The sequence below is a fragment of the Scomber japonicus genome, chromosome 10 (assembly GCF_027409825.1).
Source record: "Scomber japonicus isolate fScoJap1 chromosome 10, fScoJap1.pri, whole genome shotgun sequence".
Taxonomy (NCBI): Eukaryota; Metazoa; Chordata; class Actinopteri; order Scombriformes; family Scombridae; genus Scomber; species Scomber japonicus.
This window is the reverse complement of record NC_070587.1, coordinates 23,866,739-24,010,917: the sequence shown is the minus strand read 5'-3', so window position 1 is coordinate 24,010,917 and position 144,179 is coordinate 23,866,739. Positions and strand designations below refer to the sequence as shown.

At 39.2% G+C, this 144,179-nt stretch overlaps 2 protein-coding genes across 2 annotated transcripts in view; one reads left to right on the top strand and one right to left on the bottom strand.

The window, feature by feature from the left end:
• The window catches only part of pomgnt2 (protein O-linked mannose N-acetylglucosaminyltransferase 2 (beta 1,4-)), an 18,029-nt gene extending 11,668 nt beyond the window's left edge, over window positions 1-6,361 (top strand). The window contains exon 2 of the mRNA XM_053327039.1: window positions 2,596-6,361. Coding sequence (XP_053183014.1) covers window positions 2,684-4,486 — 1,803 coding nt within the window. The 5' untranslated portion in view covers window positions 2,596-2,683 and the 3' untranslated portion in view covers window positions 4,487-6,361. The remainder of the gene's footprint in view (window positions 1-2,595) is intronic.
• Window positions 6,362-43,325: 36,964 nt separating this feature from the next.
• Window positions 43,326-77,465, bottom strand: gask1a (golgi associated kinase 1A). The gene is made up of 5 exons (XM_053327640.1): window positions 76,434-77,465; window positions 74,013-74,402; window positions 53,190-53,312; window positions 46,081-46,184; window positions 43,326-43,530 (listed from the first exon to the last, which is right to left on the bottom strand). Exons 1-5 carry the CDS (start codon window positions 77,463-77,465, stop codon window positions 43,326-43,328), a joined length of 1,854 nt encoding a protein of 617 aa, XP_053183615.1.
• Window positions 77,466-144,179: the final 66,714 nt, after the last annotated feature.

The window sequence follows — 144,179 nt, the reverse complement described above, 5'->3', positions numbered from 1 at the left end:
GCTGTTGATAACTCCATATAAATAATGTCAAGAAAGGTTAGAATCCATTTTCTGATGGTTTTCTATACACTGCAATCTTAGTGGCTGACTTGAAAGCACTATATGCCTGGAGTGAAGAAATGTCCTTTAAAGTCAAAACTTTTGATAAGTGTTGATAAGTGCACAATGCTTTCAATGTATTCGTCAGTGAAAGGTTTTAGTCGACTCCATGGTAACCAGACACTATCCCGCAGCCAACTTGGTGTATCATCCCAACCGGGACTAACAAGGTCAAAATAGCAGTAAGGAAGTTAAGTGAAAACTACAGTCTCCATGGTGATGTTAGTAACACTACACAATCATACTGAGTGACAAAATATACCAGTATCCATGACAATTCAAAATTCTACACGACATGCTTTTTTTCTGTTGAAAATACATCATTTCTGTTTAGTGACACTTACCAAAAGTGTTGAGGGACCTACAACAAATCAGCCTGAGGCTATAAATAAAAGAAGGATGTGCCTGGCAGGTTGAAACTGCTGCTGATGCCCTGAAAGGAAGGTTACTCATCTGTATAGTAAATATCACCCATCAAATGGATAACCCTGTTCTCCCACTCAGAGGAGGTGACCGGTCTCCCCTCCAATCAACAGGCCCTCCTTAAAAATTGGGGAATGGAGATGTCCTCTGTAGGAAACACTACAGAACCTTTCTACTGAGCACCAGACCTGGAGCACTGAGTTATAATTGGCCCAAACTGTAACTGACATTGCCTGTTTGAGATATTCGCAAATAGAAAATACCATGCCACCAAATATTTCAGAACTTTATAAAAAGAAAAGCAAACTGATAATGAAGTGTCAGATTAAGTCTTTGGGCCTGAGAATTTACACATACATAGTGGTTTCACAGTCTTAAAAACCTACTAAAATACAAGTGAAGGCTTTCCTGTGTTTATTTGAGAAGAGAAATATTAATCACTTTTCACTTTCAAAGCTCTGGATCAAGATTGTGTCATGCTTGTTGGTACGTCTCCCTTCACCACGCTAGACATCATCCTCTTCATCCTAAATCATTGTTTCTTATCATTTCTGTGACCAAACAGCGTGCACCCTTGATCCTGCCCATTTCTATATTTTAAGCACGCAAACTGCCACTGTGGCTGGTTTGTGAAGCAAATTGTTGCATTTTTATGAGCGAGAACAAACCTCTCTTCAATCTACAACCCATACTCAGTGAAGTCTACTTCAATTCTAATTCAGTTTCAATGAATAATGAAAGAAGTCACATTTAAGATATTAAATGCTGGATTTGTTTAATAGTAGCTGTTTTTATCTTGAAGTAGACAATAGATAGTTACATGTTTCTAAGACAACAGCTAAGACTTATGTTCTTTATACATTCACATTCTTCTCTCTTCTCTGGTGCAGCTGTACGTTGCTGCATTTTGAAATGTCCATATTGTGCCTGTGTGCGCTCACTGAGTTTGATCACAAAGAGTGACCCTGTTGCCAGTGACATATTGTACTTGCTGGGATGTCAAAAATAGCCCAGGGACTCTGCTCGGCTCCTGCAGAACAGAGAGAGAGAGCGTGCAAGAAAACGGAGCAGTGTAAAGACAAAGAGTACAATAAACTGGGGGGAACAAAAAATAGCAAAAGTGCAAATTGTGTAAAGCCAACAGTGGGAATAGAATAAAACAATGTACAAGATAAGGGAGAGAGCTGTGATAGAAGTATCGAGAGGTATGGACTATTACTTACCCAAGAGATAGTGAGACAGAAAGAAAAAAGAAAGATGAGTGTGTCTACATGTTGCTGGTCCAGGCATGTGTCAAGGTGTGGTTCATGTCTGCTATGTCTACCAGCTTCAAAGAGGAAAACAGTTACAAAATTCCATATTGTCAGATTGTGGACAGACACACAATATCATCATATCACCAGACTATCCCTTTTCCTCCTCCCAGCTGTGTGTAGGTGTGTGTAGGTACGTGCATACGCTTCATGCATTCGTAAAAGTGAGGAATAAAGTGCCGACTAAGTAATTCATCTGATAACCTGTTCATTAACGTGGTCCTCAGATGGGTATTTAGCATGCTAGTTGCCTCGTGTTTGCAGGCAACTGCTGGCCGTTAGCCGTTGGTTTGATTTAGAGTCTCTCAATGACTCACTTGTTCTCTCAGTATGCAGATGAGTAGAGTTGAGAGGAATACTCTTGTTCTTTTCTCTGTGCTTCCTCACAGTCTAATTTGTCTTGACATATCCAGGGAGGGTGACAGGGGATGTAAGGTTAGGAAAATGTCTCATTTGTTCGCCAAGGTAAACAACCACTATTCCCAAAGGTGAGAGCTGAAACCTGCTCTGATGAATCACTGCGTTGTATCGTTTACATAAAGAGCACTGCAGCATTATAGACCTGACTATTGATTTGCTAGTTACATATCAGTACTCTTTTGTGTGTCTCCTGCACCAGTATCTTAAGAAAAACTCATGTCTTTTCTTCTTTTCCCTTTCCTTTCTCCTCTCCTATCCTATCCTACCCTATTCTTTCCCTTCTCTCCTGTGGCCTACCCCTACTCCACCATCTTTTGCTACCTCTTCTCCCCATCCTAAGTCATTGCCTGGCAGCGGATGTCTCGTCGCCTCCCTCTGGGGTCGGAGGCCAGTTGGAGTCGGGAGGTGGGTCCTCAGCAGCAGCAGTGATGCGGGCTTCAGTGGCAGGCTGCAGGATGAGCGTGGGCGCACTCATTAACGGGCTGTTGGTCTCTGTGGTCGCAGCTTTGCTTTGGAAGTACTCCAAGCTGAGTGAGCATGCTGCCCTGCTGGAGGAAGAGCTACACATGACACGGCAGTCCCAAGAGGTCTCGCAGGCCCGCATCGACTATCATGTTGCCCTGCAGGCTCTCCATGAACACGGTACCCGTATGGTCTGCACTGGCAAGATGCACACCGACCGCATCTGCCGCTTCGACTACCTCTGCTACTGCTCAGAGGCAGAGGAGTTTGTGTTCTTCCACTCCAATACCTCTGTCATGTTGCCTAACCTGGGGTCCAGGCGCTTCCAACCTGCCCTGCTGGACTTGTCTTCCGTAGAGGATCACAACACCCAGTACTTCAACTTTTTAGAGCTCCCAGCTGCTGCTTTGAAGTTCATGCCCAAGCCTGTGTTCGTACCAGACGTGACACTAATAATGAACCGGTTCAATCCCGACAACCTAATGCATGTATTCCATGATGATCTACTTCCAGCCTACTATACCATGAAACAGTATTCGGACCTGGATGACGAGGCTCGTCTGGTGTTCATGGAGGGCTGGGGTGAAGGCCCACACTTTGATCTCTACCGGCTTCTGAGCAGCAAGCAGCCACTGCTCAAAGAACAGCTTAGGAACTTTGGAAAGCTAATGTGTTTTACCAAATCTTATGTTGGCTTGTCCAAAATGACCACCTGGTACCAGTACGGATTTGTCCAGCCACAAGGGCCCAAAGCTAACATCTTGGTCTCAGGGAACGAGATCCGGCAGTTTGCCGAGGCTCTGATGGAAAAGATGAACATCACAAGGTTAGAGGAGGCAGAGAAAGATGGAGGGAGCGTAGAAGATGAGAAGGAGAAAAAGGATGAATACATTGTTGTGTTCAGTCGTTCAACAACAAGGCTAATACTGAATGAAGCTGAGCTAATCATGGCACTGGCCCAAGAGTTCCAGATGAGAGTGGTCACAGTTTCTCTAGAGGAACAGTCTTTCCCCAGCATTGTCCAGGTGATCAGTGGTGCTTCCATGTTAGTTAGTATGCATGGAGCTCAGCTTATCGCCTCACTCTTCCTCCCCAGAGGATCTACTGTGGTGGAGCTGTTCCCCTTTGCTGTGAACTCAGAGCAGTACACTCCATATAAAACCCTTGCCTCCCTTCCAGGCATGGACCTTCACTATATTTCCTGGAGGAACACTCAGGAGGAGAACACTGTCACCCATCCAGACAGACCCTGGGAACAAGGAGGCATTGTTCATTTGGAGAAAGAGGAGCAGGAGCGAATACTGAACAGCAAAGACGTCCCGAGGCACCTGTGCTGCCGCAACCCAGAGTGGCTCTTCCGAATCTACCAGGACACTTTGGTAGACATCCCTTCCTTCCTGGAAGTCCTCAAGGAAGGAATGAAAACCAAGCCCGGCTTGAAGAAGTCCAAACCAGCCAGTACAGTCCATCCAGGCCGGGTAAGAGAAGCCCAGTGTCAGACCTCAGTACAAACCACCAATGAGGCTAAACTCACAGTCTCCTGGCAGATCCCATGGAATCTGAAATACCTGAAAGTTAGAGAGGTGAAGTACGAGGTGTGGATCCAGGAGCAAGGAGAGAATACCTACATGCCTTATATCCTTCCCCAGCAGAACTACACTTTTTCAGAAAACATTAAGCCCTTCACCACCTACCTGGTGTGGGTCAGGTGTATCTTCAACAAGAACCTCCTGGGCCCCTTTGCAGATGTTCTTACGTGCAGGACCTAATAGAAGCACTTTGCCAGTTTGTTTCTGTGCAGTTTCTCATGAAAGCTAAGTCTTGTTTGTTCCAGACAATCAATTTGGAACAGTGGACTGGACAAACTGTAATCAGTCTGTCCAGTGAGGGGTGGTAAATGTAAAATGGCTTGTTTCTATAATATGAGAATAAGCTATTGAACTCTTGCACAGTGATGTTTTCCTGCCCAGCACAGAGAACAGTGTGATGGGTACAACACAAGTATATATCTTGTACCTACAAAAAGAAAGAAAGTGCTATATGATACCATGTCTCTACTGATAATACCAGAATTCAAATCAGCAGATTTATTTATGTGCAGAATAATATATAACATGTTTTTTAGTATTAGTCAAAACACTGATTCTTTACCTTTTACAGTATGCAATGTAGCTTTTCTGTGGAGAGCAAGACAAAATTAGGATAAAATTTAGAATAGGTTTTTTATGTTTTTTGACTTGTCCAGTGTCTACTGTGTGTGTGTGATACCCATGTGGCATAGTTAATTACTGATTGTTTAATTACATACAACATTATTTGCAGAACCTAGCCAAAACCAAAGCAACCTTTATGACATTATTTCTGCCAATTGCCATTCATGCCAAATTACTTTCTTATGTTTTGGGTCTTTCATGCTACTGTCTGCTAACAATTATATGGTTTTGAACCCTGTCTCTAGAAACGTTGTAAAAGAGTTTTGTAAAAGAAGTAACAAGCAGAATATGTTTTTGACCATAAAAGCACAGTTAGGTGTCTATCCCTATCTTAAAATTGTTCCCTTATGTGTTATAAATATAAGACACTAATGTTGTGTTTCTGCAGCGCCCAGTCACAAATAATTTACATCCGTTTTGCTGCATAAATAAATTATTTTTGCCTAATTGGCATTAATTACAACAGTGATCATTATAATCTTCTGTGGAGAATGAATCTATTGCGTCTGACTATAATTAGTGTAAAAAGCAGTTTTCTTGCCTCTAAGCAGCTATGCTGCTGGACAGTTGGATTTAACTGCCTTGTGTAAAAGCATTTTCATTAAGATAACGAGATATGTTGCTGCATACAGTAGGGTTCCACTGCCTTGTGTAAAACTCTGTTAATTAAGATAAAATTCCCATTTACGTGTGTGTTTGCTTTCCTCAAAGGTTCTCTACAGTAGCTGGTAGGAACAAGTCTACTGTTGAATTTTAAACTAACACAACAGACGTCCAGAACTGGCTGTTGAAGTTGTTGTTTTTGTGTCATTTGATGATGAAATGTTGCTTGTTGGTAGCTAGCTAGACTGCAAAAATGTATTTATTTTTTGAGATACTTGAAGTGGAGATGATAGTAAGCGGTAGAAATGTAGAAAGAGATGGTTTATGGAATGGCACAAGTAAACAATACACTGCCAACAACATATTGTGTAAACCTATTGTGCCATTGTTGAAACGATGTCATGTACTTTTTCATGTACTTTATATCGATGACCAGCCCTCTAAACATTACAGTAACCTCTTTGTAATGTTTTGACTGTTGGCGACTATGAGGATAATTTTCCTTTACCTGAAATCAGTCATGAATTTTGCCATGTGTCACTTTTTTTCTTTTTTCAAAATGAAGTTCTGATGCAGTTCGGTTTGTCAATGCACGTTTAAGAGATTATGTTGGAGCCACTGTTGTGTGTGCTGAATGTGACGTTTTAGATATGTATGTGTTCGTATTGTCGGTTAGATTTCTGTGTGCCCCTGGCCCACCTTAGCAGGGACATCATACTGTATGTGTTGAGTGAAGTGAGAGTGTACAAGTCACTGTTTTCTACATTAGCAGATAGTTGGAGTTTCTTTTTCAGTAACTGTGAATTGAATAAAGAAGCTTATTTCTTACAGTATCTGTTCTATCTTGTGTGTGCTGTGTCAATGCAAGTGTTCTTCCTGCATTTAATCATGCAATTTTTACTGAACTCTAACAGTTTTTGACAGAAGAGCATCTTACAAAAATGAACATTACACAACCAACAAGAAAAAAGGAAGCTAAAATATTTAACACTTAAATAATTAAACAAATAAGCTGTTCTTATTACCTCTTATCTTGGCATTGAACCTTTCTATTTGGAGAAAGAATAATTCTCTGTACAATTGCGTTGGTGTCTTTTAATTAAACACTGTAGTTTGCTTTTCCTTGTAGAGAAGCTTAGATGTATGCAAGTCTAAGGTTTCTTATTAAGGTTGCACATCAAACTAAAACAGCCTGTAATCCCCAAAGCAGTCACAATGGTCAGTTTACAATTGCTACACTAACTGGATCTGCTGGGGGTCAATATTGTTGATGTGAGGTATTCCTTGCAGCCTAATGTAATAAGGCTGGAGTACCAGCTGGGCCGTGCTGGCAGTATCTGTGGGACTCTGATCTCCAGTCATACTGTGTTCCAAATTATTGGTGCTAATTAAATAGAAAATAATTTGGGACTGTTCCCCACTAATGAACAATATCATCTGACATGATAAAGGCCTTAAAGTGGGTCCTGCTTTATTGTCTGGTTCTTGAGGCCCTCGTCTTGCCAAAATCTAGTTTTAAAACCTTCATTTTTTTCAGTTTTGAGCTTATATGTTGCACTTTTTCTGGATTTAAGTGTTAAAATGATTGACCACAGTACAGATCTGGGCTCTGGTAGAATATAGAAAAACTACACATTGTACCGAGAGTGGGTGGGACAACAACAGAGTTTTGCTATGGGGCACCCATCCAACCATGAACCTATGAACATTAGACTTTTTTTTGCCATTGTTCCAGAAACCTTTAGATATGTGCATCAAGCCATCATACAAATAAATAAAACATGTACTTCAGCAGTTCATATTCCTGTTTAAAATGTTACTGATGAATCATTTACCACATAGGTCAAAAGAGCTTTGAAGACGATTCTCGTTCCTTGGAACAACTTTAGTACCTTAGAATAGTTGAGTGGCTTGAGGAAATATTTAAAGGGGAACTTCATTAGGGTAAAATGATATCAAATGATGTCTTGAGTCGGCGTCAGTTGGCACTGAAGTCTACGAGATTGAAAAGGGAAAAATATCTGAGTGAGGTTACCAAACCGTGAGGCTAGCAGCTCCGGGCTACATTAGCTATTAGCATTATGAACCCCAATCTGTACAGCTGAGTGAATTGAATTGAGTTGATTGTGGGTAAAGTATGCGCCAGGTTTTGGCAAGAATGTGAAAATGTTATAGGATAACAATGCTTATTCCTTGGAGTACACTTTTAAAATAAGTGGTGATTATCCTGAAATATTCCTGAGTGTGTAAGTTATAAAAAATTAACTGAATTCATTAAATCATTTTGGCAGGACTTCAATGAATTGAGCTCCAGTCTCAAAATAACACCTTTACTCATAACTGTAGATTAACGGCATACTGGGTACCATCTGTAAACACTCCCTGTAGGGAAATGATGTTTTTCATGCCTGCTGCCATTAGATCAGAGATCACAATAAGCCACATAAGAGCTGTTATATAGCTTGTACTGATTTCAATGTTTGGCTCAAGGATACTTCAGCAGTGCTATGTCTGTTGCTTGTTGAAATGTAGCTGTAGCTTTCACCCAGGTGCTCTAGTTAGAGTCTATCTAATCACTTGGTCACACTGAAGGAGATAAAGGAGCTGCTCCCCGTGGCACTGCATTATCAGGCCATGGAATTGGCCGCTCTTACAAAGACAGTTTCACGTGCTGTCTTCTTACACAACATTTGTACTAAAGAGAACAGAGAGGCAAAAGTCTCCTACAGTGTGACTACAACACTTTTAATTACCATCATCATTTAATAATGTTTAATAATTCATTGTGCCTAACCACTTATTCTTGTTCAGGGTCACTGTGGGCTGGAGCATATCCCAGCATGCATTTGGCAGAAGGAAGGACGAAGCCAGAAATGAGAACTTGAGCTGTGCAGGTATCAACAGACTCTAGTTAGGCTTGATTAAAGTGTAATTGGGACAGTGGGTGAAACACACTATCACAGGATGGACATGCAGCAGTGAACCAAGAATTAAACTACAGGTTAGTTTTGCCCTTTGGTTACAAATGAATTCTGTTTTATTACAACTTGAGTTTGTTGTTTGGGGTTTTGTGTATCAGTTACAATAAGATCTCTCTAAAGCAATGCTGGATTAATACCCATTGAAGGTCATTGACACCCTCCCCCAATAATTAATTTATATTCCAAACTTATTCTCCATTTTTTCCTTTTCAATCTTTCCAAAAGGCAACTTCTTTGCGGGATATTTTTTACCGGGCTTTTGATTACCACTCATTGATACAACCTACTCACAGTGCATTGTGGTCTGCTAACCAATCATCACTTGCCCAGCCATGGTGATTGGTTAAGAATTATTTTATTCCAATTGGATAACGCTGCTCTTGGGTGGAAGCCTTGTTACTCCATATTTTGTTTTGGACATACTAGGTTTTAGAGCTGGGCAATATGGTCAGAGTCAAATATCACAATATTTTTGACCAAATACCTCAATATCGATATTTTGACAATATTGTAGGAATGACTATCGGTGCTTTCAAAACATATTTACACAATGAGATTTTTGATAATCATCAGTAATGTGGATATAATGAGTAAGTGGATAAAGGCAGATAATAGAACAGTCTGTTCAGCTCAGAAAATTACATTTTTACTGTAATGCAGCCTTTAAAAGCAGTAAAAGACAACACTTACTCCATATCACGATATTACAATATTCAAAATCTAAGACAATATGTGTAAAATATCACAATATTAATATAAAATTGATATATTGCCCAGCCCTACTAGGTTTCCAATGCAATTTTTTTCTCTCTCATTGTTGAGGGCCAATTTCTGCTCAAGGGCCCCTGGGCGCTTGCCCAAATTGCGTGTATGGTAGATCCGGGCATGCTCCAAAGTTATTGTTGAGATCTGGACACACAGGCAAAAGCAGGACAGGTGGATGATCTGACAGGCTGACACCAACATGCACAACTATGGTAAGTACAGTAGGTCAAAGTAAATCAGGCATGTAGTGTGTATACTGTTACAGATGTCTAGAACAGACATCTTAGGTTGTCACTTTAATCCTCACCTTTGTGTTCTCACTCCTAATGATAATACCCAAACTTACTTAATAAATTCTTACCTTTTAACACATATAATTCTGTCCTTACAAAGTGCATAACACTAACTCACACACACAGCCCTCAGAGTACATACTCCTCACATTAGAACAGAGTCTAGTTCAAGATCACAGAATCAATGCATTTGACCTGATGTTTTGCTGTGTGAGATTTTGAGCCATAAATCAAAAATAAACAGCATTTTTGTGTTAAGAACTTTGCAAAAAGAAGCTGAGCCAAAGTAAATGTAAAATAGTGTAACTTAGTGTGTGTATTGTTACCAATAGAGATGTTGGACAAACTCAAGAAAAAAACAGTGCATGTAATAGGGATGGGAATCACCAGAGGCTCCACAATATGATATTATCACAATACTTGTGTCCCAATACGATATAATTGTATTGTGATATATTGCAATTCATTAACTTTTTCCAACTGCAAATTATGTCGACAAAGGAAATCTTTGTCAACATCTGTTGTATGCACCTAAAATGTTGCACCTAAACTGACTACATTTAGTCCAACTTAGTTAAATGCAAACATGTGTGGACTGCTGTAATACTACAGATACTTTAAAACAATGCAACTTTCAGCAACTGGGGAATTAAAAAAGTTAATTACTGTTAAATTTAAATCAAATCAAACTTAAACATGTAGTCAGAATATTAACCCTCAAACTACGAGAACTACAACTGTAGTTATTCTAAAACATAAGCAAAACATGTCTCTTTCAATTTATGTTGGTATACATTCATCAGATAATATAATACTTCTATGACAGGTGAGTCAGAGAGCAGCACATTGCTATTTTTATTTATTTATTTTTTTGCCAGGGTTTATTCACCTTCCATCTCTTTCTACTCTGTCAGTGTGATGTTTTATAGACTGACTGATGTTTTTTGGACTGCTTACCTGAGTGACTATTTGTGTGTTTTCTCAAGGTGTCTGATCCATCATTTGACCAAATTCTGTGATCCTGATTAGATAATATACCCAGCATCTCTGTGTATGAGTGAAACTGGTGTGATAATGGTATTTTTTGACTAAAACATCATATTAAGTTGCAGCAACTGTTTACCCAAAAAGACAGTGTCAAATTTTCATTTTAGTCACGAAGGCTTATGTATGTATTTATATATTATATTTTGTACACAGAGTATGGGGGTCAGCACAGTGAGCCATCAGGCTGGCAAGATGATGGGACCGATTTACCCATTCAGAGCCCAGACTCAGCCTTAGCTCCTCTCCTCAGTTCCCATAGTGCTCTCTGTTCCCAGGGCTATTTTCTGCCAGCTTAACTGCAGAGACAAGATGCCGTCTGACAGGTGCAGATGGGCAGCACTGGGCTAAGTGACGGTGGCCTTCCCCCGGAGCGGGAGAGGAGGGAGCCCACAGCAGCACTGAGAAATGGACTGCTGTGTAATGGACTGTGTGTGTGTGTGTGTGTGTGTGTGTGTGTGTGTGTGTGCAGGTGTGATAAGGCACATAAAACAGCCCCATACTGCGCACGGCGGGTAAGGAGCGAAATCAACCACATCTCATATCTCTTTGACTGACATTAAATGTGGTGAGCGAGTGTTAGGATGAGCAGGATGTTGGACTCAGTATTGTAGAAGCGTTTTCACACCTGACAAGCATAATGGTGTGTTCTCGTGAGCCTCGGGGAAAGAAAATGTTTCTCATTTCCTTCCCAGGACTCGAGTATTTGAATAACCCCCCAGAGTAGATTTATCATCATTATGGATGGAATTACACAAAATTCCCTCCCTCCTCCACCCTCCATCAGCGTTTTATTAGCTTTTGTGCTAATGACACAGAGGGGAGAAATGAAAGATGTGAACGTGAATATTTTTCTCTCTACTACATGATAACAAAGACAAAGAATTACAGGAGTAATTGTCATATATATATACATACTGGGTATTGTTTGCAGAGGCTTCAGACAGTGCACAATGCAATGAACAGCTACTCCTCATCAAAGGCTTCATTTAAAAAAAAAAATCTGTCAACTGAATGTACAACAATGTCTTTATGTGTAATTCACAGAGACACGTTTAATAAGAAGAGGTTGTGGTTCACAGACGTTGCTTCCAAACATCAGCCTTTGTTGTTTCCTACTATTTAAATCTCTATACATTTCCTGAGGACTCTAAAAAGGTTCTTCTTATCACTCAGCAGACCCATCAGCAGCCTACAGCTTGACATACTGGCATATAAATATAAAACAAAGGCAGAGTTAAGTAACATTTCACCCAATTCCAAATTGTATGTGTGTCCTCGGGGAAATGCATTTTCCTGAAAGATAATAATGAGTATTATGTGCAAATTTCAGCATTTAATAGAGCTAGTGCAGCGCCTTTTCAAAACATGCCTATTCAGAACAGGCCCATTACTTGGCCGCTGGTACGGCTGCTTCAACACAGAGAAAAACGCTGGTAATGTGATTTGAGAATGAGTATATACAACCAACAAAAAAGAAACTAACATTCTATTATACACAACTACACATGTTAAATATTGTGAGTGAATTTTCTCATGTCAAGTATTATGGAGGCAGTATTAGGGATTGGAATTGAGAACTGGCTCCAGTTTAGAACCGGTTCCAAATTGTCCAATCTATCAGAATGTCTCCGAGCTTATCAATTCCTCTTATCTATGCTCAGGGATGGAAAAGGTGGAACTCATCTGTGAGGGCAGTACAGCTTCCAGACTGTCTACAGAGCGACACGCTAAAGTTATCTTCAGGTATCTTGTAGTTCATCTTCAAAAATGGTGATGGTTGCAAAAATGTTTCGATTTAATGACTTAATAATGGCTTTTTGTGAGATATACGTGAAGTTTACTGTGAACGTTCTACTCCGTCACTCACAGACTAACATTAGCAGAGCAGTGAGGCGTTGTTATTCTTATACAGGCATGAGACTTTAAGATGTTTTCAAATGAATGAATTCAGTTAAATTTGGCTGCAGACCACTTATCTACTATTTATGTTTCATGTATTCATCAGCATATATGATGAGGTGATGTGAAAACTCTGCAGACCACTGATTGGCCAGTCATGTATCTCATTCACAGTCTTCCAGTTTCAGACAAACCCTTCCACTATTCCCTCTCCTTGCTCTGCCTCACTCTGCCTTGCATGCATAGTCCTCATTTGTCCTGTTCTTTATATGCACTGCTGCATGAGTTGGATGTAATGAATGAATAGGAAGAAAATGAAACAGAGAATAAATTACTACTGAGTACTGTTTAGAACGTAACCGCCCTAAAACAATCAGAAAATAACTTTGCATTTTTATCAGTTACGCTCTTTCTCTCCAGCAAAATTGCGAGGAAAATGTCAAGACGATACCGAGTAATAAGAACACTTGACAATTACTGTAGGCGACTTAATGGAGATTCCTCCCTCATTGGAGTCTGGGTGGGTGCTGTGGTCATCTGGTCTGACCTTTTTTCCATGACCTGATCATTTGTGAATTTTTCTCCTTATCTCAGCCCTTTTTTCTTTTTCTTTTTTGTTAAGATGACTTTCTGAAGGTCTGTCATATGCTGGTCAAGTGAAGATACCTCCTCCATCAGGTCTTCCACCTCACGACATCAATTAAGTAAAATATGACTGTAAATCCCTTAAAGTATATAAACACAGTACCAGTCAAAAGTTTGGACACACTTTCTCATTCAAGGGGATGGGAAGGTGTGTCCAAACCTTTGACTGGTACTGTATATATGTATATAAATATTTTTTTCAACCTAATTCATCAAATTATCACATTATAAATTGTACTCTAACACATTGATTTTACTTTTAGTAAAACAAACTTTTATCAGAATTAAGTGATGAATCCATTATAAAACATAAAAAAGTCTACCCTTATAATTAGTAGTTAAAAGATGAATTGATTTTTCTGTCCGTAAAAAGAAGCAGGAAATTCAAAAGCAAAAGTATTTTAATATTCTTATGAAAGCGGCTTTGAAGGATCTGATGAGTTCAGAAACCTTATGAAGCTGAATTTGCAGTCTCTTAAAACTGTTATCACTAGGTTCAATTCAAGCTGGTTTAACAACGTTGTAAAACTGTTATCATTAGTTTTTAACTTTAACCATTGATTATACTTTTAGTAAAACAAACGTTTATTAGAATTAAGTGATGAAAACAAAACCTAACTTTTAACATTATCAAATGAAGAGAGATTTCCTCCACTTGTATCTCTCATGGCAGACTTATACAGCTCTGATCATGACATGCAGTCAAATAGGCCAAAAAACCCTGCCCTGCTGATCGCTTGTTTATTGGAAGTTAATTCATATTGAGTATGTCACATGTCCAAATTGCGCCAAATTTAACATTGCACTTCCTTGGGTCTCCAGAAATGCATCTGCCAAGTGTGAAGTACATCAGATGAATTCTCTGTCAGTCACCTCTGCTGATTTGCATTTGAGGAAGCAAAGGAAAAAAATCCTCTGACTCTTTTTTGTGGAGGATAATGCAGCCTGGCTATGCAGCACCAGTTCAAAACTAAATCACTTTCTATCTAGCATTACGGAGCATCATGAGTGGATTCTAGACAGCCATCTACCCAGATTACATCAGAGACCTGACCCTGCGGGCTTCCTGTGGGCTGTTTGCAGATACAGATGGAGCATGAAAGAAACAAACAGAGAGAAATATCATTTAGAATGTTAAAGCAGCAAAACATCATGGAAACAGGTGACTGTTGTGTTTAACTCTAGTGTTTAGAATATGTTTGTTTTCATTTGGAAGACTGACACTCTTTCTTGTGTATAATGTAGTGTGATGAGTGTAACAATACAGGCTACAGATTTACAACTCCATTTACTCCATGTTCTACAGAGATAGCCTACTCATGATCCTTGAATTGTTTTAATGTCTTATGGTTAGTTAAGGTTAAATGTAAAGCAAATGTTACAAATGATCTTGTGTCACTTTGACCACCAGACTATTTAAAAAAATTCCAATAGAGCTGACGGTGCCCTGTGAAGACCGTATGGAGGAGGCTTTCAAAAAGAAATTTGCCAAGTACCAGGGTCTCGTTCTGGATGTATCACTAATCATTGCTAACTGTTTATTCCCACCAAACAGTCAATATGGTGACTGTTAACATGTTAGGCTAGCTAGGTTGTAAATTACACATTGACTGTGTTTGTGTGCTGTATGTGTGATAGCTCAAATTCCATTATTTGTGTTATTTATCCCCCAGACTTATTACATTCCATGTGCATTCATGAATTCAATCATAATGCCTTGAAATAAGCTATGCTAGATGGGTGGTATTGCAGGAAAAGTCTCAGGGTTATCAAAATCATAAGGGGGAATGAATATGTTCCAAAACATCATGTCTTTCTTTAGATTATCTAAGGCTATAGCCTTACTACAGCCCCTACATCTAAGTAAGGCTATAGCCTTACTTTGATTAGATCAATGTGTGGATGGCTCATAAATCACAACAACTGATTAGCCTACATCTAAGTGAGGCTACAGCCTTACTACAGCCCCTACATCTAAGTAAGGCTATAGCCTTATCTTGATAGATTATGTGTTTATATTTGGTGCAAAGTTGACATTTTAACAAAGCACAAGTGGAAACATTCAAAATGAGTGGTGTGTGATGTCACAAATACTTACAGAAAGGTATTTTAAAACAAAAAAAACCCTAGTATTTAATCTAATGGAACCAAAACTATTGTCTCTAACATTTGTACCTAGAACATCATGAAACTTGGCAGAATTGTTTTACCCCATTAAAGTTGCACTACAGGAAGTACTGAGAGTGAGCAGACAGATTCCTGACAGATTCCTAAGTAAGGCTATAGCCTTACCTTTATTAGATCAATCTGTGGATGAGTCATAACATCACAACAACTTATTAGCCTACATCTAAGTGAGGTTACAGCATTAATACAGCTCCTACATCTAAGTAAGGCGATAGCCTTACCTTAATGAGATCAATATGTGGATGACTCATAAAATCACAACAACTGATTAGTTTACATCTAAGTAAGGTTATAGCCTTACTACAGCCACTACATCTAAATAAGGCTATAGCCTTACTACAGCCCGTACATCTAAGTAAAGCTATCAATCAATCAATCAATCAATCTTTATTTGTATAGCGCCAAATCACAAGAAAGTTATCTCAAGGCACTTTACACATAGAGCAGGTTCTAAACCGAACTCTTCAGGTTTTAACTTTAAAGAGATCCAACATTCTCACATGAGCAAAGGTGGCGAGAAAAAACTCCCTTTTAACAGGAAGAAACCTCAGGCAGAACCAGACTCAGAAGTGGGTGGCCATCTGCCTCGACCGGTTGGGGTTGAGAGGAGAGAAAGGAAGGACAGAGGAGAGAAGCACAATGAAAATCAACAATGAAGCTAGAAGGTCTGGGACTGGAATCCGTCATCCGGACGTCTACAGGCCCAGATTACCTGTGAGACGAGAAAGCACAGACAACTCCGGGGAAGAAGTTTAGGTTATTGAATGCATTAATAGAACATGAATGTTAATGGATATAGAAGGATGGATAGAGAGAGAGAGAGGGAGAAGGAGAGAGGAGCTCAGTGCATCATGGGGGTCCCCTGGCAATCTAAGCCTATGGCAGCATAAGTTAAGAGCTCAAAGAGCCCTAACTATAAGCTTTATCAAAAAGGAAAGTTTTAAGCCTATTCTTAAATGTAGAGAGGGTGTCTGCCCCCCGGACCAAATCTGGAAGATGGTTCCACAGGAGAGGAGCCTGATAGCTGAAGGCTCTGCCTCCTGTGCTATAGCCTTACCTTGATGAGATCAATGTGTGGACTCATAAACTTCCAACAACTGATTAGTCTACATCTACGTAAGCCTTACTACAGCCCTTACATCTAAGTAAGGCTATAGCCTTACCTTGATGAGATCAATGTGTGGATGACCCATAAAATCACAACAACTGATTAGTCTACATCTAATAAGTTGTACAGCCCCTTACATATAAGTAAGGCTATAACCTTACCTTGATGAGATCAATGTGTGGATGCTTCAGCCCCTACATCTGTGTAAGGCTATAGCCTTACTTCAGCCCCTACGTCTAAGTAAAGCTATAGTTTTACTACAGCCCCTACATCTAAGTAAGTCTATAGCCTTACTTTGATGAGATCAATGTGTAGATTACTCATAAAATCACAACAACTGATTAGTCTACATCTAAGTCAGGCTGTAGCCTTACCTTAATGAGATCAATGTGTGGATGACTCATAACATCACAACAACTGATTAGTGTACATGTAAGTAAGGATATAGTCTTACCTTGATGAGATCAGTGTTGTGGTTGCTTCAGTTTATTGCTTTGTTTATTGCTTCAATAAATGTCAATTATATGTGGAATTCGGACTGGACAAACATCTGCTCTAGAATAATGTCTGTATTTAATACTGAGGAGTGATTATCACAGTTATATCCGCAGGATCAGGGGTGCATTAATGAACGGGCTTACCTGGACTACAGCCCCAGGGCCTCCACCATGGGTGGAGCTCTAAAAATTGAGAATAATTATGTAGGCTAATGAACAGTCGACCGTAATGCACATGACGCTGCACTACAGTGACATCTGGTGGTAAAAGTGATGGGGATGGTGCCCTCCTCCCATATCTTTCATTTTGATACAATGTAACAAAATCACACCATATACTGTATATCCAACACGCAGCTTAGTAAACGGCACACAAAGCGATAGGCAAGACGACACATAGCCTAATAGTTAGCAACAATGAAGCGTTCACACCCAATTGGCGTTGTAATTGTTGTGATATAATTGTGCTTGTGTGTGTCATTTGCAAAAATGAAATGCACATAGTTAATGTTAGGCCTATATACATTAAATAAATAAATGGCACAGAGATGAATCAGTTATTTGCTTGTAATATGTTTGATTTGTTGTATAGCCTATGGAACAGTTATTACTAGCTTAAGTGAAGTATTGTGCTGATGTAATTGTGTGTGTGGGTGAGTATATGTTGGCTCATTTGCAAAAGTGAAATTTAGTTAATGAATGAATGAAGTTAATGGTACATACATTGGTACATACAATGGTACAAATAAATGGGACAGAGCCAAAGATGACCTTGAATTGCGTATTTATACGCAAAATATAGTGTGTCAACCACTTAGGGATGGGGGCCTCATAAAGCTCTGTAGCCCAGGTGCCTCCAGTGATGTTACTGCACCCCTGCTTCTAATGGGTCATAAGTAATGATTGTGAGGGACTGCTTTTTGCTATATTTTAGTATAGCACTGGTCTTTTTTAACTGCTGCTGCTTGATTGTCTTTTTAATGTTCTTATGCGTTTCTTAGCTATGTGTAGTCATTTATTCTATTTCTTTTGCACTCTGGTCCTGAGAAATGCAGTTTTGTTCCAGTGTATGTATTAAATAGATATGGTTGGAATGACAAATAAATAAACTTGAACTTGAACTTTTGCATGGAAATCTTGCATAGTATGTCTTTAAAAAGTTAAATGAGAACATCAGTTTAAATCTTGCGTGTGTGTGTGTGTGTTTTGTATAGAGCTGGACCTGGGAGGCAGTCTAGCTGTATAAAGACTGGAAGCTGATAGCTACTAGCTCTCCAAAAATGAAAACATTGACGTGGATAAAGAGACTTTGGAGAGAGCCATGCTAGCTGTTTGTTTCCTCCTGGTTCCAGTCTCTATGCTATGCTAGGCTAATAAACTCCCAGCTCCAGCTCCATACTTAACACCCAGACATTAGGCTGCTATCTAACTCTCAGTAAAAATGTTAAATGTTTAAACTAGCTTTAAAAAAAGCACACACATGCTATTTGTGCTCCTTTTTGCTGCTGTTTTGAATAGTGTTGCCCTGAAGTGTTGTCTTGTCAAATCTTTTATCTGTGACCTTTATACTGAACCTGCTTTTTTGAGGCAAACATAAAAACACAAGGAGAGATGTGTACATTCCTTATTTCACACAGAGCTATCTGCCAAAGAATAAAACTTTCATGCTACATACAAGGTCAGACAACACCATTTCCTTTACAATTTAATGCATAACCTCTATTTAACCCTTCCTTCCACTCTGCTGCATTCCCCAACACTCCTCCTGATGTTTGCATCAGATCAGATGAGGGGTCAAATGTTCACATGCTAACCAGTTTTATTCAGGTTGAATTCTGCACAGGAGTTTCAAATAAAGACCTAAACTAAACTAGAATTCGCAGTATGTTGCAAGCTCCAAGATCAAGATCCGACTGTGTCAGTTGACCTTTCACTAACAGCCGAGCAGCTCCTGTATTTACCTCTTGATGACACTGCTGATAATCTCGCCTCCGCTTTTTTTCCCCCCACCTTCGGCTGTGCCTGTTCACATCATTGGTACAAATGAACACATCAGTACAAATCAGGCCTGAACCCTTTAAGCTGGTTCGAATGACCTACTGTATGTGAATTGAGTTTTCAGATGGATTTTTCCAGTAAGCTTTGTATTCAGACAATGCTGCTGTACCCCCCGTCATGATCCTTCAAAAGAGAGCTTGGACTCACTAATGGGTTTCTGGCTTTTCACAGAAACAACGTGCTGCTGTGAGGGAAGGTGTAAGGTTAATCTGTATGTGTTTGAAGTCAGGGTTGTGCCTCATTGACTCTCTCCTTCTCTCCCTCCTTCCCATCACTCTCTTCATCTCTCCTTCACTCTCTATCTATTTCGCTCACACATGCACACACACGCACATATCGGTGCTTTGAACTGTGACTAAAGCTTTCTGGTGTGTCTCTGTATTTTTTCTTTGCCCCCCCTCCCTTCTTTGATCTGTGTTAAAAGGTTAAGGTGATTGGGGGATTGGGCAGGGCAGAGAGTGTGTAAAGTTCAGGTTGGAGAGTTTCTATCGGTGCCACTAGCTGCAATATAAAAGTTTTTTGCTTCATTAGCATTGAGCGCATACACTTTCATCAGTACATTACTATTTTTAAATATATCACATAGGTGTTAACGAAGCCATTGGAAAAGACACCTTACATCACTGTTTTCTCGCATTACAGCTGAGTGCTCAAGAGCCCTTATACAGAGTCTATATCAAAGTATGTACCATTTAGATTAGACTGAATATGATGTAACTACTCTTTGTACTGATTGGAGATCAGTTACAAATGTACAAAATGATAATAATCACTATTACTTACTCCTGTGTCACTATAACTACTACCAAAATAACTACTGCTGGGTTAGGGTTAGGGTCTGTTTCACTAGAACAAGTAGAAAGGTACTACTAACATTACTTCAGCTACATCTAGCACAACAAGTACTACCTACATATCAACTACCACATTAACTCCTTTTACTGCACACACTTCAACTGACACCACAGCTCACATTTAAGCATGTTTCCCAAATAGCAAATTTTCAATGGCCCAGATCCGACCCACACCCGACGCTTTCGGCACTTTCATCTGGATCACATACAGCATGGAATGTTTCACAGATCTGGGCCACAAGCAAGCCATAGCAATGCCATATGTCAACCAAGAAAACCAGATAAACCACAACTGGCCCACATCCTGTATATGCATACCCAAGAGTACTGCATCTTTACCAAAAAAAAGGCCCACATTTGATTTGGGATATTTAGATCATATTTGCTATTTTACATCCATTTTGTCCAGGCCAGAAGAAGGCCAGAATTGCCATTTCATTGCCTGAAGTGGCCCGCTCTTGTATGCTTTAAGGGCCCCAATTGTTCAGCAATTTTAGATGAACTGAAATCTCATCTTTGTTCATCACTCACTCTTAAACAAAACCTTAAATTCCTTTCAGACTCTAGGCACTGGAACTGACATTGCGCTGAATTTCTGCAGTTTGTTGTTATATGACCCTCCAACTGATCCTTCAACACATTTCAGCACAGTACTTTAATTGACACTTCAACTGATTTCAGTGCTTACCCTTTGTATGTGTGATTACTACTACTGCTACCGCTACCTTGAGTTCCCTGACCCTTCAGTGCTTAAAGTTTGTGTTACTGTTTAAACTTCAACTGACACACATTAATTCATCAATTGGTCTTTAACTGACAAACTCCTTTCAATGGGTCAACCTACAATTCAGTATGTGTGATTTAGCTAACCCTTAAACTGCTTTCAGTGCTTAGACTTCAAATGAAACATCAGTACATCTCAGCAGCTTCTCTTAAAATCTCCATTCAACCCCTTTCAGTACATGCACTTGAAAAGACGCTTCATTTATCCTCAGTGCTTTCACCTCAAATATCACTTCAGCTTCTTTCAGCATTTCTTTCACACCAGCTTAAATGTCATCTCCATTTCATTAGCTTTAGCCAACCCATCAATTCCTTTTACTGCTTATACTGTGTGTCTACACTTTAACTGACACTTTGGCACATTTCAGCAGTGACTCCTCAACTGACTGTTCCACTTCCACTTAAAGGACCAGTATGTAAGATTTAGGGAGATCTATTAGCATAAATTAACTATAATATTCATAAGCATGTTTTAATGAGTGTATAATCACCTGAAAATAAAAATGGTTGTGTTTTGTTTCCTTAGAATGCACCCTTTATATCTACATAGTCCTCCCATGTTGCACCACCATGTACAGTATTTCAGAAAGGACCAACCAAACCAAACTCTTTTGTATTTTAAGCATGTTTTGCAGCCACAATAGATAGAGCTGCTGCAGTATTGATTTGTTCTTACCACACAAATTAGTGAAACCATTCAAACCGTTGCGATAAACACCATAAATAAAATATAATTTAGGTTATAAAGGTTATAAAATAATTGGTTCCTAAAAACCATATCGACAAAAATATAAGGCAACCCTGATTATAAGACGATCCCCCACACCCTCTTTCAAACACCTCTTTTTGGAATAATGCTTTTTGAGTATAACTTAGTCATAGTATAGTTTCAACCTCTCACACTCTCTACCAAGCAGAGGTCATCAATTATTTTCAGTTGGCAGTTTGACCTATTCTGTTTCTGCAGTTGTAATGTTGGAAGATGTTGGACGACGCTTTGGTCTTGTTTCCACTCGTCATTCATTTATTTCCTCTGTCGCAAAAAAGTACATACAGAAACTCCTGCAGACTAAACTGGAATAATGTAAAATGTTGTCGGTCTGACTTCACTTTTTCAGACATATTTCCAGTGAAAAAATGTCTTATTTCAGACCAAAACAGTAAACTTTTCTGATGCATTTCTGATGTAGCCTCTATAAGTCTAAAACTCTATTCCTGTGTTGTCCTTTGGAGGCTGACTTTGCAGCAGAAATATTGTGTGGCATTCGGCAAGCCTGAGAGGATGATGATGTGATTAGGTTACTGCAGTAATGCTGTAACCACGTCAACCACAGACTCTCCTACACGCTTGAAAGAGAGAGGTTGAGGGGATCGCCTGCCTCTTAACTAACACTTGGGCTTCCTTCAGCAGTTTCACTTCAGCTGAAACTTAAACTGCTTACAGGGTCTACACTATAATTGGCACTTCAGTTCTTTCCAGTGTTCCTATATCAACTGCTAGTTTAACCTTTTTAATGCTTTGAAGGATAAGGCTGGTGATCTTTTTTTTTTCTTCTAATTGTCGACAAATCTGATGTTCAGAGCATCTCCTCTCCAGCTCATGACAATGTTGATGAACAATTGTATTGCACAAAGTAGCCGCTAAATATAAACCCAGACAGCAGACAAGGTGTTAGACAGAAATTGCTCATATAATATATCCTTCATGCTGTCATTATAGCCTTCAGCCATTGTTGCTTCAGCACCATGGTCAGCTCACAAATACAAGTCTGCACATTTTATAGAAAAACCGTGTCCTCACACTCTATTCCAAAGAAAATTATCCATAATACTTAAAAGAGAAGCACCTTTACTATTCTTGACTGTGCAGGAAAATATCTATAAATTTGGCTTTGAAGGTGGTTCATGAATTGCACATAAATCGGTGGGTGAACCGTTGGGTGCATCTGGGTTAATGGTAGAGAGCTCTACACCGCCAGGGAGCAAGTAGCCAAGCTAACCTTGTTGCGGTCTAGTGAGTCCACAAAATAACACATTAAAAAACTTTGTTGAGCCATTGTTGTAGTGTTAATGTTACATTGCCTGAAAATCTAGGCAGTCTGAGTGTCAGAACCAGAGCAACCAATTACATTCCAGAGACTTCCTACGACAACAAGTTTCAACAATACCATTTTAATAAGAAGACAAATTCAACACACACAAGTACGCAGTAAATCAAACTTATATTTATTTATTTCCTTATATATTTTATATGTATTGCTATGAGGCACACGCCACTTCCCACGCAAAAATTGTGATCTATAAATATAACTTGACTGAATGTGTGCAGCTGTACATAAACTCTGACCATCTGTGGAAACGTTTTGGAGACAGAAGAAACTGGCAAGCAGATGCCTTACACATTTAATGTCACTTTACACCACACATCAATTATAGAGCCACTTTTCACAAACATTGAAACCAGCAGTGTTATTTGTGCTTGTGCCAGTGAACCATAACTATTCCATAAGCACCTTTCAGTTTTGAAAAGATCAAATCAAGTCTTCTCAACATTTCATCAGTGCTGTTGTCACCCAGAGTGCAGACGAGAGGTCCAAGTTTGGCTTGAAGTCAAGTGTGGAACAGCACTGCAGCTGCTGAGATGCTAGAACGGTGTCTGGATGTGACAGGTGGCAGGATTGTGGAGATTTGGCATTGAGTATGATGCCTTTTCACCTCAGCCACATTAACTAACTGGTAAAATTATCATCATCAATTGTAGAAAACCAAGATGACATCCAATAGTTTTAAAGAATTACAGAGCAGAATACTCATTTATATTTAATAATTTAATAATATATTCTAATACTGTGCATACATCACCAAGTACAATTTTAATTAGTTTTCATATGGCTTTTGTGTGTGAATTGACTGCAGTGAAAATTTGACTGTCACTGGCGACGACACACTCTGCCACCTCCAGTCACCTCACTGGCACTTCTACACCACCTGCTCTCATACATGGAATGTGTAAATTAGAGAAACACTGCTATGTTGGATTTTGGAGTAAATATACCTGAAAACAGTGTTAATTGTATTTTAGATAATGAGTGAGTGGTGTAAAAACTACTTTAAAAGTTTTTGGTTGTTTTTGGTTATATGCATAATTTCGACATGTACTAAAATGAGGAAATAAAACGGTATAAGTCCGTTCACAGCTGTTGTGGTCCTTCCTTTCCAGCTGTAGGAAAGGAATAGGGCACATGAGCTGACTCTTGACACTGATTGGTCAGGTGTCCCATGAGAGAGAGATTGAATGGACCAAAAGAACACATATACATCAATATTCATGAATATTTGGTGGGATATGAGGCTGATCTATGTGTGCACATTTCCATGTGGACTGTGATTATAAAAACGAAGGTATAACTATTTATTTATTTATGTATGGACACTTTTGGCTTTTGTGTGCACAAAGACTTTTGGCACTGTTTCATAAATGAGACCTGAGGCTCATTATTACTGTTGTGCCTTCTGTAGACTTCTGGTGTTGTGCTATCATAACTTCTTTATGCATAAATTCTTTGAGGATTTTATAGTGTAGTAAAAAGTGAAGAGGTTGTGATGTGTATCATAACAAGCTAGTGAAGCTCTGTAGCTGAACCACAATCCTTCTTATACACAGAGGTATCGTCTGCATAAGGGATCTCCTGACAGTTACAATTTTAACACTGTCATTAATCGTCGCTGCAGTTTCTAAAGCTTCTGTAATCACTCTCTTTGTGGGTGAAGGAACATGTCACTTGTGCAATGGTGTGACCTATTTTTAAATTTTTTTTATAAGTAACAGTCTTGGACACACATAGTACTTGATGAGTTCATTGTTGGTTAGGTTTGGCTCTGTGAATGAAATTAGTTGATAATAAAAATGAAATATAGAAAGTTACTTTAGCTTTATCCTTTAACTTAATCTGCAACCTTAATACTTTTCATATTTCAACTTGAATTGTTAGTGCCATATGAATTTTTTTTTTAAAGTAACATTTCAAAATATTTAAGCTGCTTGAAATGATTTTGCTGTAATATTTGTGAAAAAATAAATGACCCTTTTTATAGTTGTCAATTGTTGTTTTATCCAGCATTAGTAGAGAATCGTACTTGGATGTGAGACAGGTGTCTGACAGAACTTATAAGGTGTGCACTTCCCCAATCAGATGAGAGCCACCACATCTTCCCCCACATGCTCAACAGGAAGCAGTGGTGCCCCGGTGCTCAGAGAAAACATCCAACCCTGGAGCTGCTGCGCTCATGTCAGTGGAAATGTGATGAATGTTTTCAATTAGAATCTGATTGGCTCATCATGCTGTCTTGGAGATTTCAACCTTGGTGCGGACAGATGGAGACAGTTTGTCATTAGCATCATTTACCCACCAATCATTCCCACACAAATTCCACAGCACTGCATGGGAAAACACACAGATCCCTTTACTCTTCACCACTATCTCATACACCTGTGTGTGTGTGTATGTGAGTTATTACGATGATACAAGGCTCATCATTGTTACAGCGATGCACCTAGGGGAGGATCTGTGTGTTCGGTCTGGTTAATGAGACAGCTTCCAACGAGCTCCGGCATCACCTCTCCATGGGGATAGATGGTTGCGGTGAAACTTGCTTTGCTCTTCTCCTGCTCGTCCTGCTCTGGTTTTTTTTGTCTCTTTATCTCTTTATCTGCTGGCTTCTTATGGGTTCTCTTGATGTCATTTAGTCACCGCTTTTCTGTCATGTCATGCCATCTCTTTCCTTTTTTTTCTCCATCCCTTCTTTCTGAGCAATCTCCATCCATCTCCCCATTTTACCCTCTGAGTCAGGGGAGCCAGTACAGAGACATCAGCATAAATAACGTATGAGGTGGTGTACCATTACCACATACACAAACACACACACACACACACACACACACACACACACACACACATACACACACACACACACACACACCATCATCATCCCCACACTCTTCCATCTGAAGGAGGAGAACGCAGGGCAAGAGTTCCCATGGGAGGATGTTCATGTTTTCCTTGAAGGGGGGAGACACCAAGAAGCCAAGAAAAACAATTCAGAAAACTGGCTGGGTTGTGAGGGATGAGTTCTAACAATACTTTAGAATAAAAGGAAAGAAATGATCAACCATAATAAAGAAATTTGTCCTAGTAATTTACAAGACAATTAGGTCTGAGTACTAATGTTAAAAGAAACACAGGAAACTGCTCTAGCTGTCAGGCTGCCATGAATATTTCACCTTATTAAAAGCACCTCTGGGTGAGTATAACCTGTTCTGCTTTAATGCTGTTAATATTTTACTGCAACCTCGCTTGACTGAAATTCTCAAAATTTCACACAAGATTGAATATCTTTTCAAATGTTATGATGTTTGAAATATTTCAGTTTCCTCAGCAGAAACCCAGAAGGTAGTAAAAAGGGGGAGAAATAAGATTGCTGATTACATCCTTGGGTGGCAAGAGTTTTATTACCTCACCTCATTCAGTGCATAGAATCACTTGGTTGACTGCAAATAAATGTCAGAAATCATGTGAGAAAATGGATCCTCCTGTGGCTTTTATAAACAGCTTAGAGGAATCTGCTCTATCAGAGATACTCGATCATTTTCCCTTGCTTATTTTTATACAGTAGGTCTTGTGGTACTGACATTTGTATCCAGTCCTCATGGTGGTGCTATAGGAAATTCTAAATGGCTTATCTGGGGGACTGTGTTCGAGACATTTCCACCAGATAATGGTGTGCAACGTTTACAGTGTGATTTGAGGGTATCACAATTGTTAAAGTCACAGAGTATCAGAATAGAAAGGGTTCATCCTCTGGGGAGTATGATTGGGCTTGGTAAATTAACTGGAAGTCCATTTGATTTCAGCCATGCTGTCTGAGTGGCTCTAAGAATGACACATTGGTTAAAGCTAAAAGTATTTTATTTGTCACACATACAGTTGTACAGTGAGATTCAGTCCCTGCATTTAACCCATCCTAAGTACTAGGAGCAGTGGGCAGCCACTATGCAGCGCCCGGGAACCTTGGCAGGTACTGACAGGACAATTACATGTTTTTCTGGAGCACCAGGAGGAAGAACGTGTAAACTCCACACAGAAAGGCATCAACAGAAAGGTATCGAACCCAAGACCTTCTTGCTTTGAAATAGCTCAACAACTAATACACAGCTGCAATGCTTAGCTGCAATGATTAGGCTGCAATGATTAGGTAATTCATCAATCAGTCAATAGACAGCAAATTGATTAGCAACTATTCTAATAATGAATCATCAAATTAAGTTACATTTTTTTCAGTATTTTAAATAATTTCATGTTTTTCAGTGTCCTACATTATACTACATTCATTTGCTTAGGATTTTGGTGGTCAGAAAAAACAACACGTGATGACTTCTTCTTGGAGTATAAGCTTTTGATGTTTGATCATGGTACAACAGTTAACTGATTAATCAAGAAAACTATCTGCAGATGAATCAGTTATGAAAATCAATCATTAGTTGCAGCCTCACACTATTGGATGTCCATGAACTTTGATGTAGACGTTCATGGTCCAAAGAGGATGCACTGACTGACTTTGGAGATCCCCCAACTGTTCACCTGGTTCCACCAACAGGTCAAAATTTTTACTTATCCACTGAAATATCTTAGATAGAGGCATCTCAAAGGTCAGAACAAGGCCACATTTCAGACTGTGTTGTAAATCTCTCTTCACTGGACTATGTATCAATTATTATGTTAACATTATATAACAATATATTTTGTCATAGTTGAGTGGTTTTAGTGTAAACTTGCCCACATACTTACCACTGTATGTTGTACTACAGTGAGACCAGTCTTTTGTCACCTAAAGCTGGTCCAGTCACAAGAAGCTTGATGCCTTCACTGTCACTGCCAGTCAGTGATGTGTGATTGGCATCACCAGTGCTATCAACAAGAGGTTTTGCTCAAAATTTTACATAGAAATGCCTCAATTTCCCATAGTCCTACAATGTACCTATGTGCTTATACCACAACTGGCTGAAAAATGCTTTTTTTTTCCGCCAAGGTTCAAGGCATGTTAGAGGCAAACAGTGATACTTTTCCATCCACAAGTCAAAATATTGCTGTTAAAGTGTGATTCCAGGTAAATGGTATGATCATGATATGAATGTATGACCATCCTTTTAACTTATGGACAATTTAATGACTTTAGCCTGTTACAACATGGTTTCCAGAAGATGAATCTCTTTGTCTTTGGTGATCTCCTCTTCAGTCACCAGTATATTGACTTTTTTGTTCAGACTGAAATATTTGGACATTAGATGGATTGGATCAAATTTGGCAAAGATATTATGTTCCCCATAGGATGAATCATAATACCCGCAGTGAGATTTTCATCTATCTCCACCATCAAGTCAAAATTCGATGATGATGATGACGATGAAGAACATAGTAGATTAAATCTGCTAACCATCATGTTAACATAGTCATATGGAGCGTGTGCGTGACAACCACTACCAGGTTTAAAGTGGTTTTATATTAGTTTTGATAGTTTTCTACTTCCAAATGTCTTTTCAAACCAGCAAGGACATCTACAGAATAAACTCCAGTAAAATGTTCTCGTGTTCAAAAATGATTTCTGATATGTTCTGATTCTTTGCAGCTGGGAAAAAACATGGTGCATCTTTCAAGGTGACACCAGCTCCCATCTGAGCTGACAGCTGAGGACGTGAATGAGTGGCTGGCTGAAGCAGAACAAGACAACTGTCAGGGAACAGGGAGTGTTATCGAGACACATTCAGACAGTCTGTCCTCATAACTTCAGTAACTAAACTCGCTTGCTTTTGAATAAAAGAATAATAGAACAGTAAATTTGCCTTTTGTTTTTCCTTCATGTAAGCTCAGTTTTTAGGTTTTTGAAGGTTTTGTCATACTTCTTTATGTGAGTGTAACAAGGCAACAAGCATTAATACCTCAGATTAAATCCATGCTTTGGGTGTATAAAATGTGAACATTACAACCACCCAACAGAGGAAATGAGGGATATGGAATTGGAAGGCAGAAAGGAGCTCAGTTCAGCAGCTGCTGACGGCTCTCTTTTTCGGTAAATCACATTTCTCGCCCCAAAAACTGAACCACTGAGGGCATTTTGTGACATCAGAGTAACAGACTCAAAAGCTTCTTTTCCATTACTCTGAGTTCCAGCTGCAGCATTTCCACTTGTGCTGGTAGCAAGTGTTTTGATGCCGTTAGGGTTCAGAAGAAAGACGGTGCTCTTTTTAATAAAACAGTTAAAGAGAACTTTATCTTGATCCAAAAACTCCCAAAGAATAATGTTATTGTGTGTATCTGTTGTATGTGAGTATGCATCACAGAACTGCCTGCTGAAGAGGTTCTAGTGAACAGCATAGATGTAAGAGGAAATGTTGTGTTGATCCTCCTGCTGGGTGTGTTTCCCCTCATTTGTCTGTGGTGCCTTGCAGGTCCCTGGTGGGCTCAGTTCATCAATGCAATTGGGAGCACCTAGCCAGTCTCCCAGGGGTATTTCAGACCTGGCTGTCCCAATCTGCGGTCTCTCACTCCATTCTTCAACAGCACCATAGTGTTGTTTGGTTGGCTTCGACCTTGATCAAGGTGATTCTTCTAATTGGTCAGCTAAATGTTGCCACATTGTTTTTTCATTTAAGTTCGTATTTGTAAGGATGAAAGATAGTAGATAGATAGTATAGCCTATACATTCATTCAAGCACACATTATGAAGGGAGGCAGAATTACGGAGGTGGAAGCAGATGCTACGATGATTAAAGATGTCACTCTCTTCAAAACAGCATTCTACCTATGAACATGTGTTTGAAATTGCTGCAAAGGGCTTGTGTTGGTTTTATATATAAACTTGTTTTATATCCTCTCAAATGGCACCCAATAAGGAATTTAGCCATACTTTTAAACATGCTGAAGTTGGCCTTGGGATAAAATGAATAAATACAATGCTAGCTGACCATAATGTTTACAATATTTCAATGTACTGAGGGCAGAATTGGAATAAAAAACTGGCTGCTTTGGCAGTCTTTAGCAGCTTAAAGGAAACAGTGAAGTCACAGGGTTGACAGGCTGCCATGCTACAGACACAGGATCAGTGCAAGAGTCAGGAGCATCAACTGTGCCAGCCTAGCTGGCAAGTCTTCAAGAAACAATAGCCAGGACTCTGAGACCAAACCAGACAAGCCGGAGCGATTTCATGTCACTCAGCAGCCTGCTTTCCACAGGAGGAGACAGGGCTCATTTTCATTATTCATACTTCTCAGGACTGTAATTGCTTTCCCTTAAATGATCTTTTTGTTAGAACAAATGATGCAGTAACAAGCATGTAGTTGTTCAACAGCCTCAGGGGTCAATAACGAACCCCAGAATGAGGAGAAGGAAACACTACACTCCAAGACTTACTTGGACAAGCCACATGTACAGTATTTTTCAGTTACAAGAGAAAACAAATCAAGGATGAAACTACCCTTCCTTAGACTTTTATATGGAAGACCATCTGGGACTGTCTCCATGGGACTTGTAACTGGGCAAGCGATTAACTTTTCATAACCACCATCCAAGCCTACTGTTCATGATTTGATATTTAAAAGTTTTGTGGTGGAATGTTCCTTTAAAGAGTGATCAAGCGCACACACACACACACACACACACACACACACACACACACACACACACACACACACACACACACACACACACACACACACACACACACACACACACACACACACACACACACACACACACACACACTTTTATCACATTCATGCACACTGTAAATGAAGAATTCCATCAGCAGGTTAAGTATGGTCAGCAATGCAAATTAAATCTAATATCTATGCAGTGTTTAGCATTTAGAGGTAAAGTACAGTTATATCAAGACCAGTCTTAATAAACACTTTCTTCATATTCACTTTAACTGAAGTTGGTATAACCAATGATTCAGTCTGACCAATAAAGACAATGCACTGTGTTTGGGAATGGTTCAGTCATTATTCTGGGTGACCCAACCCAAGTGGCCAGGAAATCAATAAATGCAGCTTTAAAGAAAGAATGCACAGTAACTTGGTGGGTGGCTGTATGTACAGTGTGGCATTAATATATACAGCCAAATGAAACAGGAGAGACTGGATGGTGCTTCTTGGACCTGACAGACACATGAATTCATTGTGATGTAAGCTAGCGTGAGGAGCCACAGTACTGCTGGTATGCAGCTGTAGGTCGGCACTTGCTGTTTGCCCCGCCAGCTAAGCATGTGGTTAATATGTCGCAGGCAGGCGGCTAATGTGTCGGCTCTTGTCATATCGCTCACCTGTAAAGACCTGACAGGGGACCACACAGAGAGAGCACAGCGGTCACCTCCACATGAATCTCCACTGCAGTGTCATATCAAAGGAGCACACAATGAGCTCATATAACTGTTGGAGCACATAAATCCACGCTGCAGTGTTGATGTGAGGAGCTAAACCTGGAGTTTGGAAGTTGCACGAAAGAATATAGATGGTGTATTTACATCAGTGTGTATTGTATTTTTAAATACACAGCGTGATAACCACAAGCATTTCTACTCTATTACTCAAATATGCATCTTTTTTAACCATTCTTTTTATAGTGGCAAATGTGTCCACAATTTACACAGACAAAATCTTCTGGGTGGAGGCTCACCAGTGTTTGGACAGGAAACAGATGACTTCTCCAACTGGTTTCTATCATCCCAACATATTTGTCTGGCTCCAAGCTTGCAACTCCACCACAATTAGTTAATACTTTCCACTGTGAGGGATAATTAGTGAGCTGTGAGAAGAGTATGGGCTGAGAAAAATAACAGTTTGTACCCAAATGTGTTTTCTTGTCCTCTTTCTGTTGAATGTTAAATGTAGTGTCTATTCAGTGCATTAGTTGTTCCCAAGCAGTATTACTGATATGAAGATGTTACTGTTATAAGAAGATAGCAATTACATCCTCACCCAGTGCTCTATCAGCAGGTTTTTACAGACTACCAGTAAAAAAATGTGTTATTTTCCTTAGAGGGATTCAGTGTGGTTGCAAGAACAGAAATTACAGGCTTCACACAGTATTGTTAATGCTAGACTAAAACACTGGAAACATGACAAGATGTCATTCATTGAAAGTTGAACCTCGAAAACATGCAGGCCCGCTGACTGTAAAAAAAAAAAAAAAATGGACACAGCAACCATGACGTCACCCACTGGTTTGCAGACTGCTGTTTCGAAAGAGTTTGAGTTTGGCATTTGAACATCGCAATCTTGGGTTTGATGGTCGCAATCTTTGTTTTTTGGAGCCAGAAATTAGATTGCAAGAATGATAGAATGCACATTTTCGCTAGCAAAAAACAGGCCTAAAACCATTCAAACAAAATGTATTTACTGGAAAAACTGAACAACTGACTGAATGTTACAATTAAGTTTAATGAACTGAAAGCACAGAGTGAAATAGTGGAAGCTAAGCCAACTTATTTTTGTCACCAGTGGAATCTCCCCCTGCTGGCCATTAGAGAGAATACAGGTTTAAGGCACTTCTGCATTGGCTTCAAAACGGCAAAACCTTCAGCTTGTTGCAAATGTCCTCTAGAGCTGGAGCAACAATTTGATGAAGCTCATAGTTGTTCTCCACTCCACCCTCACTATTTTAAATGAACTTAAATTGATTGTCTCAAGAAATTAACTAGTTTCTCCTGTAGCAGTATACTGTATGTGTGTGTAAACACACCTGCAAGCTTCAGGAATGTGTGAAGCAGGAGAGAGCCTGAGGTCTATAAACTACAGTGTTTCCATCCAACAGTTTTTACACATTAAAAATGTGTGAAAACACTGTAAATATGAATTGAAAGTTTTCACACTTGGATGGAGGTGGAAGAGTTTGTGTATCGATAAAGTCAAAAAGCTAGTGAAAGCAGACTGAACATATAAATCATCACCTCCATGATGCATGTTAGCTGTCAGTTAGGCTTTTGCACCTCTGAAGAGACAAATAAATAGTAGCAGAAGTCATCTTGTTGTGTTCTCTGGCTGAAAACAACAGAAGTAGAGCCTTCAACTGTACATTCTAATAAGCCCATCTCTTGATAGTAGACACATAATAAATAGTGAATGGAAATGAGCATTTTCTGGTAATTCGGTAAACAATTGTGCTACATTTGGATGGGTTTTTCTTTAGGTGAATGAAAGCGGTAGGGGTGAATTTTCCATAATTGTTGAGGCGTCACTAATACCACTAACATGTTTAAAAAGTGTTTTATGATCATACACTGCTGAAACTTTGAGCAAAGTAGATGTTTTGAACATTGTGCCACTAGATCTGAGCAACATCAGTCAGGTTCAAGTGTGCCCTGTCAGCTTTTTATTTATCTAACAGGCTTTAGCTGTAGAGCAGATAGGACTGTATCAGCCAGATAAGCACGAGTCCTGTTAAAGCCTGTTAATCAAGAATTGTTAACAGGCGCCCTATCATTCTCATATGCTCAGAATCAGGATTTTGTGCTCAGAATGTAGAGCTTAGAACAGCTGAAAGGAGAACAGATAAGAGAGGAGAAAGGGATCAGAAATCAGGGTGTAAAAGAGAGAAAAAAAGAGAACAACAGAGGCTTGAGGCATTGACCTATCTCTGATCCACTTTCCCTGCTCCACAGTAAGATGAAGTTGGAGAGCAGCTGAGCTCTCTGCTACAGACTTTATTTATGTCTCGCTGTCGCCTGCTGTGAAAACACCATTATTAGCTGATGGGCACAAGCAGAAAGTGTGTAAATATTCTTTTAATGGCTGGCGGGCTGCAGCAGTCATCACTGGAACATAAAGTGTGATGCATCAATGGAGCAGTAATCAGGAAAAGGGGGCGGGGGGGGGAGGGGGGGGGTGGTGTTGATATCAAGATGAACATGCTGGTGTGCATACTGGCTGTGGAGTTAAATATTATGGATTAGTTTTGCTGTTTTCTACAGCCCTGGACAGAAATCGCCTTCCTTGATTATCGGGAAGTGTGGTGCTTTTTGCTTTCTATTTTGTGCTAAATCAGTTTGTTTTTTGCAATTACATCTTCAGATTCTGCTATATTTGCACCAAGGTCTGATATAAATGTGATGGAACCCAGACATTTCAGTTGCTCAGGGGTCCTAAAAATGAAAAAAGCTCCCACCTTTCCCTTCATCAGGCATCACAACACTTCCATACCACAAACTGCCTCAATCATCCAATCAAAAGGACTGGATAGATCAAGCTGACTAATTCATGTGCACCTTGGGTTAATGCAAATAGTGTGCATCACCTGCCAGACAATAGTATATAAGAATTAGAAAGATATAAAGGATTAGAACTATATCAAAGCCTAACCCTCTAAATGATATTAGATGATGTAATTTGATCAATAGTTTGAGATGTACAATGAATAGATAAACAGTACAATTAGGCCATAATGTCACTTGATCAAAAAATCTCATATCTAATCAGTGGGTCAAAAATACATAGTGAGGTGTTCAAAATTCATTTAGGGAACAATGTTGAAAATATAGTAAAGTACTGTAAGTCACTGTGGAAGGCAATCTTCATAAAGTGTTTTTCCTGCAGCAATATCTGAATAACTGGCTGGTTGCAAAAAGTAATTTTCCCATACCAGAGGTGGTAATTCAGAAGTTGCATTTACCCTGTTATATGTACACTACCAGTCAAAGTTTGAACACACTTTCTCATTCCAATGAATGGGAATGTGTGTCTAAACTAGAGCTGGGTATCAGTACTCGATACCTTGAAGGTATCGACTGAAATAAATGCATACCAAGTAGTCTCAGAACATCTCCCGTCAAACGATGCCTGCAATCCATCCTTTCTGCACCCAGAGCTAGAAAATATGACTATTTGTATGGACTTGCTCACAGCCAATCAGCGCAAGCGTTCTTGGATTTAATGCAACATGTGATTGGTCCACTGCCACAGCAGCTACAGCCCATCTGGGTTGGTGAGGTCGTGGTGAATTTGAATTAGCACGCTTAGCAGTTCAGCAGCCAAGATGCCACCTAAACGCTCTAAAGTGTGTCTACACTACACACCTGTTACATCAGATAAAAGCAAGTGTGCTAAATGTGGATAGATATCAAATTAAGTACTCAGTCAGTATCAGTATCACTTTAAGGGTACTTGGATCTGTACTGGCATTGTCATTTTTAAACCGATACCCAGTCTTAGTCCCAACTTTTTTGACTATTACCTTACATCATGCTTTAAACACTCTTATTGTAATGGATTTTGTGAAGCATGAGTGACCAATATATAACCTGATGGTTCTGTCAGGTGAGTTGAATGCTCCTACATCCTGGCTAGCTTTCACAGTAATCCTGTGTCACAAATCACATACTTCTGTTAGTACTCTTCTGTACTTACTTACTGTAGTGCGCACATTTTAATGTTGCCTCAAGTCAAACATACTGTAGCTGTTGCACACAGACTCTAGAAATTTGTCACAGACTCTGAGCCAGTTCATGACAAATGGGGGTTCATCCAGGATCTTAACCCAGGACCCCAAGCTAGAATCATAGAATCATACCCCTGCTTTTGAAACAAATGAAACCAAAGACAAAAATCAAAATGAAATCACTTTGTTGCCTTCCATCAGAGCAAGAGGACACATGAATCTGATCTCTCCATTTTGCCCAACACAAATCAATACATGCTCTTGTGTGACTCAGTGTGGTAAAGCAGATCCAGACTTTGATTCAAACAGGAGCTCAGTCGTCTGGATAAATGTGCCCGCTGTAATAGCATTGAAAATGATGCTAATGCAAAATTGAATAACATCCTAATAAGGGAGGAAAAATATCCTCATTACGTGCAGAGAGCATGACTGTGATTCACGTGTTCACGTCACAGCCTCAAGGTAGAGACAGCAGACCTGTGGCTCGCTTCTGCCGCTTATAATAGTCCATTCTTTTTTCTTGCTGTGCACCAGATAATGACCTTCACCATACTGCTCCATGATGATAGCTATTACAGATGAGTCATGGGTGACTGGCTGTTTATGTTCGCCATTTATTTCACTGTCTCCTCCTCTCCCTCCCTGACACACATGCACATAACAATATACACATGTTCTCACACATCTGCCTGTAAAGCATGGAAGGAAAACATTCACATAATGGTAATAACTGCAAACAGGAATGAGACTAATGTGTTTCTGCAGCACTGCACATTGCCATACATCAGACATGCTTTACCTCTGAGATGCATTAGCTTAAATGATGATGACAGTGACACATACTTGAGTTTAGAAAGGAGAAGGAGTGAGAATACAACACATGTTATAAAAATGGAGCTACATTAGAGCATGATGAATAAAAAGCGTATCTCTAATCCTATAGAAGACCTACAGAGAAAACTGTCATTACAATCATAGTCATAAGCAGAGCTGTAGCTACCATCTCCAGACCAAGTGGGGGTTTAAATTCTACCAATTTGTGTCCAGATTTTGATCTCGTCACTCCCCACAAGGCTGCACCGGTACATCAGGGGGCGAGGAGTGATGATAATAATTTCCCCATTAGGTGAAAATAGATTTAGGTGGATGCAAGGGTGGAGGTGGGGTTTTTGATATGTTTTATGACAAACAGCAGCAGAGGAGGAGACAGTATTACCAGCAAGTGATAGCATAGCTTTTGTTTTTAAAATCTGCTAATTCATTTCACACTCACCTTAAATGAATCAAGATGAAACACCATTTGCCGCCATTGTGTCCTAATCAAATGTGATGGCAGTCTTTCAATTTGCCACCCTGGCTCACCATTGACCGTGACCATGGCAACCACAGAAACCACATGTGTCAGGATCCTAGTGTTTTTCCTTGTTTTCCCTTCCCTTTTGTGGGCTTGTGTCTTGTTTTCCCTGTCTTGTGTGTGTGTGTGTGTGTTTGTCTGGAGCTGGGTGGAGCTGTTAACCACTTACCTGCACACCTGCAACCCATCAGCCATCTTCAATCAAGCCACCTGCCAACAATCAACCACTTCCCATTCTCCCCTGGATATAAGCCCGGTTCAGTTCACCACTCATTGCCAGATTGTCAGTTCTGTGGTAGTTGTAGTTTTGACTTGCTGCTTATTTGTTTCCTGCTAATCCTGACTGCGTTCTGTTTTCAGTTCCTGCCCTTGCCCGCGGCCAGTTCCAGTTCCAGTTCCAGCTCTAGTTCCAGCTCCAGCTCAGCCAATCCACAATCATTAAAGACCTTATTTTTTGCAACTATTTCTTGGGTCTTTTTGTCTGCACTGTAGCGTTATGGCAATTTTATATAATATTTTTTATATAATTGGTTGCTTACTTAGCTTCAGCACAGATATATTATTTTAAATGGGTAACAGAGAGAAATGCTGTGTGTAAAAAATCTTTTAAAAAATCAGCTGTAAAATGTGCAGAAAACACACGCGACCATTTGCCCATAATGGAGGGAAGATTATCTCTAATAACAAATTTCAGCCATTCGTGTTTTAACTTTCCATCCTCTTGAAGTCTGTGAAGACTTTTTAGCTGCTGAACAACAGGCAACACTTCCAGAGTTCTGCTTTGCTCGTCATCCGGCTGAATGAAAACTCAGACTGCAGAGGTTACAGCACGGTTGGGCTCATGTTGATTTTTTTTGGTGTGATGTATTAACATAGTGTTTCTCAACGGGATCACTCAGAGCATGTCAGGGGGCGCTGGAAACAATATTTTTAAAAGTGAGGTGGTTCTTGAGTTAAGTCCTACATTTAAATGCACATTTTCACAAATCTATTATTAGACTTTAGGGTTTTCTTATGTTTTTTTCATAGTGCTGTCATGTCTTTTTTGCTCTATTTTATGCATGTAACTGCAGACAAATCTGTGTATTGGGCTCAGAGCACTTCCAAAACATAAATGATCTACACTCAGCACTGTGCACTGAAACATTACTGTTGCTGTTGTAGACAATTACTTAGTCATATTTATAATATAAATCTATTGTAATCATGTTTTGAATTTTGTTCTTTACAAAAAAAATCACTATTATTATGTAACAAAAAAGAATAGAGTATTGATAAAGAATTGGACTTCTGAATAGATAGATATATGAATCATCTCTATAGTCTACAGCTGACTAGTGGCTACAGTCTGAAAGCCTGTTTTAATACTTCTTTGTGAGTATTAATGTCAAACAGTTTTATATAAATATTGCAATGATAATAGCCTTAAATGATGTGGAAAATGCCGTTTTTAACAACAAAACCCATCAAATGTTCTTGTGGGAGGACCTCCAACTACCCAAACTAAACCCCTGTGGGTCTACACCTCAAACTAGGTTATTTATTTAATCATAAAACAGCAACATTCATATCATATCTGACCAAAAAAACAAACAACTGCTGCTAGTATTCTATTGAACACCTCAGCTATGCATTCACAGCTCAGCCTCGGACTCCTTGGTAAGCTCTCTTGGTAATTAATAAGAACGCTTCTTGTTTGGCACCTGCATCAAATTACCACTTTCTGATTGGCCATTGTTTGTGATCAGTAACGAGACCTAATTAAATATAGAATATCAAATTTGTTTAACACTCATAAATATCACTTTATTATTCCCATGGCTTTTTGTAGCTCCCTGAGAAAATACATAATAATGATACTATAACTATCTATTAAATCATAATTGTTATTTTGCATTCAGTGAAGTGCTTTTTTTAATGATATAACACACAGGGATAATCAGCATCACTATTCCGGGAAGACAATAAGTCTACATTTTAATTGATGGGGGACAGTAAGGGACTTGGATAATGGATAGGGGGGCGCAAAAAATGTTGAGGACCACTGTTATAATGGGTTCAACACCGTGAATTACAAAATTTCAAATAACTTAAAAAGACAGAGGAGATAGAATTGAGTCATTTTACAGCACAGGAGGTTCCACCATCACACTAACCCACACCAAAGCTCATTGTTCTGGTTTTCCACAATATCAGCCCCCTAGAAAATACTGTAAATATGTAATTATGTTGTGACGTCAATTATATGCAATTTAGTGTGTGATGTCATCCTGTGTCATTGAGAAACTTTTCATGCAGGTTTTGGATATTTCCACTGAAAATAGTTGGTACTGTAACACTGCCAGCAGCACACACTAGTTATACAACAGTGTTATATATATGATATTAGTTAGCAGTGGCAGCCAGCCAATAGAAGGTGCACATGTGGCGCTCCACCAGACACAAAGCTAACTTCAGAGTCAGCAAGCCTAAGTAATTACTATTAAATATTTGACCATATGAACTAGCATGGCCGGATATACCATGTGGGCATTCTGGGCAAGCGAGTGCCCAGGGGCCCCTGAACAGAAAGGGTCCCCCTACTTATTTATTTTTATCTATTTTGTTTTATTTTTTGGGCGTCATAGAAACATGATACAAGGCTTGACTCATTCTTTTGATGTTGATAATTCTGGTTGTTGATGGAAACCTTGTATGTCCAAATGAAATATGGAGTTACAAGGTTTACACCCAATAGCAGCATTATCCAATCAGAATAAAATAAAATGTGTTCAGTTGTTTTGTCAGTTTGACAGCTAGGCGAAGAGGTTAAAACAATAATTAATAACAGGGGGAGGGGGCTTCAGGTACTAATCCAGCCTTGGCTTTAAGTATTCCTACATTATTACAAATTAAGTTGTACACTATGAAACAGCACAAATGTATCTATTGTGTATATTCTTCTCTAGCAGGCACGTTCCCAGCCAATACACACTAATTCAACACTAGCTCCTACTGATCCCAACTGTATCTAATACAAGTAAATAGGTGTGAAAAGGGTGCATAGACTAGAGTGGACCCTCCCCACATTTAGATAATAAACAGTGAATGGGTGCTATTCACCAAAACTGTATTCCTGGCATTGTGAAGGCTTTAAAACAGCTTCATGTAGTGGATCAATATTCACAGCATATATAACATAAGATTTATCTGACATAAATACATACATTTGGTAGGAGGAGTTCCAGTGGAGAGCCTTGGAATCATGGCCGTGAGATGAATAAAATCCTAGTTAGCGTCCTATATGTCAAACAGCAGTCGAAGGAGTTTACATCAACCATCTCTCTCTGATATTTTACAGGCATTCATTTTCCACTTTAATGGGCTTCTTCATGTCTAGCATGGTAATTTATGCTGGATAATTCATATGTTTCTCATGATCCTGTTATCTTTTAGCAGGGCAGTATGCAGGCTCTATAAGTGTGTATGGATGCATTTAGCACGTTATAATCCAGATGGGGCTTAATGAGCTGGACCAACGTGTTAAAATAGAAGCAGAGAAATGAATGCAATATAAAAACCAGTCGCAGCCACACACACTCTTTTGGTGGTTTGACACATGAAAAAAAAAGAAGTAAAATAGCATTTAATGTAAGAGAGATCAAATGGGGATAAAGACAAGATCACACATTTGAACTATTTCTCATTAGAGCCATTTATTCAGTGATGAAAGAGAGAGCCATAGAAAATGTCATTTATCCACGGACTACCGATATGACTGGAATTTTAATTTGGGGTGGGTAAGGCAAGAAACAGCTTCTAGTGATATAAATCTGTGATTTTCGCATAACCTAAACAGCAAAGAAATGTTTGGTGACAGTTTGGTTTTAGCAATGTGTCGCTCAGACAGAGGAAAGCGTCAGCCTCTTCTCTATTCCTTCTAATGACACTTGATTTTCATCCCGTTTTCATCCCTTCTCTTTCATCTTTTGCTTCTGTACACTGCTGCGCATTTCGACAATATGAAAGGACAGGCACTTTAAAGAAGAAGAAAGAAATCATGTGTGTGTGTATACATATATATATATATATATATATATATATATATATATATATATATATATATATATATATATATAAATATATAGGGTCCATTATTATGGAAAGGCTTCCAGGACCCAGTCCAGAAGCTATTTGCTGACAGCCATTTTTAATCCGTCGATTAAAAGCAGAACAGCTTATCTCATAAAAACAGACTTTCAAATCAATCACTCAATCAGCTTCGAGCTCTCTTAGTAAAAATGTTAAAATAGAAAAGAAGCTAGACAGCGCTTCTTTCCTTTAGAATGCTTGAGAGAAGAAAAAAAAAAGAGCTCCTCACACGGCTTTTGTGTGAGGAGCCGGGAAATAAATGTGTCTTACATTCCCAGTCTGTGAGGGGACATTTGGTGAGATGTTAATGAGTGCAGATGGAGGAACATGGATATATTTGGAGTGACAAACATCCTTATCAGCTGACAGAGCTACGGGGCATTTCATTTGAAGCAGATGATCAAATGATTAGCGTGAGTTAGACGTTTTGGATATGAGAGTCTGCTGTGTGTTTTGCTTTATGCCAACAGGGAAAAACACACTGCCACGCTGCTTTCCTTCAGGTTTATATTTGATGATGTTTTTTTAAAAAGCGGAACCAGTTGGTTCTCTGTGTGCAGCATGAATGACAGCTGCTTTAATGAGACAGTCTTAACCTCCAGATGCCACTTTGGTGGTAAGACAGTAATGTTCGTATATCTTTACTGTCATCTTTTGTGTAGTGATGTTTATTTTCTGCTACACAAAATGCAGATCTGCTTCTTAAATGACACGTTAGTACCTCTTTCTAATAAGGAAGTTGTAACTCCAGCAGGTCAGGGCTTTAATTCTTTGAAAAAAACTATAATAATAAATGCCGATAACTAATGTTTGTTGATGTCTTATGAGAATATGAGGAACCACTAACCCTTTCTTTCTCATTCTCTCATTCATTAATGACTTATTAAAACTTACAACTGCTGACTTTTATTACAGACCAGGGGTGTCAAACATACAGCCCACGGGCCAGAACCAGCCCACCAAAGGGTCTAATCTGGCCCACTGGATAAGTTTGCAAAGTATGAAAATTGCAGAAAAGTAATTCCATTTGTTCTGCTGGATCAGATGTTTGACCATCCTGACCAGAATACACTTCTCTGAAAAAACAATAAATACATATTGTGGTCATATTTAAACCATTCAGATATTGAGCACAGTACAAAATGTTGTCAATAAGCAGCTTTTGTATAAACCTGTCACAATATCTACTTTTATTGGACGATATATTGTCTCAGAAATAATCGCGATAAACAATATTATTATCATTTGAAGATCATTTTATACCACTGATATAATGATAATATAATAGTATAATAATGTAAGAGGGGTTGGGGGTGGGATTGGAGAGTGGGGGCTACACTTGTGTAAAAACACAGACTGTCATTATGGTTGGGGACAGAGTTATTTACCTTTAATTGTTCTACAGTCTCCACTCAGGACGTACACAGTGAGGAATGGAGGACACTACTTGTTTAGACAATGTGACATGAATAGTCTCTTAGCTGCTAATGTGAAGTGTGGCAATACTGAGGTAAAAATATGATCAAGGTCATGTCCATGTCTCATATAATAAGTCCATATTTAGACATGATGATGCTGATAATTATGTTATTGTATGATTGTGATACTTCTGCGCCAAATAATCTGAAAAAACCCAGATATAATATTGTTGAAATTGTGCTCATTTTTCACAATAAATAGATGGTTTATTATAGAAAAGTTATAATTTATATATTAGTAGGTTATTATGTAATGGTTTGACTGGCCTGGCCCATTTGAGATCATATTGGGCTTTATGTGACACCCCTGTTATAGAATCACCTGCCAGCTAAATTGTCCATAGCTTGGTCCTGATGAATTATGAATTATGAATTAAGCCACAACAAGTTACAACTAATAAACCTTATTAGAGAGTGTACCTGTGCTCTCTTTAAAAAAAAAATCTGTACCCTAAAGGATGAATTTACACATATATTTCAGTTTCAAAACATTTCATTGGAAGCATATTTGCATAAAGCAGTAAATATCACTGTTGTGAGCTAACAAAGACAAGCTTGACTGCACTGCCACACAACAAAGGCTAATCAATGAGAAATAATAAATCCACTGGTGTAAAGGGCATACCCAACTACAGATTGCAGGCCAGTCAGCTGTGGCTATTACTCTCCCTCCAGTGTAAACATCAGTCAGTTTAGATGCTAAATGGTGTGTTCCTCATCCTTCAGTGCCACCGTCTTTGCCCTCGTTTCAAAGCAACAATTACCATCAGACAGTTGTCGACATTGTGTCTCCGTGCCCTTGCTTGCTTATCTGTCAATCAAACGCATACACAGGCCCGCCCACGCAGAGGCATGAGGAATTATTCATCTCCAAAGATCCTTTTTTAAAAATTCCTCGTCTCAGTGATAAAAATAATATTAATGACACATTTGAAAGTCGTCATTTTCGACAACAGACTGGAATGCTGCTGGATGGATTTTAAGACATAATGTCAGCACTGCTGGGTGTGAAACTCCCCCCTGAGGTGTTCACTGAGGATCTTCACAGTTCTTTAACATCCGAGCTTATCTGCTGTCCTCCTGAAGCTGCTGAATCATTTCACTTCTTCAGGTTTATGTTCGCTCAGAGCCTCTTTTACTGCAGGATTATCTCTCTTTCATCACACTGAGCACATTTCATCTTAACATCAGCTCATCATTTCAAAGGGTGCATTTAGGTTTTTACTGAGTCACAGGTCCCGCTTGAGCCGCAGCTTCTTGTCCCCGATGTGCCGCAGGAGAATCTTTCCTCTCTGCTCCACGGCACGGATGAGAGGCCTGAGACCGCTGCCCCCGCCTTGGCTCTCCCAGAATTCCTTGTCTAGGTAAAAGGAGCGTAGGAGAAGACTCTCCAGACAGCCTGACTGGAGCACAGACACTGCTTTCTCTGGAAATCTGATGAGAGAAACAGTTAGCAGTTAGAGCTGTTGTGTTTAAGCTTCAATTACTGTTTCTTAGAAAAGAAAACAAGACCTCTCATGTGTAAAGCCCCTCTAGCAGACCCCTGAGGTTGTGATGTTCATTGCGTTCCACAAGACTGTGTTGCTTTTACTGCCTTACCAGTAGCAGGGAGAAAAGTACTATTAATAAAGTTTACAGCACATTTTAAAAACTGCTTTATGGGAGGTGAAAAATGTAGAGATAAAGAAAATATACATGCATATTAGAGAATAGTAGAGTTTAATAAGGGTGCGGGTCGGGTACAGAATTGAATTAGTGGTACTGTCAGGTTGGGTGTGGGCGGGACTCTGATCCATACTATATCTCATGGTAAACTTAGCAGTAGTTGTCAAGATATCTAAACACTCTCATCTCCATCTCCAACAGGGCGATGGAGGTTGACATGGGAGGAAATGCTTGTTTCAGTGATGTTTGTAGATTGTCCTTTGAAAAGGGTTTTATAGATTTTCTCCATTCCTGGATAATTCCTCAGTTTCTTGCATATTTTACCACAGCATAATACAGCAGGTTTGTGTTATGGCAGCCAGTTGAAATTACAGTCAGTTTTGGCTCTAAATATTACAATACCCATGAGCCTCAGCTAGCGCTGCTATTGATAAGACGCCAGTAGAGAGGTGTAAATCAGCGTTGTAGCAAATACAGAATGCTTTAACACAGCAACTGAGAACAAAATATTGCACAACATATTCACATTCAAGCAGAATTGACCCAGAATTGAAAAGTGAACTGATTTAAACTACTGAAAGTTTTTACAATAAGTAATATTTAGCTTCCATTAGCTTGCCAATTTAATTAATTTAAGGAATGGACCTACAAGCCTGATTTGTTCGGAGCAAATCGTGGTCCAATATGACATTTCTGTGTATATATACTGAGAGTGGATTTATAACAAGGTCATCTAAACTGTTTGTAGTGAAAAACCAAATCAAACACAATTAATTAGTCAAATATGTCTTAAAACATTTCTGGAAGGGATGTCAAACTTTGCCTTTTAGTGAAATTCATTTTGATATTCAGTATCAGTCAAAGGTTCGAATACACTTTCTCATTCAAGTGATTGGTAAGATGTAACCAAACCTCTGATTGGTACCGTAGGTATTATCTATCTTTTTTTTTAAATCTACATAATCTTTCATCTTTTTATCTTTTAAAGATTTTTGGGACATTTTAAACCTTTTTGACATGAAATCAGGAATGACACGCAACAAAAGTCCTCAGTTGAACATGAACTGGGGAGATAATGGTTCATGGTTGGCATTTAAACCTCGAGCCTAGGCTTGTCACAATATCTACTTTTGTTGGACGATATATTGTCTCAGAAATAATCGCGATAAACAATATTATTGTCATTTGAAGATCATTTTATACCACTTATATAATGATAATATAATAGTATAATAATGCAAGGGGGGCAATGGGTGGGATTGGAGTGTGGGCACTACACTTGTGTAAAAACACAGACTGTCATTATGGTTGGGGACAGAGTTATTTACCTTTAATTGTTCTACAGTCTCCACTCAGGACGTACACAGTGAGGAATGGAGGACACTACTTGTTTAGCCAATGTGACATGAATAGTCTCTTAGCTGCTAATGTGAAGTGTGACAATACTGAGGTAAAAATATGATCAAGGTCATGTCCATGTATCATACAATAAGTCCATATATAGACATGATGATGTTAATAATTATGTTATTGTACGATAATTATTGTGACAGACCCACAATAACTCCTCAAGTACCTGAGAAGGATCAGATTGCTTCACCAGGTATCTGTGCTGTTAAATCCTTTCCTACAACATGTCATCATGACCCTGACATGCTGCTCCTCCATGATTTCATCCATCACTGACCTGAACAGCTCCTTTTCACTTCTGCCCCTGAAAACTAGAAAACCAGCCAGAACTAGACCAAACTTTATAGATCAAGGCCAAGTCCAAAAAGTTTAGAAGTAACTGCATGAGTCACTCTCCACCTCTGGAAAATAACAAATAGTCTTTTTGTTTTGCTCCAAGTTATTCAGTGATAATACAACATTTTTAACATCCTATTTCTATTCAGCTTCAAGTTTGAGCTTAAGACATTTAAGAGCATTTTATGGAGAGGCTTAGTAATCCTAAGTGACAGACAAAGGGGAATTTCTATCAGTCCTGATTCATTCTGCATATTGAATAGCAGGCTAATTGAATGCACACTAATCTAATCAGACAGACATTGTAACAAAAACCCTAACAAGCTTCCAGTGGACGTTGCTCTGCTGCAGATTTGAAAGCTGTTCACCAGGGAAATATGTTGTTAGATGGTTTTTTATTTAAACATTTCCTTACATCAGTGTTTCTGCCTGCTGTGAGCTAAAATGAGTTTTTGGCACTGCATGATGTAATTTATTGAATCTGGATGCTGGAAAGAAGAAAAAAAACAAAAACAAAAACCCAACAACCTCCAATTTGCATCCTGCTGCTCTAAAACAGTGCTTTGTACTCACTCATCAATGCCCTCCACCAGCCTGAAGTTGAGGTTGTCGGCGGACTGCTGTGGTCTACCGGCGTTGTCTATGAACACCAGTCTGGAGGGATCTGCCTTCCTCACCTGAACACAAACACACACAGACAGACTGTCAGGAGGAAGCAGGAAGCTCAGGTGACATGAGCACTGTTCAAAATGTAGTTATTCCTGAATAAACTGTCATTCTCACCCTTTTGTTCTTCCTGTTGTCATTGTTTCCTTATATATCGTTTTTTAAAATTGAACTCTATCTTCTTTTTTTATCACTGCTGCTAGTTTGAAATAAATTGAGCTGAAGTGAACTGAGTAGGATTAAAATGTAGATATTATTGATAGGTGTTCATATACATGTATGTAAAATGATCAATTTTATCATCATGTTAGTGGTTTAGTATTTAATCAGAGACAAAAAGTTATTTGTATGCGCAAATGAATAAATCATGCCCTCAAATGAACAATTTGTGAGCACAAATGAGTAATTCATGCCCTTCAATGAATAATTTGTGCATGCAAATTGATAAAACATGCAGTTCAACATTTTAAAACAGAGTATCTTTAAGGGAAGTCAAAGATATCCTTTAAAATAGTGTTGTTTAACAGTAGGTGAAATCTGAGGAATATACTACTTCAGTAGCTGAGTCTTAAATAAAAAAAAACTGTTTTAAATCCCAATGGCTCGTTCTCCATGATCTGATGATTTTCACTGCTTTTTCTTCTTTTTTTACCCTGCATTGAGCTACAAAGTGACTGAGAGCAACCAAAACCATCTGGTTGTATTAAATAGCCTGATGAAGAGACAAATGTGATGAATATGAAAAACAAATTATAGTAATATAACAGAATGAGCTCAGTTGTAGCCACCTTAATACATAAACAGAGCTTCTAGCCTGCTTATTAAACTCTGGAGGCTCCTTACTAATGGACCAGAGTAGCCACAACTACCAGGGACTCCAGTTCCTGCTGCTGCAGTGACTTGACACCGAGCCTCAGAGGTGGAATGACAATCTAATCTTAATGAACCACTTGGATTTAGTGTAATATATCAACAATGTGTCAAATGACTACCTAAATCTGCAGTTTGGCTCAGCTCTATGGAGCATTTTAGCATCATTCAGCTTATTGTTTTAGCTCTGGCTCACTCTCTTAGCTCTCAACACATTTCCAGCAGCAAGCAGCTGTTTTCCGTGAAAAAACTCAGATTAACCAACTATACACTACCTGCTCAGCAACCAAACTGCAGACAGTTGGTGAGGAAAAATACAGCAGTATTTTAAAATCAGTTCTTTTACAGACAGGAAGTGAGTATAAAGACCTCAGAACTGGAGTGATTTGATCCACTTTCTTTGTTTTAGTGAGGACTCGACCTGAATAAACTGAATCTGTCTGATTATTTATAAGGAGACCTGCAAAGACACTGTTACAGTAGTCGTGTCTACTGATGACAAATCCATGGACAAGTTTTTCCAAATCCTGCTGAGACCCAAGTACTGTAATTCCAGTTTAAAAATGTGCCAGAAAGTCCCACCCATTTTTCCAGGCTAGTAATAAGTTGTGGTCAACCGTGTCGAGTGCTGAGATCCAATAATACCAAGATGGAAATTCTGCCACTGTCTGTATTTTATTGGATGTCACTGAAGACCTGAACAAGAGCTGTCTGAGTGTTGTGGTGTGGATGAAATTCAGCTGTTGAAAAAATGTTTTTTCAATGATTTTACTTAAAAACAGGAGATTTAAATTGGCACTATAATTGTTCATGACTGATTAGTCTAGATTGTTCTTTTTTTAGAGTGGCTTGATGACGGCAGTTTTCAGGGCCGTTGGGAAGACACCTGAGACTGAGAGAAGAGACGTGTTGAGAATTTGTAGATGACCTGAGACCATGCAATTAGAAGCACTTTTGAAAAAGCCTGTTGGCAGAATATCGAGGCAGCAGGAGGAGGGTTTCAGATGTTGTATGATGTCCTCCAAGTTTTGGTTGATTGCATAAAAATTGGTGAATCCTCACAGGTGGTTCTTGGTGAAGGGAGGGGTGGGGGAGGGTGGAGATTCGTCTTCTTGGCTTTGATGTCTGTCATGTTTGAAGCTCTCTTCAGGCGAGGGCCGAGGTGGCTCTACTTCAAGGTTTCTGCTGCATTGTGTCATGTCTTCTTGTTTTGAGTTATGTTGTCTCTGGTCCTTGGCGGAGGGAACAGATGGGTTACACAGCCAGTACAAAAGGTAAGAGATCAAGAAATGTACTTCCGACTTGTTAAGGCCAGGTTCATCCGCCTTAAAAAGATGTCTGCAGCCCCATAAAATGTTCAAATGATCAACAAAGTGCACTAAATAGATGGTACAAGCAGTTGAATTGTTCAATGCCAACAATCTGCTGAATCTCTCAGATCCTCTTCTGACTGGCAGTAGAGGACCATGATAAACACCTCCAATTTCAAAGATTGTGTTCAAGGGATCACTTATGTCTCGTTTCAGTACTTCAGACTGTTGTTTCACAACATCATTGGTCCCTGTGTGCACTATGATGATTTTCACAGTTGGATTTGCAGCCACAATATGCAGGATTCAGATATGTCAGAAACCATATCTTTGTCAGAGCAGAGTATTTTGGTGTTCTTACTACACATGCTTCCTAAACCTTTTACACCAAAGTCACTTATAATTACAATTCAAGGCCCTATTAGAGGTTATACAGGTCGTCACATGGAAATCCAGGGTCCTGGAACAGTGGAGTAAATCTATCTTCTAGTTATACACTTGGTTGTTGGGAAGGTTTGCTCTCCCTTTCGCAGCTGTCCACGACTGTGTCCTACTAAGAACAGGGGTTGAAGAGGCGTTATGCCTGGATGATAATACAGGCCAGCTGGTCACATCATCAATCTCAGGGTGCTGGGCTCTGCCATTTATTCATCCTGCCATTTCCCAGAGAAATGGTTTATGCTTAGGCTTTGCACCAGGAGAGCTCCAGGGATGGACAGTGCACAGGCTGTTTCTAGTCTTGTTGGTGCTAATTAGCCTTGCGTTACCATCATCCTGTTCACTGTTTTGAGTCCATGGTAAAGTGGTGTTGTTCCCACATAGTCCATTCACTTCCATGTTCACTTCTAACCAATGAATTTTGGTTTCCAGCCCTGCAATCTTATGTAGAAGTTTGTGGTAGTTGTCTGTGGAGAAGGGCGATATCTTGCCCAATTCACTTTATTTATAGAGCTGCTAAAAAAGTTTTTGAAACCTTTAGTATTTGCTCTATTTCTGCATAATCATGACCTAAAATGTTATCAGATTTCCATGCAAGCCCTAAAAGTAGATAAAGAGACATCCATTAAACAAATGAGACAAAAATCTTACACTTTTTTGTTTATATATTGAGGAAAAGTATCCAATGTTAAACATTTGTGTGCAGCAAAAGTGTGTGGGTTTTCAATCAATGGGATGGCAATTAAGTGTGAGTCTGGGAGGCCCTGCCATCAGAGTCTGAGCTTTACAATGCAGGTTTGTAGAACTGTGTTATGGCTCAAAGAAAGGAGATTTCTGACAACCTTAGAAGAAAAGTTGCTGAAAGAGTTACAAAACCATTTCCAGTTAATTATCAGGCAGATTGTGTACAAATGGAAGACATCCAACACCATTGTTACCTTCACCAGGAGTGATCAAACAACAAAGACCACACTAATAACAGGTGTGTAATGGTCCAGGAGGCAACAAAGGACTCCAGGGTAACATCTAGGAAACTAAAGAACATCACAGATCTATGGTGTGCATGTCAGAGTTGCAAGGAAAAAAGCAACTTCTCTCCAAAAAGAACATTTCTCTCTGCCTGTGGTTTGGTCAAGACCACATGGATAAACCAGAAGGCGATTGGAAATATGTTCTGTGGACAGATGTGAAAACACTGCATTCAAACATACAGTAAGAACCTTATTCCATCTGGGAAACGTGGTGGCAGTATTATGGTTTGGTCATGCTTTGTTGCCTCTGGACCAGGATGGCTTGCAATCATTGATGGGGCTTTGAGTTCTGAGTTGTACCAGCAAATTCTACTGGACAATGTTGAGGTATCTGTCTATGAAGTGAAGCTCAATAGGATGTGATTCATGAAATAAGACAATGAAAAAATTGTGTGGTAGACGTGCACATCTGGAAAAAAAAACTTTAAACCAGAAACTGGACCAAAGAACCAAATCTGTAAAAGACATAAGAAAGTCCGCACACTGTAGCTCCCAATGCAGATTTAGTTTTAATGAGATATCAAGAGTGATGTTTTGAGCACACAGAAGAAAGTTAATGTTTTGGAATGGCAATAGAGATACTGTGGAAGGACCCAAAGTGGGCAGTTCCTGCCAAGAAGCCCACCAACATCCCTGATTTAACACTGTTCTGTAAGGAGGAATGGACTAAAATCCCTCCAAGCTGATTGGATAGGCTGATAAACAGTTACTGGAAGTTATTGCTGTTAAAGGGGGGCCACACCAGTTATTGAAAGCAAGAGTTCACATACGTTTGCCTCACACAAATATGTAAGATTGGATCATCCAATTGACCAAACCTTCGAGCAGCACTGTATTATTATTAGTATATTTTTAATAATGCTTTTATTATTATTATATAAGATAATAATACTGTATGTCAATATTGTGTTTACAGATGGTTCTTCTACTCCCAGGTTGCCAGAAAAACAATATTGCATCAAACAACATTGTGTTATATTTGTCTTCCTTTCACATAATTTACAATATACACAATTCATTCATTTTGCGCACACATCAGTTTCATTTTCTTTATGACACCTGCAGAGAAAGGCAGTGAAACACTGAGTGCATGACAAATGCTTGAAAGGAGTATAAAATATCAACCTAATAACATATAACAAGCTATATACAACCAATAATTTCATTGAAGTTTCAGCATGTACATGAAGTGATGCTGGAAGACTGTAGGTCACCTGCAGAGAGGAAAAGGCTTCTGTTGCGATTTCACAAAGAAGCATCTATTTTTACGTATTGCAGTTGACAATAAACACTATGTGTAACATAATTATCTGCTCCTAAGAAACATCTGTCAGCCTGAGAGCTCATTCGCAAACCATGAAAAACACACACACACACACACGCATGTACACTGCTGGGAAGATAATATATGCTTCTGTTGTTGCATCTGTTGTATAATTTAAATATAGATCAATTCTCATGTGTTTCCACGAAGAATGGCAGCAACACAATGCTGTGTAACAAAAAAACAAACAAAGCATCTGACATGGATTTTTATTTTTCTTCATTTCCACAAGATAAATATTCAGCCGTGACAGAATCGGAGAGAGGGGTGCCGGAAGGAGTTTGTTGTGTTGGACAACAGAAAGCATAGCTTAGTGTTGTCTAAAAGGTTTTTTAAGTCATGGCTGAATATTTAGCTGATTTTTTACAACAAATCAACTCTCTCGAGAATTCAGAACAAGACTTATCCTTCAGTGATACTTGGAGTACATCTCAAGTCTCTTATTTGATATGTCCACACTTGAACCAGATGTTGTGCTGGTCTGCTATGTTGAGGACTATCCTTTCTTATTTCTGCTCCAAGGAGAAGCCTTCATGGAAATATTTTACCAGCCAATATGCCCCTTATTGAATGTCAGATATTGGTTGGATGCTGCAGCTGACTGGACTGATCTGATTTCTCAAAACATCACTGCTATTTCATACCAGAGCGGAAACAAATAACAGATTAAACCCAAGTGTATCACTCCCAAGTTTTATATTTTAATAGTTTTTTACGATGCACCATCTAATTACAAATCTGTGTTAGTTGTCGCTCCGATGAGCAAAAGAACCATAAACATCTTCCTTCATTTATTAGAAATATTCTTTTCCTCATGATCTTTTATTTCCCCAATTAACTTTTATTATGGATAAAATTACAAAAAAAAAAGCAAGTCAGCAAGAAACACATTTTAAACATATTTTATATCATTTATCACCATTTTCACTCCATTAATGTGAGGTTGAAAATTCCTGAGAGTTCAGTTTGATGTGACTTACATTATTTCCTTTCCCACCCAAAACATTTAGCCCAATAAATAATTTCCAGTGTTCAAAATACACTCTGACCATATTCTGTGTTATTAAATAATGAATTCACTATCAGGATATCAATAAATAATGTATAAATAATAAAAGCATTCTGCCGGTAGAAATGGTTCCTGTGCCTCTTTGAAGGACACAGTAGAAAGTATAAATGCAGAATGCAGCTTTTTATTCATGTGCAGGTGTTTGTCAAACAGGTAACAGGCTGCAGAAAGAAAACAGCTGCTGGCAGTGATAACTGTGAGCCTTCATTAGTATCAGCACAGCACACGTGTGCAGGGACAAACTCCATCGGAAGTCCATACAGCTGTTAAAGCCAATGGAAAGATCCAGCTGTGATTAACGTGATGATTTAGAGGAAAGAATGTTTCTCTAAACACAAATTTCCTTGTTTGCTCTCTACTGGCATTGTTTCCTTCTATGCATCTACACTGGAAAAGACTCAAGTGAAAGAAACATGGATGTAATTTAAGAGACTTGGATAGACACACTAAGCGAAAGGTGAAGAACAACATCTTATTTTCTCTATATGATTCTTTAATGTTGTCTGACACTTATACTGTAATAACAATCTGAGCCTGTCAGTGGTAAAAATAAGGACTTTTAGTGGACGTATATTGACAAGGCACTATTGCCCCAAAGTATTACATTGCAGCCCGTCTCATGGCTGACAGGTGAAGCACTCTCGCTCAATACTGGACCAATTTCAAAAATTGCTCTCTCCATTAGTCACTTAGGCAGAAAAACATGGAAAAATAAGGTCCACTTTGAAAACTATCTACATTTCCCTTTAGCAAGTAGAATGTTACTTCGTTTCATGTTGTTGGTGTATATCCTTCACACCTGACATCAACAGTATTAATCAATCTATGTGATGAAGCGGCGATATGACAGACCAGGCATGTTTTGCACTAGTTTTGATAATGGCACAAATGGAAATACTCAAAATGTATCAGAAAGGAGGAGTGAAGCCGAAATCAGTCATTAGACATTGGTGCTGGTTGTTATATGTACGTACCAAGATGTGAACCAGTAGCAGGTTCCTGGTATTGCTACATTTGGCCTGCAGCAGGTTCTCCACACAGGGTTCTTCTGGATCAGGTGTGAAACCACAGCAGTACCTGTCCAGCCGGTCGTTGACCTGCACCAACAGATAAATAACACACAAAGGTATGAGCTTTGACAGTGTGAAGCTGAGATGGTCTTTGCTCCTGTTTAAGCGACAGAAGTCAGTAATCTCTACTGGGGACAGCGAGGACGTGTTACTTCACTTGTTACTTCATTTGCATTTCACACAGCTTTGTCAAAGGTGTTGTTAGGCGGCTCTAAATCTTCTAAAACCTCACCTCACATCTTCTACATTAGTCTACACACTAAACCAGCTGATTCATGAATGTAGGCTAACCACTGACAGTGTTGGTAAGCCAGCTAAGAAGTTAGTGCCAGTCATCTGTTCTCTTTTGGTAGACGCTAACCACTTCCTCACACATGCAGTTCCTGTGCTAAGCTAACGCAAACTGGATCAGTCTATCCACTGAATGCAGACAGATCAAACTGGTGTCAACCATCAGACGGCGAGTAAGTCAACAGCCAAAACTGTCAAAATAATGGAGCGCTACTTGTTATGTAATATGTATATCTCTTACTGAAAAGGTCATCTTACTGTGACTCAATACTAAGTTATTTAATTTGGAACCACATGCATCCTGACTTGTTGATTTAATCAATCATGTGTATGCTGATGACCTGCCGATATTACTCTTTTCTTCTTACTAGTGACACACAGCACTCTCGCTGATGGGTCTGTTCATGTTTTGTGGTGGATGGTAAACTATCAACTGGCTCAATACCACATTTAGTAGGTCTTACCTGACCACTGTAGAAAAGCAGGTTGTCGTAATCATGAGCAGATGCTAGGATGGGTGTGGTGCATTATTTTTATTGCTCAGAAATCTTTTGTTCCTCATAAGAAAGAATGTACTTTTGGCATTTTTTAAAATGTACATTGTTTCACTTCAAAAGTTTTTTATTTGCAGTTAATGTTCTCCTTAAATGACCCTCAGATTAACATTGATCAAAGATTGTGAAGTTACAAATACATTATATACCAATTACAGTTAATGTTTTTCATCATAATGTATCTTTTAGATTGATATGACTTTGTTTAAATATCGGGTGTAGCCTTCAAATAATTCAAATGTTTTGGTTGATGAACCCTAAACCTTATTATGTTCCCCTCCCATATTAATCAAAACTACACCCGTTTTTGGTTGATGTGTAACAAAGATGAGAAAAATGCTTTGGCAGAAGCAGCTTTGATTAGTGCTCACTGACTTCCACTGTAAATCATGTAGAGAAAAATGCAGAAACACAGCCAAAGCCGGCTCATCATCCCAGTCAGTGATCTCCTTCTGGCTCCCAGTCTGACAGATAAACTCAGGCAGTTATCAGTGTGAAAACAGATGAAACCCAAACTGACATTTACTGTCTATGCTGACGGGAAGTTAGATGTATATCAAGTGAAAGCAAACATAGCTGTAATGACTATAGGGATAAAGTGAAATTTACAAGTATTCATAGTGTGACTCATCAGAGATGAAGGCCTGCACAACACACTATATGGACACGGCCAAAGATGTAAAAATAAATCTGCAGTTGGGAGCGTCTCTGGACAGGCCTGCGGTTTGGGAAAATTCCACCCTGCGTGACATCTGCTCAAGAGATTTTTAATAACACTGATATTTCAGTCTGATGTCTAAATACACAGTTTGGTACTAAATTCCTGCTGCGTGGACTTCACTCTGCAGTTTACACACACAGCTTTACTCTGCATAGTCATTATCAGCTTCAATTGGAACAAAACAGGAGGGGAAGGTACTCTGAACCGGAGGGTGTTATTGTCCTTGTAATGGGAAAAAAATATGTTTTAATTAAATTCACAGGTACAAATTCACAGGTACAAATTAATAAAATAATACAGAGGCAAAAATACATTATTGTTATATCTCAGCCTATTTATACTGATATCATGTTTTCTATCCAAACACTTTGTGACAGAGGCGACGTCTGGCCTCTTAAATCTCTAAATGGGGTTTGGAGATTTGCTCAAAGTAAATAACCCTGCTGCTGTATTCCAAATGATCTCACTGCATAAAGTTGGATTTTTTTGGGGAATGGCTCACCATGTCTTAGCCAAGCCTGCCATATATTATTTTTCACAATAGGCCGCGCTACTCAGACGTGCATGGGATAGGACCTTCTGAGCCTTTATAACAATAAATATTGAACAGCAAGATGGTGGAAAATACGTGTTAATGTTCCCCATGGCATCGATTAAAACCTATGATTCATGAGACTGTTGACAACAAAGTTATCATAGTGGATGATATTAGCTTTCTCATGGTTAACATAAAAACGATGAGTCAGGACAAATGCCTTTGACTCCGAGTGGATTGGATCTCAAGGAAGATGCTGTTTGAACTTTGCCCTCATACTAAGCAACTGTAACTGTGGCATTTTACACTCCTGCTCAAAACTGACCTGGGATAACTAAAAAATGAGGCTCTTTAATGAGGCCTATTGACCATAATTTCCAAAAAATATATGTAACCCATAGTACTGTAATATGTTGGAATGAAGTTGGCTAAAAAGGTCTAACACAGAATTGGGTGATAATCTATACTTTATGCTTTTTAAAGAGTCAATTCAATTTTGACCCATGAGGACAAAAGTTGCATGGTCGACAACAGGAAGGTTAGCGTTAAACGAGCATAGAGAAAACACTGTGTCCCACTACCTGGATGAGCTGCTGTTTTAATTAGTTATAGTAAATTAGTTATCGACCTGCAATAAGGTCCCCTGACAGACATACCGATCATGGCCTATATTCAAACACTGGCTGATCTCTAGTCTACCTGATGTACATGAGGGGGGCAGCGACATTAACAACATGGACGTCTTAAAACTGTTCTCCAACATGGAGCACAGTGGGGTTTATCCCCAAAGACATGCAGATAAAACTTGAGGCTGATATCGGCGAGGACTGCTGATGACAGAGTTGTCGTCATGCAGAGCCAAGTAGAATTTATGCTCTATTGAATTGCTTGAGATTGCACAGGTGTTTGTAATAAAGTGGCTGAAAAAAAGATAATATTCATGGATTTTGTCATCCATACTGTTATTCTTTGTCTTTTTATTGAGGATAATGTTGTAAGTTGTGTTCCTATAATGCTTTGGGGGATAAAAGCAGGAACTAATGTTTCCATGTAGTCAGTGTGTTCGTTCTGGACTTCTTCTGTGCTCTGTTTCTTTAGTCTGTATTTGTTTTTGTTTCTGGCAGCATGAGGAGTCAGCTGAATGAATCAGCATTTCCTGTTTTGGACAACTATCACTGGATTACTGTGACACTGAAGGAAAATCTAAATATGATGATTAGAAAGTAGGGTGAGTCCCAAATTATTAGCAGCTGTACTGAATCCTGTCCTGTTTGTGCTGAAAATGAGACTAAACCTGAGTTTTGATTAGTTAAAGCCTAACAAAGCATTAAGCATTATGGGCCTTCATATGTCCGTAGTCTGCATGAATTATGGCTGTTGTAGCTTTTTTTGGCCATGTACAGTAGTGCCACAAATTAATGAGCAACTATTCATAGTGGCAACACATAGCATTAAAACATTTATGGAGGGAAATTAAACCATCCATCGCTGACAATGGAGCCCTAACAGATAATTATTAATAATACATACATCATTACATACAACACAGTAATTATGTGTCTTTTTCCTAATGTCAGACTTCATGAACAAAGTAGGCTAATACATTTTAGCATTGTGTTTTCACTTTCACCTAATTTACTCTCACACTGAATGCAATGTACTACAGGCCACACCCAACTTCACCCATTCTCATCTGGTCACTGTATTAGAAGAAGAAGAAGAAGTGTCTTATTTGTGGAATCATAGATTGTATCTATGGTTGGGACATCTGATATATTAATAGCCCTGATAAGTGATAGATAGATCTTTATTGCCATTTCAAGTATACAATGAAACTCTGTTTGAGAGATCCAACTGCAGCATAAAAATATTAAATATAAAAAATATACACATAACACTAGTACACACACGCATGAGCCCAAACATATGGTATTGCAGAGATCAATTAACAAAGGTCATTTTCTGTGAAAGAGTTAGAGGCAGAGTGTATGTGCAGAGGTTCAGCTAAAGAGCAGGAATGTGGTGTGAGAATGCAGGAGATCAAGCACAGTTTGGGAGTTTAGAGTATGATAAGGGAGAATGAGGTGAGGAGCAAGCTGGGGTTGTGGAAAATAACAGGAGACACTGGTGTGTGTTTTGACTTCTGTACCTCTGCCTATCTTTGAATATAATATTCACTTGGGTGTGTGCAAGTCAGTCTCTTTTCTTCTGTGCAGAATAAACGATTCCTTTCCATGAGTCTGTCAATTGTCTTTTTTTGGTGTGAGCTAGACATAGTATAGATATAGTTACTGTATCTGTTGTGTGTTTACTTCCACAATCTACACATATCACTGTGTTGTTTTCCATGTATTTTTGATCATTTACCCATCTACTTGAAGTATGATCCTATACAGCACCCTGACACCCTAGCTTAGGCCTACACTGTCTACTCCTGCAGACAGTCCTGATTGACTATACAGGGTCAAGCTGCAGGTATGGAGTAGATTCAGAAATAATTGGAGGTAACAGATCAGCTATAACCTTGCAAAAACTAGACCAGTGGAGGATTGCTGAGATCAGGTACATGGTGACATCACAACACCTGAGTATGCAGGCAAAACTGAGTCAGCACACCTGAAACAATGCTAATAATCCATCATTACACACATGCAACTATGGCAAGGCAGTATAATAGGTCAAAATTGAAGTTTGCAACAGACAGTTTGAGTAATAATTTCACCATTTTCTCTTCTACATGAGTTTTGCTTTTTGCTCCATCACTGTGTTGCCAGACGTTGAGAGTATAATGCTCTAAGATCTGGTAGGAGTGATTGCCAACACACATTTATATATACATGTAAGCTAAATATTCCATATTAAATAGGCATGGTTTAGATTTTAGCTACTTCTACGCTAACTCAAGTTAAAGACTGTGTAAAGTAAATTCAGACATTTTTTTCTAAACACATTAAATAGGTCATAAATGTATTTCTAAAAAAGGTGTAAAAAGCATTTCAACCATTTAGATTTGAATTGTGGAGCTAGGCTTCACAAACTGTGTTTCAAGATTTCTGTGTTCAGGATTTAGTGGGCGGGTCTGAAAATCACGCAGCGGTGATTAGCCCCTGCTGCTGTAGAGGTATAAATACATTCAGCACACACTACTACTACGGTCTACAGTTAGCTGAGTTAGCCGCCGATCTAGCCGCTGAGCTAGCAGCCGAGTTAGCCGCTGAGTTAGCAGCAGAAAGCTCTCAGACATAGCGTCCATGTTTCGGGTAGAGGTGGTGACTTTTGGTAGGGGGCGGGGTTTCAGTGAACTCGGCAGACACTCCCACAGCGTTTGGGAGCAGAGAAAGAGGCAGATTTTTACACTATTTTGAAGCCTAATTTCATATATTGGGCGATTTTTTTAATCATTCAAATTTGGCAGGGTGGTTAACAACACACTTTTCTGTGGTATGTCAAACTCAGAACATATATTTATTCTTACTTTACATGGACTTTAATTAATTGCACTTTTCTGGTTTATGGACTAAATATGGTGTAATCCATGTTGTTTATTGGATACTCCCCTTACCCTTCTGTCTGTCTGGGATGTCACATGACCATATACCCCACCCATCCTGGTAGATACCCCACTGGCTGATACACGCCTGGACTTTTTAAAAAATATATAGAACCCAGTAATAAAAATTTCCTTCAAATATTTCATTAACAGCAACCTCATATCTGACTCTAACTAATGAGCATCTACAGCTTGGGTAGAGTCACACCCTGTAGAGAGCTTTCCCGTTCTACAGCTGATGAAAATGATTAACAACATGAGAGGATGTTGTCGGTGTGAGAGCCGTGTGATTTACTCCCCTGCGTTAAAGTGGGAGACTGTCACAGCGAGAGGCAAACAGATGCACCCTTGATGAGATCTGTCATTGTCCACCTCAGGGTTTAGGGGTGTGTGTGTGTGTGTGTGTGTGTGTGGCTTTCTCTATATATCAGTGTACTTCTGTACGGTGACTCACACAATCCTGGTGCCCTCAGGTCAGCAATGTGTGTGTGTGTTTGTGTGTGAAAGAGAGGCGTTTGTGTGTAAAAGCTGCACCTCCACTGTTTTCTTCTCACTCGTGTGATGCTTTTAGGAGACTTCTCACCCTGCTGCCATATTTCACTCCCACACTGGAACACACTGGTTTGGAGTTGGGTCCTGCAGCCTCGCGGAGCCAATATTGACTTACGTTGCCACTGAACACCAGCGAGCCCGAGGGGAAATGAGATGCGGTTGCACTGCTGAGGTCAGAGTCAACGTAAAAAATTAAAGCGGAAAACAAAACGTAAAGAGCTGCATGGATTGTGGAGAGTCTGATTAGATTATGTAGTATTGACTGTTGAAGGCTCCATATTCAGCACAATGTAAATACCCTGCAGTATTGATAGCTGGCGTTTGTCCACTCATTCAATGCAATACCAACTATCAGATCCCACTTATTGAATGTTTTACTACCAACACACACTGTCTCTCTCCTTTATCAGCATCCTGTGTGTTACTGTGCTCTTACTTTATTGTTCTGTTCAGCATTCAGTAGTCAGTCAAACAGTGTGTCTTCTGTGCTGAGTTTTTTTTAAATTAAATCTGACTTTCCATGGGTGCTGCTCCTTTCTCTACTTTTCAGCCACAACTATTAAGACTGATAAATCCAAACTTCAAAAAGGACCAACTGCAAGTTTTGACACAGTTAAAAAAGTAAGTATGATTGAAAATGTCAGTATACATACTAAAGAAGCTTTTAGTGCAAGTTCAAGCAGGAGGCTTGACTGTTACTGAGCTCCGCCTCTGAGCTATTACTCAGATATTTCTCTGGGTTCTGTGCACAGGCTTTTCTATCATCCAATGATCATTAAAGACAGATAGTCACCAGTCTGACAACTCATCACCTGTCACGAAGAATCTTAAATAGGACTGAAAGCAGCACTTTACCAAGGACATCAATGGGTCAATGACGTTATTTTGTGTCCATGTGGTTTAGTCAAATTTAAAGGTTAAAATGTGAAAATAAAGGTATGAATAATTCTTTTTTGTGGACCGAGCATACAATTTCTGTCTTACATTATAACTTTTTATATTAAATGGAATACAATTGTTCTAAATATTACATTTAGTCTGGGGAAACATGTCAACCAGGAAACATTTAGTATAAGTATTAGTATAAGTCCACTTAAATACACTGTAGGTGGATAAAATAATGAATATTTATCATTCTTTTGTGGTTACACCATTTGACATATTCAGGAGCATTCAGTCTTACTTTTGGTATAAAATGGTGCAAATGTCATTTCAAATAACATAAAACCAACAAAAATACTAAATGTACATTTTAATAAACATGATGCTGCTTTTAAAACTATTTTTAACATATTTTTGTATTGCTCATGCTGCCAACCCTTACTTATCAATGACCCTAACACACCTTTTCTCAACCCTGAACTGCTGCAAGACTGTTGTGTTTTTAAATGTTTGTTAGCACGACTGCTAATTGTGTGTTCTTATTTTAGATACTGATCATCTTATTACTTATTTATTACTATCTTTTTAAAGCACTGACAGGAGCTGGTGTGAAACAGTATTTTGTTTCATTGTGTGTATGCACATACATAATGAGTAAAGTGAATCTTGAATTTTGATCTTAGCTAAAGAATATTTAAACCACCTCACCTGTCTCGTCTCTGTCTGCTGTCTTTACAGCCTATTACTGCTTCACCTCTCCACCAACACCTTTGTCAAGGCCCTGTTTATGGCTCCCCTAAGGGGGAGGAGGAGGTGTCCAATTGGATGGTATTTATAGCGCTCCAACCCCATACATCACTTTAATTGATGGGGTTAAATGGAGCCAAAGACTATCAAATAAAACTTTTGAACTCATGTCAACGTGTGTCTTCCCTAAGTGAACTTTGAGACAGTTTGAGTTTTCAAATAAATTGCAGATGCTGATGAGACAATGCCAAGAAGATCTTTGAAAACAGATGAGTGATAAATCTTTGGAAAAATATGACAGTTTGATTGACGTCTGTTAGAATAAAATGGACATTACTTCCTTTTTTAGTAACTGCAAAAACAATAAGTACTATGTAGTGAGGACTTGGGACATTTTATTTTGTTTTATATATTCCATAGACACCACGCTGGCTGCAGCTCCTCTGGTGAACGCATCACTTCCTGTACACCTGGATAGATCTATGATACGCCAGGCTTTTAGCATACAAATTGAAGATTTTTGGATGATGTCAATGACTGCACCTTATTTAAATCCAACCTAACATTTCTGCTTCTCCACTGGTAAAACTCTACAAATAAGTGTGAGTGGGCTTCTAGCAGGACTTGTTTTAGCATGATCGCACTTTTACCAAATTTCAGACTCTGAGCTGAGTCTGTCAGAAACACGCTGAGCCTGCTGAGTCTTGCTCACTTTTTTCCTCACAGCTGTAGAAGCAGCAGTAGAATTGCAAGGTGAGCAGTGTGGAGAAGTGTACCTTTCATTTTTTTAAAAACCTGCACTCAAATTTGTCACCTTATCCTCGGCTTGCATGTCCTCCCCAGGGTGTGCTCTGTGTGTGTGTGTGTGTGTGTGTGTGTGTGTGTGTGTGTGTGCGTCCTTCACACTGCTCTTCCTGCACCTTTGGTGTTTGGTTCCCTGCTATCAGAGCCCAGGGAGGTGTTAAGGGAGCAGGTAGGAACAAGTGTTCAGAGGCGCGCTCATCGGCTCTCAGCAGATCAATAGGAGGCTATTAGAGCTTGGCCCTGTTACAGGGATTGACTCCTGGCAGCGAGGGAGGGAGGGGGGGGCTGAGGGGGTCTGCCTCATGGGTTATTCATATTCAACCCCACACACACATTGTAGATGGGTGTTAGATACACATTCCATCTCACTGTGCGGACAGAACAAAGCGGGACAAAATGACTAGTGGACGGTGTAAAGTCAGCGACAGGGTGCAGCCTCTGCTGGGTGAGAGGAGTGTGTCGCAGAGAGCTCAACGCAGAGGAGGCGAAATGTAAAAAAAATCACGGTGAAATGTTCCGCTGCACATCTGCTGCTCTAAAAATAAGAGTCCTGATGAGATACATTCACAGTATGTGTAGGAGCAGCACACGAATGCTAATATAAGACATAGAAATACAGCTGGCTACATTTTGGTTTTTACAGTTTTCAGTTGAAGAGTTAAGAAAGAGAGAAAGATGTTGGAGTGCTTTGGTAGCTGAGTGGTTAGAGTGCATGCCATGTAACAGCGGTGTTCCTGGTTCAATTCTGGCAAAAGAGCTGTGCTGCAAGGTCACACCCACCCCCCCATCCCCCACCCCTCCCTCTCTCCCTGTTTCCTGTCAGAATCCCTGCCACTTAAAAGCAAAAAAAGCCCAAAAAAGAAAAAGGGAAAGTTGCTAATCACAGCTTCTTGATTGGCTCTTTGTGTTCAATCCTTCATAATAAACCTGTTTTCAACTTATCCAATCACTTGACCATGAAGAGTGGAACTCACAACAATGAAATGATAAAAAAAAGTAGAAGTGCAATCATTATTTTCAATACTGATTCATTCTATTGCTGTTACCCAGAACTCACAGTCCAAAATCCAAAAGTTACACATATTCAGTATAGAGTATCATTTAAGGTGAAGAGAAGCAGCAAATCCTCTATATAGGGTTCATATTGTGGGAAACAAAAGGAAATAGCTTTTGGATGGGTTAGAGAGACAACACAACATAATTACATATTTACAAGATTTTTTAAGGGGGGTTGGAGTTGTGGAAAACAAGAACAGTGATTTTGGAGGTGGATTAAGGTGGTGGTGGTGGTGGTGGTGGTGGTGGTGAAGCCTTGTGCTGTAAAATTACTCATTCCTATCTCCTTTGTCTTTTTCCAAAGTTATTTGGAATTTTGAAATTTGCTGCTAATCTTATTGTTCTAACACATCCTGCTGAAATATGAACGGTGCAACAGCAGGTTCTTCCCTTCATTCAGGATCAGACTCTGCCTTATAAACAGCTGTATACTGGCTTACATCATACTGCAGGTAAAGATGCAACCTTAGTCAACTTGCATAATTGATTAGGTAGTATTCTGATTGGTTGGGGGTCATGGTGGGGGTCACTCCTCCAGCCAATCAGAGTAGGTGGGTCATTAATATTTGCTGATTTTACTTTAATAGCTTCTGTAACATGCTGCTGGAGGACAGAGGGGAAGCTGGACTGTGAGGAAAGATGGGTTTAATATGAGATCTTTATGAATCTGGAGCCAGGACATGTGTGGTTTTCATCGTCATATGCTTCATATTGATTTTAATCATATATTCTGTGATCATTTTCTCTACATACACTGCTGCTCAGCTCTGCATCACTCCTGTTATACCACCGCCTGCTGAGCCATTTCCACTCTTTTTTTTTTAAGCAAAATGTTATATTGCCTTATTTTCCACTCCAGCAGGCTAGGCACGCTCAGTCACACACACAAACACACGAACGTTTGTATGCCTGTACTTACGAGGACCCTCATTGACATAATGCATTCCCAAGCACCTTCACCATAGCAATCACAACCCTTACACTAAACCGAACATCTCAACCCTCAAAAAGCCCAACGACGGTCTGAAAATCAAATTGGAAGAACGCACACAAAGATAGCAATTTTATGTTCAGCATCTTTCTCACAGATGTAGCTCCAATGGAGGTTTCATATTGCAAAAACAAGGTGTGCACGTGTGTACAGGATAATAAAACACATCAATTTTAAACAGTTGCAAAAATATATATAAGGCTAATATTGCTGATGGGTAAACTTGACCATGCTGTAGTTCACGGTTGATGCTTTGCACCACGAGGATACTCTGGTGAATAATCTTTTGTAATTAAAGGTAAAACTGTGGACGGCCAAGATGCTTTACCCCAAATCACATCAATCACTCTAACTGCAGTAACAAGTATAGAGTAGAGATGTGCTGGTTTGTTGTTCTTACTATATACCGCCAACCATTTCCATTACCATCATTACTGTGATTATGGTCATTTTCAGAGGATATTATGAACACAGAGCAGCCCTCCTGCTTTTATTAGTGGTTTGATTGTGTTTCTATTGGTCAAACTGAGGCTAAGGATAAACACAGCACAGAGAACTAGGCTCCTGTCTGTCAAACTGTACTCTAGCCATGACTTCCTATATTAACAGTATATACAAGTATGAAACAACATGTTATTATCCTAAATGTGCTTTCTTCTTCTACAATAATTATATTATTTAGATGTGTTCATGATTTAGTGGTACAGTTTACTGGTGAATATTAAAATTTATTGTATTTACTATTTTATTTATTTATTTATTTTTTTCACCATTTATTCACCATTATGCAGCTGCTGTTTCTGTAAGTTTAGGTAAGGGGATCAATAAAGACACCTTACCTAACCTTATTTAATCTAAAGCAATTGCAAAAATGAATAAACCCCATAAACTGAATATTGAAGTCATTTTGTCAAGCCTTGATGAAAATGAACAACTTAAGTGCTTTAAGAAAAGACATCTTTGCGATTGCTGATGCTATTGGGGCACAGGATTAAAATGACCCCCAGGTGGTTCAAGTAGGCTCTGGAATGTTCTATTATTAATGCAAAGAAGTCTTCAGGGTTATAAAGCTTTTCCCTTTCAGTTGATGAAATACCTCTTACTATATATCTGTACTACACATTCATAGATTCATCTTCAGACACGGCACCACTGTCTTATCTGTGCTTTGTAATACACCAGACTGGTCATCTATTCCACACAGTTTCCACATTTATACAATGAAATCATTTGTCTCTGTGTGTGTGTGTGTGTGTGTGTGTGTGTGTGTGTGTGTGTGTTTATTTTAGCTCAAACATCATTTCTCAGGATAATCACAATCATATTTCCAGTTTTGTAAACAGGATTATTGTGAAAAGCTCTGAAGTTTGCTGCCAGACTGTTTCTCACAGCATTTAGTAGAAGTGGCTTCATTGTGTGCATGTAAACATCTTAACTACAAGTAAACAAACATATGGTATGGTACTGATGAAAACAGTTACTTATTCACTAGTTACAATGCACACGCAGACATCCACTTCAATACAGGCTGAGAAAGCCTCAGTGAATCATTGTTTAGTTTGTTTACTGCCTCCAAATGGCTTTTTTTATGTAGCCTTAATTGCGTCATGTGATTCAGGGAGGGGTGGGGTTTCGTGAAGCGTTGTCATGGCGCTGTGCTTCTGCGAAGAGGTGGTAAATCAAAGTGAAACTGGGAGTCAGCCACTCAACCTCGCCTCAATCTCTTTGGATAAACACCACTCTTGGAATATTTCATCTCACATGAAAATTAGTCCATAAACTTCTTCCACACATAGCCACAGGGTCTCATTTAATCTTTCCTCAGGGCTTCCCCGAAAATGACTTTAAACAGCTCCTGATTTTCATTTAAATGCAATGGAGGAAATCTCTGGAGTTCAGAGTCACGTTTGTGTCAAGCTGGAGCAGTTTAAAGCAGAGCCAAATTTGTGTTATTGTTGCAATACACAGTGCAAACCTTGATGAGAGCACCCTAATTGATCTGTTAGTGTGCACTCTCACTCAGCAGCTCATCATTAAGGCTTTAATGGCCTCATGGTAGCTACGATTAATGAGAAAAAAAAGAGGGTGCATTCATCTCTTAGAAGTCTGCTTTTGGAGAGAATTGGCTGCTTTTTTGACTAGTAGTTCTGATGAGCTTCATTGTCACACTGTTCATTTCACTATTCATTGGGAACAGACCTGCTGTGTTATAGCCAAAAGTTAATTTGGGTGGCGACACACTGTGTAACTTCATTTTCCAAGTCTGCTTTGATCCATTTTTCCCCTCTTTATACAAATTCAAATCTAAAAGCAAATTTAAAGGCAGATTCTGTTATTTTTTTAAGCTGGATTTGACTATGTGTTATGCTAATCTCTCCACTTCTGTTGTAGACTTTTACAAAATAAGACTCGGAAAAAGCTTTGAGAGATGGCACCTTATTCATTCCTATGATATTTGCTGACATAAACAGCTCCTATATGCTCCCCTTTCACATGAAAATGACTTCATTTAACTGATTATCCTGATTTTTTTACATCTTAGTGATAATCCAACAAGTCATTTCAGCATGTTAATGACACTTAAGAAAATGTGTTCCTTTTGTAATGATTGAAATGTATTTTGTCTTGTGTGTCTCGTGCTCTTGCAACACAAAGTGGCCACAGCATTGAAATTGCCTCACAGCTCAGCCCTGTTTACTGATTGTGGCAAACTGCTTAGAAATCCACTTTCAAAAATGTCCCTGAAAGATTTTGGTTTGGTTACTGCATGAAAACCACCAGCTTTCTGAAGTCCTGTTGTTTCCTCTCTTCCTCTGCCTCCATTCTCCCTCTTTCATCTTCCGTTTGATTGAGCTTCTTGTTTGTGTACTGCAGCTTTAATGAACACAGTCATTAAAGGGGGAAGTAACTTACGACTGTCCGTTGCACCTCATTTTCTGAAACTTCCTTGAAAGACAATTACATAAACAAAGCTTCTCTCATTAGCTGCAACTTTTCTGCTTAGCTGCTCACATGCTAAATGGACAGCGAGCCACAGCATCACACGTGTAAAGATAAATAGCAGAGATGAGTCGATGCAGTCGGCACATTTTGACGGATTGGTGTCATTAAAAAAAGATGATCAAAATCCCATCCTTTCTTTACTCTACTGTGTTTTTTCCCCCCCCACTTCAGCCTGTTAGTGTTGCAGCGCTGCTCTCCTACTATAAGACAGCTGAGCTAAACAGTAAGAGCACTCTGATAATATATGAGAGTGAAAATTAAACTGTGTGAAAGTGTAATATTTAGGCACAGCGGCGGTTGGGAAATTCACGTAGCTCAGTCAGTAATTATCGTCAGCAAAGCGGTGAAGGAAACATTCAGGTATAGCAGCTTCTCATTTGAAGTCGTCACTTTCACTGATTACAATGACAAATGTTACTGCATATCATATCAATTCATTCATTCAAGCTTGGCATGCTATAACCACAACTCTCCAAACAACTCAACCAAAGTGTTTCTTCATTTCCAACAGAGTGATACATCTTCTTTCTAGAAGATCATGTCGCATCAATTTCACTCATTTTCTCCAGTATATTAACCTTACTTCTTAACGTATCAATAATTGAAGCAGATTAACTTAATATTTCTAAACAGGATGTTCAATATTTGGATAAAGAAGCTTGTAAGAAACGAGGCTTGTCAGGTTAAGAAGTCTACACAGTGTTAAAGAAGTGGGATTGGGACAGGAATAAACAGGCAACTGGATTGGTTAACCAGTAGGTTGCCCAGGAAGTAGACTGCTGTATTTAGTTGATTTAGAAAAGTCATTTCTGTTTACTTTCAGTCTGACTCAGAGAAAAGTTTATGGAGGCATTATGGTGATGCTGGTCCTGATATACTACACCAGATTTCCAGAAACTCTACAACAAAGGTAACCAGTCTAAACTTAACATGAGCATCTCTTATCATTCTCTCTTTTATATTGTGTTATCCTTTCTTTGAAACTTGAGATACAGCAAGGAAGGACTAAATGCAGCATAGTCAAGCAATATAAGTTTATACACCCAATTTCAGTATAGTATCAATAACACTGAAACAACAGCACAGGAGATCACAATGCAAAGTAGAAAGAAGAAAAAAAGGTCCTAATTCTCATGTTCATGTAGCTCGAGCTCCTGAATCTTACAGAATTTGCCAGATGAACCTTGCAGTATGTGCTTCTTTTTTTTTCTGATCCACTGTGAATAAGATAGAGGAATTTCATCTGTCCATTTCAGTAGGGTTAGATGATGGATGAAAGAAGTAAATGCTGTAGCTTGTTCAAAGAGTAGACATTAGAGGGTTCTCCAAAAAGAGCTATAATAGGTCAGGGGTTTATGTCACTTCAAGTATCTCTGAAAGTGTCTTTAAACACAGGAATTCAAATAAACTGAAAGATTGGAGCAGTTCCAAAATGTATGGAGATATAAAGACGGGATCATTCTTTACGGTTACGGTTACACCCTGGATCGACATCTGGGGTTCTCTTTGACAACTTGTCTTAAGCCCAATGTGCCAGATGTGGTATTTTACACTGGAGTAGCCCATGTCTTACACAAATAGATGAGGTGTGGTCTTGTTTTGATATTGCATCTCTAGTCTTGTCTGTCACAAGCTCACAAAGGTTCTCCTCCCATGTAATAATGGTGAGAGAGGAGTTTTGTTGGGCAAATAGTGAAGTACATAGGTTAGATATTCTGCCTCTAAATGATCAAACAGGTGCTAGTAAGGAGTCAATTTCAGAGTTTGGGGGAAGATCTGGAAATGAATGTTACATGGAGTGAGAACTTTAGTATGGAGATGTTGAAAAGAGGTAAAAATTCAGTCTATAAAAAGGTCCTGTAGTGTTTTTATGCCTCATCCTGCCATTGTTGAAATACATGATCCCACAGAAAGGGGGCAGACATATGATTTGAATGGATTTAATTGAGACCCTATGTCATCCACAGTGCAGCCAACACCTGCTTTTATATTCTAAGTGTTGTTTTGTCTGTGTATGGGGCGATGTCTGAGGCCATAGATGCATAGGGAGGACAGGATCTTGCCTCAAGATTGCACCATGAGGGGGAATCAGCACCTGGATCCTTCTACAGCCAATAATAGCTGCCCTGAAATACAGCTGAAAATTCAGTCGAGTCATACCAGCTAGCTCTTTTAGACATAGTTAAATAAGCTCTACTCAAATGTGGGTATTTATTATCCCAGATGAAGCTGGATATAATTATGTCTAGATGTTTCAACACGCTGGAATTTAAACACATTAAATATGGGCAGCATGCTCATCTCAATGGCTTTTATTCTGCCAGTAAGAGACAGCTAGTGTTTAAGACTGTTCTAACTAACTGAGCTACTAACAGGGTAAGGTCTACATACAGTGTGTTGTCCGTGACATGACCCCCTGAACAAGTGAGCTGATACAGAATAAGCTTGAAGGGAAATGAAAAGGATCAACCAGAGCTGAAGAATTAATAGGGAAAACTTCATTGGAATCAAAATATACAGTATTATTAGATCTGTGTAGAGTTATATTTGTTGTTCCAACCCTTCACTGAATATACCGATCAATGTAGTATCTTGTCTAATTCCAATGGCCAAAGGCTCTATGGCCAGCACAAAAAGCAGCTGCAATAGAAGGCAGCCTTCCATGGGAAACTGTCAAAAGAAAAACTCAGAATACATCCCATTTGTACAGACTAAAGCTAATGACATGGTATGTAATCTACTGGAGCCAATAAATTGCTTCCCAAAACAAAATTTATCAAGCGTGTAAAATAACAAATACTCCCACTCCATCTTGTTGAATGCTTTCATCATCCATGGACATGAGGATCTCTGGAGTGGGAGAATAAGAATGCTGGTGGATTATATAAACCAGCTGTTTAATGTTAACGAAGGAATATGTATTTTGTATCATCTATCTATCTATCTATCTATCTATCTATCTATCTATCTATCTATCCATCTATCCATCCATCCATCCATCCATCTATCTATCTATCTATCTATCTATCCATCTATCCATCTATCTACTGTATCTATCTATCCATCCATCTATCCATCTATCCATGTATCTATTTATCTATCTATCTATCTATCTATCTATCTATCTATCTATCTATCTATCTATCTATCTATCTATCTATCTATCTATCTATCTATCTATCTATCTATCTATCTATCTATCTATCTATCTATCTATCTATCTATCTATCTATCTATGTAAAGGCTTAGTGCTCTGCATCTTCACCAGCTTGTCATTTAGCACAGAAACAGCAGCTCTGGCAGAATCATTAGCAGCTGACACCTCATAAACGAGCTCTACTCAAAATGTAAATCCAAAGATGCACACACACACGCACACACACATGCATGCGCACACACACACACACACTCAGAGAGACAAAACCGCAGATACCTCTGATGCAAGCACAAAAACACACACATACACACTTCTAATGTGTGTGTAAGAGTGTAATGTATTACTCATTAAGTTTAAACCATTATGTAGAAAGTAAGCCTGGCAGTTTTTACCCTGCTGTAACCTCTGTACCTTTTCATCCGTCAGAAATTAATTAACTGATATCTAATTACACTCGGAAACACTTCTTTCAGCCAGGAGTGGTGTAGTTAGCTCATTTGGCAGTCGTGGCTTGTGGAATTTTTCTTTTGTTTCTGCTATTTAAATGTATACTGCATTGCTATATTTCAGCACTTATAAAAATGGTCTTAATGTATGTAAATATTTGATGTAGTTCCCCATTTGGATGTCTATATATATATCTATTTTCACCTGCTTGCTTAGGACATAAGTCATATGTTTATATATACTAATCTTAGGTTTAGTTTTGTTGTCCTCTTTTCAATTGTATCTCATAACTGTCCACATGTTGTTGTTGTTCTAAGTACATTGAGAGCCACTAGAAACCAGAGTCAAGTGTCTTGTATGCATGGACACACTTGCCAATAATGCAGATTGTAATTATGAAACAGGTCATCTCATTGACATCAGCATCTCTTTGTGTACAGAACGAAACATACAGTTTAAGCATGGACAGACACAGACACTTCACACATACACTGTTATATATTGTGGGTCATTCCTGTTCAGATTGTCCCAAACATCTAACAGAGACAGCAGTGATTTTAGTGTTTTCTCTGGGGAACTGTCTTCAGTTTGGTGCCCCTGTTGTTAACTTTCTGAAGTCTTGTTAAAACAATTAATGGACAACAGATAAAGTAGAAAAGGAAACAAAGGAAGCCTTTAGTGCTCGAGGACACGGAACAGCACCTCAAATCCGAAAAGGCTTTGAGGTACCACTTCATCACAAGGACACACCTCAATGGTGATGGTGACACCATCAGAATCAGATTTTACAAGTGTGCTTCTCTCTTGCCCCTATTGACAAATCCACCCACCACAGCATCTGTCTGTATGCACTTTATATCCTCTCCCTTTGCTCTGGTTACCTCCTACACTTTAAACACAAGCAAGTTATGGTGACCTGGAAACTGTCCACTGCTGTATTCATCTACTTCAAGTATTGGATATGCATGAATTGCACGTCTTGAATAATAGCAACATAACTTTACAACTTTAATGCCGACCCATTAGCTAAACTAAAGCATGCATCTTTAAAATATCTTAGGTGAGGTGAGTAAAGAAAATTGAAGTGACAGGAAAAGGAAAGCGGATGCACCCACTGTTTTTCTCAACCGCTGCCTGCTGGGATACACTACTGATGGGACAGGAATGCAAAGACATGAGTGGATGCACCACTGCTACATCAACAGCATGACATAAAATATATTTGTTACTAGGGCAACTTCCCTGAGACAGTAAAAAACTGCAGACAATGCAATAACTGCCATAATCACATCAATAGTCTCATTAGCATATCAGAGACATTAATATTGACTCATATTGCAGACTTGGACTAAACTCTGTGTCAGTGAATCAGGAGACGATTCATAGTCAGAAAACTTCAAATTAGACAGAAGTCATTTTTTTCCTATTTGATTGGATTAGCAGAGCTGCTGCTTAATATACATATTAATAACATTACATGGCAATTATCTCTGGTTTCTACAGGCAAAAAAAGGTATGTGTGCACTGGTTTATATACTGTATAATCAGTGTTTTGTATATGATGGTGTATATTACCACCACCACCACCACCACAGTCCTTTAGTAAACAGGGCCCATTAAACATATTAATAGCTTTTTCAATTACAATACCTAGATGTTGTGCTGGCTGCAGAGTGTAATAACCTGTCCACAGACAGTGCTTTAGCTGTATCAGTATATATTACTACTACAGCCTCTTAATGTACCCTCTTGTGGCTCTCTTGTGTAGTGTAATCCGCAGTGAAATGTTCGAAGGGAACTTTGTACAGAGTGGGAGGATTGCTACAGTGGAAAGAGATTTATCATACTTATACGTGAGATCCAATGAAGAGGTCAGGAACAATTACACATACAAATTAATCTTTGATCAAATCTTTAATTGAATTTCTTGGCCAGAGAAAACATGGGCTGTTTGTTTGTGGTGTGCGCGCCATCAAACGTGAGTCATGTTTGTTCAGTCTGTGTGCCTTCTCTTCCAATTCACTGAGCAAATCGAAGAGCAGGTTTATAAAACTGTGTGCTTTGTGTGCTTTGATGGTCAATGAGAAACTAATGCTGGAGTCTTTTCAGCGCAGGTAGAAAGAAAAGCAGAAATCAATGGGTGAGGAATGACTGGCAGGGCTTTAAAAAGTGGAAGAAGTGATGAAGAATGAAGGGCTTGGGATTAATAACATTGATTTAGTGGGTTAAGCCCCCCTGTCCCATCCCAGCATTTAAAATGGAAAAACTTGCAAATCAATTCATTCTATTAATGTTTGATTAGCAGATTCGGTTGCAGGGCAAAGTTAATCTACGCATGTTTTTTTCATTCAGTTTTATTCAATTTTGGTGAAATTTGAGATGACTGTCTATCTTGGCAATGCTGGTCTGTTAGGAAAGAATCCAAAACATCATTAGGCTTATGTTATTTATCAGCTTTGTTGCAACATTAACTTTTATTGAACCCTCCATCATCAAACTGTATAAACTGTACAAGAGTCATGGTTTGGCTATCTTCAACTAGCGCTAACATGTTCCTGGCTAGGCTGGTTAGCGTGTCAGTGGTTAGCTCACCAAATATGGTAGTTCACCAACAAGCCCTGCAAACAGTGACTACACCACCAGGTACCTAGCACCATCTATTAAGATTAAGCAAGGACTCATGGTTGAACTTCAACTACATGGTGTGACCAGGCCTTTAACCTACCTTCCCCACTATTGAATTTATGATTATTTGTCAGGAACCATGTACAATTGACATTAATCTCAAAGAAACAAGATGAATTGCACCAGAGTATAACCACTGGCTAGTTTCCATCTGCAGTCTCTGTGATAGTCAGACACAAGAACTACAAACATTAGAAAGGGTAGACAGACATAAGTACAACAGGTATGGCAGAGTGGACAGATAGACACAAGCACATTACACATCAGGAAGGGTAGGAAAACATAGATTAGTAGACACAAAACAGACAATTGACCATCAATATAACAGCAGCTAAAGCATTCAATAGAGTTCCACATGTTAAAAAGTCATACAACCCATCAGAACTCTATACCTGCCAAAGTGCTATAGTGCCAGATTAAACTGATGTACTGTACTGCTACAGTGCTCACTCAGACCTCCAGAGGAACAGTATGGAAACACGGTAAACAATGGAAAGCATTGATAAGTCTGTGATGCTTTTTACTGTAAATTGAAAACAGCTTGATGTCTCATACTCATTCCTGTTTCATCCTCCCTTCACCTCAGTTACCCTTCCCTCCCTCAGGATGGAAAACTCTCATTTCTCCTTTTGCTATAATTAAAAGAATATGCTGATTTTGTGTGTGTGTGTGTGTGTGTGTGTATGTGTGTGTGTGTGGCAATGTCTCTCCCCCACAGTAAAGCTAAACCATAATAAAAACACTTCTCTTACCTGTAATAAGAAATCAAAGAGAGCCAGTCTCCCCCACTCTGAGTGGTGGACTCCCACACAGGGTGCTGACCTCAGGTCTGCTTCACTCCCACAGTGCAGCTGCAGCAGCTTCTGGTACTGAACCCAGCTTAGAGGTACTGAGTTCTGGTCATTGTCGCTATCAGCTAAGTGCTGAATATCTGGGTCCCACCACACTACAGGTCTGGGGGTGCCGCTGGTGTACCGATAGGGTAGAATCTCACTTTGGAAAGTCCTTAGCACAGCAGGGAGACTTCTGTTGAGTCCCAGCACCCTGTCCAGGTGGAAGGCAAACACCTCAAACCAGTCATCGGTGCGTTTGATTAGGGAGCATTGGCCCTGGTGGCAGCGGTCACTATGCATAGGCCCATGCTGAGGTGAATCCTTCATTGCTGATATCTGCTGTGATGGATAAATACAATTATATAACACTTTCCATTTCACTTTCATTTATAAAACATCATTACTGAATGATACATTCAATATCTTGTGAGATGGCTTCAGTTATGATAATGTGAACTATCAAATAATACTTTCCTCAATTTTCTATACAGTGGGGGGGCTTTTTAAAGTTATGACAACTAGGGGACAGATAGCGCTATAGTGCATCTACTATATGGTGACCACCTTTACCCCTTACATACTGTTCAGGGTCACATTTGACCAATTTTAACATTTGAGAGCTGTAACAACACCATATACATATTTCTTTAAAAAACAAACAATTCAACCATTCAAACATGTTGTTGTATTCTTCATATTCTATAAAATGTTGGACCATAAAATAGTGATTGTGAATGACATATTTTCCGTTAATAAATAAATAAAGACTTTCTGTCTCATGGCTACAGTAAGGATTAATTCAACATGGTGTACAGACACATTATGAGTCAGAATATGAACAGTATGTAAAGGTTAAATGACATTTGCTGACCATTTTTAAAAGCATACGACACACAAACTATTTTTGAGTGTATTTTTCATTCTGTTCCAGGGGGGCCTCTGGTTTACAAAATAGTAATACTTCAGTCTATATTTTTCCCTCCAAAAAAAAGACCAAAACCAACAATGCGCCTGTCATTTTTCAATTCTTTGACATCCCTACTTTGTTTATGGCACTCTAACCTCCATCTGCTCCTTCTGAGGACATACATCTTTAAAGAAGGGCCTTAAATAAATACTAACTTTTTTTTCTTTTTTTTAAAGGCTCAGTCATTTCCTAAAACAGCTGGGTACTGTAGTTTTTAGCAAACATTATTCAAACAGGAGCAGATGGTGAATTTGTCGGGGACTATTTTCAGCTGTGGAATGATACACATTTGGTGTTCTAGTGAGTATTTCTGGCAGCGGGATGGTGTGTGTGTGAAATTGAGTTTGAATAACCTACAGTGTGTGTTCATGATAATGAAAGAACATGTCATCCAGTGCGGCTCATTTATGTTTCAATGATGATGATGCTATTTTCTTCATATGTTAATTCTACCTTTGCTACTTCTATTAACTCAGTATATTGAACATGACCCCTGGTTTCAGTCGTGGAAAAGGGATTGTTCCTTTGTTGCTCCCCCTGGGGTTTCCCCCCTGTTTTTCCTGGTAAGGAGCCAAGGGTGTACAAGATGTCATATGTTATTCAGATTATTGTAAATTCCTCTAAAGGCCCATTTATGCTCAAAGTTAAATACGGATCTGGATACTGACGGAGCCTTCTGTCCGTGCTCTGCGTTCATTTCGTCCGTATTTCTGCACGTTTCCATAAAGCTTACAGATACGGACCAAACGGAACTACCGACGGAAACCTTGGGGGGGCAGTGTTGCTGTCACTAGCCAATACGTAGCTCTAGTGAGACATGAAGAAGAGATAACAATGGAGGAACTTTTTGAGGAAAGGTTGTGAGAGTTGGTTAGAAACTTTAAACATATAGTTTTTATCTTTTATGAAAGAGGAACATTATCAATATCTCCTCCACAGTCACCATGTTTGCTTTTGAGTTTGTTTTTGTTATAAACGTTTGACTTGGTGCTGCCCCCTGGTGGATGTATTGGTTAACATCCATGCCAACGTAAAGGACGCATGGAAGTATGTGAGCAGTGACGGTAACATCGTTTGAAAAGGACGTATACATTTTTGTACGTACGTTGAGCATAAATGGGCCTTTAGACTAACTCGTGATTTTAGGCTATTAAATAAAAAGTTGACTTGAGCTGCTATGATTAACAGCAGAAGAATCACTGATGATATGTGATATTTGTTATTAAGGTCTCATGAGGTTCAACACAGTGCTCATGGTAACTGTATGTAGCTGGGAGATACATTATGAAAATATATATTCATCTAACCTTTGTGAAATTTAAATGATCTTCTAAAATTAGGATTGAAAAAAAAAGCTGTACCTGATTGTGCACAGGTGGGTCCAGTGCTACTTGGAGCACCTGTCCATGTGCAGGCACCCTGGCCTTACTGACCACCTCACCCCCAGCGAGAAGCTCCATCTTCTGGATGTCATCGTCGCTGAGCCAGGGGACAGGCCGAAGACGAGGACTAATCCTGATCCTCCTGTGGTCGCTATCTGGAAAGTCCTGCTCCGTAAAGCTCCGACACCAGCTGCTGTCATCTTTCTTTACATCTGCCTCTGGTTTGGACAAAGCCATTCTACGGTCCGACGAGCCGGGATTCCTCTTCGCTTCAGAGGAATCCTTTGAGAGATTATGGTGTTTTTTGAAATCCCTGGAGGGCTTTTTCACCGCCTGCTGCTCCTTACTGATTTTGTCAGAATTCCCAGGGTGCTTTGTTGCCTGTCTGTGTTTTTCCAAAGCCTGGTGAAGTTCAGTTAGCTTTGCGCTTGTATGGCTGCCATGTATTTGTATGTCTGCGTTTCTATTCTTCCATCTGCCTGCCTGTCTGTCTGCAGCTCTTGTATCAATTACTGGTCTATCTGCTGGAGAAGGACTATGTTCCGCTGTGGTTTTTCTCCTTTCGAGATGAATTTCTGCAGCGTGCTTTACCACAGCGCTGTGGTTGCTGGGCATAATTCTATGCTTTGACCCTGTGTTGACTGTAAAGTCTGAAAGGTGATGACTGGTTGGATGCTGGATGGCGCCTGTCATCTCTTTTCTTTTGGAAGCAATGCCTTTGCTTTTGTGTTTATTCTTTCGAAAGTCTTCATGACCTCTCTCTTTGATGCTGTTTGTGCCATCACCAACAGCATTCCCAAAAGGTTTATGTGAATGTTTATATGTCTCCTTTCTATTGCTGGTTTTCCAGGCTCCGCTGTGGATGTTAGGGAGGATCAGAGAAAGTGGCTCCTGGTAGGCAACAGCCGGAGGGGGCTCCATGAACCTGGGCACGGATCTGAACCCCCTTGCTGAGCTCAGCGCCCTGGACGAACGCCGGTCGATGTCGGAGGGCGACGACGGGATGGGGAGAGTAATCGTCATCACGGAGATCGTGAGGAAGAGGAGGAAGAGCAGGGAGAGGAGGAGCAGCCATCTTTGACCATAGCAGAGTTTTAACAACACTCGCCAGACCTGGAGAAAAAAAAAAAAAAAGGGACAATAAAAGGAAAAGATAGAAACACAAGCTAGAGGGAGACCAACAGAACCATGATTAAAAAGGAGTGGAACCATGAATTGCAAAGATAGCATTTACGCTAAACTGAACGGAGCACTCAGATTCCTGTGGGGTTAACCAGAGGCTGCAAAAAGATGTCTTGGCTCCAGGCGTGCAGAGAGCAAATGTGCACATGATTCACACTCTGCACGAAAAGAAAGGAGGTAGAGAAAGCAAATTGTGTTTTGCCATGTTCCTCTACTCTGTCCTGTGATATCACAATGGTGATGTGTGACCTCTCAAGTGTTTATTACCCAAAAAATGGAAATGTGAGAGGAGTGTAGTTAAAATAATTTGGTGACAAAGAGAAGAGGAGAGATTTAAAAAAAAAAAAAAAAAACACATCCTGTTTATGCAGCACACATCTGAATATGTAAGCAGTAGAATATAAAGCTTGTGTCAGCCGGCGCTGTGTTTCCAGTAGCTTACAGCAGAATTGGACTTATCCAGCTGAGACCAATATGATTGTGGCATGCACATAATTCAATGCTGCCTTCAGCACGCAATGCACAGCAAGGGAAAAGCCATATTTCACACAATATGTTGCCACTGCCCGGTGTATTCTCACTGAAGGCTGCATAAAATGATTTTGCTATAGGAATTCAAAGTGCTGGACGTGTATTTGCTGGCATGTTAAAGCTCCACTCTTTCTATTTGATGCCTTTAAGCAGAGAAAAAAAATGTAGCTCTATGAAAGTGACATCCAAATAATAAAACCAAAATAAAGCCTACAAAAGATTTAATGTGGAGTATTCCAAGGTTTGTGTTGGAAGAAAGCTCCATAACAACACTCATTCTATGTGACAGCACTCATGTGAAAAGAAGTACAATTGTGTCAGTTGTGACGGCTGGCAGCTCCTCCGCTGACAGGGTAGCCTACACTTCTCGTTGAGCGGAAAGATAAACAGTGATAGAGGATGTGTAAACCAACTATCCCCCCCCAAAAAAAATGGGAAAAAAAAGAATCGTTCTTTCACTCCCCAACTTGGAATCATTCCCAGACAACATGAGCGACTGCAATGTGCAAGCTCTATTTGAATGCCCCACTTTTTTTTTTAAGCCTCACCTATAAGTGGAGTCATACAGTAGGTGAACGGCGGCCGTTTCCACTTCTCACCGTGATGACCCAGATAACCGCCGCCTCGCCACTCTGCCCCTGACTGCTCTCTCTCTCTTTCTCTCTCTCTCTCTCTATTTAGGTGAAAGCAGGGTTAAGGAATGTTTCAGCCCCTTGAGACGTCTTCCCCATCTTAGAGCCATTAACAACATTCCCAGATCCCTCCACCTGTGAATGGATCCCATTATTCTTCCCTGCTCTGGAATGCCCTGCACCAGAGTCCCAGCTTTATACACACAGTCTGACACATTATACACACACCTGCACAGTAGGGTCCCAATGTGAGACTTAATGCAAATGCAAATACATGTTTAAGAAATATCTTTACCTTAATATGCTGCAGTGAATAGCTCTGCAGCACTGATGCAGGGTAACACAGTATGTGCGCGTGGACTTCTACTGTGTCACCTACAGTACTTTGCAGAGGCGACCCAATGAATACTAATCAGTGTACAATCGATCAAAGGTGCTACACGGAGCAATTTAATGTCAATGAATCATTCCAGCACTTAGTTTGAGACTTTGGTGAATTAGACTAAATAAATGAGATGGTTGCTGAGAGGATTTGGCAAGCATCTATTGACCTCTTTGCGGCTTTTTAAAAAATTTTACACCGGTGGGTTTTGGTTTCACAGGAAATTTGTTAAGACTGCTTTACAGCACAATGAGCGATTGCCGTGTTTATGCAGCGCAAATGGAGCGAGCGGCCATGTCATTATTCAAGAGGGAAAGTTACGGTAGACTTGTTCTTTGAGAGCTCCTGCCTCACAGATGTTTGCAGGGTTTTTACTCATATTTGTAATGATATATAATGACGAATGTAACACCAGCATACAATGAACTGTAGGTGGTTATATAACATTTAGCACCTTGAAAAAAAATTACTTAAGGCTTATATACTGTTTGGGTCAAATTTGACAGCTGTGAAAACACCCCAGATGTTGTTCTTTTATTCTGAAATTTGACGACTTTTCCTTAAGTGCACTAAAATGCACTAAAATGCATTGTATAGGTGCTACAAATGTTTGTCCATTGAGGCTGTTTTGGGTCAAATTTATATATCTATTAACGTGTCTTTTAGTGAAATGAATAGTTAATAGTTTTAATAAGATAGTAGTTATGAGGATTTCTCTTTATGATGTAGCAGTGAAGACTGATGGCTCTGCTTGTTTTTGTTTATTCACTCTATTCATCTGCTTTATCACTAACTCTCCTGTCATTGTAGATCCTGCCACCCTCTGCCCAGCAATCACCTCATTCCCCTCACCTTAGCTTTCCCACCCTCTTCCACAGCTGGCCCTCATCATCCTCATCAGCCTCCCACTCAGTCTCCCTTTTATATATAGCCCTTTCTCATTTACTCTCCGTCAGGTTGTAAAATCACATGCTCTGCTCTCATCCTGCCTGAAAATTTCCAGTATTTTGCTGGAGGATTTTTTTGGACCTCTCTCTTTTGGTGTATTTAGCTTCTTTAGTTTGAAGCCTTGTTTATTTTTGTGTGATTTCAATACATTTTGTTTGGACGCATGATTTTGTGGTTATACAATAAATCCCACAGTTCCATTAAGTTCAGTTTCAATAAAATACATTTCCATCATTATTGCTATGTTATATTTTCATGTCTTAGGTAAAATAGGACATGATATTGTGTGATAGTAGATGTTTTTTCTCCAAAAATGAGTGATGTAAAAGCTAACAAATACACTCTCTCTGCTCTCTGAAACATGAATCAAGGTTTAATCACCTAGTTATTAATCAGTCAGATTGACTATTGATGCTTTCTAAACACATCTGTGGTTCAAAACTTGGTATAGACACTTTTTATTATTTTTATTATTTATTCTAAGAAAAATCAAAACTGACTCTTAACATAATGTGAGGGCATACTGTAGAATATAAACAGTACGTAAGGGTTAAAAATCTAAAGAGTAGATATATACTATATTATAAGTTATAATCCCTTTCTAATGAGAATTACAACATGCCCCATATATTAAACCACTATTATTTGTTACTCATCTGCCTTTCCCAGGTTTATGAGAGAAGTGCACACTTCATGTGATGCAGAGCCATTAAGTTCAGTATTATTGTGACAGATGACACACTTGTCATGTGTTTTGAAAATATCTTATCAAAGGCTAAATTAAATACATTATTGTAGATTTTCAATATGCAGCGCATCCATCAGTGGAGAAAGTGCACAGGAGTACAAGATGTCTTACTGTGAAAAGGTTTACTGACTTGATCAAGGAGAATGTAAAAATAATCAGTACACACTCTGTCCTGATGCTCCCTCCAATTCTGGAGTTTCAATCCTCTGGGGATAGTCTTCTAGTAAGCCACACAAATAATGAACTACGCCCAAATATGGTCAGATCCAACACATCTACAGTATATAGCATGTAGTCTGTTGGTCTACAAATGAGGACAATGTCCTTAGGGGCCACAATATCCAACCTATGACTACAGTTACCTGTACTCTGAGAGAGAGACAGACAAACACATCTGTTACCTTGGATACCATAGCAACAATATCAGGGTGATTCCTGTCTTCCCCAAAAGGAGCAGACCTACTGTCTACTACTGTCTCAAGGGGAGACAGTGTCTCACAGTCAAGATTTGGTGTGGACTTACAATGACCTCATGGCCTAGTTGGACCCAGTGTATGCCAATGTATGATGCAAGTTATGGAACATTCCCTAACATACATCTGAGCATATCAAACTATAAGTTTAAACATTCAGCTCTGAATCATGTCATTTATTTCAAAGCTAACTATTTGTAGTTGCACAGTTGAGAGCTGCTATTGTTCCACTTTACATTGAAGTTGGTCAATTCAAAATGATCCAGGAGGTTTATTAAAGATTTGCACTCTCTGCTGCTAGAAACTACTTTGATGAGATTGGTGAGCCTCAACTAAATGACCCCCAAAAGGTAAAGCTGGGGGGCTGCAAACCGAAGTAGAGGTTTCTGGCACAACTTCACCCACTACCAAGGTGCATGGAGAACAGAAATGTCTAATAAAAAGTCAAAGCTCCAGCAAAACTTGCAATATAGAACAACTTTATTAATAGACCAACGTGTATTGGCTTGCAGCCTTCATCAGGGTCATCATAAAACACATTACAAGCAGTATTTTAGGCTGCAAGCCACAACACGTTAGTCTATTAATAAAGTGCGCTGCTGGAGCTTTGACTTTTTTGGTGCTGTGGAACCAAAAGAAAAGGTGATGCTAAAGATGCTAAAAATGTCCCGTGGAGCTGAGAAGAACTGCAGAATCATGTGATAATATTCTAAGGGTCTGACACTTTACACCAACAATATTGTCTAGTGCAGCTTGAAGGATTAAAGGCGCAGTGTGTAGAGTTTAGTGGCATGTATCTGATCAGACTTGACAGAGATGAAATATAATATTCATATCTGTGTCTTAATTAGTGTATAATCACTGGTTGTTTTTTCATGACCTTTTATTGAGCCCTTTATATCTTTATATCTACAGAGAGCGGGTCCCCTTCCATGGAGCCCACCATATTGCACCACCATGTTTCTACAGTAGCCCAGAATGGACAAACCAAACACTGACTCTAGAGAGGATCCTTCATATTTTATTAATCAGTAGGTTGCAATCACTACATCCTACACACTGCACCTTTTAAACTATAATTTTGTATTATAATATCAGTGAATGCACCAGTTTGATAGCTGAGATTTGGTAACATGGTAACATTATTAAAAAGGAGTCAGAGGGGAATAGAAACAGACCAGCTTACAGGAATATATTTATTTGGAAGAGAAAATGAAGATGAACAGTTGAGTGACCACCCACGCTTTCTGTTGTAAACCTCCACCCTCACATTCAATTTCACCATCACATAAAGTGTTTTAATAGTTAATAACAGTGGTTTTATTTGGCTAAATTGATGCTTTGTGTCTAAGCAGTCTTCATTGTTGTCGATGTCGCTGTAATTCCAGATCTTATTTTGGTGAGTGTATTTTTATTACTGATTACAAAATTACAAAATAAAAGAAATGATTGACATACAAAACGTGCTAATAAAACCTGACATGAGGACACCACTGCTATCATCAACACAAAACCAAATAAAGCAGACCTAACGGCGTGTTATCTCCCCCCCTCAACCCCCTCCCCCTTTCTGTTAGCACTTGCTTTGGTTGGCTGAGCATCCCTAATTAGCATCTAGGCATGTACAGTTTAGTGTAGCTTAGTGTGAACGTGTCAACAGGAGAGTGTGTTGTTAATACTCTGGTGCCTCCAACACTTCTAACACAGCAAACACAGCCACCACAGCCAAGCCACAGAGAGAGAGAGAGGCAACAGAAGGGTGGTAGGGGGTGGGGGGTCACACACGCAGCTGGATACACCTGTACTGTACGTTTCATGTGATGTGGTTAAGCTGTACTCCAAGTTTCTTGTGTTTTGACTATGCTGTCGTGCACCTTGACCTGCAGGATAAATACTATGAAAGAAAACAGTGTGAAACCACTTCAAATAAACAGCAGTTTCACTCAAAGCGGGCGAGAGGAGATTTGTGGGTGAATACACACATTCACAAACACTCACATATTCACATTCACATAGGGCTTTCTGCTGTGATAAGGATCACATTTCCTTTATAGACACGAGTCTGTGTTATTGTAGCATTTTTTCTCTTTCTTTAAAAAGAAGAACGACACCATTACTGGCAAGCTAAAGACATTTTCCACCTCTTATCTCTCTGAGTTCTTCTTTTTTTTCTTCTCTCTGACAGGTTATTTGTGTCTGCGTTCCACCCTCTTTGTCTGGCTGAGCTCTTCTCAGCGTGCCGCTCTGACAACAGCCGAAGGCCAACCAGGCTCCCTGTACACATCCCTGTGCCATACAATATACTGTATACACACACACACACACACACACACACATACACATACATATACACACATGTCTTCCTTTAATAACCTCCCGCCTGCTCCGACAGTCCAGGTGTCTGACAGCACCCTACCACTTCTCATTCTCCTTCTTTCTCCGTCCTTTCTTTTTAATATGCCCCCTCTTTTTCTTCTCTCCCCCAGCTGAAGGCTTCAGGGGAGGTATGCAGCATTAGGTCGAGACACGCAACAGGTGCTGCAGCTAGAGCCAGCTAGCCTCAGGAGAGGATGGAGAGGAGGAGGAGGAGGAGGAGGGAGGGAGGGGTGTGTGTGGAGACGCTGTCTGGAGGCAGAAAACTGTCTCATTACACCATCTTGTCCATGAGACCTTTTATCAGGCTGTTTAAAGAGACAGGACAAACAATGGTGGATGATATCGGCCCGGATAGAGCATCATGCTGATAGAAGTAGACGTTCTCGGTACAAAAAATGCACTCAATCCTGATGGAAAAATCACTAATCCAATGCTTTCACAGGGAACTTCTGGGCCAGATGGAGGCGTTCACGTCAGCGACTGGAAACAGGCCATCAGGTTGGGAGAGCAGTAACTAAACATCTGTGTTACAAAGCGAGAACAAAGATTCTTAATGCTTTACTAATAAGACAATAGATTGCTGTCAAAGCCTATGAACGGTGAGGCAGGTATATGTATTCAGCCAGCGTGGCGAGAAGACGAAAATAATAAATATGTGTAGGTGAGCAAGGCGAGAGAAGTATATGAATAATAATTACCTGACACACTGTGTCATTTATGCTTGCAGGGATAGGGTTACTGTTTGTGATTATACTTATTACAGGACACAACATGAATATTATCTGCAGCAGGAGTATATTTTGCTACTCCGTGTATATGTCCTCTAAGAAAATGAAGGGTTTCTAGCTTTATTTTTCATAAGCTAACATAGGATAAGATCAAATAAGGTAAGGTAGTACTTTATTGATTCTCTGCGAAATTGATATGTATGCTGTAATGATGTTGCAAGAGATCATAGTATAAGCAAGAGACAGAGAGAAAAAGAAATGTATATATCAGCATCAAACAAGGTAGTGAACTACAATATCAATATCAAGATGATGGTATCCTACACCCCCAACCTTGGTTGATAGGCAAACTGCAGGGGGTCTAGAGATGGTTTTACTTACAGTATATCTTGTCTTAGCTTGTGTTTGAGCTCAACATTTTGCTCCTGCCCTACATCCCCTCTATTTCCTCCCCAACTTCTAGGGGCTTTCAGGTCTCTCAGTGGTCAAGAGTAATACCCAAGACTGTATTATACCCCAAAGACCCCTGGTCACTAAAGCCCATGTTCTGATTGGATAAAGCTGCTGTCTGATGTAATGGTAAATGGACTGTGCTTATATAGCACTTTTCTAGTCTTTTTGACCACTCAAAGTGCTTTTATACTACTGTACATGTTAAAGCACATACATACACACAATGAAACACTGATGGCAGGGGCTACCACACAGCATGCTAACCTGCTCATCAGACAGAAACCATTGTAGGGCTGGCCTGGGCGATTATGGCAAAAATGATGAACAATGATGTATTTTGACAGTTTCTTTAGTTTAGTATTTTACACTCCCTCACGCTGCCCTCACATTATATGTAGTGATATTTTAACACATGAGTATCTTTAGGGAGTGAAAATAAAGATGTTTTAAGGTGTGACGCTGTGGTTAATGTCTAGTTTACTTGATTAGAACTATGTAAAGATCATGGTTTGGGTTCAAATCATCACTGGAAACAAGTTTTCAAATTTCTTAAAGATTTGCAACCTTTACTGTCATGGCAACAGTGAACACCACCATTAATTGACAATTGAAGCAAGATTAAGTCGATTAGAGTTTCTAAATGTCGGTTTCGATTATTTTTTGATTAATTGCCCAACCCTAGACCGTTGGCAGATCCATCAGGAGCAATTTGGGGTTATCTTGCCCAAGGAAACATCAACATGTGGACTGGAGCAGCCAGGAATCAAACCATTAATCCTCCGATTGGTGAACAGTCGCTCTCCCTCCTGAGCCACAGCCACACCTTGTAACTCCATATATTGTTTCAGATATACTAGGTTTCTAACAGGGATCATAATTATCAACATCAAGAGAATGGGTCAAAGCCTTGTGCCTTATTTCTGTAGAGCTCAAAAGAAAAAAGAAAAAAAAAAGGCGTCCATCATTGAGGGAGTACGATTTTATGCTGTGAGCTGGTTAGAAAAGGAAAAAAGGTTTAACACCATAGGCGTGATAAGAAGTTGATAATAGTGCATTGGGGAGCTGTAAGCTGGATGTTACACGCTGTAGTTAGAATGAGCCGACAGTCAAGATTGGTTTAATAGAGCCATCAAAGCTGGAATTATGTTTGAAATGTATGAGGTCAGGAGGTCTCTGTCTGTAGCCGCTTCCATTATTAGTGAGCAAACACACACACACATGAACACAAACATAACGTCGGGCGTACTAACACATACTCCCACACACACACACACACACACACACACACACAATCCCTACATGAGCAAAGAATATCTCTCCAACTGCATCAAAGAGGATTCGAGAGAATAATCAGTTAACACAGTTTGGCTTAATTCAATCTGAGAGACACTCAATCCCCTGAGAGAGAGACATCATGAGTGTGTTAATGGGCATCATCCATTCACTAATAAGCATGTGTGTGTGTGTGTGTGTGTGTGTGTGTGTGTGTGTGTGTGTGTGTGTGTGTGTGAGCTTGTTTGTGTGTAACAGACAGATTGAAAAAATGTCACTGACAAATAGAAAGATGCTCTGAGCCGCAGTGTCCACAGTAAAAGTTTTAATTATTTCTGTTTCTATTCATTTTTAATGGAATCACCACACAATTAGTTGATTTATTCACAGAGGTACATTTGCACCCGATTTGAACTTTGGTTAAATTAAACACACAAATTTGCACTGTTCAAATGTCCAATATCATTTTATATGACCCTGCTGAGCTGAATGAGAAGCAGTACCAACACAGCTTTATCTATTCTCTCCTACAGTCTTTTATTGGCAGATTTTTCAGTCAATTGTAAATAGAAATCCTCCAGAAGACCAATAAATAAGATGATTTAAAAGTTAAATTAAATTAAATTATTATTTTGTTTTATTATTAAGGCGGGGTACTTTATTTCTGACTTTATTGTAGAGAATACAAACACTGTTATTTTGAAAGGCAGAGCTTTTCAGTGCCAGAGAAATATACCTGTTCTCTCTTATAAACCACTAGACCTTTTCTTTTTTGTATTCTCACAATCTAAATTAGTCAGCTAGTCTTGCAAGTACTTACTAAATCAAGAATGTCTAAACTATTCCATAAAAGGTTCATGTGGCTGTGGGTTTTTATTCCAACCAAGCAGGAACACACCAGGCTTGACTCATTTAATCAGCTGATCTCAGTCTTCAGACAGCTGATTGGTAGAATTGTGTGCCTCTTGATCAGTTGGAACAAAAACCCTGCAGACACACAGCCTTTTATGGAATAGTTTGGACATGCCTGTGCTACATCATCAAACTCCCAGCATCTCTGATTTTGCCTGGAAGTGTGACTGAATTGAACTTTTCACTCTTTTTTTGTGTTTAGCACTGGTATATTAGAAAAAGCCCATTTTCCTCTCCATTGTGGCAGACAACAGCACAGCGTGACCAACCACAAGACTTCTCATTCATCAACCCAGGCGGCTCTGATACACCAGCAAAGAATGCACTGCCACATCATACAGCTAACCAAACCAAATATGTGCAAGAGAACATTCCTGGTAGATTGCTTTGTAATATAAAGGCCTTAACTGTTCTGTTTACCTGATGATTTCTGATGACTCTTCCTCATTGTACTGATAACCACTGCCTCCAAGCAGATATATAACTTAACCTAGGATTGTGTGGCACAGTTGTTAAGAAGAACTCTAATTCTCACTATTATCAACCATTCTTTATGTCAGAACAGCTGATCACACTATACAGATGTGTCTTTCCTCTCTCCGTTATGTTAGATGACAGGAACTACTTATTTGCTTGTAACACATCACTGCAATTGAATCTGTGTTGTTTTAGAGAAGAAACAGAACAATATGTCATTGAGAACAACTCAATTGTGAGTCTGGTTGTATTAAAACACAATGTAGGGCATGGTGCAGAGCAGAGGGGAACAGTGTGGGAGTTTTAAACACCTCATGAAATAAAGAAAAAAACAGTTTTAACACTTTCACTGTGTTAATTCTTCATTTATCTCTTGTTATATGCCGAAAATTGGTATTTTTACATCGAAATCTCATCTCTTTTCTCTTCCTGATGATGGTTTTCCTATATTTGATGACTCATCCTGCTTCACAAAAGTTCATCCAATCAGTAGCTACCCACACTGGTCACTGGTATAAAACCACATTTCACTGTTTGTAGGTTGTAGTTGCTAATAGAGTAATATGGAGAGAGACAGGAAGAGATGTGCGTTTGGACATCAGTGGGCAAAAACTGAGGGGGTGTGCGTGGAGCCAACAGTGCTCCGGAGCTCCCTATCGTGCTAATGTCTAAGTCCCACCCACTTTTTAGCAGTCCAATCTAATGTGAGGGATTTGATTTAAATCCCTCTTGTAATTTTTTGCTGGTTTTTCTTAAGATCAACAATAATGAGAGATTCTTTCAGAAAACAAATATGATTTTTGAAAAGAGAAAAAGAGGGAAGAGAGGAGAGGAGAAGAGAGCTAAAGCCCATCCAAACATCTAAACAGATTAAATGGGATAGGTGTGTGTGTGTGTGTATGTGTGTGTGTCCTCCCTGAGCTGTCAACATTGGCCTGTCAGTTGAGAGTGGATCTTAATGAAACCAGTCAGAGCTTCTCTCTTTCTCTCTTTCTCTCTCTTTCTCTCTCTGTCTCTCTCTCTCTCTCTCTCTCTCACGCACACACGTAGGAGAGAGGTTGAAGATAAAAGAAATGCAAAAGCAATGCAACAAAAGCAAACTGATGTACCAAGACGTAGAGTGCATTCAGCAGGCACTCGATTCACTTTCTGTCTGGAGGATGATGACAACACATGAAAGATGAAAAATAAATGAGTCGAGCCATCCAGAGAGATCACAGCCCGATACCATTCAATATTCCTTCATGGACAATAATAAGAGCACTGCAGCCAAAAGCAGAAGGAGGTGAAGATGAACTAGTCTGCTCTAAGAAAAAAAACATCTGCTCTTGTTTATTTCTAAAATATGTTTTCTGTTCAGGTTTTGCAATATAGAGGAAAAAAAGAAGATTTTGTACAAAAGTTTAAACCAAAGAATGTGAAAGCTTGTGTACAGTATAAAATGAACCACATTGTTACACTACATGTTACATTCACCCATTCATACACTGATTATATATATAGAGGCTACACACAACCTGCGCATCAGGAGGGAGACTAACCATTCAAACACACTCACACACACACACACACATGTAGACTGGTGGAGCCGGGAATTGAACCTCCAGTCTTACAGCCACAACCACCCACATTATCTATATGTGTTGGAGGGTCACAGGAGGGTAGAAGTCAATCCTAGCTGATATTGATTGACAGGCATTGGGGACGTACTGGACAGCCAATCACAGGGGCTGACACTAATCACACATTAATCCAGTTGTTGGGTCTCCAAAGTGTCAAAAAAATACCACCATGTCCCAGAGCACAGGCTGCTATCTTCACATTACCCACACTCAATTTATTCTTTTGGCTTGATAAATTATGCAAATGATATAATCAATCATCAAATACATTCTTTTTAATCAACTAGCTAAACAATTGGATGTTTAAACGACTAATTGAACACTTTGAGGGATAAATTTATTTGTTCGGAGAGTGAGATGAGAAGATCGATTACCGTTGAAGCCAGAGTCAGGATGGGGTTAGCTGGAGGAAACAGCTAAAGCGGCTTCGAGTTGATAAAAATGTTGATCTAGGCTCAGTGTGGTTCAGTAATCTTCAATTACTGTGCTGACAGGGGTTAGATTTGTGAATCGTAGTGAGCGCCTTTTACCTTTTGTAGACTTTATCCCCTGGGTTTTACCTCTCAAGCTAAAACATATACAGGCTTCACTGCGTATCCAATGAACTTGTGCTCTTTCCATTTAGTTCAGTTCACGGTGGTTTGAAAGTTGTCAATCAAACTGCGGCGTGTACTAAACTGCCTGAAATGGTGATTTATTATTACAATGGACACATGGTAACCATTCAGCTATTCATGGGAGGGCATTTAAATGTTTAAAATGTTCCCTGACTTCACTGTGTTCACCCCATTTCTAAAGTGAACAACCTACACCCTTTAAGGTTACAACATGTCCCAACTCATATCCAGCTACATGCTTAATCCTGCACTGCAGAACCTTTATATATAAATGAATATATTATATATGAATGCCTGTTATATTCAGGCCCTCACAAGATGACATCACAGGCTGACTAAGCCTATCAACGCTAGATAGATCTCTCTGTATTTCACAGTATACAGAGTTTTTAATCTCGAGACTCGTTAACTTCCTGTTTGCCCTTTGCTAACTTGAATGGGGATCAAATAATTTAATCGTACAACTCTTCTAGACTTTCTAAATGTTATTGGACCAACTGGCTTAAATTCTGACAGTGAAACAAGTCATTTTGTGGGAGTTGTGTGACGCTCAAAACTATTTAGCCACTGTTTTAAAGCTGCAACAGTAGCGACGGTGTATGCTACGGCAGTGTATGATGCAAACAGGTGTTGACAGTGTTTCTGTAATTACATTTCCTGCCAGAAGGGGGAGATAAATGTCCTGCAATCCGGCTTGAACACACAGACAAGGGGTGTAAAGATACAATGATCTACATCGAGCCAATAGCATTGATGCAAAATGAAAACATCAGTCAGACTTCGATCATAATCTTTAAGATGCGTGTTTATTTTGAAATTCCCATGTCAACCTGGGAAAATGCAAGCGACGCCATGGCAATGGCCAGATAAAAGTATATGAAGATCCTGACCAGCTATTTTTCACAAAACCTAAACCACAACTCTAAAAGAGCAGCTAGCAACATGTCTGTAGCTGGATCAGAGACACGTCTATCACCACAATGCTTCAGAAAGATTATAAACTTGGTCACAAATGTGCTGCTGCTGCACAGCTTTCGGGCGAAGCGAGGTGGGTCATACCATGTTTACCTCCACAGCACAATTTTCATCTAAATGTCTGGTTGTGATTTGATATGAATGGATGTGATTGTGTTAAATTAGCACTGATATTGTCTCATATGGATCGTTGGCTCCTGATTCCAATCCAATCCAAATCGTATCATGGCAGACTTTGAGATATTTGCAAACATTGAATCGTTGTCCATTGAATTGATATAACATGGTATTGTGAAGAAACCTGTGATTTACAACCCTAACACAGGCTGAGATTCATATCAATTTCCTCTGCATCATTGAGCTACTGAGTACTTCAACTGTTTCAGCATTGATCCAAAGCGAAGTGCAGACGTTTTACTGGCACTGTGGCTATAATGACATTATGTCTGTATTTTCAATGGAAATCTACATGGGATTTACTGATGGTGAATTGAGTGTTCATCTCCATTTGCTGGCATTATTCTATAATTGCTTTGTATTTATATTCTTTTAGTTTCAGCATACTGATGGAGTCAAGAAATGATACATTGATGCTGCATTTAAAAACAGGTCATTTATCCATGAATGCAAAGATCAGAGATCACCAAAGTGCCTCATGCTCTCTCATTTGCATTTTGTCACACTTTTCTGTCCACCTTTGCACCGCACATGCAACACAGGAAGCATGGCTATAATGCACTCCATGCTCAGCTAAAAATACCAACATGTGCTTGTTTATGCACTGCCTTGAAAACACCGCCAATGTTGTCTTTGCAGCTGGGTCCCACAACAGTCCTTTGTAAATTGCAGCTATAAAATAGAAGTGGACATAGCATTAATATATTAAAGACAGCATGAAGAAAGAAACGGTGCAAGCAATAACATTGCTGCAGGTACTGTATTAGCCCAAGGGCGAACATGCCTAAGGCGGACAAATACATCAATGATTTGTGGAATAGCTGAAGTAAAATGAACTGATATGATGTCAGCCTACACACAGACACACAAATGCACAAAAACTGAATATGACAAAGCCTGAATGTTCACACAACTGGAAATGATGCATGTAGGCAGTTACACGTGTGGACAGGCAAAAGCATAGGCAAGCATATACTATGAACTCTGTGCCGGTCTCTAGTGCACACTGATTTATGCATTTCAATTCCATGATGAATAAGTGTATTCCTAATAATTGCCACAGTGACTCTCTCTGTGTGAAGAAAACTGACACTATTCTTCCTGTTCAGTGAAATGTGAGCAGTCCTCTGTCCTGCTCGACTGTCAGCAACTTTCTCCTCTGATAGCAAACGTCAGATCAAATTACAAAGTCCAGCTAAGACATGGATTTAATCAGTTGGGGATGTGCTTTGCCTTTGTGGGGAAGGTTAAATGTTTCTCATGCTCTTTGGAGACAAGGGTTACATCTTTCGCATAGGATATTTTTTTTAAAGAAAGTGATTTTACTGCCACATTTGGTGCATCCAATTTTTCATCACTTACATTCCTCAAATCTACTGCACTTTCCTCACAGAGGTGTGGAATGTCCAGACTTTCGCTCCCTCCATTTCCACATCACTACACCTTTCCACCGGCTTCTCATTATGCTTGGACGGCTTGGTCAAAGTGGGTGAGCGTGATAATATCACAATATCACATGATATCATATCACCTACTGTGGACTCACCCTATATTTCAGACAGAATTATGAGTGAGAAATCCAGAAATATCCTCTTATGTCGAGTTTGCGTGTTGCCAGCTGTCATCCATTGTCTTGTAACTGTATGTATGTGTGTGTTGAGTGTGTAGGTGTGGGTGTGTGTGTGTGTTAGGAGCCCTGTCTGCCATCATATGTCAGTTGAGTAGTTGGAGTGTGACAGTAGGCAATCTGGCAATCTTCTGCTGACAGGCCATCAGCTCACCAACTGGTGTGTGTCTGTATATCAGGGAGGCTTGTGTGTGCATTGTGGGCTGTGTGCGCGTGTGTGTGCGTACATCCTGCACTGATTTCCATCTGCAATTTGCATATGTGTCTAAACAAATATACACATGAGATAAATGGAGGACGATAGGTCATTCTATTATTGTTCATCATGAGTGTTCAGCCTGAGGAGTCAGACATGCACCATCATGCAGCTCTCAGTCTGTAACAGCCTCAGCTTATATTTACTGCACCACACAAGGTGTATCAATATATTGATTTAACAGTTACATTAATGCCGAGATTTCATGTTTCATTCATATAACAGCTCCAGCCCTCCTTCCTAATGGCTACTATTGGACATTGATAAAAGCAATATATAACTTAATGTGTCTTCTAGAGTAAAAGCTGAAATCATGACCATTTATGTAAAATGGAAGTTGGATGCATTTATGTAGTGCTTCTATCCAAAGCACTTTACAGTTTGCCTTTCATTTGCTGAAGGCGGTGAGTTACAGTGTTAAGTTCTGGCCTGACCACTGGGAGTAATTTGTTTCAGTGTCATGCCCATAGGCAATTGACATCTGGACAGTTGGAGCGGGGGGGATTAAACCACAACCCGTGCTTCTTCCTGAGCCACAGTCACACCAAGTACAGTCCAAATCAAGAGTGTAAAAGAGGACTGACACCAAGTCAAGACTGAAACGGACACAAACTGAGTGCGTGAAGATTACACAACAGGATTGGTGAGCAGGCTGTAAATTAGAATCTTGGGAATTAATGTAAAACCACTTAAAAACTTCTTGATGTTCCTCACTCCAAATCCAGGTCAGCTACACCAGAAAAAAATACAGCTGCTCACAAACTGAAATGACTGAAATTTGATTCTATCATGAGAGCATATGTGAAATGTTTTTCATTGAAAACATCAATACAAACTTCACAAACCACTCAATACAACATATGGTCAGTATACTCCATGCATCATTATTTTCACCAGTATACTGCTAAATATAAATGTGATGCTTCTCTTTTGTAGCTCACATGGTTGCTTACACACACAAGCCAGAAACAGAAGCTTTACATGTCACAAAAAAGCATCATCTTTTTTTTGTATTACAATGAAGTAACTAGACTGGTTTCACACCTCTGAATCCCAACACACATCCCACATCAGTTTTTGCAGTAGACTGGTGTTGTGCTTATGACATCAGTGGAAGAGGACTCGCTCCTTATGTAGAAATAAACGGCTCATTCTAAGGTAATAAAGACACAATGATTCTTATTTTCAGGTGATTATACACACATTAAAACATACTTGTGAATATTATATTCCATTTCTGCCAAATCTGTTCCGCTAGATGCCACTAAATTCTACACACTGCACCTTTAATGACTTTAGTCACAGTCATGTTCTCACTGGTATATATGGCTCTTGAAAACAACTCTTTCACATCTTCTTCTACTTTTAATGCGGGGCAAAAAAACCCAAACATGTTATTTCCTGCCTTGAGAGTGGAGCCTGCACCGGAAGCGTCCCCACAGAGGAGACCTGCAGGCAGACCCCTCTCCAAGACCCTCTTCAGAGCAGGTTGAAGCCCTGGCTTTTGGCAGGCAGCATTGCTACCCTCATAACCTCAAGTTTTGAGACTTACAACTCACATGGCGTATATTGAATTATTATGATTGTTAGCAGTATTAATATTTAAATGTTGAATATGTATAGCATTAATGTTCAGAGTCTAGGCCCTGACTTTGTTATAACACCAGTCTGGTCCAGTACAGGGATTGTGCAGTACCAGTCCAGTACCAACTTTTGATGGGTGCAGGTATTTCTTCAATATATAAATGACAGAAAAGAACAAAAAGCATAATATGTTAATTGCTCATCAGAATGTTCTGTGATGACTATAAATTCTAGTTATTGGACAGATGTGTTACCCACTATACTATGGTTATGGCAAATTAGCCCAATATGCAGTGTACAGTATGTATAACGAAGTGCCAACGAAATGGCATTTCAGTCTAATTATCTGGATATAAAGCAATTACGCTTAATATTTTGGAAGGGTGGGCTGAAATCTTGTACTCTGCTACTACTTGGTTAAGACTCACAATTATGAGAAAACTGTCAAAACTGTAATTCCGAGATCTTTATCTCCTAATTATGAGATCTGGATCTGAAACTGTTTACAAAGCATTTCAAAGAAGATTTAACTTGCCGTTATGTTTGCTGTCATCAATCGGCAGCAATTAAACTTGGACCCGAGCTATTTCAACAGCAACGCACTCCAGTTAATGCTGCACAGCTAGTCATATGCATTGATGCTTATGTAGCCTCTGATCTTATTCGATGCATGAAAAGAGTCAAATCCGGACAAGGAAACTACAGCAAACACCACAGACTTTTTGACTTTTACTAAGTTCTTACCATGGCAAACTTGATTTTACTGATCCCAACAACTTACACATGCTCTTTTGACCCAAACCACACACTTTATTACACTTTATTACACGGAAACATAGCTTTTTAGCCAAAACTCTGCTCCAAAACTTTGCTTACACTGTGTAGATTTCATAATTATAAGTTAAACAGGGTGTAATTATATGATAGTTTTCTTGCAATTATCAGATACCTCAATTACTAGATATTTTTACTCAATTCTGAGATAAGGTCTCTATGTTTTCCTTGTGTGAATGTAGTGCCTTTCTGTAAAACAAAACTAGACCAAGTCACAACACAGAATGTGTCTTGAGATCAGACTTGAGCCAGGTTCAACAATATCTGGTTCACATCATAACACTCAGTGCAGCTTTACTGATTACAGACACTATAAAGGGGACACATAGTGAAAATGACACATTAAATAATGTAATAATTTAGTATTATGCTTGTGTTGGATGCTGTTCAGTTCTCTTGCATTGATATTTGTCCACATTTCTTAGTTACATCAAAATATTTATTCCTGTTTCCACTGCTCTTAACTGCTTCCATTTTTCTCATAATAAAATATGAACCACAGATTGTTACAAAAAAAAATCTCATTCTGCTCAAAGTGCCATACCTACCTCACCTTGAAAGCTATGTTAAAAGCTTTGTTGTGAATGAACAGACTTCGGCAAAGGAATAAAGGATGTTTCCTCATATCTGTGTGTAGAATGGAGCATAGACATCAGATCACAGCTCTGAAAGTAATTACTCTGTGGCACAAGAATCCTCACTCCATATGGCTGCAACGGGAGTGCACACGTGGTGAAATCTGTTCCCCATTGCACATTCCATTCTCCAAAGAGGAAGGTGCTGCATGAGAACATTTGCACAGAGAAGTGGGAGCCAAAAGATAACCAAGGCTGACATTTTAAAATCATTTGTTGACACACAAGAAACAGGCTAAAATTGGGCTGCGGCTGAATCACACGCCCTTACTGTTTGTCAAAATTTCACTGAGGAGAACTAGAAAGACTGCCTCGTGCTTGTATGTCTCCACCAATCAGTCAAATTGCAGTTTACATCCATTTCTATCCAGACTCATACAATGTATGTAGGTATGTCATCACTTCATCATTTTATCCTATTAGACATGCTGTTAAATCTATGGTTGCAACACTGTCATGTGCTTTCATAAAGAAATGTACTATTTTCCTCCTCCACACTGATTTCACCAAGTTTTAGGCAAACCAAATCAATTCTAACAGTTATCTCCTGTGATTAAGTAGTAGGCTTGTAAAAGCTATACAGAGGCAGGAAATGTGGACCTTTCTCTGTAAATCTACATGATGTCTTCCTTTTTGCACTAGAAGCCTAAGGTATATAAAGCAGTTGTCTCTCCCCAACATAAATACAATCACCAAAGTGTTCCTTCTTGGGGATGTTTTGTACTAAAGGTGCTGAGACCGGTTAAGTACAATTTTTATCAGAACAGATCCTATTCGTGTCAGTTTGGCTTGTAACTGTCGAAGGTATTGTTTTCTCATTTAGGTAAATATGTGTAAATTGGCAATATTTTACTCAGCTTGTCACCCATGACAAATTACATGCAATCTTCTTAACATGTTACTTTTGTCTATATTTTGCAGATTGAGTTGTCAGTCATTACACTGAGGTTTGAAGAAGACCTATTAAAGTACATCCCGCATTATGCACATAGACTGGCATCTGTGGCCTTCAGCTGCAACAGTCATTGTAGAGATTCAGTGGCATCTAGACGAGGTTAACTACTAGATAAAATCAGGGTTAAGTGCCATGCTCCAGATAACAAAGCACATAAAAGACAGCAGACTCTGGATCAATTAGAAGAAAAAGAAAATGCAAAAAAACCCCAATGAGATAAGAAATTGGGTGGATAGGTTTCAGTGAAGAGGACAATAGTTTCAAACATGTGCAAGCTGTGAAAGGAGGTGGGACCCAGCATGTCTGTGTGGACGCGCTGACAAAACCAAAAGATATCCAAGACATGGCCAAGTCCTTTTTTCACATAATGGTGTCCTCAAAAGTCTTTCAAACTGACAGGCTGTTTCGCAGGATCTGTGACTTTGCACTAAATTAGATTGACCCAAATTTTACAGTTGAAGAACTGTATGGAAGAAAAAAAAATCTCAGATTGTACCTCTGCACAAAGAGAAATGTTCAAGACACGAACAACCTTGCTGACACTATTCAAGTGACAACCTCTGAGGTCATAGGAAGTATTTCACAGCATGTCAATCAAGGTTAGGCATCACAACCAAAAGTCAGTATTGACCTATCTTTAGTGCCAGACCCAGATGTGATACAGCTCTTAATTCCACATTCAGAACTACTGATGTATCAAGAACCATCAAATGTGGAGGTGGTCAGTGACTACGGAAGGAAGGAAGAGCAATATATGTGGGAAATAAAACAATCAAACAATCCTAGAAATGACAACAGAGATTATTATGACTGGGCAAGAAGACGACCAAGGTACAGGTCAAACAGATGCTTTGCCTGAAATGCAGAAATAACTCCTACATTGACGGTGATATAACTGGGCAAGTCATTCAGTGATTCTGTTGAATTGGACAATAATTAATAATATATTATTATTAATAATTGGACAACGGTCACTATTGTGGTGCGTAGGCGTAACTGCCTTGCTGACCTCCGAGTAGCCTAGCAGCCTGTATTGACCTAGATATGACGAACAAAGATGTGCACATCAAAAGGAAACTTCCAAATGTAGAGCCGGACGAAGGTGAAGGCTCAGGTCGACTGTGCCAATGCCTGCCAAAATCTAGCGGCCAATTCTATAGCAAATTCACATAGGGTACCAATGTAAAGACGGGATACCTTAGGCATGAATACCAAGTTGATGAATGGCAAGCAATTGCTAGAATCGTTGTGACAGCTTGGACCAATGTCAGGTATTTTCCATTGCTTCTTCCACTTTCGCACTGGGAAGAAACCCTGTATGGAACAAATTACAGCAGTGTGACAGAGAGCTTCTTGCAGTGTGTCTCAAAAGAAGAGAGGTTAAGTCTTGAGCTTGCATTGAAGTCATTTGAATCTGAGAAAGATGGACAACTGGATGTGTTAGAAGCACATGACTGGTCCCAGTTTGCCAATGAAGACAACATTGCTGGCTTAGTCTCATGGTTAGATCACAAGAGCCTGGTCCAGCTACAAATGTTTGTCATTGAATGCTGATGCCTATCTTTAAAACCTTGGCAGATACATCCACATTTATATCCAAAGAAACTTGTGGAGATAATGGAAGAATGAGTCCTAACTCCAAAGTGTGTTAAAGAACTCTCAAGAGGTTTGAGGTGGTATATTGATAAATCTGACTACACCATGTTGAAGGCTTTCCTCTGGTTCTGCACAGTGGCAGATATTCTGTTTGGACCCTACATCACAGTTCAGTTCATAGCAACTTCCACATTCCAGAGTTGACCTCAGGCACATACATGTGGGTGTTATGTGATGTTACCTGTCAACTATCAAAACTACCCAGACCTCCATAATGACTTTTATCTTGTTCTGAGAAGCTCAGTCTAGGTAATCTACATCCTTCAAGCAACCTAAGGTAGACTCAAGAGCAAATGCACAATTGCTGCTTTAATTTTGATGGTTAACCGGTATCAGGACCCATACAACAGACTGCTTCTTGGTAATGAAAGTTGAACTATGTATCAGTATTATAGTTTAAATGACCAAACCTACTTAAGGTACATCAGACTCTCAGATATCTAATGGCGTAACAGTTTAAGTCTAATAGTTTAATAGTCTAATACTTTTATCTAATAGTGTCAGTTCTGATCCACTCTATGTGCATATCAGTATGAAAATAAGTTAGTTTATCTGCATCACTGTTTAAAGCACTATCAACAGACTCTTGCTGAAATATTGGTAAGTTATTATTTAGTTACATTAACTTTGGTTCTGCAGAATAACATGCTATGAAAATAGCAGCTCATAATGAAAAGTTGGGAACATCTTATTCATGCATTTGTCTTATTCATTGCAGACCAACACTATAGTTACTGGCATCCTTTAAACAGAGTTTTGGTAAAATTGCTACATGCAACCCAAATTCTAGCAAACATAAATATAGAAAACTTTAACAAATTATTTTTTATGTTTCATTGTAGATGTATTCAATGTTTTACACCAATAAAGCCACATGGGAAATACTGTGCAGCTAAGGGGAAATCTATCTAGATTTAACAGCTGTGTTATATGTTTATTCATGAATGTGAATATACTAAAAATGGACATCAAGACATTGAATAAATACATAATGTTGTATTGAAATGATTCACCACAAGAGCATTTGAAAGTTATGAGAAGATGTTGTCATTTTTGATACATTACACAGTGGACAGCAGACAGATAAATTGAGGCCCAAAGCCCTTTTCTTTTTTGTAGAAAGAATTCATTTAAATACAAATATGCTACTGGATAGACATACATTTTAACTTAATGCATAGTAATATATTGGCACTGTATCTCTGATTAATGAGATGCATTCTCTCTATATGAGAAAAACGCCAACAACAGTAAGTAAGCAAGTACCATTAATAAACTTAAGTACAATAAGTTAAGTAGGCAAGTAGTAGTAACTTAATTATTTGTGGAAGTTAAATTAAATTCAGTGACTCACACAACTGGACAAATGTAATGAATTCAGTTGTCATGTATGGGGACTGTTCAGCCAAGTCAGTTAAAGATGAGGAAGGAAAAGTCTCCTGAATCAACAAATAAAACTCTTGAGCTTGTGGTATGTTTGTGGGGAAAGTAAGGCCTGACTCTAACATGATTTGACATATTTGACTGAGGTCAAATATGTCTTTGTCGCAAGGGATGGTTGAAAAGAGCTTGAATGCCCGTGGCCTTACCCAGTGCATACAATGTGTTTCAAACAAAAGCCCTTTTTAGAGGCTACCACATCATGTGATAAGGTGAAATGTTAGAATCACCTGGAAACATACATGATGCATATGAATCAAGAAAGTTTGTTTGATTCAAAATGTAGTAAAAATGACTGAAGCTGTCATTTACCCAACCCATTCTCATTAGTTTCGCTCAATGATCGTATCCAATACTCCGTTCCTTCTTGGCGCAGGAGAAACAACGCGTAATTCTTTGATTTGAAGCACTGATTCCAGAAATATAGCTCTGATCTGTTGTCAAAGTCATGGCAGCAGAGGAAAGTTTGGATGTCTTGGATAACCACACTTTCAGTTCCCAGATCCGCCCTGTTGATCTGAGGACAACCACCAGTCTGATCCACAGCCTCCACAAAGTAGCCTCCAATGACATGTGGGTCACTGCTTGTGCATGTTGCTTTCAACCATATGATTTAGTGGGAAAAGCAATCTTTGCAACTATTTATGCAAATTCCATAGGGCTTTAGGTTATTGTTTGAATCAATGTGCCAAATATAGTTTGATCCTTGTGCAAAATAAAGTCTATGGTATAGTGTCCGGGCTCGAGGAGTTTGGATTCAGATGCAAGGATTAAAACGAATTCTCATTTTTTGCATTTATCCCATTCTACAAGCATCCATTATGCATCAGTCTGTAGCTATGTAGTCTCCCAGGCCTTTCCAGCTCCTGCTTGATGAAGTCGACAACTTGCTCAATATCTACATACTGTTTGCATTTCAAGCTGAGCATTGCAAGCACACTGTGCTTAACCACAAGAGATTGCAGATATCATCATTATTCATCCCATGATTAAAATAAATTGAAATTAAATCAAATGTATCCATACTTAATGTGCAATAATAGCCTCATGGAGCTTGCTACACCTTATTAAGACGAGGCCACAATTTAGTTATCACATCCCATGCCTCACTAACAATTGGCCATGAGTTACTGAACTTGTTGCCATGCGTTACATAGCATGGCCACGAGTTATTGATCCCACCAGTGTCACCAGAAAAAGACTATCAAACATAACCACAAGCTCTTTACTTTTCAGTGCTTACATTCAGTAGGATGTCAGTGCAGGTCAATCACTGCTGCTTTATTGGGCTGACTGAAACCTTCGTCTATCTTTGCACGACTATTAAGTGTCCTTGCCTGACTAATTTGCAGTCTACATTCATTGCAGCTGCTCTTTTTGTCTGACAAATAACACCAAATAACCTTTAGGACCAATTGAAATCGCATTTAATCATCCCTCTGCTAATAATAACTCTAACATGTTTTTTTTTAAGTATAATGTCTGGCTGGAAGGGCGTGTCGGTGTCTGTGTTTGATTGACAGTAGCTGGCAGGTGTTACGCTGTAGAAATGAGAGACAAACTAAACAAAGTGCTGTAGCTACAAGTCATGGGCAGACAGCGTGTCCCTAGCAGGTTATCTTAAGAGCAACAACCAAACCAGAATATATGAAGGTATGAAAAATCTTACTTGCTGTATTGAAATAAGGACTCCAGATACGTAGGTGGATAACTGATGGTTTTCTATTGGATTAATGCAAAACGGGAGCAACTGTGAAACCAAGGTATTTAAAATAGAAATGACTTGATGAAGATTAACAGCTAATAAAGGAATGCATTATTTGATATGGAAGATAGATGAGTTTGTCATGTGTTTCCAGGGGTTTAAAATGTAATAAGCATGTCTTTTAGAACATTAATCCATATTTATTTAGAGATTGACATTGTTTAACCACCTCTGCTTGTTTGCTCTTTTTTGCTTCTCTCCCTCCAAGGCTTATTCTCGCTTTCTAGTCTACATCACTTCCCATTCTTTTCTTCTCCATCCTTCACAATGTCATATTTTCCTTGGCTCTTGCTACTTTATTCTGTCCTCCTTTGACTTTGTAGGGATTTCACTGCCACATAGTCAACTGCAGATACAACCTTTACAAATGTCATTTTTACAACATACAGAGCAACCTAGATGTTTCATTTTACAAACAAGGTGCACACACACACACACACACACACACACACACACACACACACACACACACACACACACACACACACACACACACACACACACACACACACACACACACACAGGCGTACACACATACACAGATCATGGTCACTTTTGGGAACATTATATAGACCTTTCCATAACCATAACCACTGACCCAAGAATCACACACACATACACACACACACACACACACACACACAAACAGACACAAACACACAGGAAAACACACACAGCAAGTGCTCTATCTCTCTTTGCCTGAGAGGAAGAGGAAAAGATAGAAAAAGAGAGAAAGAGCCATCCTTTCTCAGCAGTGTGGTTTTTACAAGCCTCTCTCTCCTTGTCTAAATGCTCTGAGGGGACAACGAAACACAGCTGGCGCAAACCCATCAGGCATCATGAGGTAAATGGCTTTTAGCACTGAGCTGTTTTAACACGTCCACTATAAAGACCTCAGCTGACTATAAACACTGCTGGGTTACCATACTTATTCCATCCTTTATGTGTCATTTTGTTTATTTCCTGTTTACACCCCCTCTCTCCCTTCTTCTTGCCTCTTTTTCTTTCACCACCCACTACTTCGTTTACTCAAACAACAAGTAATACTGCACATTATGAAAGTTCAATCACACACAAGCCACCTCCACACTGAGTGGAGCAGCAGTTGGACAATGTCCCTCGCTGAGTTGTACTCACAGCAGATTGAGTGGGAGGCAAAGCGCCTCTGAAGTAAATTTCAGTGCACTGAAATCCATCCTATTGTTCTCTGTCCAGTTGGTTTTCATTGCTATACCAATACCACAAAGCTTCAGAAAGCAGAATGTCATTCACACAAACATCAGTGGTGGCGAGACACAGCAGTCTCAGCCTGGGTTTGCATTCACCCATTGGCTGCTGCTTTTGTAAATGTGCTTGATAGGCATCTTCTGTTTAATCTGTTACTGGATTATTTGCTTCTGTATATTGTAAACTTGTCAAATAAAGCTTGAGGCCAGCAGGATGTGGGCTTCCACAGGGCCCATATTCACTTAATGAAACACCCTAGTGAGTCATCCCAGTGAGTCTCATTTTAAATTGGCTAAATGAACAAGAGGCATTTAGCTTCTAATAACATTGTTACTCCTGTTTAGATCTACATAGTAAAGCCCTGGTTGATCTGTCTTATAGAGTGTAAACTGCTTTTTTCTGACAGCGGAGAGCAGACTTCTCTGAAAAAATGTGTCAAGTAAGATATGTACTTAGTATATCTGAAGGCTTTGACACCATTTATATCTCATATAAAACACAATCAATATGTGGGTATATTATTTGGGTAATGACATCTGAGAGCCCTCAAATAAAGGTCATCTTAGGTCAAAATGAAGTGAGACTCAAGTAAAACCTCTACAACATGCAAGGCATGGGTCAAGTTCCAAACAGAAAATGACATTTTTTGTAGCCACATTAAAGGAAAACTAAGGTTTATAATAACCTAGGGTTTATTTTCATAGCTCAGGCCATTGGTTGTATTGGTTGTATTGGCTCACCAAAGCAATTGCTGGGAATGTGGAGACATTGCTAAAAAAAAGGCCAATGAGGCAAGAAACACAAGCAGTCAGATGATCAAATGGGTTGTAAACTAGCCAGTTATTTAAACCAGATTAGGCAAAACTGAAAGCAGTAATATTGTTAATAAGGCCTCATGCACTGGAAAACTCTGACTGTGCACATCTACCGCAAATGCAGTGAGTCAAAGATGTAGCAGGAAGTCACTGTGTAGTCAGTAGGGGCATTACGGTACAGGTATTTAACACAAACTGTTTGGTACAGGATGTTTGGTTCGGTTAGTACCTTTTCTCAGTTCGGCATGCCCCATGACCCAAACAATTATTGTCACAATAATCCATTTCTCCAATGTGGAACAATAATTTTTGTTCCACCAGGAGCTTTTTGGCAGTGTACCGCTTAGCTGTAGCATGCTAATTGATGTATGGCTTAGCCAAGTTAGCCTGGTTACACTGGTTACCCATGCTCAGGTAGTGTCACTGTTGTAATTTGTCAGAATGACAAACGAGACCGAGCCGGACGATCTTTTCATGAGCGAGTGCAACACTATGAATGCTCCTCCATATGCGCTGTTATCCATGTATTTCAACAATATCACATCTCCTCCATCCACCTCTCCCTCTCTGTGATGGTCCTCTTTGGAACAACATTTTATTTCCAGTGTGGTCAGGCAACACGTTATTGACCCAGCTCTGAGTGACCATAAATCAACATAAAACAGCTGTCAGCAAGTGACTGACAAAACCGAGGAACATACCGAACTGTGAATTGTGTGTATCGTTAACAGTAATCAGTGATGGATGTTTGTAACAGACACTTTTACTGTTCACATTTGTTTTTTCTTCTCAGATAAATAAGACTAACCTGTTTGATTTGTATGACTCGTGTTTCTAGCCCTGATGGACCTATTTTTAGTGTTAACCCCAAGATTCAAGATCTCAGCAACTGATTGAGTGAGAACACTACAACTACAGTCAATGGCCAGGCTTCCAAGAAACACTTGATGACAAAACTTGGCTAATGTTAGATATGATGTAAGAAAGCAATCAGAGCTAGCGGAGAACCTTGATTGCACTACTGGATACTTTGCAACCACCATTGATTACATGACTCTGCAGCAGTACAGCGTCTTTTGAGGTGACGCTGTTATAGTGGATGGACTCTACTTATTCCTCATATGCTGAAGAAGCTAAGAACTTGTAGCTTTTTGCCAGGCAGCCTGAGATAATAGCAAGTGGGTGGAGGTAGATGACCTTACAACACTATACCGGTTACCATTATACCTTATTGAAGTAGAGTCAATAATAACACCTCCAATATGTGGTCTAGCCACATAAAATCATCCTGATAGAAATGCATTCTGCACATATTTTGACCTCCTTATTCAGATAAGACATCCAAATCACATGGTCACTGATCACTACTGATTACTAGCAGGTGCAGAAGTCTCAGGTAACAGATGCAGCAAGGTATTTGCTACTGTACAGACATGATTCACAGCAGACAAGTTGGCATTTCATTGCAAGAAAAGCACAGGTGTAATTATAACATTAATTATAATGACAGCAATCCATTTAGGGCAGACAGCTTCAGGGCCCTAGCACTGTGTATGCTTGCTCACTGTCATGACTTATTGGGGAAATTACTGGAACTGAGCCATTGTGAGAGTCATTAGTTACACCTGTGCTTTTCTTGCTATGACAAGTTATAATTTCTATTGAAAATAACTGTTAGTTGCGGGCCTTCATCTGAGTTTGAGCTTAAATGCACCAATTTAAGTGTCTGTGCTGTCTTTTCTGGTGAAGCTGTATAGTGGCAATAAGTAAGTGACTTTCCCACATGCAGACAAAGTCTTTTCATCAACTGTTTCGATCCACCTCACACTTATCTCATCAAATTGCAAAACAGCAAGTGACTACAATACGGCTGCCAATTAAGACACCGAAGATACTTGCCAGCCAAGTCATTAACGACTAAATATGAGGGGCATGGCTTTGAGGTGCATCTGCTATGGTTTCCCCCTCCAGTCATTTGGCAGGAAGTTGCACATTTATGGGTGACAGAAGCTGAAATTTCATGGGTCATTCATAATGCAACGGGGCAACAACTGCACAACTCTGCCGCCTCTAGCACAATAGTTAATTATAGCCAGAAACCTGGGTTCATAATACAGCTGACATTTCCTTTAATTTAAAAGTGCTTGGTTTATTTAACTGGAACTAATACATGTATGTTTACTTTTGCACATATAATATCCATAATTAATGACAGAATAGATACTCTTAACGTGTGAGTGTGTGTGTGTGTGTGTGTGTGTGTGTGTGTGTGTGTGTGTGTGTGTGTGTGTGTGTGTGTGTGTGTCTGTGTGTGGGTGCGGGCGTGTGTAGTAGTGTTGAATTGTACTCAACTAAGTAATAGTGGCAGGCCAAGTGAGGAGACTGTAATAGTTGAATAGTGGAATTCACAACTGATTTCAGAGTGATTATAGATCTCTGCTGAGCCCTAGTTCTGCCTGACTCAGACACACAGTTGTGTGTATCTGTGTATGTGTGTGTGCATGTGTGTGTGAGAGAGAGAGCGAGAGAGAGAGAGAGAGTGTGAGTCACGGGGAAAGAAAATACAAGAACGGTTGTCCCAGCCTGCAGCTCTAAACATGGGTGCATTAGGTGCTGTTAGCTAATTAGTGATTGTTGCTCAGACATGCGGTCTCATTAAACAACTTTATTACTGTTGGTTAGAATTCCTCCCAAAAGCAAATTAAGACATCTGGTCCTTTTTTTAAAGATCCAAAGTGTCAGAAACAGTTGAGCTTAGTTAATAAGAATGTTCAGTAATCAATCCAAACATTTGAACATTTTGAAATGAGTGGGAGAAATATGTATTATTTAATGCTATTTCTCCCATTACTGGATTAAACGCAGTGTAATTATTGCGTATGCGTCATTAAGATATAAACATTATTCATACAACAAATTAGCCAAAGCCTGCATCATTTTATTCTGAAAATCCTGTCAGCAGCAGTCTGAGCAGCACAGAGACACACAGACAGGTGAACTGCAGCCTCTCAGGTGAGCTCTGATTGAGCCATATATTAAGGAGGAAATTTAAATAGAGGAATTTGAGATGATTTAAAGATATGTTAGAGCATCTTTGGGGCTCTGTCATGAAACTCTTGAGTTATGTCGCCCCAAATCCACAAACTGATAGAAGGACAGAATCTCAGGTGAGGTTTGAAAACCTTATAGCAGATAGCTACAGAGCAGCACATTACCAACGTTTATTTTATTGCAACACTGATTGTGAAAGTCTATGATTTTAAATATTAATTTAACTCAGATTTATAGTCAATGAATAAAATAACATGTAAAAATACAGATCCGGTTTCAAGCAATTCAGCAAAATGCATATTCAGTAACATTTTTGCAGAGTCAGGCTCTGTATATGCATATGTGTGTGCACACATGTGCCTATGAAAGAGGAGGGAGTGATAGAGAGTGAGTATAAATGTCCCAACCAAAGTTAAAACCAAACCTACACCCTTGGTTCTAAATCACAGTCCTCTCATTTTCAACATTTAAGGGAGTGTGTGTGGACATGCTCAATCACTAGCATCAATTCCAGCATGTCTACCCTCTATTTTTCTTGTGCTCTCTCTCTTTCTCACACACACACACACACACACACACACACACACACACACACACACACACACACACACACACACACACACACACACACAAACACACACACACAGTCACACAGGCATTGACGTGGAGCAAGGGAACAGCTGAGAACACAATGAGCTGCAGCAGGGCAGCAGTTCCTGGTGTTTAACATACAAAGACTGACTATTCTGTGGGTCTGGAGGGTTTTGTGTGTGCCCAGCGCTGAATTCCAATGTGGGCCCCGGCCCGTCACTGAAGAACAGCGGTAGTTAGAGCTGAGATCTGGAGAGGGCTGGACTATTATTCTTATTCCACATGTTAGAAACTGAAAGGGACTGCACAACACTTTAACTCACCAAACATCTACAGTTGCGTTCATCTGTCACCTTCACTGAATGTGCAGCAACAACTTAAATCAGCTTAGTCACATTATTTACATTTACACTGACCCATTCAGGAAGGACAAAAGTACATAGGGAGGAGAAGAGAAGAGAAGAATAGGCAGAGAGTTTCCCTCTTGGTTTCCATGTGGCAGTTCAAACCAGGAGCCTGTCTGCTCTGCATATGGAACCAATTTGAAACGTGAAACTATAGGGACCGCTTGAAAGACGGATGATTACTCGTTGAAGATAGGAAAGCACTCTTTTCACTTGCCAACAAAGCTCCATTGAAAGTTTAGCTCTTTACAAACAACCTGAGTATGCAAATATCAGGCAACAAAGTGGTTTATGAACTTATAGTGTCCCATTGTAGTAGTTTGCGTAGATTTACAGGGTTTAACTGTTTGTAGTGGTTCCATGCAATTCCACTTTACATAAAAGATGTCTACACTCTGGGAATAGATTGATAGAGACAGTGAGAAGATTCAACTCGGAAAAGTTTGGCATCTTTTTCTTGAAAATGAAGCTGTTGATCGACTGATTGGTCATCTAATCCTTTCAACCTTTAAACAAAGTGTACTGTCCATATGTAGTATGTCCTTTGTCTAAATCACCACACCACTATATAAACAGCTCCATCCATTCCAGTTTCAGTAGCCAAGATACAGTGTTGAATGATCCTGTCAGCAGTTTGAATGTGCTGTATGTTTAACTGTGATGGGGTCCACAAGAAGGCTTAGAAGCTTCCCACAAAATCAATAAAACTTTTTTTAGTGGAGTTAAACATAATAGTATTAGAATTGGTTAATAGTTGTATTGTCTGTGTCCAACCAAGCTCTGGAGGAGTTTTGGAGCAAAAATGGGCAAACCTGGCAATGTTGTCCATTGATTGTCCATTAAATCTTGATATTTGGCCAAAAATAATGAAAAAAAAACTTTGTATTTCTGTAACAAAGCTTAGTTGGATATTAGGAATAGATGCATTTATGAATACTCTGTTTCAATAGCACATAACCTCCAATTTTTACGCAGCCACACAACAAGCATCCACAGGTCCAGGATCTGCCTGCTCAGCACTAACTTTTCGGGGGTTTCAAACTTTTCTGTCCAGTTTCAAAGTGTACAGCAGAGGAGGAAAGTGCAGGAGGAAAACAGTCTTACCATGGTTCATATCCCCGGTCGAGTGCATTCCACTCCAGCCTCTGTAAATAAGTCATTTATCGCGCGCGCATGGATCCCGCACAGCACCGGACAGCCGGTGGTCCTGAAGTTGCAGGAGAGCGCGCGTCAGCCAACAAGTTCAGTTTGAAAAAAAAAGAAAAGAAAAAGAAAAAAAAATCACAGTGAACTTAATACAATTAGCAGCTTTCAAAGTGTAAGCTACACAGGTAACATCACTAGAAGGTGATTTGGTTCACTCCTCCCCGGGGAACGCAAACGTCTGCAGGCTGGATGCAGTCACAGCCTGTGTTTAAAGAGGAACGCCGTCTGCTTGGAGTGAAATTTGAGACGAGTCTTCCCCCTCTATATAATAACCTTTCTCCAGACTGCCAGAAAACTCAAGGCAGACCTTAACACAGGGGATAGCCCGCTCTATACTGCCTCCAATGTAAATGTCTGAGTAGGGAAATGACATGCAAATACTAACTAAACATCTTTTCCCAGAAGCAGAGGGGATTCTTGCCAAAGTCATATAAAAATGTTATCTTTATGATGATCAGTAAACATGATGCTATGCAGGGGCAATTGCCAGAAGTTTGTTTAGTCACTAAATTCTTAAAAAGTTATTCCAGTCCTGAAAGAAGTATTTCTTTTTTGATTCCTTAGAGAGATAAATGGAGCATGATTGCCAATAACAGACATAGTTTCTGACTTCCATTAGTGTTGAATAGCTTGCATTATTATTATGATTTCACCCATGACATGTGAACAAAGTGAGCATGCATATATAATGGTTTTGTAAAATATGGTAACTTACAAATATGTATGTACTAGCATATCTCTACACATGGTGTGCATATTTGATATCATTTTAAATTATAGGTGAAAAATCCTGCTTTGTTTCTTTAGCTCAGTACGTCCTGCTGCTATTCATGCAATTATAAGAACACCCTAATAATGATAATGACACATTTCTTGTACTGCCAATTAAAGAATGTCTCTGAGTGTGGGTGTGTGAACAGGGTTTTAATGAAATAGAGCATTTCTGTCAGTGATACTTCCCTGGTTTAAATAAAGGATAACTAATTTTAATAATCTTGCTTTTGTCTGTTTGTCCTCATTACTATCTATAGCTGCAGCCTCACAGTTATCCCTCAAGGATCCTTTAAGTTTCATGTCCAGTTATATTTAATTTTGTCAACTGACAGGAGAAAATAAAGCTTCTATTCTATCTATCAGCAGCCAGATCATTATGGTATCTGAAAGAACTGACCTCTGCCACAATTCTGGCCTACATACTGTAATAATTCTTGTAGAAGGTTTAGGGTGCCCTCTAGTGTTCAACAAGGCTATCTGTCTTTTTGTTTTTTATTCCTCTGTTCCCGCCAAAGTGTGTTTCACAAGCTTGGTAGGTATGACTGGAGGTTAGGTTGGTAAAAGATGAAGCTGGAACTCATGATGATGCAGTGAGCAGATATGTAGTGTGATACCAACAAGTAGCTGAGAGAAAAGGTTCTAATTTGACCTGTTAGGACTTATTATTATTATTGAGGCTGCTGTTGATGTGAACCATCAGTGGTGGAAGAAGTCAAAGTACAGAGGTATTATCAATCACATGTACTTAAAGTATGAAAAGTATGGAGGCTGTAGCTCAGGAGGTAGAGTGGTTGTCGACTCCTGGTTCCTCAAGTGCACATGTTGATGTGTCCTGCTCCAGATGGCTGAAAAGTGCTATATGAGTACAGTCCATTTACCATTATTGAAAATAACCACTTACAGTGTTTTATCATACTGTATAACAATATTCATATTACTGGTCTGGTGTAAACAGCATTTAAATAGTGTAGCTGCTCAATTTGGAGCTCAGTTAAACTGTTCCATATTCTCTAGTGATGTGTAATAGTACATAAATATAAATCTATTATATTTCATATGTTATATATACTGATCATACAGGCTGTAAGTTATTATTAGGTTATTAATCTGTAAAGGACATAAAGTAAGTCAATAATGTAGTTAAGTTAATGCAATATTTCTTAGTAAAAAGTAGAAGTATAATGAAACATAAAATATAAGTAATCACATAGTCCAGGTCCCTCAAATCTGTACTTAAGTACAATATTTAATTGTATTTATCTAGTTACTTTCCATTACTGACTACTGCCCCACAATGCAATGCACAAGCTAAATAGAAGTGCTCTCACAGCTGCTGGTTTAACTATGAAAGCACATTTCTAACAGGAAAAGGATGTTTCTTTAAGAGCCATTTCTGAGATTGACTGTTATGAGGCAGATCAGACTTTTGACAGGATGCTGTGTATGTGTGTGTGCTTGTGTGTGTAAAAACCCAAGCACGTTTGTGCAGCAGACTTACTTTGTCAAAAGTATATGATGTCAAAGTTTTTGAAAAATATTTTGCTCTCTCTTTGTGAATTTTGATTGTCAATGACATTCCAAAGTCACAGTTGGACTGATGTAAAAGTACATTATTTATTGATTTACTGCATAAACAGTGCACTATGAAAAATTGTATCTGCTATTATAACAGTAGAAATACTCTAGGGCTTGTGTCAGTTGTGTTGATTAACAGTTGCCTGTAGGTGGTGATGTTGATGTGTGATAGAAATCTGCAACATGAAAACCTACTAGTACACTACATGTTTTTTTTACTTCTGTCGTTGGCCAAAGAATCCAACAGATCTCTCTTTGAATGTGAGAGTAGAAACTCGCCAGTTGCAGAGTGCAGCCAGCTGCATTTCCATGCATCTACATACTCCTGTTTTGTTTTTTTGTCCTACATATACATTAAACAGAACTGTTATATGTCATATGGCAGGCCATGTAACAGGTTTCTGGGTGTGCAGTGTTCAGCGCTTGAGGAATAATTTAGGAGTTGGAGAAGGAGAGTGAATAAACTGTGAATGTTCCATCATGATGTGATGAAGACAGCAAGATGACAGTTTGATATGGCGTAGGAGCAGCTGTCTTTTTCTTCAAAATCCTTTGATGTTGTCAGTGGCTTCTTTTTTATAACTGAAAAAAGTGAAAGAGAAAAAAAAGGAGAGGGAAGATGGAGAGAGTGTATGGGTAAGAAACAGTGTGACAGCACAAAGCTCGCCAAACCGTGCTCATCTGGTCACTGACCTTTCTGCCTCTCCGCTGCCTCGCCGCCTACTCACTCAGTGCCGATGTTCAGGACTACTGTCCCTGTGGACAATCAGCTGCTTCTTCTGACTCTGCTGACCTTTGACCTCAGTCACCCTCACCCTCACCTCCCCAGCCACGCGACCCCTACGGCTCACACTCTATGACATTTCAGCTGAATAAAAGAGCCACTAAACAGGCCGCTCTGTGCGTGTAGAAAACACAAGCAGGGATTTCTGTGCACGGTTAATGACATGATAGTGTGTGTGTGTGTGTGTGTGTGTGCACGCATGCATAGTGCGTAAGCTTGCTCACTTGTACTGCATTATTCCATTCTGTAAGACTGCACAGGCTTTATGGAGGACAGAAGGAGAACATTTCCAAACCACAGAGAGGCAGATAGAGAAGATATTTCCTTGCCACACAGTGAGAGCTTTGTTCACAGGCAACATTCCTCTGACTTAACACTACTGTACATTATCAGCAGTTTGGAACCATACCAGCAAGCTGCACCATCATTTCAACTGTATCAATTTATCTTGTGCTCTAGGGACCTACACAGTCATTTTGGGGGCAGTGGCTCAGATTTAAAACAGGGGCACCCCAACACCACTGTATTGTTCTCACAAAAGATCTGTAGACAAACACACTTTAAAGATAAAGAATAAGAATAGATGTTAGATATTTTAGTAATGATTCATCTGTTGGCTAGCTGCTGCTTTAAAATTGGTTTTAAAAAGAACTACATGCCTTTGCTGCCTCCCTCAGCTTTTCCCGCCTCTCTCTGTAATGTACAACACTCATTATAAACATTATATAATATATGAAACCACAAACCTGCTTCCAGGTAAACATCAGATAACATTGCCTACACAGGAAAGGTCATAAAGCTCCACATTAGAATGAAACCAGTAATAAATAGCATAATGTATTACAAGTTTTTTTTCCAGATAAACAATACTACCAGGCTACATAAGCCCAGCAATGCAAATATATGCAAAATTATGCTATTTTTATGTTGTATATTGCTATGAATGTCTTTGTATTTAAAATTACATTATGACCAAGATCAAGGAATGCCTTGTTAGATAAGTAAAAGTTACCTCTTAGTTGGATGATAGACTACCTACAAATATACCCTGCTAGCATGAGCCTACTAGCTTGGTCTTGCTTCTCCAAGATGGTCCAACTGTGAACCTGACATGTAGAACCACTCGTTTGCAAGCCTATGGGAAGAAAATAAGGTCCCAAAGAGTAAGGTGCTTCTTCTGTTAGCAGGGTTTTTGTCTCTCTGTTCTTTTCCTAGATTTACAAATGTTCACATTTCAGGTACATTGGACAAGCTAACATTTATGCTAACTCAGTATATTCTTGTCAAAGAGATTCTAATATAATATTTCCTCTGACACAAAAGGGAAAACATAACTCTCGTTTCCAATATCAGTGTTTTGACTTACTGCCTACAGAATGCCTAGCACTTTACCTAAAAACATGTTTTACTGTATTTTATAACCACTTCGTACTCAGGCTAAAAAAAGTAACATACTTTTATTTAAGTGACAAACACAAAATCCTCATATACAACAAGCTAAGCGTTAAGGGCACCCTAGCTGACTAATGTGTAATGTTTAATGTAAATTAGAATACATTTTTTCACAGTTTGCTGATATTGAAATGCAAGAATTAGTTAAAAATGACTAAGACCGAAACCGATTAAGCTCTAGTTTCCTAGTAATAAAGTAACCTTTCAGTCCATCACTTATAGCTTGTTTTTACACAGAAGTGTAATTTTAAGTGAAAGGTAGATAAATTAACAGTAAAAATTAGAAATAAACTTTCCAGAATTGTTCATATTGCAGGGACGGTGATTGGCCAGTCACAAAAACAGTTCTGCAATATATTTAATGTAGCGGTACTCAGGAAAGCCAGGCAGATATCTGGAGATAAACGCAGAGTTTGAGTTGCTCCTATCTGGCTGTCGATTCAGGGCCCTGAGAGCGAGCAGTAACATAAAGAGGTCTTTTATCCCTTATGTACATAAAAGGAATGCACTACGACTCACACCTTCTAACAGATTTGAACTTATTACAATGGTTGCTGTTGTTTTCCTGCATTTTCGCACAATTGTCAGTAGTTTTTTATGTTGTGTAGTGTCGGTGTATCTTTTTAATGTCTTCATGATATGGTGTGTATTGTTTGAATTTTTAATGTATTAGAGGAAGCCAAAGACAAATTTCCATTAAGGTGGACAATGAAGTCAATAAATTCAATTCAGTACCTCTGTAGCAAATAACACACCCCATGCCTGAGGATCTTTCACTCTGCCCATTGTCTCACAGACCTGGGGTCCCCATAAGAGTTTGACCCTTCTCCCTCCTTCTGCTAGCCCACCTGAACTACCATTTATTGTAGTGTGACAAGCAGACGATCATGAATTGTGTTTGATGTCATTTGGGCAAGTTTTTGGTTGCCATGGGGCATTGAAAGGATTGTGTGGCTATTGTGTGAATCTACTGAGGGTATACACACAAAGAGCAAGACTACTCTGTAAATGTAGTATGAACTTTTGAAATTAGGCTTTAGTCTTAGCTTTAAGAAACATTTTGCAGCACAAACACAAAAAAAAAGAAACACATCATGTAGATGAACTGTACAGAAATCTAGAAACCTAAAAGTCCCACAATACAATCTGGTCTATTCAGCTAGAGGTGTTTCCATTATGATCCATAAAAGAATACACTTAACTCACAATAACTGAATATTAGACCCAGAGGGAAGATATATCATAACTGGCGCCTCAATCAATAACAGACCCTTTACAATTGGGACCCTGTATGGGCCCAACAATGATGATCCTTCATTCTATCGCACATTTTTCCTCCAAATAACCAACCACACCTCTAACTCAATAATTATAATCGGAGGTGATTTCAACACTGTTCTCAATCCATCAATAAACAGATCATCGCAGTCACGCAATTCAACAGTTTCTCAATTCTCAATGGCAATAAAAATGTAGATGGATGACTTAAGTCTTGGCGATAGCTGGACACTTAAAAACTTAACAGCAAGAGAATATTCTTATTTTTCTCCCCCAACATCAGTCATTTTCACAAATTGAGTTTTTCCCATCCTGCAATCCTATCATTCCAAATATTCTAGACATTAGGGGGAAGAGGGCATTGTTTTGGGAAATCAATAACTCTCCAAATACCTCTTCAACACTACTGTAGGAAACAGGTAAGGTCGTAATTAGAACATTATTTCATATTGCTTTCATATTAAAAAATTCAAACAAATCCACTCCAACACAGGGAAATCACTTACAACAGTGGTACGGTATTCAGCAGAGCATTATACACAACCTCTTCTAGCCATAAATAATACTTCCAAACATTTCATAGTAATCCATAGTCCCTTGAAAATAATCCCAACCTAACAACTATTCACTCATTTCTAGATAATCAGCTATTACCACATATATCTACAGATCAAGCAGACATGTTAGATGCTCCAGTATCACTTTCTGCAATACACAATGCTCTTATACAGATGATTAATTATAAAGCACTTGGACCAGATAGATTTCATGCTGAGCCCACTTTTCTTTGAAATGGTAGCTGAAATTAAAGACAAAGGTCAATACCTGCCCCAGATGAACACTGCTGCTATAAAAGTCTAATTAAAGAAGGACAAGGACCCAACTCTTCCCTCTAGTTACTGCCCCATATCACAAGTCAACACAGATATTAAACAGGCATCTCAAAGGCACTGGCATCCTAGTTAGAAACAATACTTCCATACTTAACCCATAATGACCAAACATGCTTCCTCAAGGAACATTCCACTAACAGCATGAACAGACAAGCAAGCCCACTCTCTCCCTTGTTTTTTGTAATTTTCATTGAATCCCTTGCTTGAGCAATAGGAAAAGAACATAAAATAAAAAGAAGAAGAACTCTCTGAAATTAATGTAGAACACAAAATGCATTTATATACCGATGATATCTCTCTCTATCTTCAAGATCCACAATACTCACTATAGTCGATCTCATCAACAACTTCTCACAAATCTCACACTACTGGTCCAAATTAGAGGGGCCTACTGGGGGCACTGAGTTTTCTTCACTATTATCTGACAAACCAATAACAGTGTCTCATTACATGGGTCCACTTATATTGTATTGAATTAGAACAAACAGAATGCAGCAACGTAAAAATCTTTGATCAACCGTTCATTGGTTCAAACATCACAATTGCTTCAAAAACCCACTCATTCCTCATCTCTGACAGCCTGGTGGAAAACACACAATGGACCCTCTGCACGTACACCGCTCTCTGGCACAAACAAAAAGGAATCAAACATCTCCACCATCTATTTCAAGACAACTCATTTATCTCATTTAAAGACCTGTTCCAGAGGTATGGAGTCAGATATCTACAAATTAAATTAGTCATTAAAAATCAATATAATGAGTAATCCAACCATCTCAACCACCAGAAAACCAGAAAATCATGAAATATTCTACATCCCAACATTTCTCTTTCAAATTTATATAAATGAATCTGACAACTGACACCGACCTCTGGACATAGGTCTGCAGAAATGTATTTGAAATGGCAGAGAAAACTAAAATTAAGAGTAATCCAGTATAAAATCCTCCATATAGCTCATGCCATTCAAAACAAGATGCATAAAATAAGTTTCTCCAACACAGATAAATGTTCACAATGCATCACAGACAACTACCTCCACTCCTTATGACCCACCTATACAACACTTTACTTTTGTTTTAAGGTAACACAGAAGTTCCTCCTCAGCCTTGGTTTGCAGCATTCCCCTCTTTCCCTCAAAATGCATACTTGGCGACTTACCCTCAGTTGAACTTCCACCAAAACATACAAAAACCACACTGGTTGTCCTAGCTATCACCAGGAAAGTCATCCTTACAAACCAAATAAACCAAAGAAATTGTAAACATCAATCATTGCTTAAATCTTCCCACAGAACATGTATCAATGGGGAAAAAATAACTGCCTCTCTAAGAAAGCAAATGTACTGTAGTGCTCCGAAAACCTGATTTTGTACAGTTACACCAATACTGTTTCTGAGCAGTATTGTACAAATGGAAATACAGTTTTACTTGGCGTTGAAGGCTCCACTCTAAGATGCTCCCTGGATTAGCCAGCAGCATGCTGAGCTAAAACAGGAGGCGCAATGTAAACCCCCCCGCCCCTATGCAGAGTGGGAATTTCAGATTGACCCTTGAGCCATGATGGGACCCTGAAGCAGAAAGGTGGAGGCTGGGGTGGTGGAGGCAAAGCTTTGCCAGCAGTAGCAGTAGCAGCAGCGTGAGCAACAGTGTTAGTGTAGTAAGATCAGTGTATGTGGGAGTCATATTTAAATGGACCGCCTTGTTGTGAGAAAGGCTGTGATTGGTGTGTGACTGATAAGGTATCAGCTGGGGCGTATGACTTCCCTGTGCTGCATGAACTAACGCGATGCTTCATTTTTAGTACTAAATATTACATTTTTTAATAGTTAAACTATCTTTTATAAGCACCTTTTTTAACTTATGGCATCAATAAGTATTGCTTTCAATTTTGTTGTTTTGTTGTTTGCTTGTACAGTGACAAGAAAGACTATTCTATTCCATTCTATTCTGAGACTTATGAATACATGGACTCCATTTATCATAAATGTCAAACTTAATTTTGATTTTGCCTGTTGCTTGGAGTCAGAGGACCTGATCCCAGCTAAGCCCCCCTCCAAATAGAAAGCTGCTCCTCAGACCCAGCTGATCAGACCCCTACTGTAGAGCAAGGGGCTGTTCTAGAGGGGATCTGACCTGCAACAGGCCAGCCACCTCCTATTGGCCTGATAAGTGAATAAATGAATGAATGAATAAATTACTAAATAAACATATGTACATACAGATTCACTTTATCCTTCAAGCACAACCAGAGATCCCCTCCAAGCTGCATTGTAGATATGTTCTTTTCTTTTTTTCCCATTAGTTAATACTGTCTCTCTGCTCTCAGTTTGTTTGTATCTAGTTCTTCCTCTTGTCTAGTGCTGTGTCATACAGTATGAGTCTTCATGTTACTTGTATTGCACTATGAACAAATAAAAAAAAGTAGAATAAAAGACCACATGTAGCGACTGCAGGGCAACAAGACTTGTTGTATTATTAATAATTACAATATATGTTTAACATGTGCTCAAGAGGGGCCACTATACGTGCACCTCCCTGGTACTCAGAGCATGTTTTGTTCAAATAAAAGTGGAAGCATGCACATCTAAACGGCTGTATTCTCTGACATGTTCTCTTACATCTATAGCTTAGAGGGAAAACGCGGTGAGTGGAGCCGTCCATCTCTCTTCCCCTGACTGTTCTCTTTGAGTGTTAGACCCAGAAAATGTTCAACCTGTGGAAACACATCAAACATTTCTGTGTCAACACCGCAGCAATTATATAACCATCTTGCTGCAGGATCCACAGCTGGTGAAGGCCAGTTTCATTTGAATCTGTAGAAACTCCCAAAAGCTTATCGCTGCAGACACCTACAAGATCATGAGTCACAGGTAGAGATAACAAATGGAGCTTTGTTTCACTAACACATATTTGCAGATAAGTTCCTTTCTATGTTTAGTCAGTGGAGGTTAAGATGATTTAATGCTTTGATAGGGTTAGGGTTAGGGGGAAACCCAGCTAACCCTAACCTGTGACAGTTTGATCTCACTTCTCACCTTATTCATTCTTTGTTTCTTTTTCAATCTTTTGCCCTTTCATTATGTTTCTGCTGTAATGTCTTTCTGCTATTTCTTTGCTGTACTGATTCCTCTTGAACCAATGTTGAAAAGTAACTAAGTACGCTTCTTTAAATACTACACTTTTGAGGCCCTTACTCTGTATTTCTATTCTACAACATTTCAGACACAGAAATGGTGTCACTACATGTATATGGCAGTTATAGTTATCAGTTACGTAACTTAACTTTGTTACATGGTATTCATACATGATTCTTACACAGCAATATGAGTGGGGTCGCAAAATATGAGGCAGCCAGCAGGTTTAAAAGAACAAGTTCGATTGTTTCTTAACCCTATAATGTCCTTACCAAGAAAAAAGCAATGGACTTGGGTCAATAATAAAAACAATCAATTCTTGTTGTTTTTCTAAAACAGACCCCATTGCTATTACGATATAGGCCTCTACCAAATGATTGAGAAGTCCCTTAATGGTAAAGTATTAAATACATTTACAAATACCAAAAATATGCAGAAAAAGTCAAATAAAATGCTCACTTCTAAAATTATTTCAGTATATATATATAATGGAATAACATAAAACGTATCATTTTAACAACAATGAGTGATAAGAATTTTGAAATTTTATAGTAAATATTATTTATTCTTTTTGTTCCGTCAAATTACATAACTCTGTTCACTGAAACAAATTCCTTATCTACGAAATTTCCACACAATGTCTCCACATATCTGGAGTCCATTTCTCTTTCTCACTTCCTGTTTGCAGGCAAATTGGAAATGCTTGCTACTGAAAGACAAAGTGACATCTAGTGGAACTAAATTGAGTGGTAGAGATGGCTCAATCAAGTTCATTTCAACACCATTTTCAATGAGATATAGTAACTCAAAAGGTGCTCTACCAAACAGTTGCACAGAACATTAAGGGGCTAAAACTCATTTTCAACGCCTGGCCCACCAATGATATATCTCTTGTGCTTGACATCTTTTATTTTTATGGTCAATTTAGGACACGTAATAAATTTGTAAATGTTTCTTCCTCCTCTTTGGCACCCCTCCAGTAGTTGGGGCCCTAGACAACCACCTACACCCTTAGACTATGCCTGTCATATCATCCAACCTCAGACTGAGTAATGTTGCTGAGTTAAACATCTCCTGTTGCCTCGCATGGTTTCTGAGTAGGTGAGTAAGAGGCAAGAAATGTGTATGGGGAAATATTTTGGGTGGATCTTTATATGATGGGAACAGTTTACAATCGTGCCAGGATGAGAGAATGTCCAGGATGAGATTCAATCAAAAACTAAACCATGTTTCTGGACCAGAAAGACAAGGATGGAGAATGAGAACAAGGAGGAGGAACACAGATGGATGAGCGATGAGGAAAATAAAGAGTAAAAAGTACATTTGGAACTGGTGTATTGACATGTGGGGTAACTTAAGATGTCTGTGACTTGAAATTGTTTGAAATCCTGTGTTATTGAATATTCAACCACAGATCATTGTGAGTCATAAAAAGACAAAGCAAAAATGACACACCCAGCTCTCATGCATCACAAAGCATCACATCACATCACAGCTAAAAAAGCAACAGCAAACAACAACAAAACTCCACATGGACTCTGCTCCAGTGTAAGTGATGTCATTAAACAACTGTTTGACAACTTTAGTGTTGTGAACAAGAAACAGGATGAGCCTTGCATGTGTGTGTCTGCGTGTTCATGCCAGGCACTGCAACATAATTCCACCAGTGGAAAGGCGGGAAACCGCAGGATAATTTATTGCAGTTGTTTTCAATATTATTCCAATGAGGTGGCTCAAATCAGACTGGCATAACTCATTCAAACATGCACATTTATTAAGATGACATTCACTAATATATATATACCTCTATCATGAGACATTTAAAGTTGACAACATTCCTTCTACTGAGCTAAAACCTGGCTACAATTTTATGAAATGATATTTCAAGAGGTAACAGATCAGTCCCGCCGGTGTGAGCCCTGAAACTGAACCAAAATGGTGAAGTTGGGAGCTATAAAACTAAAGCAATGAGCCGAGAGAGCTGTAGAATTGGCAATTGTAAGTTAATCACTAAGAGCGACACCTTTCACATTATACAGTGATTGGACCCATTGTATATACAGTGGGCGATTGTATATACAGTGTATGAAATTAATTAGTGTAGCCTAACAGATCATTAATAAGCCAGCCTGGAAGGGTCAAAATGAGCAATTACAACACTTCACCAGCAAATTGTGAAGTAGCCCAAATGGAAAATGCAGTGTTCACTGACACACACACTGTATCCACAGTCACTCCATGTACTATATAATGCACTAGATTTACCCTCTGCCATTTTATGTGAGTGTCCAAATATATCCGTATTATCTGCACTGTACAGTGTTCTCAAAAATTCCACAATTTAATGAAAAAAGTCTGTGGAATGTTCACTACTGTCTGCTAACAATCCCAAAATGAAACGCTTGATATTTTATAGATGTGAAATGTGCGACACAACTGATGGTGATGATGCAAAATGACGATGATTAGTGTTCGAAATCTTGATTTGCAGCTGTTTTTAGAGCAAAGTGTTTATTACATACAGTACCGGTGAAAAGTTTGGACACACTTTCTCATTTAAGTAAATGGGAAGTGTAACAATAGTATTGTTAGGTAGTGCTTGTTTCCATATGGATCTTTTGTGACACACTTGTGAAGAGCTGTGAAGTAGCTGGCTACACTGTTCATTGTGTCATGTATGTGAATTTGTAATGGATTTTAATAAATAGTGTAAGGAGCTGAAAATACTTTAATCATCCATTCTGTATAGTTCAGAGGCAGGGTTGAATGAAACAGGAAGGTGTGTCCAAACTTTTGACTGGTACTCTAGGGAGTAGTGAATAAGGGAGTGATTTCACACAAAATCTGTCATGAATTTTGTCATAGTTCTTGTCATCAAAAGTTACTTTAATTTGATTTTGGTATCGTTTAGGTTGTTTTAGCTGTGGAAAAAAAGGAACTTTTGGTTGAAGGAATAACACTGTTTGCAAGGTGACAAAATAGAGAAGAGGGTTAGGGTTAGGGTTAGTCTCCTTCAAGCATGCAGAACAATCTAAATACTTTTGGTGACAGCCTAACTAATATGATGGCATTTTTGATCTTTAAAACAACAATGTGGAGCCTTTAACTCCCCCTTTTGGCAGTGAGAGTAATTACAAAAAACACTGTTGACGTGCTGACATCAGCTGTAGCCTACTCTGTCGCTACTGACGCTATTGGAACACACAACCCCCATGAAATGACTAATTTAATTTCCAAAATTTGATCCATTCAATCTGATAACATCTGGCAAGTCTAGAACAGTTGCACAATTAAATGATTTTATCACCATTCAAGTTAGCAGAGAGATAAGAGTTTGTGTAAGTCTGTGGTGAGCATGCCTTGCCCATAGAGCATGCTCAGAACGCATTCAACTGGCCAGGGTAAAACCCAACACCAGATTAAGAAATTTGGTATACAGAGAGATTTATGTGGTAGTGATAGGCTTAATCAGTAAACTTGTTTGGTGAGGGCTTAAATGTAACAGATGTTCTTTTGTATGCAATAGCCCCTCACTATAGCTTTAACTCACTGGTGATACATTGATATGTTTGGTTTTACTTTTATGTTATGCTCATTGGTGATGTGAACTATAATAAACCATTATTTCTAAGGCCTAAAAAAGGTTTTGGAAGAGGACATTCAAATCCTGAATAAACACTGACTTCCATGTAGCATTATGTATGTCCATGTGTTTGGAGTTTGGAGTTGGTACTGTACCTATATCACTTGTTTCTCTCTCCTGTCATCCCTTCATCCTCCTCAGTGTATTATCTCATACTGCAGAAATGAGTTTGGAAAATACAGTTAAATCCTGGTGAGGACCTACCACAGTGGAACCCCACTGCTGGAGCCCAGCGAGGGCTGTGGAACAACAATGACCTCAGTGTTGGTCTGGTCCAGGGTGGAGGCCTCGGTTGCTCTCTGGCAAACAGATGCTGCTCTGCACAGCAGGTTCATTTAAGGCCCCTCTCATCTCTAACTGGTGAAGTGTGATGTTGAAATGAGATCTCTTCCTTATTTTTTTTTAATGTCTCTCACGTGCTCTTATATTTGCCTTCTCTTTCCCTGCATCTTTCTTTTTCTTTCAGGACTTTGAATGTTTCTGTTTATTCTTGTTTGTCTGCTGTGAAGAAGAAGAAGACGTAGGAATGTGCAGAATGAATCTCCTGGCCTCTCTCCTTATTCCTACATTTTGGACTCCTATTCCCCGGTGTGCGTCTTAAAAGATAATTAAAGCTGGAGAGCTGGACTCGTTTTCCCAGACAGATGTATTTTTCTCTGCCATGTCTGGAGAGTGTTTTGGATCTAGTCTCTCTTTCTCTCTCTGGCTTCCTCTCTCTCTCTCTCTCTCTCTCTCTCTCTCACTCTTCTTCGTTTCCACTCTTTCTCTCCAGACATGTTTGTGAGCCCAGACGTTGGTCTGAGGGCCCAGATTGGTCACCATGGTGACAAACCTAACAACAGGCATAAACAGAGATGTGAGGAGGTAAATGAAGGAGAAGAGGGAAAGATAGAAGGAGAACAGAGGTGAAAGGACATGTGGAAATGGCCTAGGGGCAACAAAGAGGGGTTGTTAAATAGGTGGCAAAGGAGTTACATAAATTTGATTCAAGTTTGGTGGACTTACATGGCTGCACAAAGAGTTCGCTAAAGATAGAACCTTGGAAGAGAGAAGTATGATATGCATTGCTGCTCCTTAACCAGTGCAGAGGCAAAGTCTGATAAACTCTGCAGAAGTAATGCAGGCTGGCAGAGGGGCTGCAAACAATTTGACACAGAATACGTTAGCTGTGTGTTTGCAACCAAGCCTGAAAGTGTAAATATTTGAAAAGAGATAAATCCAATGTATACTGGTTGCAACAGCTGCAACTGTACCCACTTCTTCTGCACTGTTGACAGCTGTCCACACAGGATTGGATACACACCACCAGCACTAAAGAGCTGTAAATGACCATAGTAGCAATGTGTGCATCATCGCTACCATCAGTAGCGATGATGCAGTATGGCCTTTGGTCACCAGTGGCAGCACAGAGCATACTGATGTTAAGCAACATTCTAGTTGGTAAGCAAGGAAGAAATCTTGCACCATCTTTGATTTTACATGAAGCATCCACTGCTAAGCCTTGCAGCCGATTTCTCCCAGTGCAGCAAAAAATCACTCTACCATTGTAAAAAAAAGATGTCCGTCAAACTGTTGACAGGACACCTCAAACTGCAAACAACGTCAGGTTTGACATTTAAATGATGATTAAAAAAAAAAATTGATCCATGGAGGTTTTATATTTGTAACACTTTCCTCAAACCAAGAAAATGTACTTAAAAATCTGTGATGTCATCACAATGTAAAGTCTAAGGCTTGAGCAGGAACTCACAGGTAGGGGCAGGGGGGGAACACCCTGCGTGTTCAGTGGGCCACACAATGCAGGAGAAAACCTGGAAGCTAGAAACTTTTTGAATAAATGCGCCAGCCTAGCAATTCTTATAGGTCCGAATGGGCACCATTTTTGGTACGGTATCCAGCTCTTATAAAACATGCATGGCAGTGTGTCCAAATTCTATGTTAGTTCTTGAGTTTGTGCTCACATTGGAAAAGTGACTAAGTTAATCTCATTCAAACCAGACTCTATAAGGTCTTACTGATAATATAGTCCATTTTGGGTCTGCTGTTGATGTACACTATTCTCCCACAGCTGGAAATAAATTGAGGACAGTAGTGAAACAGATCCAGGAAATTCTTGGAAAACAAACAAAAAAAGTTTGAAATTCTAGGGAAAACATTTTGATGTATATTTGTTCACAGTCCTTTCCTAAAATGGTAAAGTATGTTGAACTGCTATATCAGTCTGCTATGAAAATTAGTATGTACTGCATAGAAGTTTCTATTGATTTGAACACCTTTGTTGGTCTGAGTAAATTATATATTTTTACGACAGGTTCCCTTGCCTTTTACTTACTTTAACACCTGCTTGGCACAGTTTTTTTCCCCACCTGTGATGTCCCTCAGAGGACTACTACTATCGAGTGAGTTCTGTTTTTTATCAGACTTCCTGTAACATTCCAGGAGATACCAATCCAGGTCCTAGATCAGGACTTCCAGACACCTTATCATGATTTCCGATCATTGTCTGCCATATGTGTAGATCCTCAACTCATACTAGGCCAGTAAAAAGAAGATAATTTAATCATGATGTACATGCCGACATGAAAGTTATGATCTGACTCAGGATACAGTAATCTGCATTGTTGTGATGACATGGAAAAAACAACATGGGTTCATCCTCTACTACTGAGGGAACACAGTCATTACAAAAATGACAGAAAGTCGCTGGATGTCAAAAGATCATTCCAACTTGGGTCTTATTTCTGTAGTGTTTGCCACTATTTCTATCAGTTATGATTACATTGTAGCTCCAAAGTAATTGCTGGGATGTGGGAACACAATAAGCCAGGTTGTAAACAAGCCAACAGTTCAGAAGATAGTCCAAACCACTTTATGATTGAATAAAGTTTCGCAATCTGATTGTAGTGTTTCTAGTCCCATCCAACTTTTTTTCAACGATGATGCTTCACAGATCTGTTCACAGATCTAAACAATTATCATGTTAATATTAAAAGGTAAATGGTACATGGACTGTACTTACATAGCGATTTTCTAGTATTTTTGACCACTCAAAGCACTTTCACATTGACTCATTCACACACATTCAAACACTGATGACAAGAGCTTCCACACAGGGTGCCAACCTGCTCATCAGGAGGAGACATTCACACATACATTGTTGGTGCAGCCATTGGGAGCAATTTAGGGTCAAGTATCTTGCCCAATGACATATCAACATGTGGACTGTAGGAGCAGGGGGCCAAGAGTATTCAGTCTTTATGGCCCTTAGTCTTGAAATTAGGGATTGGAGTCGAGAACCGGTTTCAGTTTAGAACCGGTTCCAAATTGTCCAATCCATATTATCACTAGGGTGGCAAGCACTACAAAAACACATATAAACAAGTTGTGATGAAGAGTTTGCAGCGAACGAAAACATCTCCCTGCCCGCAGACAGCTGAACTTCAGTGCAACTGAAGAGTGAACCGCAATGTCGGCAAGGTCCTGACTTTAATAACGGGCTGTGAGTAGACTGAAGAGGTTCTGGTGGTTTGTGTGCTTGTCTAGAGAGGACACCCAGACACAGCTCTGTGAGGCAGAGGACACATGTGGAGAGCAAGAGGATGACAGGAGGATGACTAAAGCCACAACATATCCTACAGTCTATACAACAGCTGTCTGTTGATTTAAAGGACAAGACGTGAAAAGCTAATGAGACCAAACTATGTGCATATATAGTGTGCATGTGTGTGAGTGAGTGCATGTTTGGTCCTTGACACTGTCAAGTTATTAATCATCTAATCCACCTACAGACACAACACAGTGACCAGTAAAGCAGTAGGTGAGTCTGCCTGTATGTACAGTATGTATGTATGTATGAGTAAGTAAGTAGCACTCCAGCCTCCAGTCGTCTTCCGCTAAGTCTACCAACATACCGAAACCCTGCAGGATTGTTGTAAGTATTTACTGTAAGTACATTTGATCTCTTCCTGCCACTCCGGGACACTTTGTTCTGAGAAAACCCTATTTCAATGATCTCTGGGAAGAGATCATTGCTCCTATGGGGATTATTTTCCTGGACTGAGTGAGTGTATTTGTGTGTGCGTGTGTGTGTGTGTGTGTGCAAGTGTGTATGTGTGTGTATTTGCTTCTGGATTGTGATTGGTAGTCATTAGACGAAGAAACATCTGCTATTGATTTGAAATACCTCCACATTAATACTGTCACATGTGCTATTTTAGAGTGTTTTAGTGTGTACTTGTTTTACTCATATTGTGGGGACATGCAGCCTCCCTTTTGAGGACAAAAAGAAAGTCCCCATAAGATATATCATTTAACTTTAAGGTGAAGACTTAGTTTAATGCAAAGATTAAGGTTATGGTAAGGGTAAAGGTTAGGGTGAGTCATCAGGAAATGAATGTAAGTCAATGTAATTTCTTCTAAAGTGAAACACAACTCTTTGTGTGCTTTCTGTTCTGTCTCAGCAAGGATGATTTTTTGTTTGAAAGCAACGTAATGAGGACATTTCTGCATTGTGAGGACATTTTGGGCTGTCCCCACAACTTCAAAGGGCTGTTTAAGGGTTAAGATTTGGTTTTAAGGTTAAGGTTAGAATTAGGTTAGGGTTAAGCATTGGATTGGGGTAGGCATTTGTTGTGATGGTTGAAGTTAGGGTTAAGGGCTGGGAATGCATTATGTCAGAAAGGGTCCTCACAACTATAGAGGGACAAATACATGTGTGTGAGTACACAGCTACATGTTGTGGGGACTTCTATTAACACAGTCATACGTAGGGTCTCCATAATGTACATTATTAGATTTTAGGGTGAAGACCTAAGGTTGGGGAAAAGCAAGTTGTGGCTATGGTTATACTGTAGGTTAGGGTAAATCTCCACGAAATTAGTGTAGTGTAGTGTAATGTGTAAATGTATGGCCTCTGAAGTGATTGAAACATGACTGTGTGTAGGTGTATATGTGTGTGTGGTGGAAAAAGTGTGAGATCATATACTAGTAGTAAACTGAAAGTAGTAAGTAGAGGTAGCACAATGCCCAATATTATAATACTTAATAAAATAAAAGTACACATGTATTATGAACAAAATGTACGTATCGAGTAACTACTCAAACTATACCAGAAGAACATTATTACTGATGCTTAATTTTAATTTATTTTAATATTGAAGTCAGTCAAAGAGAGCAAATTCTGGGTTGTGATATGTTAAGAAATACATCATATTTGTGATCTCATAATGAAAGTGATTGAATAATAAGTAAAACTGAAACATAACCGGTTGTTGACTAAATGGAGTGGAGTAGAAAGTGCAATATTTCACAATACTCAAGTAAAGTTCAAATACCTGAAAATTGTATCTAAATACAGTACTTAGGTAAACATGGTTACTTTCCACCCTCTGTATATGTATTACAGTAAGAGGTTAGAAGCTGTTGAATTGTGCATTAGCAAATAGTGTTTGTACATTTATTTCTTATGTTTGTATGAATGGAATTCCTCATAAAGAACAAAACAAGCTTTTTGTTAGTACATTTTAAAGTGATCCATGTGACTGCTGTGAAAATGGCTCATACATAGGAGCATTCTCTGTTTCCTAAGAGGTTTAGCAGTGATCTTCTGCCCACTCCTGGCTTTGCTACAGTTTGCAACGGTCATTATGATTTGATTTCCCCAGTGGTCTCTTGTCAGTTAAAAATAAACATGGGTCGTTTGAGTGTTAGAACAAACGATGAGGACTGTCTCCCACACTCAGATGGGAACGTTAATCTCAACTCTACTATGTCTCAAGGATATGTTTAGCCTAGCTTAGCGAATACTAAAACCGTGGTGAAACCTTCTTGTTGAAGCAAAAGTGAAAAAGCACTGTTTCGAACAACTCCAACGCTGTCTTATTCACGGGTTGTGTCTTTGTTTGCCAGGAAATGAGTCACCAATACCTTCAAGAGTCAGCTGGGTTTAATTCATGGATTTATCACAGTTCTCAAACATGGCAACCACAGGATAAAGTCCAGATCCTGACTCACTGACAGCATTAAAGTTGGACTAATCATATTTTATATCAACAACAGATCAAAAGACTACGTGTAATGTAAAAGGGGACGCTCGTACTGACAAACACACAAAGAATTTATTACCGACTTCGCATTTACCCTCAAGTCTACAGAGCTCATTGTTTGGTTTTTTTCTGGCCTGCAACTTTACTGTTTTGGTTCAGTCTCATTGCTCATTGCATCAGCAGGCAGCTGTTTTGAGTAAAAAATGCTCTGAAAATAAACTCAATGTTCTCTAGCTGCTCAGCACCAAATAGCAGGTAGATGAAATTTGTGACTAGCTGGTTACATTTTCTCAGTAGTTGGTGGAAACCAAAGCAGAGCTAAAAGAAGAATGAAAATAGGAATTATATTCATCAGGTTGCCAGAAACATGACTTCAAATGAATGCTGATGTTGCTTTGTGTCTGGAGGATGTCTGTAAACAGGCAACTGTTTGCTAACATGTTCCCAACATTAACTTTATAAGGTGCTAAGGTCATTGTTGTTTGTTGCGCTGCCTCCAAGTGGCCATAAAGTTTGGTCACCACGCCTAAAAAATGAAGTAGCCATATGTCTCATAAGACAATGTCTCGTTTTTTGATTTCTCGCGTTAAATACGCACAATTTAACATATATGGATATATTAAATATTGGTATTATTCATTTAGTTAGTGCAATATAACATAAACAATGTAATTACATGGTTCAACAGTGTCAGAACATACACACATTAACACAGAACAGTAAGGACATTAAACAGTGCGGTTACACTTAAAGTGTGGGAGGCTGAGTTATAAAGCTGTGGCAATGTTTGGAGGGTGTCATGTTTGTTGGGTTAAGTATGTTTGGAGGTGGGAGGACCACAAAGTTCAGATAAAGAACCGAGCAGGAGAGAGAGAGAGAAGCAGAGAGAGAGGGAGAGAGAGGGAGAGAGAGAGAGAGAGAGAGAGAGAGAGAGAGAGAGAGAGAGAGAGAGAGAGAGAGAGAGAGAGAGAGAGAGAGAGAGTGAGAGAGAGAGAGAGAGAGAGAGAGAGAGAGAGAGGTAAAGAAATGAACAATAGAAATAGAAAACAACACATTGTGGTTTAATATGCAGCCAGCCTACAGTTAGATGAGGTATTTACTGGCCATTAATAGTGGACACATGCACCTGTCCAGCAAAGCAAGGAAACTCTTTTCCTCATCTGTTATCTGTTGCTAACAGGCAACTAACAAGATACATCAGTAAGATACTTGGAGCTGTGTTTCTCCTCTTTTTGTAGAAGCTAGTTGCCTGCCATCACGTTCTGATTCTGTGCCAAATCTAATGTATCCCACAGCAGATACCTTCAATCCAAATCCTGGTAAAACAGTAATTCCGCTAAAACATCAATGTTGAGCATTACTAGGATTAATAACTGTAATGTAATGACTGAAATTCTAATTGTAACCACATTACAAAGTCATGTTTTTCTGTACAATACAGCATGTAAGATAGCTTTAAGGTGGCGATAGCATTCTTCTATTGCTTGTAATCTTTGTGCTGCTAGACACAACATGCCCAAAACCTCTGTATCTCTGTTTGAGATAAAGATGTCTGATTCATTCTGTGTAATGAGCGTCTACTAATATGAAACAGAGGGGAAGCTTGTCTTAGATCTGTTTCACATTTGTTGACAGTGTTAGCCTTTTAGCTAACACTTCTTTGCCATGTTGTGGTGATGGTGTTGTAGATGCTTTTCCAGCCTTACAAGAATAAAGCTATGGGGGGAACACTGAAATTTGTACAAAACATCTGCTGTTATTGACTTCAATCTAAAATTAGCAGCATGTTGAGTACATCATATTGCGTAAGAGGCACGCCTAATTTCTCAAATGTATGAATAATATTGGTATAATATTAAACTGCATTGTCCCTTTTCCAACTTTTTAACAATGACATGCAATACCAAGTCCCACCCACTCCACCCAAGATCGATGGGAAAATGTCCAAATCATCACCACATCCATGCCTAGATGCCCCTGCCCAATCCCAATATGATGACGATTAGTCCCCTGCTTTCTTATTAAATTATTAGGATCCACCCATAACTGTTTAATCATCCCAAAATCCTGAACACCCTGGACACCCAGTCACATAAGCAACATCATTTAGTCCCAGAGCAGGCGTAATCATTAAATCACTGCTTGATCATGACATATAGAGTCAATGTGTACATTTCAATGTTTTTCACTGCCTTTACTACTACAGCAGCAATGTTTTTCATCTTAACTTGTCTCCTATTCTCTTTATTTTTCAGCATTCTTCTTGAGTGAATATGTGCTGGTGTGGGTCTGTTTGTGACAGAGCACAGGATCTGTGTTGCAAAATAGTGACTAAGTGTTGCCATGCAAAGAAAACTGGAATGCATTAGCATGCAACAAGTCAGCCTCAACATGGAATGAATCTGGGTTATTTTAGATTCAGCTTGATAGAGAATGTATACCTCATGTACTGTAGAAATCATACAGAAAGTATAGCGACAGAAAGGCAAGAGCGCACTGTATGTTATCTAATGTGATGGCTGGTTAAACCCCACTCTTAGAAACACATGTTTTGTACAAGAGGGAGGAAACCTTGTCTACACAGAAAGCATCCAGTGTCTGTGCCAACAGAAACTCGCCACAACAGCAGTCCTCAGAGGAGCTGCTGCCAAACATTCAATTTGCTTTTGGTTAGAGGAAGAGAGAACATGAGGAGTGTGTATCCATTATACCCATTTCTCTCTGTCTTTTTTCTGTTAAAGCAATCTTTTTTTTAATAAGATCTCACATATGAAAGCCATGCATGTTACTCATCGTTTGAGTCTGCATGTGGTCCTTTGGTCTGCACAGGAGATGTGAGGCAATTGCTATTTTGGGTTTGTAGATGTCTGGAAACCAAAAGTTGACATTGTTGCCTCACAGCCAGGAGTTGTGGGTGTGAATCTACCGGATAGCTGGTGCCTTCAAGTTTACATGGCCTCCTTCTTGTGCTCTGGCTTTCCAAAGAGTTAGTTTAAAAGAAAACTCTAACTTGTATACATTGTTAATGGCTGTCTTTATGTGTTTATAGCTTTCTGTGATAGACTGCAAACCTGGTTGTTTAAGTCAGTTTATGGCAGAGTAATGCTCAGCTAAACCAACCAGGCTGACACTATTTAAACAAACAAAGACTGTACCTATTAATACATTTAGGTTAAGTTTTGTTGTGTTGGACTGATATTCACAGAAATTAAGTTAACTAGACTATGTACAACTACTGTATACGTTCCAACAAAAATCTGTTAAATGGTCACACAGATTTTACTGATCTTTTTCTACGTTGTACAACCCATTCCTAGAAAAAAGTCTCCATTTGGACAAAAGACACAATCATTTGTATTATGCCACCACGTTAAAGGCTTGACAGACACCTCAAAATCCCATTATTAATAGAAGTGAGAAAAGTTCTACATTGAATTCTGGTGTCTTTGAGAAGTGAAGAGGAAAGAAGAGGAGTGAAAAGAAGAGAAGAAAGGAGAAGAGAAGTTATGTTAATCCAGTCTGGTCTTACTCCACTGACAATCCCTTATGTGATTGCAGTCAGCTGATGGTTATGTACACAGGGCTAATTGAGCTTTGGTTTGTCTTTTCTGGTTAAAGCGAGTGTTTGATCTCCACTAAGCCTTTGACCACTGCCACGGCTCGCTGCCAGAGGAGGAGATGGAGGCTTCTGGTCAGCAGTAGCAAAGGGATTGATTGTACTGTGTGGTACAGTTTGTTATACTTATAAGGTAAGGCAAGTTTATTTTCCTAGCACCTCTAAAAGAGAAACCTGTTAGAACAACATTTGAAAACACAGTGGGGAATTCATTAGAACAAAATAAAAATAGACATGAGGTAAAGGTTCAGTACTGTGTTATTGGGTTGGCCCTAGATTTATTCAAGAAAATTAAGTGAGAAAATTAATCAAAATCACAGAAGAACACGAGAGATTAAAGTTCAGCATGTAGATCCATCCACATACTTTTATGTGCTTTGGTTCTGCAGCTGGTTTTAATGGTTTAAGCTGTGCTACCTTGGTTCCAAGTAAGGTGGATCTTAATATTCTGCACATTTCCAGATCTTTCGATATATTCTGGGGCTCTACTGGAATGTCGTTGCATGATTTACAGTTTAAAAACTGCCTCCTGCTTGCCTTTTATGTAGCCCCTCAGTTCAGTCTCTGTCTGAAACAGACCGTTTTAGCTCCTGTCTCTTTAAGGCCCCCTCCCTATGAGGCCAGTCTTTTCTGATTGGCCAGCCATAGGAAAGAGTAAAGAGTAGTTGTAGGATTTAAATTATTTTTCTTGTTCTTATTAATTAAAAATTCAAAGTTCTCAAATACATTTGTACATGTTTGAGATAGAATCAGATCCAAAATATGAGGATGGACAATGTAAACAACACATAGAAAACACCTTAGCAACAACCTTAGCATTAAAGGCGATTATTGGGCATACACAAACAATGTGATGTCATTACGAGGAGGAAGCAGAGGTAACTTTTAAAATGAAGTGTTCAGGGTGGGCTGGGGCTTGTAACTTACAGGGAGCATTTTACATATGTGCTCCTCAACTTATGGAACTTTGACCATGTTTAACATTGATATCCAACATCATAACAGTATAAAAATAACAAAAAGCATATGTACCATATGCATGGTTGCATGCTTCCAAATTTGATGCAAAGGTTTGTGAAGGTCTCTTTTCTTTTTACAACATGACAGTGCTGCCTTGCACAAACCTCGGCCCATAAAGACATAAAGAAATGGTTTTCCTAGCTCGGTGTGGAAGAACTGACCTCAACCCCATCCAACAGCTTTGGGATGGAGTGGGCTGACGGCTGGGATCCAGCTAGTCCTTATCATCCAACATCAGTGTCCAACTTGATACACGCTCTTGTGTCTGAATGGGAGAAAATCCCTGCAGCCAGTTTCCAACATCTGGTGGAAAGCCTGAAACCAGAAGAGTGGAGGCTGTTATAGCAGCAGATTAATGCTCATGCATCCAAATGGCCTTTTCACTATCACATTTTGTATTGGTGGAATGATTATATATCCATATACCTTTGATCATATAGTGTATATTTTGCTGTAGATGTATTCACGTTCATCAGTGACACACTGTCAGAGCAAACAGTACAGCTTATACAAGATAAACGTATTCTCCCTCTTTGGTTGAGACTGTGATTCACGAGTGTGTTTATGCAGTATTATGACTGTGTTTATGTTTATGAAGTGTGTGTTCATACAGTCTAGACTGCAGCCTAGAAAACACAATAACTGCAAGCAATAAATGATACTGGGGTCACTTTCTGTAAGTCTCCCCCCCCATCGTCAGTCTGTTGAATTATGGCCACGTGTGCTCGTTCTTGAACTCTCTTTGTCTCCCTCTCATACACACTAACACTCACATGGAGATAAAGCAGTGACTGCATTCACAGACAATTCGTAACATATGACGAAACCATTAAGCACTTGACCAAAAAGCGACATTAAACTAACCCAGAATAGATATGCATGAACATGGATCGCACAAAGGATGGGGAGAAGAGGAAGGACTGATTAGAAGAAGGTCTAGATGCAAGTGAAAACATGGTGTATTGTGAAGCCACATAAATGTACAGCAAGGTATGGGATAGGAGGGAAAACGAAATATATCAGTATACTGTGCTTGGTCGTCATTGCATGCTGCATGGCTCCCACAGCCAAGCAGAGAATATAAGGACAAGCGAACATGAAACAGTAAAACATGGAAGGACACTACACAGTGACTTCAACTGCATAAAATTTCTTTATGAGTGCGTGGAGATCAAATATCGCCCATTTCCTCCATTGGTATTTTGAAAGAAATCCACCCTAACCGATCGCTACAGTCAACATCCCTGCTTCTCCATGGACTTTCCAGCCCGCTGGGTTTCATTAGGAAGAGATGACCCACCCAAAACAAATACTACCCACAACCACTAGTACCAGCACTGGTCAGCAAGAGAAATAAATCCTCTCTTTCCTGTTGGGAGGGCCCTTCCGTAAGAGCAATCTGGCAGGTCGAGAGTAGAGAGAATGCGTGAGACGAATGAAACATGATGATGATATAACAGATGAAATTATATATTCACTTCCCTCCCTGCTCTCCTCTCTCTGGGTTTTGTCTCTTGCTTCCCATGCGGGCTTCATTCTGTGGTTTCCAACCACGAAACCTCTGTCACTTTCCCATGTTGAATGATTCCAAGTACTTCCTCACTGCTTCCTCTTCCTTTGTCCTTCTTCCATCCCTCTTTTTTCTTTTTGTTACACAACAAAAAGCCTACATGGAAAACACTTTCACTTTTGGGATCCATTTGCACCTTTTCCAAAAACAATCTTTAATATTGAGTCATTACCAATACATGTAAGGTTGATCATGTCTGTTTCTTTGCATGAACTCACTACAGGTCTATGATAGAAGGACTTGGATGATAAAAGGTCACATCTACGTTTTGCTATTTGCAAGAATAGTCTGCTCATTTATTTTTTCTAAAGCTATGATATTCTTGTGGTCGAAGTATCAAAGGCAGAGCTGGGTTCAGACGGGTGAACAACACAACCATCTACAGGAAACAGCTCTTTCATGTGAATTCAGCATTTACATATGTTTTTTGGGGTAGTCAACACATAAAAAAGGGGCATCCCCAAAAAGCTAAATCCTTTTTTGTTAAAGTTTAAAACAAAACAGTGTGATAGTCTTTCTACTCACAGGTTATGCAGAGTGGTTGAAAGTGATACCGAAAGCTGGCTGAGTGGTAAGATCTTCAGGAACTATGTACGGGAAAAAGCATTGATGAGAAATTGGCTTTTGAAGTACCTGTATTTTTATGCTGATGATATACTCATGATATAGACATAAGAAGGAATCTTGTAGCCCTGTAACCCTAAATATATGTCCATCTGTCTCACTGGCTATATTAACATGCACACTAATATTCCACTGTTATTTAAAATATGACAATATTCTGAATTTGATACAGGTCATGTAAACAGCATATTCCCTTCCATATTCTGAACAAGACCCTATTCCAAATGTAGCATCTGTATAACATAAAACAAGAGGTCAGAATATATATACAAATTAAGGTGGCAAAGCTCAAGGATACCATTCACATATAGAAATGAGAGATGCTGAGAGAGGAGGAAACAGTTAATCGCAAACAACACAAGAGTTATGAGCAAAGACTGCACAAACAGTGGCTGAGTCTAATGAGGAGAGAAAGCTATATCAGAGATGTCTTGATAAAGCAACAACAGCAACAGGAACAAACCCACCAACATCCTGGGTAAAGGAAGTGGAGGAAGATGATGAGATAAGAGGAGCAGGGTGAAAAAAAGATAAGCGATGGTCCAGTGCAGAGGAACCTTGATACACAATATGATACCCATGGTTGGATCTACCATACGGGCAATCTTGGCAAGTGCCAAGGGGCCCTTGAACAGAGAGGGCCCTCAGTGATAGTAGAGAAAAAAAAGTGTGTGCTTTTTTTTTTTTTTTTTTTTTAAATATGTCAGGCTCCACAGAAATACAACACATTATTTGACCCATTCTCTTGATGATGATAATTATGGTAACTGTCAGAAACCTAGTATTTCCAAAACTAAATATGGAGTTACAAGTTTTCCACCCAACAGCAGCGTTATCCAATCAGAATAAAGTTGTTTGGGGGATTTATTTAAATATGTTTCGGACAATACGTTAAAGGATAATAACTGTTTTTTTAAAACCTGGACCTTATTTCTAGCATTAAATACGATCATTTACTCACCCAGACAACTTTGGTGTGGTAATTTGGAGTCGTTCGGACGAAATTAGCTCCAGTGTTGGTATAATGCAAGTAAACAGGGCACCGAAATGGGGCACCGAAGCGCAGCCTCTATATAATGCATTATCTGCCGCAAAACTAGTTAATTTCACCAATGTTACTCAATCAAAAGTTGCCCATTTGGTCCTGCAGGCTTTGGCTGGGTCTTCAAGTTCACTTTCGGGACACGAAAAAAAGGTGACACTTGGTAGGGGGCGGGGTTTCAGCGAACTCGGCGGGCACTCCCACAGTGTTTGGTAGCAAAGAGACTGAGTTTTACGCAACTTTGAAGCATATTTTCATATATTTGGCAATTTCTTAATCATTCAAATTTGGCAGGGTGGTTAACAATACACTTTTCTGTGGTATGTCAAACTCAGAACACATATTTATTCTTACTTTACACAGACTTTAAAGTATTGAGTACCAATACCCAGCCCTAGTGGGGCCCCTCTGGGAATAATGCAGCCTTGATGATGCCCATGTATTGATTTGGACAACAGCCAGAAGGTTGGAGTGTTGTATCATGTAGTATATATAACTCATTGAAAGTTAAGGTGAATTTCAGCTGTAAAAGACTCAACAGAGCCCAGTGCCAATGCAGGAGGTAGTGTTCTTGATGAGGAAAGTAAGGGTGTGGAGGTCATGGTTGTGGATAGGCGTGTAACGCTTCTGACTTTTATGCAGGATGTCTGTCACACACATGCAATTATTGTTGTTTTTTTGTGGTATTTTGCACCTTTATGGGAGTGCAGACAGTAGATAGATGGGGAATGACATGCAACAAAAATTCCCAGCCGGACATGAACCAAGGATGATGCGGTTCAGGGTTGGTGCTTAACCTCTATGCCACCAGATGTTGCTTTTTCTTTGTTTTTAAAAAAAAAATGCTATCTTTTACCATACCACAGTTGCTTCGTGCAGATTTTTGCAGCATGAAAGGATTTCAAAATATGTTGGTGTTGAACACAATCCAGGGTTTTTCAGAAACATCAGCGTTCTTGCCTTTGTGGGATTTGTTGACAGTAAGAAACATTTAAAGTAACTCCAGCTTTTCCTTTGGCATGTGGTTTGTTTGGTGAATGGTGTGTGGTGTGTTTTCTGTCTGCTGTGAAAAAAAGAAGAGGAAAGCAAGAACTTTTCATTCAAGTAAACTCGATACGAACTTCACACTAAAATGTACATACAGCAACAAATACATGCACAGAGGACTTTAACAAATGATATTAAGAAGCAAAATTCATAGAAGAAAAAACTGTTCCACTTTACAATAAGTCTACCCCTATAAAGGATTTATAAATGGTTGTAAGTGCATTATTAATTAGATTAACACTTCATAAGTCATTAAATAACACTTGTAAATTAGTTATATAGTTACTATTTGGCAAAATGAAGGTCGGCTATATTACTACATATGGGTTAAACAGGCTATCAGATCTTACTTTTTTGTCAGCAGATTCTTTCCCCATCTATCTTCATGTTTTTTGCAAGCTCATTATGAGCAGTCATTTATTAGTAATATATATTTTTAGAACTGCTAAAAGTTACTTATTGTAAAGTGTAAAACACATCACCATTTTGTTTATAACTCATAGATAAATACTCATAATTGGATGCTAAGAAACATGAAGAGAATCCGCTCAAAAACAATGGAAACCAAGAATGCTGCCTGACGGACAAGACAAACCTAAGAATCCAAATCTGAGATTTAGTAATACAGAGAAATATGGGATCACTATTTGGCAAGCCAGTTATCTGTTTTCGGCGATGAGTTATAACAGCTTATTAATGATTTACAAAGAGTTCACAACCTAATAAACAAGACAATTATAAACCCTTTATAAATGCTTTATAAGGGTAGACTTATTGTGAAGTGGTCCCGAAAAAACACACTCCACCAATTCAGTCCAGAATACCTCAACAACTACTGGATGGATTGCAATAAAATGTGGTACAGACATTAAAGTGAATTCAGACATTTTCTTCTAAACACATTAAATAGGTCATAAATGTATTTCTAAAAAAGGTGTAAAAAGCATTTCAACCATTTAGATTTGAATTGTGGAGCTAGGCTTCACAAACTGTGTTTCAAGATTTCTGTGTTCAGGATTTAGTGGGTGGGTCTGAAAATTAGCATAAACCTGCCACTGCAGGTTTATACATTCAACGCACACTACTACTGCTACTACTACAGTCTACAGTTAGCCAGTTAGCTGAGTTAGCTGCCGAGTTAGCCACCGAGCTAGCAGGTGAGTTAGCAGCAGAAAGTTCTCAGACTGGTAGAGGTGGTGACTTTGATTGACAGGTGACACTTGGTCTTGGAACTCAACGGGCACTCCCACAGCGTTTGGTAGCAGAGAAAGAGGCTGAGTTTTACACAACTTTGAAGCCTAATTTCATATATTTGGCAATTTTGTAATCATTCAAATTTGGCAGGGTGGTTAACAACTAGGGTTGGTCCGCCCCCCCCCCCCCCCCCCCCCCCTCTGGCCCCCCCTTCAGGGCCCTCAGGCAATCGTACCGTGCCCAAGCACGTTTGTCCCCTAAAGTCCGGATTATTTGGCTAGTGTGATTGCAAGTGTACCCTGCTTGAGGGAAAAGAAGCCAATTTTCCAGGGAATCCCGGGAAATCGACGATTTTTTAAAAGGCAACACTAGCTGAGCCCTGGTCATTTCAAGCAACACTAAATGCAACGAGGAGACATTATACATATGGGTTCCCAATCCGACCATTTTTTCTGTATTATTTTATCATTATTAAGGCAAAATAACTCAATGTATATCCATGGACATTATAATGAATAGACTATAGGCTTAATATTAGTTTGCATCCAACGTGCTGCGTGGACTTCATTACATCTGCTGCACGCTGCTACCACAATTATGAAATGCTTCATAGTTTCTACAGTCTGTGACTGTGACCCTCATAAAAGTAATATTTTACAAATCTGCATTATATAAAATAAAGAAATTTGTTAAAGTAAGTCATTTGGCGACTTCTAAGTCATTAAAACTAAGTCTTACTTTTACTGGAGTAATCTACCTCGTTCGCACCTGTCATTGTACATCTGGTATTGGAAAACTTTGAATTAAAACTTACCTACGGTTCTCTCCTATGGACGAGTTGGACAACAACGTGTATCAAAAATGAAGCAGCGCCCCCCCGCTCCGGCCGATGCCATCGACCATCACGATGTTTTGCTTTCAACATCGTCGATCGGCCATTTCCTGGACATCGCCCAACCCCATTAACAACACACTTTTCTGTGGTATGTGAAACTCAGAACACATATTTATTCTTACTTTACACAGACTTTAAGTTTCATCTAGTACCATCATCAGGTGAAGACTATCATTTGTAAACATCATGAGCCTCAGCTGTAATTTGCGTTGTTAGCATGCTAGTATGCAAAAATTAGCTGGTAAACGTGGTAAATTATACACCCTCTTAGCCTTAGCATGTTAGCATATGAACATGTTAACATGCTGATAATAGCATTTAGCTCAAACACCATGTTTCTATAAGTACAGCCTCAAAGTCTTTTAATACCCATGCAACTCTGAGATGAAAGTGGACTCAATCAAGAGAGAAACATGAAGAAATCTTTGATCCATAATCCGAAACGATGGTCAGAGATCACACTGAGATGTGTTGACCGTTGGAAGAAGGACAACTCTGGCAGTTTCACAAATTTACAAGTGGAACAAAGCAAACAATCTGGCAAAGGAAAAAAAAACAGCATTTTCAAACTAAGATTGGCACAGATGAGTGATGCAAGCTCGCGACATGCCTCTACTCTTACTTCTTCTTTATTTACATTGTAGTGCTTTGACTCATTGCACAATCTGACGTGCCTTAAATGGATATTGTGCAAGCTTGGATTATAATCAAGATATTACTTGGAGCAGTTTGACTTGCAATAAACTTGGATGGCTGTACACGATATGGACATGTTCCTATCAATGTGGTGTTGCTAAATTTCCCTTTCCAACATTTTTAGTGATCTCAAACAATCTCGCCACTCTGACTCCACATAATGTTATCAGTGAGATCTGCCAGGTTTGTGTGTTTTCTGGGTTGTTATGATAAACAGTGAAAAAATGTGATGTGGAGGATATTCAGTTTGATTACCTTAAAGCTGTATTACACATTGTTAACTAGTTGCAGCCCAGTAGCAGTAGTGTTGGTGATGAATGGTGTTGAATCTGAAGCTATTAGTATTGATTACTGAGTTTAAAGATTTCAAACATGACATAATTTAAATTGTCTTCACTGGACAAAGCTAACATAATTTGGTACTTTATTTAAATATAGTGAACTCATTTGTGCTTTTAAGTGATGGAATTTCATGTTCTCACTCTTATTAGATGGATGATTGCTGTTTCACTGAGCATGACGTGTTTTTCATTTCTTTTATAGTCCTAATATTTATTTGTATTTTTTATTTTTTAATGCTACCGCCATTTTAAACTGTATTATTTTAGATTATCTGTATAGACTGTTTTTATTTTTATTTAATTGCATGTCCATTCAGGTTTCTCTTGAGAAATGAGATTCTAGCTCAATGGGATTACCTGATTAAATAAAGGTTCATAAAAAATAAAATAAAATAAATGTGTAATGAAACAGCTTTATTACTGGTGGTAAAATTTCCTCCTAAAAGCAAATGAAGACATCTGATCCTTTTTTAAAGAAGAACCAGGGAAAGAGTCAGGAACTGTTAAGTTTAGTTGACAAGAATGTTCAGTAATAAATCCAAACAGTCATCTTTGAAATTAGAGAAATATTTACTATGTATGTATGCAATCTCTTGTCTTTTAGTGGAACAGGAGCAGTATTATTATTATTATTGTTATTACATATGGGTCACGCAGACATGAACATTATTTATAAGCTAAATTAGCCACGGTGTGTCCAGCTCATCTATCTATGACTGTCCGGCATCATTTTATTCTGAAAATCCTATCAGCAGCAGTCGGAGCAGCAAAAACACACACAGACAGGTGAGCTGCAGCTTCTCATGTGAAGTCATCGTTGAATGTAAAATAATAAAAGTAGAAGCTTTGGAGATTATTTAAAAGATGGTGTTGATGAGCATCACTGTCTCTTTGTCATCAAACTCCTGAGTCATGTCCCATATCCACAAACTGATAGAAGGACAGAATGTCAAATGAGGGTTGAAAAGCTTACAGCAGATGGTTTAAAACAGGGCTGTAGTATGAAAATGACTGAAAGTAATTCCAACTTTTCATTAAAACACCACTGCTCTCACTCCAGCTCGAGATAACTGACCTGCAATGATATTCAGATATGAAGGACAGATTAGCCTTGTTGGGCATGGACACATTGTATCAGTATCTGTTACCAGGGTAACCCCAAATTGACAAACGTGGCTGCAAATATTCTGTGCATGATTGATCTATTGTGTGCTTTTTCTATGATGAGCATCAATAAAACCAAACTGTGTTCCAGGTTTGACACAAAGTCAGGTTTGACTGCTAATAATGTTGCACCTGTGAAGGCTCAGACTGTTCAAATTACATTCATCATATATCAATTTGACATATTCATTGTAGTGTCAGATTTATATCAAAATAAAATCACGAAGTCTGGTTTCAGGCAAGTCAGAGAGTACATATTTAATAAAGTCAACATTTTTGCTGAATCAGCATTGTTCTGTGTGCGCAGGTGTGAATATTAAAGAGCAGTCTGCCAAAAAAAAAAACCCCACACCCACGCCCTTGTTGTCCGTGTTTTTTAGGTCTTCTTAAAGATGTTAGAGTACCTCACAGCTGTGAAGTCAAAGCCATCACATCACATTTAATCAGGAAGTTGTAGTCACACAATAACTATTTTGTCACATGGACTCTTTTTATAAACAACTCATGTCTGTTTCAGGCTTCCCTCTAAACCTAAACCAGCTCATGTGTCTTGGCAACAGGCTGTGTGTTTCTTTGCTGCTCTGAAAGAAAGAAAGCTGAGCTGTCTGCTTAAATGATCTATGACAGTGTGTAGCATCATTCCTCTCATCTACTATACCAAATCAGTTTAGAAAACACAAACCAAAAGGTGAGCATAATCTAAAGGAAATCTCAAAACAATTCAATTATACCAAATTGAAGGCAGCGTGAGAACTCTCTCCTCCTCCCTTCTCCTCTCTCATCTCCTGCTTTTTCTCTCTCCTCCCCCTCTCATGGGTTTTTGTTCTGGCTGCAGCAGCAACACAACTGCAGAGGTCAGGAAGTAGATTAACAGCGGCAGTGGGGAAATCATAGGGCGGCACCGCTCACAGATCATGTTCTGCTGATTGATGAGTCTCTGCCTCCCTGCAGCTCCACCAGTCTCTTTCAATTGTAGAAAACTAGTGCGACATGCAGCGTGCACATATTCCTTCCACATACGTACAATATGTAACTATAGAAGCTTTTACATGTGTCTTTCTTCTTATTCTTTAACATTAGCTTTCTTTTCTTTTACTACCTTTCTTAATCTGTCTTTCTTCAGATATGCACTTACATATCTGGATTTCTTTTCCTGTAGTATTTCTTTCAGATCAAAATATCTCTTGATTTTCACTTTAAACCAGGATGATGAGTGTTTGAGCAGATGTATATGTGTGTGTGTGTGTGTGTGTGTGTGTGTGTGTGTGTGTGTGTGTGTGTGTGTGTGTGTGATGGTTTTGCCAGCTGCTCCTGTTCTGCCAGCTTGAGCAATGAGAGGAAGCATTTTACATGTGGTATGGTTGTACTTCCATAACCTGACTCATGCTGTACGTCTGCAACTGAATGCAGCGATTGTAGCTGTGACATAAAGAATAAAATGTAACCCCCCCCCCCCCCTCCCCAAAAACATGATGACACATCCATGGTTAAACTCTAAACTGCTTGTAATTCTTCTTTTATGCTTTTATTCTTTGAGCTTGAATCTTCAAAGTCTGAATTTGACATTGAATGTATAAATCATTGATTGTACAGGATGGTTGACAAGCACGGCTCTCTTTTAAGATAAATGCTAAAAGCAGAAACCCAACGTCCTACTTTTAAAGTGATATTATGTCAATTTTGAAAAGAGAAATGTCACAGTCTACATAGAAAAAGTTGAATCCATGAGCGATAAAATGAGCCCTTGTTAAGGTTGCTACTATTACTACTCATAATAATAATAAATAATAATAATAATAATAATAATAATAATAATAATAATAATAATAATAATAATAAATAAATAAAATCAGTTAAAGTTAAACAAAAACTATTACAATAGATTAAAAAGACAAAGTAAAAGAGGGATAATAATAATACAATAATATTAATAATAATAATAATAATAATGATGCTTCCCTATATAAAAATATTTTCTAAAATATGTAAAATATTAAATTAAAAATGCTAAAATATTATTTAAGTATTTACAATAAAAATGCACTAAAATAAGTCAATAAAATAAAGTCTATTACAAATCCAGGCTGAAGAGGCAGATATTAATTTTAAGTTGTTATTTGCATGTTTGTTTAGCTGTTACTTTAGCTGTAGCTTCCCATCCCTGTGTGTGTATGTGTGTGTGTGTGTGTGTGTGTGTGTGTGTGTGTGTGTGTGTGTGTAATCTCAGAACTCAGCAGGAACTTAAAACCTTTTCCATTACTTATTCTCCAGTTTTTCGCCTCTATCACTTTATCTCTGTACATTTTAGAGGAGGCTCATAACGCTCCATTACAATCACCCTGGATGCAGAATCACCTCAGTTTGTGCCCACTTGCATCGTTCCTTTTTATTTGCATGT

Bases quoted from the DNA above. Each gene is read 5' to 3' on its own strand.
- gask1a (XM_053327640.1), bottom strand. From the start codon at position 77,465: ATGACGATTACTCTCCCCATCCCGTCGTCGCCCTCCGACATCGACCGG. The intron at 53,313-74,012 runs GTAAGAGAAGTG...CTGTTGGTGCAG, and splicing joins TCTTTGATTTCTTATTACAG to GTCAACGACCGGCTGGACAG. The intron at 46,185-53,189 runs GTACGTACATAT...GTTTGTGTTCAG, and splicing joins TGCTACTGGTTCACATCTTG to GTGAGGAAGGCAGATCCCTC.